At 32.5% G+C, this 144,179-nt stretch overlaps 3 protein-coding genes and 4 long non-coding RNA genes across 7 annotated transcripts; 3 read left to right on the top strand and 4 right to left on the bottom strand.

The window, feature by feature from the left end:
* Positions 1-17,577: 17,577 nt before the first annotated feature.
* Positions 17,578-21,123, bottom strand: LOC143078158 (uncharacterized). The gene is made up of 2 exons (XR_012979077.1): positions 21,053-21,123; positions 17,578-17,843 (listed from the first exon to the last, which is right to left on the bottom strand). It is a non-coding gene; the product is annotated as an uncharacterized LOC143078158 (long non-coding RNA).
* A 341-nt stretch (positions 21,124-21,464) lies between these two features.
* Positions 21,465-23,978, bottom strand: LOC143078157 (uncharacterized). The gene is made up of 3 exons (XR_012979076.1): positions 23,893-23,978; positions 22,598-22,784; positions 21,465-21,541 (listed from the first exon to the last, which is right to left on the bottom strand). It is a non-coding gene; the product is annotated as an uncharacterized LOC143078157 (long non-coding RNA).
* A 13,252-nt stretch (positions 23,979-37,230) lies between these two features.
* On the top strand, positions 37,231-43,769 carry LOC143079632 (uncharacterized). Its single transcript, XR_012979451.1, has 4 exons — positions 37,231-37,332; positions 38,478-38,611; positions 40,942-41,229; positions 43,552-43,769. It is a non-coding gene; the product is annotated as an uncharacterized LOC143079632 (long non-coding RNA).
* A 9,589-nt stretch (positions 43,770-53,358) lies between these two features.
* LOC143079635 (neuralized-like protein 2) lies at positions 53,359-66,760 on the bottom strand. Its single transcript, XM_076255075.1, has 3 exons — positions 66,631-66,760; positions 57,929-58,621; positions 53,359-57,439 (listed from the first exon to the last, which is right to left on the bottom strand). Exons 1-3 carry the CDS (start codon positions 66,635-66,637, stop codon positions 57,324-57,326), a joined length of 816 nt encoding a protein of 271 aa, XP_076111190.1. The 5' UTR covers positions 66,638-66,760; the 3' UTR covers positions 53,359-57,323.
* A 107-nt stretch (positions 66,761-66,867) lies between these two features.
* LOC143079634 (nucleoporin SEH1-like) lies at positions 66,868-87,167 on the top strand. The gene is made up of 10 exons (XM_076255074.1): positions 66,868-67,051; positions 69,429-69,479; positions 70,355-70,579; positions 71,030-71,160; positions 72,334-72,426; positions 73,359-73,499; positions 74,032-74,110; positions 75,101-75,179; positions 76,005-76,134; positions 82,085-87,167. Exons 1-10 carry the CDS (start codon positions 66,941-66,943, stop codon positions 82,182-82,184), a joined length of 1,140 nt encoding a protein of 379 aa, XP_076111189.1. The 5' UTR covers positions 66,868-66,940; the 3' UTR covers positions 82,185-87,167.
* A 3,506-nt stretch (positions 87,168-90,673) lies between these two features.
* LOC143078156 (uncharacterized) lies at positions 90,674-98,851 on the top strand. Its single transcript, XR_012979075.1, has 2 exons — positions 90,674-91,070; positions 95,379-98,851. It is a non-coding gene; the product is annotated as an uncharacterized LOC143078156 (long non-coding RNA).
* A 19,296-nt stretch (positions 98,852-118,147) lies between these two features.
* On the bottom strand, positions 118,148-130,791 carry LOC143079631 (cysteine-rich venom protein LEI1-like). Its single transcript, XM_076255072.1, has 9 exons — positions 130,642-130,791; positions 127,167-127,256; positions 124,442-124,624; positions 123,800-123,945; positions 123,090-123,175; positions 122,454-122,518; positions 120,730-120,855; positions 119,220-119,342; positions 118,148-118,424 (listed from the first exon to the last, which is right to left on the bottom strand). Exons 1-9 carry the CDS (start codon positions 130,709-130,711, stop codon positions 118,294-118,296), a joined length of 1,020 nt encoding a protein of 339 aa, XP_076111187.1. The 5' UTR covers positions 130,712-130,791; the 3' UTR covers positions 118,148-118,293.
* Positions 130,792-144,179: the final 13,388 nt, after the last annotated feature.

Raw genomic sequence — 144,179 nt, 5'->3', positions numbered from 1 at the left:
ACCCATTGCTTCTAAAATAAAAGGTTTAAATGAAGGTGACTAAGCCACAAGGGAGAAGCATTTGTCTTTCTTTGTGATTAAACTTTCAAGAATTAGATTTTTCTCTCTCAATAGTACTTATGTATTTAAATCAAATGATAACACAGCCTGAGTAATTTTTTTGTCTTATTTCAGTTCCAGACATATCATTACTTTTTAACCTGAGATGGCAAACTAGAGGTTTTAAAAAGTCCTGAATAACTGGTAAGCATTTTGCTTTATTAGGCAAGCTCTAAATTGTTTATTTATGGTATTTATGCAATTGAAATTACAGTCGGTATGTTAAAAATATGCAAATATGAAAACTGTTGCTATGGTCTTGGTATTAAATGAAAAGGCTTAGTTACAGATCGTTTCGACTCAATATTTCGAGTTAAATCTTGCGGCAACTGTTTCTCACGTAACACTGCAAACTATATTTAGCTCTATTTTGATCTGTCGTTATTTAATGACGCCATAATACATGTGATGTCACAATGTTTCCTTTAAAACCTCATGTGGATTTCTCACTAATAAAAGGTTTTCACTGAAATACATGTTAAAAACATTTTTTCTCAAATAGAATTATGTGAAAGGACAAGTTTTGAAAATTTGCACTATATTGCACTCTAATTATATGATAAAGATGACTTTCCAAGTAGTTAAGAGTGCTTTCCACAGTTTTAAATACCAGATTTCCACTAGTAAGAATAATTATTTTGGTGTTGGTTTTTTTTATAAAATCTTCATTTTTGCATAATTTCTCTGTCAAAATGCACTTTAAGGCACAAGAAAATTTTATAGAATGCTTTAACAGGGTCTGTGTATTGTAATTAAAGGTTATAATCAGAAGTTTTGTCCTTGTTTTGACTAGTGAAGGTATTCTGGAAGAAATTAATTATATAAACACATTGTATTCAAAATAAATGAATATAGCGACGAAAGTGTCATTGCCTTATAGTGCTAAAACAACTTTATTTTTTTTCAGAAATGGACAAAAATACACAGATTTATTCAGAATGTTATACCGATGAAGATCACATAAAAATATTTGGAAAAATCAGAAGTATGAATTTCAATATGGGTCAGGATCCCTAATAGACCTTGAGATGAGGAACTCAGATGACGTAATTAAAAAAAATATTAGTCCGCCATACAATTGTGGATGCTGTGATTTTAAAAATGGACATAAATGAACAATAAGAACTGTTTTATAGAGCTGGTGTGATGAGAAAAGAAAGATGTAGATTTGACCTGAAATAAATTATTAGAAAGGACAATTTTTTCATTGAATTTTATGATCAGAATTTTGGGATTATTTCATGAGGAGACTGACATTTTTCACCATCTTCCGGGGTCCATCAATTTGCGAAAAAAGTAATCTCACTTGCCACCCCGAAAATTTAACCAGACATGTATAAATGTATCAGCTTCGATATGAGCCATCATACATGTTCAAGTAAACGATATGGACTGAGCAACGGAGGAAAACGTTACCATTACGGCCTATGGAGAATTAATTGTAAATGTATACCCAAATTAGAAGCTTAATTCCAGAAGTTTTCAGGCTGATTTATGGATGATTTCACCTTGTACACCACCGAAAATGATGGTTAGTAGATTTTTATTTGTACCTAGTTATTATAAATGGTTTAAGATAAATATTATTGATAAAGATCAGCAAAAACTCAATGAAACTTTGCTTTTAAAATGCATTACTGGCACGGGGCTGAACACTTGTTTTAGGCACAATCATCACTTTGTTTACTTCCGAGAGATCCGAAAGGAATTTGTTTACTATATTGAAAAAGGCAAGAAACAACTTTTAAATATTATTAAATTGTAAGTAAACATGACACAATATATAGTCTTTGTTATGTAATTATCACTTCGGTCTACAGGAATACCTGATAATCAAGGGAGATAACACACTTCATACGAGTAAAGTGAGATACATCATCGCATGTGCTTTTATCCAATGATTTGACCCCTGGTCAGTAGATATCATATGCAAAAAAACAGAAAAAACATGTACATGTTTTAAGAAAATCATGAACTAATATTTTTAATGCGCTTGAGCAAAACAATAGATATTGTCATTTCTCAGTGAAAAAGGGGGAGGGTCAAACCTTTTTGAAAACAATATTTCTGCACCTATTCAACTATTAAGCTAGTTAGCTACTACCCATTGCTTCTAAAATAAAAGGTTTAAATGAAGGTGACTAAGCCACAAGGGAGAAGCATTTGTCTTTCTTTGTGATTAAACTTTCAAGAATTAGATTTTTCTCTCTCAATAGTACTTATGTATTTAAATCAAATGATAACACAGCCTGAGTAATTTTTTTGTCTTATTTCAGTTCCAGACATATCATTACTTTTTAACCTGAGATGGCAAACTAGAGGTTTTAAAAAGTCCTGAATAACTGGTAAGCATTTTGCTTTATTAGGCAAGCTCTAAATTGTTTATTTATGGTATTTATGCAATTGAAATTACAGTCGGTATGTTAAAAATATGCAAATATGAAAACTGTTGCTATGGTCTTGGTATTAAATGAAAAGGCTTAGTTACAGATCGTTTCGACTCAATATTTCGAGTTAAATCTTGCGGCAACTGTTTCTCACGTAACACTGCAAACTATATTTAGCTCTATTTTGATCTGTCGTTATTTAATGACGCCATAATACATGTGATGTCACAATGTTTCCTTTAAAACCTCATGTGGATTTCTCACTAATAAAAGGTTTTCACTGAAATACATGTTAAAAACATTTTTTCTCAAATAGAATTATGTGAAAGGACAAGTTTTGAAAATTTGCACTATATTGCACTCTAATTATATGATAAAGATGACTTTCCAAGTAGTTAAGAGTGCTTTCCACAGTTTTAAATACCAGATTTCCACTAGTAAGAATAATTATTTTGGTGTTGGTTTTTTTTATAAAATCTTCATTTTTGCATAATTTCTCTGTCAAAATGCACTTTAAGGCACAAGAAAATTTTATAGAATGCTTTAACAGGGTCTGTGTATTGTAATTAAAGGTTATAATCAGAAGTTTTGTCCTTGTTTTGACTAGTGAAGGTATTCTGGAAGAAATTAATTATATAAACACATTGTATTCAAAATAAATGAATATAGCGACGAAAGTGTCATTGCCTTATAGTGCTAAAACAACTTTATTTTTTTTCAGAAATGGACAAAAATACACAGATTTATTCAGAATGTTATACCGATGAAGATCACATAAAAATATTTGGAAAAATCAGAAGTATGAATTTCAATATGGGTCAGGATCCCTAATAGACCTTGAGATGAGGAACTCAGATGACGTAATTAAAAAAAATATTAGTCCGCCATACAATTGTGGATGCTGTGATTTTAAAAATGGACATAAATGAACAATAAGAACTGTTTTATAGAGCTGGTGTGATGAGAAAAGAAAGATGTAGATTTGACCTGAAATAAATTATTAGAAAGGACAATTTTTTCATTGAATTTTATGATCAGAATTTTGGGATTATTTCATGAGGAGACTGACATTTTTCACCATCTTCCGGGGTCCATCAATTTGCGAAAAAAGTAATCTCACTTGCCACCCCGAAAATTTAACCAGACATGTATAAATGTATCAGCTTCGATATGAGCCATCATACATGTTCAAGTAAACGATATGGACTGAGCAACGGAGGAAAACGTTACCATTACGGCCTATGGAGAATTAATTGTAAATGTATACCCAAATTAGAAGCTTAATTCCAGAAGTTTTCAGGCTGATTTATGGATGATTTCACCTTGTACACCACCGAAAATGATGGTTAGTAGATTTTTATTTGTACCTAGTTATTATAAATGGTTTAAGATAAATATTATTGATAAAGATCAGCAAAAACTCAATGAAACTTTGCTTTTAAAATGCATTACTGGCACGGGGCTGAACACTTGTTTTAGGCACAATCATCACTTTGTTTACTTCCGAGAGATCCGAAAGGAATTTGTTTACTATATTGAAAAAGGCAAGAAACAACTTTTAAATATTATTAAATTGTAAGTAAACATGACACAATATATAGTCTTTGTTATGTAATTATCACTTCGGTCTACAGGAATACCTGATAATCAAGGGAGATAACACACTTCATACGAGTAAAGTGAGATACATCATCGCATGTGCTTTTATCCAATGATTTGACCCCTGGTCAGTAGATATCATATGCAAAAAAACAGAAAAAACATGTACATGTTTTAAGAAAATCATGAACTAATATTTTTAATGCGCTTGAGCAAAACAATAGATATTGTCATTTCTCAGTGAAAAAGGGGGAGGGTCAAACCTTTTTGAAAACAATATTTCTGCACCTATTCAACTATTAAGCTAGTTAGCTACTACCCATTGCTTCTAAAATAAAAGGTTTAAATGAAGGTGACTAAGCCACAAGGGAGAAGCATTTGTCTTTCTTTGTGATTAAACTTTCAAGAATTAGATTTTTCTCTCTCAATAGTACTTATGTATTTAAATCAAATGATAACACAGCCTGAGTAATTTTTTTGTCTTATTTCAGTTCCAGACATATCATTACTTTTTAACCTGAGATGGCAAACTAGAGGTTTTAAAAAGTCCTGAATAACTGGTAAGCATTTTGCTTTATTAGGCAAGCTCTAAATTGTTTATTTATGGTATTTATGCAATTGAAATTACAGTCGGTATGTTAAAAATATGCAAATATGAAAACTGTTGCTATGGTCTTGGTATTAAATGAAAAGGCTTAGTTACAGATCGTTTCGACTCAATATTTCGAGTTAAATCTTGCGGCAACTGTTTCTCACGTAACACTGCAAACTATATTTAGCTCTATTTTGATCTGTCGTTATTTAATGACGCCATAATACATGTGATGTCACAATGTTTCCTTTAAAACCTCATGTGGATTTCTCACTAATAAAAGGTTTTCACTGAAATACATGTTAAAAACATTTTTTCTCAAATAGAATTATGTGAAAGGACAAGTTTTGAAAATTTGCACTATATTGCACTCTAATTATATGATAAAGATGACTTTCCAAGTAGTTAAGAGTGCTTTCCACAGTTTTAAATACCAGATTTCCACTAGTAAGAATAATTATTTTGGTGTTGGTTTTTTTTATAAAATCTTCATTTTTGCATAATTTCTCTGTCAAAATGCACTTTAAGGCACAAGAAAATTTTATAGAATGCTTTAACAGGGTCTGTGTATTGTAATTAAAGGTTATAATCAGAAGTTTTGTCCTTGTTTTGACTAGTGAAGGTATTCTGGAAGAAATTAATTATATAAACACATTGTATTCAAAATAAATGAATATAGCGACGAAAGTGTCATTGCCTTATAGTGCTAAAACAACTTTATTTTTTTTCAGAAATGGACAAAAATACACAGATTTATTCAGAATGTTATACCGATGAAGATCACATAAAAATATTTGGAAAAATCAGAAGTATGAATTTCAATATGGGTCAGGATCCCTAATAGACCTTGAGATGAGGAACTCAGATGACGTAATTAAAAAAAATATTAGTCCGCCATACAATTGTGGATGCTGTGATTTTAAAAATGGACATAAATGAACAATAAGAACTGTTTTATAGAGCTGGTGTGATGAGAAAAGAAAGATGTAGATTTGACCTGAAATAAATTATTAGAAAGGACAATTTTTTCATTGAATTTTATGATCAGAATTTTGGGATTATTTCATGAGGAGACTGACATTTTTCACCATCTTCCGGGGTCCATCAATTTGCGAAAAAAGTAATCTCACTTGCCACCCCGAAAATTTAACCAGACATGTATAAATGTATCAGCTTCGATATGAGCCATCATACATGTTCAAGTAAACGATATGGACTGAGCAACGGAGGAAAACGTTACCATTACGGCCTATGGAGAATTAATTGTAAATGTATACCCAAATTAGAAGCTTAATTCCAGAAGTTTTCAGGCTGATTTATGGATGATTTCACCTTGTACACCACCGAAAATGATGGTTAGTAGATTTTTATTTGTACCTAGTTATTATAAATGGTTTAAGATAAATATTATTGATAAAGATCAGCAAAAACTCAATGAAACTTTGCTTTTAAAATGCATTACTGGCACGGGGCTGAACACTTGTTTTAGGCACAATCATCACTTTGTTTACTTCCGAGAGATCCGAAAGGAATTTGTTTACTATATTGAAAAAGGCAAGAAACAACTTTTAAATATTATTAAATTGTAAGTAAACATGACACAATATATAGTCTTTGTTATGTAATTATCACTTCGGTCTACAGGAATACCTGATAATCAAGGGAGATAACACACTTCATACGAGTAAAGTGAGATACATCATCGCATGTGCTTTTATCCAATGATTTGACCCCTGGTCAGTAGATATCATATGCAAAAAAACAGAAAAAACATGTACATGTTTTAAGAAAATCATGAACTAATATTTTTAATGCGCTTGAGCAAAACAATAGATATTGTCATTTCTCAGTGAAAAAGGGGGAGGGTCAAACCTTTTTGAAAACAATATTTCTGCACCTATTCAACTATTAAGCTAGTTAGCTACTACCCATTGCTTCTAAAATAAAAGGTTTAAATGAAGGTGACTAAGCCACAAGGGAGAAGCATTTGTCTTTCTTTGTGATTAAACTTTCAAGAATTAGATTTTTCTCTCTCAATAGTACTTATGTATTTAAATCAAATGATAACACAGCCTGAGTAATTTTTTTGTCTTATTTCAGTTCCAGACATATCATTACTTTTTAACCTGAGATGGCAAACTAGAGGTTTTAAAAAGTCCTGAATAACTGGTAAGCATTTTGCTTTATTAGGCAAGCTCTAAATTGTTTATTTATGGTATTTATGCAATTGAAATTACAGTCGGTATGTTAAAAATATGCAAATATGAAAACTGTTGCTATGGTCTTGGTATTAAATGAAAAGGCTTAGTTACAGATCGTTTCGACTCAATATTTCGAGTTAAATCTTGCGGCAACTGTTTCTCACGTAACACTGCAAACTATATTTAGCTCTATTTTGATCTGTCGTTATTTAATGACGCCATAATACATGTGATGTCACAATGTTTCCTTTAAAACCTCATGTGGATTTCTCACTAATAAAAGGTTTTCACTGAAATACATGTTAAAAACATTTTTTCTCAAATAGAATTATGTGAAAGGACAAGTTTTGAAAATTTGCACTATATTGCACTCTAATTATATGATAAAGATGACTTTCCAAGTAGTTAAGAGTGCTTTCCACAGTTTTAAATACCAGATTTCCACTAGTAAGAATAATTATTTTGGTGTTGGTTTTTTTTATAAAATCTTCATTTTTGCATAATTTCTCTGTCAAAATGCACTTTAAGGCACAAGAAAATTTTATAGAATGCTTTAACAGGGTCTGTGTATTGTAATTAAAGGTTATAATCAGAAGTTTTGTCCTTGTTTTGACTAGTGAAGGTATTCTGGAAGAAATTAATTATATAAACACATTGTATTCAAAATAAATGAATATAGCGACGAAAGTGTCATTGCCTTATAGTGCTAAAACAACTTTATTTTTTTTCAGAAATGGACAAAAATACACAGATTTATTCAGAATGTTATACCGATGAAGATCACATAAAAATATTTGGAAAAATCAGAAGTATGAATTTCAATATGGGTCAGGATCCCTAATAGACCTTGAGATGAGGAACTCAGATGACGTAATTAAAAAAAATATTAGTCCGCCATACAATTGTGGATGCTGTGATTTTAAAAATGGACATAAATGAACAATAAGAACTGTTTTATAGAGCTGGTGTGATGAGAAAAGAAAGATGTAGATTTGACCTGAAATAAATTATTAGAAAGGACAATTTTTTCATTGAATTTTATGATCAGAATTTTGGGATTATTTCATGAGGAGACTGACATTTTTCACCATCTTCCGGGGTCCATCAATTTGCGAAAAAAGTAATCTCACTTGCCACCCCGAAAATTTAACCAGACATGTATAAATGTATCAGCTTCGATATGAGCCATCATACATGTTCAAGTAAACGATATGGACTGAGCAACGGAGGAAAACGTTACCATTACGGCCTATGGAGAATTAATTGTAAATGTATACCCAACTAACTCTTTTCTACAATTATAAATTTTCCTATAATCAAAAAGGAAAAAAATATAGAAGGAAGAATAACAGGTTCATTCATGATGGAGTTCAAGTTCAGTTACAGAAAACCATAATCGTACTGACGAAATATTAAAAAAAAAAAAAAAAAAAAATGATTTCTTTTGGCCCAATCACCGGCATTAAAAAAGTGAAATAAGGAAATAATAATTCGTTTTAGCAGCCAATTTGAATATGCCTAGACTCGGAAATAACGCTGATGAATTATTTACTTGCAAGTCAATAATCAGTCGAGCTCAATAAATCTTTTTTTCACAGGACCTTCAATTTAACCCATTAGCTATAATTTGGTTACGCATTCATTAATCATGTTCAGCTAGGGATTGTTTACGCAAGCATAAGTCATATAGTCACCCATTAAAAGGAAAAGAATGTCAACATTGAAAGTGAAACAACGGTGAACCATTCCGTTGACTGATAAAAAAAACATCCTTAAATAGGTAAAATGTTAATTAACTTATTTTTTTAACCTATCAACATGAAATCAAACAGACCTATAAAATCCAATGACACGAGGTTATATCTAGCATTCACGTTTATATCAGGTTATGTGACCGTCGGTAGTATTCGGAGGGCTCAGGGGCGTAGCTACCTAAGGCTCGACTAGGCACGTGCCTATACATAAATTTGCCGATAATACCCCTTTTGGAAAAAAAAAAAAAATAAATAAATAAAAAAAATAAACATTTTAATTCTAATGCGTATTATTGCCAAATTAGGGAACTTGACTCCAGAAATAGCAGACAAAATTTACAACTCTTACCGTTCGGATTTAGGTGAAAAAACCGTGAGAATTTGAAGATGAGATAGCACGATGGAAAGCCCGTTGGCGTATTGAAGACAACAGACCAGATAGACTTCTTGGTGTCCGTAACGTAACAAACGCCGATCTGTACCTTCAGTGTATAGGATTATTTGGATTTTATTGACAATGCCTGTTTCATCGGCAACTAGTGAAAAATCCTTCAGTGCGATGAGACGCGTCAAATCCTACCTGAGATAGACAATGGGAGACGAGCGACTTTCAAATCTATCTCTTCTTCATATCCACCGACACCTCAATGTTGATGTTGATGCGAGTATAAATGATTTTATCGGCAGAAAAAACCGTCGACTTGACTTTGAGTAAATGTATCATTGTCTTTATGTATGAAACTGTATCTGAAAGTTATTCATAAAAGTTCAGAAATATTAAATTTGTTTAACCAATTTTTGCCCAAATTTGAGTTAAAAAAAAGTTGAAAATCTTCCTTTGACCCTCTGTGGGCCTCAATCTAAAACTAGTCTGATCTACACTGGGCATATTGTAAATATTTATTTTTTTCCAGAGTTTTGTTTGTACTACGTTAATTCATGTGTTAATGTTATATTATTCATTATTCTTCGAACTTTTCTTCATGAATATTATCATGATAAAAACCAGTAAATATGATATTTTTGTACACAAAATTATGCAACTAAAATGCTGAAAACCGTTTTCCGTCGGGGGGATAGCCCCGGCCCCTGAACCCCCTACCATGGCTCCGTCCTGGACCTGCAAGGGGCCTTGAGCGGCCCCAGACCCCCTGCCGATTTGTGCCTACAGTTGATCTAAAACCTAGCTACGCCCCTGGAGGTCATCTCGATAGTTCATTAGATGGCCTACACATAGATACACACGAAATTCTGATATATATCATCGAGTACATGCAATGTTTATTCAGACTTATTGTAATTTCGACATACGTTTTAGTACGATATAAATCAAATATGAGTATTTGAGTCAATCGGCGAACATGATTTTGATAGCTACGATATAGTTTTGATCAAATGGTGATTTTTTTTTAAAAGAAAGTTAGCATACAAGCTATTAATCACATAATCAATTCAAATTTGTAATAAAACTGAATATACCTTCCGATACAGTTGAATGACAATTTGTGTCAAAATTTTGAATTTCCGGATTTCTTAATTACAAAGACAAAAAAAAAAAAAGAACATTATAACACGTTTTTAAGAAGATAAACAACGTCAGCACCTAGAATCTTTACGTCAAGACCATTGTGTATTATTTGTGAATTTAATACGGAATATTTACCAAGAAGGTCTTGGTATCTTCCGGTGAACCTTTTTAGAAAAAAGGACTAGACGTTCCTTGACATAACTCTTGTTCATCAACATACTGCACAGATACTGGTGACGTTTTCCAAAGTATGTGCACAGAAGCAGCTGCAAGCTAAAACCGAATGAGTTGGGAAATGGATATCTCATATGCAGTTGAAGTTGGTATATTGTTATAAGGTGGGGATTTTTAAAAACTAAAATAGTCTCGTTTGTCATAGATTCTGGTACTGAGATCACTGCTTATATATGTCAAATTCGAGGTATAGGTTTAAAGATGAGGCAGATGAAGCTGTATCTTTTGTTTCTTTAATTTCTAGTTCTGAGGGATATATTCATGGAACCCATTCAGAAACGTTTGGAAGGTTAATGGAAAGAACATCATCAATTTATCTGAATGTGAAATTAAATGACTTGGCTTCTTTGATCTTCTTGTTTTTGACAGGTGTCTGCATGAAGGATTTCCGACTCATATGAAAATCAGAAAGAGCTGGCAAGAAGAGGCACACGGTTTGTTCCCAGAGAAATGCCGACAATTTGTTGAAAAAGTTTACCTCCAAATTCATATGGTAATGGTAAATACAACTACGCGAGTAAACAGTTTCACGGTATTTCTGAAGAACCTCTTTCATAGCGGTCAGTTTTTTTGTCAATCTCATGGATTATTCTTTCTCCGAAGATGCAGATTAACCGGCAATGTACCGTTGTTTGTATAGAATTTTGTGAAGTTAGGTATCCAATACGACAAGGAAGTCCTCCAATTTGCTGTTCAATGTAATGTTGATTGAAATAATGGAGGATTTAACGATTCGCCAAAATTTCATGGTTGTCAAACGATATGTTTTTGTATGTGGGATTACCTTAATGGTCATTTATTCCTAATTCTTTTACAAGACACTCGTAGTAGTACGATTTACAAACAAAGACACTATTATTTGAAGCTTTGTCCGCAGAAACATAAATACTTATCGTGAAGAGAAGGGGACATTTCACAGCTTCTTTGTCTCTGAAAACGGACTTTGGTCTGTCATTCACACAGTTTTTCATTTTATGAATTCGACGTTTTATCAGAGACCTGATCGTTTTGACCCATTCTGACAAAGTGTCTAGTTTAACTTCTTGTTTAGCCGATGTTCTGGCAAAGTCATCAATACAATCCATAATTATTTTTGAGTTATTGTTTTAATTGATGTTTGAGGCTTCTCTAAACTTAGGACCATGAGATACCACCTTTCGGAGATGTTCATGTTGATTATGTTTAGATCCCCAGTAATAACATCGCCAGAGGGCTGTAAATGTAAGGCAAGTGGGAACAGTCATATGTCAGAGTTATTTTTTATGTATTGTTCTAAATCAAAGTCCTGCAATGCTTGCTTATAGTTAAAACTTTAGGTGCAATGGTTTTGGTAACTGTAAGATACAATATTGGTTTAAAAAGACGGAAAAGAGCTACATCACACGTTATACTTACCAGTCTGTATATTTGGAGAAAAAGAGTGTTCCGATGGTTATCCGTTAAAAGATGCAGATATCAACCGAAAATACAAAATCGAAAAACGGACATCATCTTTGCCAAAAGAAACAAAAGGCTTACAGGAACTTGAATTTCTCACTTCGGGTGTTTTTGCACGAATAGGCTATTCATCACAATCAAAATTTGCGGACTTTCTAAATTTTCTAAACAACATAGTTTGTGTTAAAGACCATCATAGGAGCATTTTTATTAAGTTTCGTTTCAATTGTTTGAAAAAAAGTAAAATCACAAAAATACTGAACTCTGAGGAAAATTCAAAAAGGAAAGTCAAAATCAAAAGCTCAAACACACCAAACGAATGGATAACAACTGTCATATTTCTGACTTGGTGCTGGCATTTTCTTATGTAGAACATGGTGGATTAAACCTGGTTTTAAAGCTAGCTAAACCTCTCACTTGAATGACAGTCGCATCAAATTTTATTATATTTACAACGATATGTGAACAAAACAAACAGACATAAAAGGTAAAAATGTCAGAAATAGGGGTACAGCAGTCAACATTGTGTTATCATCTTAATCACTATAAAAACAAACAAATATGTAACAAATAAGCACAAAATGGCAATTAGATCAAGCATATTAGCGAAAATTAAAGACAAGAATGCACACATTTACCATAGTGCAATAACACAATGACGGGATGCATAAGAACAGAGCCACGTCATATATGTATCAAAAAAACATAAAAAGGCATATAGACAAATCACATGAGCAAAAATGAATGACAAAAATACCAAAATGTTTTACAATAGCATAATAACGGGATGTATAAGTACAAAGCCACGTCATATGTATAAAAAAAACCCACCAAAAGGCATATAGGCAAAGCACATTAGCAAAAAGGAAAGACAAGAATACGAGAATTATCATAGAACAATAACACAATGACTGGATGTACAAGTACCGGGCCACGTCAAATTGATATCAATAAAAACAGACTAAACAGTAAAAGTAATACTCATTCTTTAAAGCAAAACTGTCTCATAAGTCAGTAATGGCTGGATACCGATATTTTAACTTGTATGTGACACTATAATGAAATATTCTGTCTATCTGTCTGTCTGTCTGTCTGTCTGTCTGTCTTATAGACAAATAAAATAATAGTCTAACACGTTATTAAGATGATTAACAACGCCAGTGCCCAGAATCTATACTTCAAGCCCATCGTGTATTATTTGTGAAGTTGATACGGAATATTTATCAACAAGGTCTTGGTACCAACCTTCCGATGAACTTTTTTTAGAAAAATAACGAGACGTTCTTTGACATACCCCTAGTCTGAGTAGGAGTTTCGTTTCAATTGTTTGATTGGTTTTTGGAAAGAAGGTCATTGAAAAAAGAAAGAACATACTTTTTTTTCTATTTTGGTTGGTTCAGTAATTATGGAAAATCAGACCAGTACCACGGCTTTTGCTGTTTGAAACCAGGACCAGATTAACATCATAGATCAATGATATTTGGTATTCAGTTGTATAGGCATTAGGACATTTCATTTCCCTGAAGATTATTTTGTCCCCCCCCCCCCCCCCCTCATTCATGTTATATTAACTTTGAAACTTTTGCATAGCTTACATGTATTAGTTTGTGATTAAGTCAATTTAAGAGGAACCACTGGTGGTAAGTCAAAGATATTTGGTGTGCAGTTGTATAAGCATTACCGCATCTCATTTCCATGGTTCATTGACTTTGAATATTTTGCATAACTAACATGTTGAAATATTGCTATTTTAAGTTCAACATTTGAATTTTTCTATCAAATTAACTAAAAGTCGAGACATATCTGGGTTAACAGTTTATGTATCTTGTAAGGATCATTTGTGCATGGTTTGTTTTCGTTTCTCTGCATCCCTACTTGCAAGAAAACAGACAAACTATAATTTTCCATGTGGTTTCATTGTAAACATTGACATATTAGTATCGTAGTAGCAGCATTTGTAAGACCTTCACATATCTGGGAGGCTTTGTTTAATTAGATTCAAGAGAAAAAGTATGTTAGATAATAACTGGAAACTTATTTGACCCCTTGTAGCAATATTGCACCTACGTTTCACTTGACATTACCTTCTAAGGAACATTCCAGCAAAAGCTTTAATTAATTTGTATGCCTCGTGTATGGGGCTTGCTTTGCTCTCTGCACATTGAAAACCCGATGCAACAATCTTAACGAATTTTGTCTGTAACAAAACACATGTTCTACTCCTATACAACTTTACTTATTTTCAAGTGACTTAGATAACCGCTTTCATCCCAGTCGATGTACCTTGCAGAAACTGCTTTTTGTATAAAGTGTTAATTGGGTCTGTCCTGGATGTGTATGAATTATTTACCATTGGGTGTTAGGTAAACGACAATCAAGCAATCATTCGTTTATTTATTGCAATGAAAAGCGAAATGAAATTTTCAATAAGGTGTAATGCTAACTTTGACCTCTACTGTCAGCCATTTCCGAATGGTAACAAATTTAATATAAATATATTTCATATACAGGAGTGTGCTCCTTACGAAGAAACTGCTCCAACAGAGTTATGAGGAGGAAAGATTAAAAATGACACTCCGTAAATTTTATTGACACCATCTATCCCGAATTGGTTTATCTATACGATCTGTCTGTGTCTAAACTAACTAACGACATTTTTTACCGCGTTTTCCACGTTTTAGATTGTGGTTTAACATCTATGTCGTCTGTTTGCTAAGTACCGAATGTGGCCTATTCCCGAATATGACTGTTTATTGCAGAGTGCTATACGATGTGTCTCGGTATTTTTTTTACATCCAACATTCATGTATTTATTTTTGATGTTTCTGTTATGGTTTCGGTTGAAAAATCTGTTAGGTCTTATCGTTTGTAGTCCAAATAATTATAAAATTGCCTTTCAATAACATAATTGTCATAAAAATTGTTTGGGCGATTATTGTGAAATAATTGTATAAAAATCGAGATTTCATATTAGTTACGTAAGCGCGTCACTGTTTTTGATATCCTGTGGTGTTTGTCGTTGATGGGATATGTTCGTTGTTGTTCTGCGGTTTGCATGTTGTGTCGACTACTATATTATTTGTGCTGTATTTTATTACCTTAGTTGTATTTGGCGAAACTTTTAGGAATTTTGGTCCTCAATGCTCTTCAACTTCGTACTTTATTTGGCCTTTTTAACTTTTTTGGATTCGAGCGTCACTGATGAGTCTTTTGTAGACGAAACGCGCGTCTAGCGTATATACAAAATTTAGTTCTGGTATCTATGATAAGTTAATTTACAACCACTGGGTCGATGCCACTGCTGGTGGAGATTTATTTCCCCGAGGGTATCATAAGCCCAGTAGTCAGCACTTTTTGTGCTGACATGAATTGTCATTGATATGGTTATATTTATAAATTTACTGTTTACAAAATTAGATTTTTTTGAAATACTAAGGCTCTTCTACCTCAGGCATAGATTACCTTAGCTGTATTTGGCAAAACCTTTAGGAATTTTGGTCCTCAATGCTCTTCAACTTCGTACTTTATTTGGCCTTTTTAACTTTTTTGGATTCGAGCGTCACTGATGAGTCTTTTGTAGACGAAACGCGCGTCTGTCGTACATACAAAATTTAGTCCTGGTATCTATGATGAGTTAATTTACAACCACTGGGTCGATGCCACTGCTGGTGGAGATTTATTTCCCCGAGGATATCACAAGCGCAGTAGTCAGCACTTTTTGTGCTGACATGCATTGTCATTGATGGGGTTATATTTATAAATTTACTGTTTACAAAATTTTATTTTTTTGAAATACTAAGGCTCTTCTACCTCAGGCATAGATTACCTTAGCTGTATTTGGCAAAACTTTTAGGAATTTTGGTCCTCAATGCTCTTCAACTTCGTACTTTATTTGGCCTTTTTAACTTTTTTGGATTCGCGCGTCTGACGTATTTATATACAAGATTTAGTCCTGGTATCTATGATGAGTTAATTTACAACCACTGGGTCGATGCCATTGCTGGTGGAGATTTATTTCCCCGAGGGTATCATAAGCCCAGTAGTCAGCACTTTTTGTGCTGACATGAATTGTCATTGATATGGTTATATTTATAAATTTACTGTTTACAAAATTTGAATTTTTTGAAATACTAAGGCTCTTCTACCTCAGGCATAGATTACCTTAGCTGTATTTGGCAAAACCTTTAGGAATTTTGGTCCTCAATGCTCTTCAACTTCGTACTTATTTGGTCTTTTTAACTTTTTTGGATTCGAGCGTCACTGATGAGTTTTTTGTGGACGAAACGCGCGTCTGGCGTATATACAAAATTTAGTCCTGGTATCTATGATGAGTTAATTTACATGTACAACCACTGGGTCGATGCCACTGCTGGTGGAGATTTATTTTCCCGAGGATATCACAAGCCCAGTAGTCAGCACTTTTTGTGCTGACATGCATTGCCATTGATATGGTTATATTTATAAATTTACTGTTTACAAAATTTGAATTTTTTTTAAATACTAAGGTTCTTCTACCTCAGGCATAGATTACCTTAGCTGTATTTGGCAAAACTTTTAGGAATTTTGGTCCTCAATGCTCTTCAACTTCGTACTTTATTTGGCCTTTTTAACTTTTTTGGATTCGAGCGTCACTGATGAGTCTTTTGTAGACGAAACGCGCGTCTGGCGTATATACAAAATTTAGTCCTGGTATCTATGATGAGTTAATTTTTCTTTCACGAAGTGTTGTCATTTTATCGATATAAGTTTTTTAACATTGTCATAAAGCAGGAGGTTTGGCATGCCATTAAACCAGGTTCAACCCGCCATTTTTTCTTAAAATGTCTTATACCAAGTCAGGAATATGGCAGTTATCAAATAGTTCGTTTCTATGTATGTTGGCGTTTATTTTTGTTGCACTTCAGTGTTTCTGTTGTTTCGTTGTTTTCCTCTTATAGTTGATGTGTTTTCCTCGGTTTTAGTTTGTAACCCGAATTTGTTTTCTCTCAATCGATTTATGACTTTTGAACACCGGTATACTGCTGTTGCCTTTATTTAATAAATAATATCAATTGCTTAGATCTACACAGGACCATATCCTTTAAGTTTGGTTTGCATCAGTTCATACTTTGTTGAAGCACTTTTATAATTAAATTTTACCAATCAGAAAATAGAAACGGACTCGACGGTCACGGTCATATTTGTTAATGAAAATGCACCAAAGTAACAAAACTGGGACATACATTGGGAATATCTCTGCCAAGTCTGTTTTCATTCTTTTCAGTGGTTCGTAAGAAAATATTATAACAGACATTTGAAGAATTCTAATTGAGCCCAAAGAAGAACAGACGAACAACAGTCAACAAAATAAGACACATAAATCTTAAAAGAAGATTAAGCTTAACAATACTGAAAAAATCGGGATTAAACTCAAGTGTTAACGTTCTGGAAGGTTTTGAAGTGAAGGGATTAGAATGTGCGGTAAAAATACCACCTCCTCCTTCCCCTTTGAATAAAGTGGGTCTCATTGGGGTATAAGCGTGACGAGAGATTGCCGATTTTTCGAAAGCGTGACACGTGAAAATCAAATTATTGTGCCGTGAAAACGGTAAATGAAGTCTAGCGGGAAACGGGAAATTACAACAAAAAAAAATGAGAATTGCTTACGTACATAGTATAAGCGGGATACGGGAATCTGACAAAACAGTAAGCGGGATCTTGGATCAGAACCCCCAATGAGACCCCAAATAAAGGAAACAAGACGATGGAAAACTGCGTGATCATATTTATTTCATATTTCCTGTATTAATATCCACTTTTTCCTATATCCAGAGTCACCAAGTTGACTAGGTTTACCATATCGCTAATGTCTGTTATACCTATAACGTCTGTTTGACGTTTGAACTTTGCAGTATCGTCCATCATCATATGGCTCAGAATCTGAACAATGAACTTGTTTTTCGTTGGTTTTTGGACATGTAGACGGCAAATTGCAACCAATTGGTCGAGTTCTGTCAAATGACGACGGTTGATCTAACGACATGAAAAATATAAATCATACCGTTGACAAACAGGAAATACAATAATGCGCAGCAGTATGTGCAGTAATGAGTTAATTTTATTTCGATATGGTTTATGCTTTAAAAAAAAAGATTTGAGTAAAAGAGTATTTAATAATAATACTTCACATTTAATCCTACGAAAATGGATATAATTTATATATTTGAATTTTACTATAAAATCACGATCGGATAACTTCGACAAAAAACACAAAAATTAGAAAGCAGCCAAAGTTTTGGACCAACAGTAGATGAATGAAATGCATTTTGTCGATTATACGTTACAGATTCGTTATATTTATAGGGGAAAAAAACGTACACAGAGAACATTTTATTAAGTATAATTATATACATGCAATGGTTCAATGGTTTTCCTAGCATTTCAATCACCAAATATTCGTTTCATATGGCTTTAAGGTAGTGTACTGCATGGTGCTAAGTCCAGCTATAAAATAAACAACAATGGGGACGAGAGAATCAACTGAAAATCAAATTGAGTGAGATAAAGCGCTTCAACAGGGTACGTAACGCTTATTATGCATGCATATAAAACCACTTAAATCAAGTTGGAAAGCCAATTCAAATACTAAGTTGATCTGCATAAAAAAAATGAAAATTACAAAAAGTTGTGCCAAAACAAAGCTAAGGCAATCTATACGTAGGGGAGACAAAAATAGAGTTTTAAATAATTCAACATTTTATAAACATTACACACCGAAAATTCCGGTGTTTCCGGGGGTTGGAACCCCCCTTTTTTTGGCCAATCAATGCATTTGAATGGGAGCATATAGTTGGAACCCCCCCCCTTTACTCTGGGTTGGGAACCCCCCTTTTTAAAATGGCTGGATCCGCCACTGCATTCTTATCCTTTATTTCGTATTTGTTATATTTTATAATCCATCCTACGGAGTTCCCATTTGCAGTAGATCACATATGGAATTTCTATAAAAAGCTTTTGCTATTTATTTTTTTACGTGCATACAAAGCATCTGATTTAACTCTTTCATTCCGACCTTGACGTGGTGTGTTTATGAATTTCTTATAGCGTAACGAACCTAAATTCATGCTAAACTGGAAACAATTTTTGTCGCATAGAACGCCTCGGCACACAAAAAATTAAATTGTAACATTGATGTGAAAAAAAGAAAGAAAAGTGCAATTTCTTAATCTAGAAACGCTTTATTGTTTTGAATAGTTACTTTAAAACCAGTTCCAATGACAATCTCAGAACAAAAATAGAACAACAGCAAAAAGTAAGATAACAAAAATACCGATTTCCAAATGATAATTATAGACAGTCATTGCACGAAAAAAGTATTTGCATGTATTAAGCTAAAACTAACACAAAGGTTCCTGGTTCGATTCCCGTTCCGGGATGAAAATTTCAGGGACTGATTTTCGGCTCTCCCTTGACACCATTTGCAAGTATGGTCTTGAGGAAACGATGATAGTCCGTCGGAAGGGGACGATAAATGGCTGACCCGTGTTAAGAGAGAGCAATATCTCTTGCACGTTAAAGACACCCTTGTAGATTTCGAAAAAGAGTAGGCTAATGCCGCTACAAGGCAGCACTCGCACCCGCAAAGTGGAAAGGGATTAATATAAGTTGCAAAACTTGTTTCCCAATCCACTATAAATAAATATGTTTAAACTAAGCTAAAATGAATATATGATACATACTTTGAGCTGTTAGGAAAAGAAATATTGATTATTCAATGAAATTGACACATACATCCATAAAAAGGTTAGAGGACATAAAGTCCTATAATCAGTAGTTAATTGTTAAACATGATAGATGGTTGGTGGCTTAAATACAAACGTATAATACTGATGTGGGTTTTCTCATTGTTGAAGGTCGTATGGTTGCCTATTGTTATTTACATCAACTTCATATGAACTTTGGTGGATAGTTGTCTCAGTGGCAATTATACCACATTTCCTTATTTTTAGATATATGTGGTTTTACACACGTTCTTAACCTAAATTAACGGGTTTGTTTATTATTTGCCGGATACTAAATTATGCTCGATTTTTTTAAACATAGAGTTCATAGTGTATAATAGATTTATGAATGTATAAAAGAGGGACGAAAGATACCGAAGGGACAGTCAAACTCATAAATCGAAAATAAACTGACAACACCATGGCTAAAAATGAAAAAGACAAACAGACAAACAATAGTACACATGACACAACATAGAAAACTAAATAATAAACAACACGAACCCCACCAAAAACTAGGGGTGGTCTCAGGTGTCCCGGAAGGGTAAGCAGATCCTGCTCCACATGTGGCACCTGTCGTGTTGCTTATATGATAATAAATCCGGTAAATAGTCTAATTCGATAGGTCACATTCATGAAGGGGAGGGGATTGTAGTTACGACGTAAGGTACATATCCGATATCATTTGTGAAACGGTTATTCCATAACGTATGCAGGTGCTGCTGGAATGTTGCTACTTGGAAATGGAAAGTTTACAATGGGAAAGCTGAAATCATCTCTTTTGTAGTAAATTTTTGTTTTCAACCGATTCTCATTGTCAATTTCTAGATGTAAGTCAAGATATGGGGCCGACTTAACTATTTCTGTGGCCTTTATCTCTAGTTCGATGTATAAACTGCCTCAAACAAGACTGTATGTTTTGTTAAGGTCGTTATTGGATGTGGCGCTGGAAATGTTTCATTCAGAAATCATTCTGATTGGTTGACAAATTGATGGCAAAACAATCATGGAACGTGTAACTACTTAGATTCTCAATCTCATTAGAACGTAAAAAAATACACAATCACTGACATAGCCTTCAACTATAAAATTCATGTGTAAGGGCTTTGTTTCGTTAGGAATTATCCTGCAATCTAACATTGACCTCACATGTTCAGTGATTCATGAACTCCTAGTCAGTATCTGATGTTCTAAAATAAACGACTTGACACGGAATATAAGGTGGAAGATGTAATGAATAATAGATGTAAACGGCGATTTGAACAGTACCGCTCCCTCATATTTGAAGATGGGTATCTGTATTCGTGTTATGTATTGAAATTTTAATTGTCATTTTCGTGTGTTATACTTAAATGAATATTTCAACAAACTTGATAACTGCTCCTGTATCCCGTACGGTACCAGTTGTTATCAGTATATAAAGTTCATAGAATATAGAGAAAAAATATCACGATTTCTTACCTGAAGAATAAAATGGCCCAACAAATTTTGACCCATCACACAGCTCGCAAAAAGACATAGTGTCACTTTCTGCAAAATCAAGTTTCATTTTGATTAATTAGCAGATGACTTTTTTAAAAAGCGTTTCATTTTAGAGAGATAAATAAATAATTGATAGGATTTTTGTCTTCTTCAGTATTATATATGTCTTGCAAAATCTGTCTTCACTGATCTTGTTGGGACTTAAACAAGTTATCATGGCTTATTATATCAAGGTGTGGTTGTATTTTGAAAAAAAATATTTTTTTGCCATAAGATCATCAACAAAGTTTTGCAGTGTGAAAATAATTCGGTATTGAAATCACCTAATGATAAGAACAAGTTTTGAAAAGTTTTTTTTAATATAACGTGTTATATTTAACATAGCATTTCCCTTTGCCGATAAAGTAGTACCAGTCGGTATCCGATATTGTCAAAAACTTGAGGCAGTAGAATTTTCTTTTTTCCTTTCTATCAAACAAAAATAGCAATAAGTGTTATGCTGCATCAAATTCAATTTAATGCATTGCCATCTTTGTCGCTAAAACATTACTTCATAATGACTTATACATTTTATAAAATGAAACATCTCTAAAATTAAAATTTGCAAAATGTTTAAAACAATTTTCATGAGGCATATCAAAGATACAAAAAAGATTTATACAATATTAGGAATATGACAGTTGTTGTCCATTCGTTTGATGTGTTTGAGCTTTTGATTTTGCCATTTGATTAGGGACTTTCCGTTTTGAATGTTCCTCGTCGTTAGGTTTTTTTTGGGGAGGATTTTACTTTTTCCCACCGCAAAGTTTGCATAATAATAATAATTAAAAAAATCATGCCCTCTGCTTGGATATTCACAGCATTTTTTGGACGAAATCTGGTAAATAGTTCGATTTTAGTGACTCTTAAATAAAAAAAAAGATTATTGCCTTAAACATTTCAAATAAAGATATCCTTCGATTTATTTATTATATCTGCAATCATCCTTAGATCGGTTGCTTGTGACTTAATTAGTCAAACCTTTTTCAACTGATTCCTATAGTTAGTTCTCATGATATACAACGGTCACAGGTTAAGGGACGATTGAGCACAAGCAAACACGTGTAAACTGCCCCACCACATTATGTCATTGTGTGTGTCTGTTCGAAGTCAGAAGCCTGTAGTCATTATTAATTTTTGTTTAGTGTTTTATACATAAATCAGGTTGTTTTGTTGATTTTTGTTTTGTTTACTTTACGGTATGGATTTTGCTCAATGTTAAACGTCGTTCGGTGACAAATATTTTCTTACATCTACGTCACATTTTTGTCTCTGGTGGATAGTTGTCTGATTGCCAATTATATCATAACTTATTTTATACATTGAGAGTTGGTTTTCTTTGAATTAAATTGCGTAATAGGGTTGGCCATCATGTGGCCAGGCTATACAGATAGCGATCAATGTTTATATATTTAACAGTGATTTGTATTTAATGACTGTCAAGACTGACATTTACTCTACATTTTCTGTTATGTGCAATCATACCTTAACAGAAAGAAAGGCCTCTGTCTCATGATGCATTCAGAGGTTGTTGTCTGATCTCCTATTGGTTGAGATAAGTTTGTGATAAAACCACTGGATGGAGTATTGAGAATCCAAATACCCTCCAACTCAAACAGAAGTGGTATATTTTCTCTCCATGCACATGGATATAAGCATCGTGGTAGCCTATCTGCGAAGAAAAATAACATCTGTTATGAGTTTAGAAGGATATCAGGTGGATGACAATACAAAATGAATTGCAATGTAGAAATGGCGAATATGTGGGGCAAGTCAGTTGTTGGATTTGGTTGGAGTTGGCAGATAGGGAGTGAACAGGCAGGTAGAAAGAATTCAAGAATGATAGGTTTGCACGAATTGAGATTATTACATAGGTTGGTTCGTACGTTTGAAAGAATTAATGATGTTTGCTGCTCTTGAATATTTTTTGATTTCTGGTCAGATATTCGGAATCCCCTAGTTTTATCGATGTAGTGGCAAAACAAATTTGCCCGCTAACAGTACTTTTCCTTTCATAATTGGATTACAGATAGTTTTAATAACCATTTTTGAAAATCTTGTTAAACCTTTTTATTTTTTCATAGTTTTTAAAAGAAAAAAAGGTGCCAATGTTAAATGCATGAAAAATGTAGAGAAAATTGTTTCCCGCCAAATTATCAAATGTTCATATCTCAAAAAACAAGGACAAGGACCTGTCATTTTTTTTTACTTTTTCAGTTATATTATTTACATACTATCAATTGGTAACAGTCTTTTAAAAATTTGGTTATTTTGAAACAGAAGAGTGAACATACTTTAAAAGAGAAAGGATATGAAGGGACTCTTAACCATAAATGAGAACCAAAACTCAAAAAATCCGCGTTTGTCTGGATTTGCCCTATCCGGAACTCTCAAACCAAATAAAAAACGGTAAGATATGACATCGGACGACAACTGTTGCAGAAACTTACTTGGTTCCAACCCAACTATGACATTGAAAGGAAATGTGAACTTGTGAATTATCTTTATTTGTGTTATAACACTGTATACACAAGGGTCTGAAATTACAGACTTACACAATTTGTTACGTCTTTGTATGTACATGAAAGTACTGTGACGTTATAAAATTTCAGATGTTCTACTGTTTGGATAATTTGGCATTCTTAAGAACATACTTCAAATTACTAACCTTAAATTTTCAAGTACTGTTTCTTAGTCCACTAATCGGGAATACAACAGGGTAAGGTTGTTTGAGATCTCATATAGTTCAACCCCAAGCCATATTAATTTCCATTACCTACCTGCATAACGGGTAAGAACAACACCGGTCATGACCAACATAATTAAAGGAAGTTTGAAACCCATCATAACTGGTTGGCTGAAAATAAAGCATAATGGAAGATTGTAATCGTATAAACATAAGTTCCAGGCTTAACAACAAATGTTTTACAGTCATTAAATTTAATACAGTATATTTCAATGAAGAACAACTTGGATTTATGAACTGGTTTTTGGTGGGGTTTATGTTGTTCAGTCTTTAGTTTTCTTTGTTGTGTTTTGTATTATGTTGTTTGCCTTTTTGGTCTTTTTCTTGTTTTTGCCATGGCGGTGTCATATTTTCGACTTATGAGTTTGCAGATACTTTTGATATCGTTCGCCTCTCTTATATATTAAATATAATATCGTGAATATTCAAAACATTTTCATAATTTAGATTCTCATTTTATTGATCTTTTTGTTGGTAAATTGGATAAAGAAATGTGTAAATTTGTCTTTTTCAAGCATCCTAATACTTTAAATGATGCTATCTATTTGGCAACAGAGTTTGAATCTATTAATATGTCAATTGTCAATGTTAAAAGTCAAGTCAAAGAAAGTAAAGAAAATTGTTACGGGAGATGTTTAAAAGCTGACTTGATAAAATTGTTAAATTTATAAAGAAATTAATAAACAAGAAATCCAAGGATAAAAGATGTTTTAATTGCTCCATATTTGGGCATATCAGAGCTAATTGTCCAAATAAGGTTTGCAAGAATGTAAATTCAGTAGTTGTTTTAATTGTTCCATATTGTTCCATATTTGGGCATTTCAGAGCTAATTGTCCAAATAAGGTTTGCAAGAATGTAAATTCAGTAGTTGTTTGTCAACTAATTCAGTTTCTTCTTTCAATGTTTAATTCGGTTTGATTTGAATAGCTATTTTTCTTATAACTTGATTACCAGCGTGGATTAATTTTCTTGTTTGAGGAATAAGCCAGTTGGAGTTGGATCTTGTTTGTCAATTTTTACATTTTTTTACCTGCAACAATTTCAGTATCCGCAAAAGATATATTTAGTTGGGATTTTAGAATCCACAAAAATAAAAACCGCCAAAATGTTTCGTATACTTCGTTGCCTCTAAATCGCGAAATATTACCCCCGAGAAAATAACCCGCTATACGGTATTAGACAAGTAGTTTCAATCTTCCATCAAGTCTCGGGAAGGAGTATGTTTCCCAAGCTATAGATGGCCGAGTTCAATTGGTTTTGAGTCATATTTTTCTTTAATATTAATTCTCACCAAACATCTCGACTGCGAGCTAAAATTGAAAGCGAGTTTGCAAGTGACACACAATTTATATATAGTACACAGGTGAGGTGTTTTTATTTTATGTTATTAATATTACTGTTACCGTTAAGTCTGTTTTTTGTGATATCCATTTGACGTGACTGTAATTATGTATCCCGTCATACTTTGACCGACAAAATTATTTTATATCTACCTGTGTGACGTCAAACGCGCGATTCTACGCCACTACTTTAAAAAATCTTTCAATCCTTTATGGGTTGATTTTACATAGATAAATAAAATCGTATAATAAGAAAGCAAAATGAGGATGTTAAATTTGATGTATACCTTTTTGTGCTTCTTTGTTACATTTGTTTGTTTTTATAGTGATTAAGATGATAACACAATGTTGACTGCTGTACCCCTATTTTTTACATTTTTACCTATTGTGTCTATTTGTTTTGTTCACACATCGTTTTCGATATAATGGAATTTGATGAGACTGTCATACAAGTGAGATGTTTAGCTAGCTATAAAACCAGGGTCAATCCACTATTTTCTACATAAGAAAATGCCTGTACCAAGTCAGGAATATGGCAGTTGTTATCCATTCGTTTGATGTGATTGAGCTTTTTTTTTGCCATTTGATTAGGGACTTTCCTTTTTGAATTTTCCTCGGCGTTCAGTATTTTTGTGATTTTACTTTTTTCACACCTGAATGGTTTTACTTTAAACAGCTCGATCAGAGTTCGCAACTGACGGCAATTGCAATGTTATATCTTATGAGTTTTTCTTTTCCAGAAAGAAGATTTATGTTGACATAGTAAAGATGCAATTCTTGTCGGATTTCCTACAAAAACAGGACGCACCATGTTAATGGACTTTTGTTAGCGCCTCTTCATAGTAATGGGTTTAATTAGGTATTTATAAAAAAATTATAACCCTCAATTGGTTTTCCTTGCAGAAACAAAGTTCATTTGAACTTTAAATCCCAAGAATTTAACAAGTGACTAATTCAGAAAAATATTAGATGTCTACACAAACACTATCAGGCAAACAAAAAATTATAGAAATGTGTGTTTACGTACGGTACCACTACCTACACTAATTTTTGATAGCCTACCCTAATTTTTATCACTGAAAATGGGGCATCTATATTTTGAACTGCATATTCTGTATTGTTCCTTTAAGATAGAAATATCGATTTTCTTTTTGTTGAACCGATAGCTTTATGCAGAAAAGTGCCAACATGTATTTTGTAAAACAGAGTAAAAACCATTCTGACCAATAAAAAAACAAATTTGAAAAATGGCTGCTGAACAGTAGAATAAACTCATCATAGATACCAGGATTAAAATTTTATATATACGCCAGACCCGCGGTTCGTCCACAAAAGACTCATCAGTGACACTCGAATAAAAATGTAGGTTAATGCAATACCAGATCCGATACCGGAACTGAATGAGTTCTAAATAAAGCTTTCTAGTTCCTATTATGGGTTTGACGATCAAATTAAAAAAAAAAAAAAAAAAAAATTGCCCCCTACCAACCCTACAATTAGAATGCCGCCTACTTTACTGCCAAAAGAAAATAAAAAAACCCAACAAAAACTAAATGAAAGCTTAGCGGCAAGACCGTTTCTGCGCTTAACTATGAAGTTGATATTTTTATGGGGCTGTTATATATGTTCTTGATTACTCAAAATGGTCTTGCACAGTCGGTGAACGTATATAAATATATGTATAAACGACATGAACATAAATTTAAAAAATGGCCGAGATGTTCATCTTCTTGCATATCCAGCATAATTTTTTTCTATTACTGAAAAAATCTTCACACTTCTTACCGACCATCCCTATAAGAACATACCTATTACATATGAATCACTACTAATCACATTGAATGGTACACAGATGCAAATTAAAAAATCTCTTTGTGATCCTCTGGGCCATATATGAAAAACAAAACCTACTAGAAGCGTTAGTTGGAGAACTAATATAATCGAAAGTACAGAAAATATAACCAAACCTGGAATAACAGCACATGAGGGAGAAATATTCCTTAATTTTAAATGAACCGAGGTACTCAGCTACTGGACTTGTTATACTCTCGGAGACTAACAGTCTGCAAAATAGAATTATCAACTCAATGGTAGTAATAAAATCAAACTACCCAAAAACTTTACCATACCAAATGCCTATTTCGACAATCGTTGTCTCTTCAGTGTTGCAAGCAGAAAAAAAGATTGAAACCAAAACGTAATGGAAACGTTGGAGATCTGATATATATCGAAAAAGAACCAAACGTACTGCTATAAACTGACCAGAAATCAGAGTTGTGCACGAGAAAGATACTATTCAATCTTAAACAGTTACTAAGAACAAATACCAATGAAAAATTTACAAAATAGGCTTCAAATTATCCAAAATTGATATAAAAGATGACAACAATCAACTTTAAGTTATTATCAATTACCTTTAGACTACAAATACGTCTGTTGCTATCGACTCCTAGAAATCAGCTATATAAATAATATATTCTAAAAACATTACATTTTATACATTTCCTGAGTAGCAATCGTACTTTAATTTTTCTCGACCTTGTCACACAAGCTGGTACTCATCTATAAATTGCCTACGTGGAAGTGATCACTTTATTTATTTAAAAAGAAATTAATTACACATGCATTTGGTAAAAACAATAAATCGCATATACATGCATATTGTCCTTGATTTATTTCTTAATATTTTATTAACTGTAATCAATTTGTATAAAGCAGTTAACTTAATAATTCACAGATTTGGAAAATGACTACAGAACCATAACATACATTTGTTATGTTTAGTTCTATAAAAGTGTCATTTTTCATGTAGATTTTTCTATATCTTTTGTAAATTTGTTAATTTGATAACAGACAAATACAGTGACCAGTTTCTTTCAGTGTTGTATTTTACACTATACGAAAAGGTCCAAACAATGCTTATAATCAATGACGTCATTTTAGTCCAATGAAAAAAAAAAGTATGAAAAAGTGCGGAAATTGTGATTGCAAAACTATTTTCTATTTACCGGAGTCTTGATAGAAAACCAATCAAATACGAAGTGGGAGCAAAAAAGTTGTATAGACAGTTTATTTACCGGAGTCTTGAAACTGTCTATACAACTTTTTTTAAGAAAAGAAATATTGAGATAAAACAATTGGTTTTGAACGTTGTTCGTAAGGAAATTGATCCGCATGGTAACTGTTATTTGAGTTTATATGTACTATAACTTCTTACGTAGATCAGTGTGATTTACTGATCTATAACAACTTACTGAAATATTCAAATGATTTGTATTTTATGTATATATAAAAATGAATTTATTTTTCTCTTGTTCTACAGACAATTTATAGTTAGCATGAATATTGCATTTACATAATATGTTAAAAACTGTAATCTTTGTTTGTATTATTTGTACTGTTTGTTCTACGTGAGGGCCTCAAGGTAGATTAGCGAAAGCTAATGGAGTCACCTTCTTTAAATAAAGGCATTACTTATTTACTTACTTACTTACTTACTGTCTTACCACTCTTGCTGGATGCTTCCTCCCCTATGGTATTACGAGACAAGTAGTCAAAACTTTTGTGTTAACACGAACTAACATTTTTATGTTGTCAAACACCCAGGCACATATTTTCCTAGCCGAATTTGGAACAACTTACAGGAATTTTCGGTTTTAAATGCGCCCACTTCGTATTTGATTGGTTTTCTATCTGTTTTGATCAGAGCGCGACTGATGAGTCTTATGCAGACGAAATGCTGTTTTGGCGTACTAAATGGCAAATTATAAGCAAATATAAAGATTAAAAAACAAATCTGTGTTCCCGTAGATACGTGTACGAAAAAAGCATGCACGATCCGACATCACTGACCTGTACATGAAAGAAAATTAAATTCGTTTGCACATTCTTAATGCATAGGTGTGCTCAGGACGACGTCTCTCTCTGCAAAGGATTATAATAAACTGATGAGTCTTATGCAGACGAAATGCTGTTTTGGCGAACTAAATGGCAAATCATAAGCCTGGTATATTTGATATTTTTTTACTATAAATTATATTTGGGGTTTTAAATTGAAAGCAGCAATAGGCAAGATTGACTGTGAGCTTTTAATCATTTATGATGCCTCTGCAATTAGGGATCGGTCAACAGAAAGTTGATCAACCAATTAAGATGTATAAAGGCGGCATTACACGGCATTATTGGGTCGTTTTACTTATGCGATTTCTTGATTGCCTCTGGCTTTGCTTTTGGTTCTTTTTATTAACCTATTTCTCCTTATAATATTTACTTTAATATAAAAAGATGTTGTAAAATTCTATCGTAGGTGTTATTTGAAAAATACAAAACTTAAAACTTGCTTCTGGATTATCAACAAATGATTAAAACTTCTTTTTTTTTCTTCATATAAATGAATGACAAACACACGAAACACCACAAAAACGAACAACTAATGAAAGGTTGTGTTCTCGTATTTGACATATTAGGTTTGATAAATTCTAAGGACATGGTAACATAAACGGTAACAATTTGACTCCATCAGATGTGTGTTTCGATAACTAATATTTTATTCAGTGATACTCGAGGCCAAAATATTTGCAAATCAAAAACCAAATACAAACGTTGAATGATGATATAAAACCACAAAATGACTAAAAATGAAACCAACCCGGATAAGAAATCAGATAATTAAAGTGTAGGTGTTAATTACGTAATAAAAAGAAACACAGACGTGTAACACAACACTAGTCGCTGAATGGCAAACGTACTTTACATTTTTTTTAACTTGTCACACAAGCTGGTACCATGCTAGACATAGCATCAACAGAATTGATAATTATTTAAAGTACACACTTATTGACTGGTAACAAAGGTTCAACAAACTTACTATTATTTCATAAGCAGTAATCTGCTTTATTATCCATTAAAACGCAACCTTCTACGAAATCATAATATTCCAAAAAAACTAATTGCCTAAATATGAAGTATGTATGCATATTAGTTTGGTAGTTTGTAATATACACTTAATACACACAACGTTCTTCAACTTTGTACTTGTTTGGCTTTATAACTATTTTGATATGAGCGTCACTGGGTCGATGCCACTGCTGGTGGACGTTTCGTCCCCGAGGGTATCACCAGCCCAGTAGTCAACACTTAAGCGATTAAGTGTTGACATGAATATCAATAATGTGGTCATTTTTATATTTCCTGTTTACAAAACTTTGAATTTTTTGAAAAAACTAAGGATTTTCTTATCCCAGGCATAGATTACCTTAGCCGTATTTGGCACAACTTTTTGGAATTTTGGATCCTCAATGCTCTTCAACTTTGTACTTGTTTGGCTTTATAACTATTTTGATATGAGCGTCACTGATGATTCTTATGTAGACGAAACGCGCGTCTGGCGTACTAAATTATAATCCTGGTACCTTTGATAACTATTAAGTATTAACATATGAGGAAAAAGAAGAACGACCAATATTTAGGTCTTTCCACTTGTCTAAGCAACGCACAGTCAATAGCGTTATTTTTGTCCAATGAAAAGAAGAATGAAATAGTTCGCAAAACTATTTACAGTCGGAAACTATCGACTTGCAAAGAGTCTCTGGAAGGAATATGAAATGACATAAAATTCTTTATAATATAGAATAAATAAAATGAGATATATCATGTATAATAGTTGGTATTAATCGTTGTTAGTAAGGATATTGATCTACTTGTTAAACTTAATATAAATTTAACAGCTTACGTCAGTGTGAATTATCAACTTACTTTTTTCATATTTTACTTAATGTATACTTTTTCGAAAAAGTATGTATTCCACAATGTTTACTATGATAATGTTCAAGATCATATTCACAACTGAATATTTTGTAAATGTCTTTGGTATGTTTATTTGAATTTTGTGGGTTATCTAATTCTTTTAATTTATATTCATATATATATTATGTATGTTGACACAATTTTGTTTACTGGACCCAAATTTTTGTCACGTTAACCAATAATGTTTGTTTGGGTTTTTGACACAATTGTGCCAATATAATATAACTATATAAAATTGTTATATAAAATTTAAAATCACAAATCTGAATCCGAGGAAATCAAATGGCAAAATCAAAACCTCAACACATCAAACGAATGGATAACAATTGTCATATTCTTGACTTAGTAAAAAGTAAAATCACAAAAATACTGAACTCAGAGGAAAATTAAATCGGAAAGTCCATAATCACATGGCAAAATCAAATGACAAAACACATCAAAAACGAATGGACAAGAACTGTCATATTCCTGACTTGGTACAGGCATTTTTTGTGTGTAGAAAATGGTGGATAAGCGAAAGGTTAGCTAGCTATGAGACCAGATTTATCTCATCAATTATATGGAAATATAAGTCAAGAATATTCCTTTGGTTGAAATATACGAGCGTTTGATTTTTGACAGTTTGTATGGAATCTTCCCCTTTTAAATATACATAGTTGTTTTTTGTTCGAATATTTTATTCACTTATCTTTTTTAATGGAAACCAGTCATGCACATGGTTGAAGTTTAATCTATTACTTACTTATGATAATCCAGTAAGTAATATTTTAAAAGAAAGTTCTTATGTGATTGATGTTTCAAAAAATCACATGGTATTGTAAGCTCACGTAAAGCTTGATACCAAATTTCGGAATGGTTAGATTTTTTGATTTTAAGACTGATGTGACGAAACATGCATATCTGTTCACTATATGTAGGATTATAAATGTATTAGTTAACAAAAAGATGATGAGCCATGATTAGGATAACTCAACAAACGGTACTGCGTATATTTCAACAAATTTAGTTCCTATGAAAAATACGACGAAATTTGGTAAAGGGATGAACAGAAGACGGTTTAATTATGTTTTTATTATATTTTTCTAAAAAGATATCTGCATTCTTCAATTAAGGTAACTTGTTTTATCGGGTTCAGATGCATTTCAATTCATTAATTACTAATTATTCAAAGATAATATTTGAAAACGACATATCAACGAAAATATAAAACACACACACAAAGAAGAAATGTCATGTCGATTCTAGAACCTTGTTATCCTGTTAATTAAACATATGAGTGTAATAATTAGATATTTGTACTTTACTCCATGTACGAATAAAAATGGAAAGTTTATTGCTAACCTATGAAATTTGCTGAATACGTCTCTCCATTTTGAATAAAGTTATTCCAACATTTTTAAAATCATACACCAGAATTTTGGTCCATATCAAATAAATCAAACATTGTATAACTATTGAAATCATGTATTTCTTATTTATCACTTGTTTTTTTCTTCAGATTCCTGCTATAATTTTCTCAGACATAACACATTTCCCATACCTATTATACCATCGACTTGAGTTATTTTTCCAAGTTTTGATTGCAATAATTATTTGTCAAAAATGTTTACTGAATTATGCATTTCAATGATATGCGCCTCTCCTTGCATACCTCTTTTTACTTTTATATGAGTCGGAGTGTATTAAAAAACAAGAAGAAAAAAGAATCCAGATCAATTAATTTCACATCCAGATATATTTATGATGTTCTTTTCATTAACAATCCAAACTTTCCTGATTGAAAATACACCACCTCTTTTTTAGCAGCAATATTTCAACTTAACCTGCATATAGGATATTCATTTCCCAATATATTCGTTATTCAATAGCTGCTACTCAGACTTTATAAATCGTTACCATAGTCTGAGCAGAAAGTTGATGAAGCAGAGAGATGTCAAGGAACGTCTCGTCCTCTTCCAAAATAGTTCATCGGATATTACTAAGACCTTGTTGATAAATAGTTTGTATCAACTTCTCAAGTAATACGTACATGATGGTCTTGGAATATAGATTATAGGTACTGACATTTTTTATCATCTACATTATGTGTTAAAGTCTTTTTATTATTTGCCCTTATAAAAACCCGGAGATGTGGTATGATTGCCTACAACAATGAGAATTACCCATTTTGAAAAGGCTATGAATGGCCCTAACATGAAGCTGAATACAAAACAGAAAGTCACCAAAACAAAAACGCAGACTACCAACAAAAAAGACACATAGATCTGAAGGTACTCGCTGTTAGTGAGAGCGAGTTCAAATTCATTTACAAGTAATAAAATAAAGACTTTAAAATATCAATTAAAACACATTCAATATCCAATGAATTTAGTATAAAAACGTCATTAACAGTCAGAATAAAATATGACTTAGTGCAATACCCAAACATAGGTATCGACAGATTGTAGTACTTTTCAGTATCGTGAAAGTGCATAATTATTTGTATTACAATGATATTTGATCATATTTCGTATGGTTTTGATTTACTTTTAATAAAATCACTATTTAATCATATAAAAACAATATTGTAACTAACGAATTAGTTCATCTGAAGTTAGTTTAAAGTCAGATTTGTCCGTTTCTAAGACAAGACACTTGTATACGTTGGACATTCTTTCGTATAACCTTTGCGGGTCTATCTTTAATTATTCCTTCGGCCACGAGGAACAAAATGATCATTAAATGAAGCTTTGTTTTTGGAAAAAGTGGTGGGGATAATGGACCAGTCATCTTTATTGAGGATGGGTTTTTAAAACTGATCCGAGGAAAAATATTAGCAGAAGGATACATTTTAACCATATGTACGGAAACGTTTACGTAGCCACACAAACTTTTTTTTCATTTCTTTTTATGTTTGTGTAATAAGACCAACATTTGTGAAATAATGCATTTTTTTGTTGTTATTTCACACATGTTTGACATATACAACGCAAGTGTATTTTTTATGAGGCAAAGCTTTATTTGCTTTTATTTCAGTTCGTTATAATCGACATACCTGTGTAAAGCACAAACATTAGTGCTATCATTTTTGTAATTTTATTATGGCAAAATAATGAGCAGTAGAGTATTACAAAGCCAATTGAGTAAATGGAAGAATTGGTGTACCGAAGAAAAGTAAAACTCAACCCTATTAATGAAGCCGAATGTAAATACGCTCCATCAATCAAACGCTCGTATAATCATTGTGTAAGATTGGTTAGATCCAAACAAGCCACCATATTCAAATAATAATAAGCTCATCATACTAACAGATACCAGGATTGAAATTTTACACGCCAGAGATAGTATGGAGATTTTTATATCATTATCATTATGTACATTCAAATCGCTACCCGCTGGTTACTGCTCATAAATTAATCAGAAATATTTAATATAGAAAGACCTTCAATTGTTCTCTGCTTTTCTTGCTTTAATGTATCCATCTGATGAGTTAAGCCCTTTTCAACTTATTTTTATAGTTTGTTCTTACGTTGTCTGTTACACCACTGTTCTATGTTAGGTGAGGGTTGAGCGCTCAAAATCATTTTCAGCCCCTCCATATTCTTTATGTGCCTGTCCCAAGTAAGTAGCCGCATATAGTTCAGTGGTTGTCGTTGTTTCGTGTCTGTCACATTCTTTTATTCTTAAATTGTTTTGTTAAAATATAGGCCGATAATATCTTCAATTGATTTTTTTTCATATTTTTCATGTCGGTTCGTTTAAAATGACTATACGGTAATGTTTTTTTTCTTTGGTGAATGATGTACTGTTCTCTATAAAAGATGGGCGAAAGATACCAGAGGGACAGTCAAACTCATAGATTGAAAATCAACTGACAACGCCATATATAATTGTTAACATTTACTTCATTTGAATTTTGGTGGTTACTTGTATAATTGTCAATCTTTTTATTTCTATTAAGAACATCCGTCTTAAATGAACTCGAACTACCACAATTTCAGGAGGAACGAAAACACACCAATCACATCTGGATCTTTTTCATTTTCTGCCCCGCCATATTCAATACTAAGGCTTTTTCTACCTAAGGATCGGTATAAGATTACCTTAGCTGTATTTGTCATAAATTTTAGGAATGTTTGTTCCGCAATGCTCTTCAACTTCATACTTTATTTTGCCTTAAACATATTTTGATTCGAGCGTCACTGATGAGTCTTTTGTAGACGAAACGCGCGTCTAGCGCAAATATAAAATTTTAATCCTGGTATCTATGACGAGTTTATTTACAACCTATGGGTCGATGCCACTGCTAGTGGAGTTTTTATTCCCCAAGGGTATCACCAGCCCAGTAGTCAGCACTTGTGTGTTGACAGGAATTATCATTGACATGATCATAATCATAAATTAACTATTGCCAAACTTAGAAGTTTGAAATACTAAGGCTTTTCTACCTCATGATCCAGAATTGATAACCTAAGCTGAATTTAGCAAAACTTTAGAAATATTTGGTTTTTAAATGCTCTTCAACTTCGCACTCTATGTGTCCTTAAACCTTTTCTAATTTGAGCGTCACTAATGATTCATTTGTAGCCCAAATGTGCGTCTGGTGCAAATATAAAATTCAATCCTGATATATTTAATGAGTTTATTTACAAACACTGGGTTGATGCCACTTATGGCGGAAGTTTTATTCCCCGAGGGTATCACCAGTCCAGTAGTCAGCACTTCAGTGTTGACAGGAATTATCATTGATATGGTCATACTCATAAATTAACTATTGCCAAACTTAGAAGTTTGAAATACTATGGCTTTTTATACTACATGATCAAGAATAGATTACCCCAGCTGTATTTGGCAAAATATTTAGAAATATTTGGTCATCAATGCTCTTCAACTTCGTACTTTATTTGACTTTGAATATTTTTTAATTTGAGCGTCACTGTGGCTCTTTTGTCTGGTGCAAATATAAAATTTTCATCTATGGTATCTATGATGAGATTATAATTTACAACTACTGGTTCGATGCCACTGCTGGTGGAAATTTATTCCTCGAGGGTATCACCAGCCCAGTAGTCAGCACTACTGTGTTGACAGGAATTATCATTGATACGGTCATAATTATAAATTAAGTGTTTACAAAACTTTGATTTTTTTTAATCTAAGGTTTTTCAACCTCAGGATCCGGAATAGATCACCTTAACTGTACTTGACAAACAATTCAGGAATTTTTAGTCATCAATGCTCTTTAACTTCGTACTTTATTTGGCCTTAAAAAAAATTTTGATTCGAGCGTCATTGGTCAGTTTTTAGTAGACGAAACGCGCGTCTAACGAAAATATAAAATTTCAATCCTGGTATATATGATGAGTTTATTTTCCAGAAAGTAATCCACAAACTTATTGCATCCAAAATTCTAGAAGACTTGAGGACATCATCAAGAATGACTCGTCAGGTCCATCATATGTGATTTTTCAGATTAAGATAAAATACAATGAAACCATAGCTTCTTTGGGGATTAAATGTGGTAAAGGCATTCATGACCCATCTCAAATATCCTTAATTCAACACAGAATTGTTTTTATCTGCAATCGCATCTGTATATACATGAGATTTTGAAAGAACATATGTTGAATGACACCCCAGTACAATCAGTTATTTACGGATTATGCATGTTAATGTAGAACTGTATATAAAAATAAGTTATTGGTTGAACGGAAAACAATTAAGCCATTCAAAGATCTTTCTACGGTGTTTAAATGCGAAGAAACATATCGTATCATAAATTTACGAGGGTTAGAACATTATTATTGTTTGATATCCTATTTGTGAAATAAAAATTATACAGGTACAAATAAACGTTTGTAGTACAGCAGTATAACGAAATAATAATTATGATGTTCCAAACTTTCGCTTAGGTCCATTTATTGTAAGGAGACAAAATCAATGTAAGACACGGAGACAAACCTTGTGCATGTTGTAAGTCATTTACAAAAAATATCTTTGCACGTTAGATACTCAATTGTATATAAACGAGTATTTTTATTAGTTATCTGCCTAGCAGATATATTTTTTCCGAATTGCATTAAAAAGACAATGTTCAACTGATCTTTATTGTTTTCAATATTATTGACTATGACTATGATATATATCGAGTATTTGACAAAGCCTAAATTAGGTTCCGGGTATTGGTACCTTTTGTTTATATAGGCATATTTCATGCGCATGTCAGATATTTTAATAGGTAAATTGAGATAAACTAATATGTAATCAATGACTATAGCATGCAAAATATTTATTTTTATATCATTGTAAGATATCTTTTATGTTGACGAGGATCTTTGCATTTAAACTGGTAAGCGAAGGTGTTATAGTATATATCTAGGGTACAAGGATTTTTAAAGTAAATATAAACTTTCAAACTCAATTTGAAATTGAATTGTTAAAGTGATTGTACTTTCGTTTTGTTACACTATATGTTCTTATAATAAAAAATATTACGTCAGAAGATTAAGGATGTAGTCTTCTGACTTTTTCAGTCTCGTTCAGTCTCGTTGAAATCTCGTTCTTGAATAATTTGAAAAAAATGTGATAGAAGTGGAAAATATCAATGAATTTTAAAAATATTATAATCAAACATAAATCTGTGAAAAAATTGTGTATTTACAATGAATGGTTTTTGAGTAATCCAGTTTTCAAATTTTACAAACAATCAAGTCAGTATTTTAGCCAAAATTTTGAGAAAATGCATGAAGGATACCAATAATGATTTTACAAGAATCATTTACATCCCATATCATTTTAATCTTTTCAAATTTCTTAGATATGTATTTTTTCAATCATTTATAACAAAAAAGTTGAAATAATATGCGTTTTGTTCTTAAAACTGAGAAAAATCACAAAAATACAAAATTGACAGCAATGGTAAATTTTACACAAAAAAGCGTCAAAATATGATAAAACTTTCTTATATTAACACCTACCTATAGTTTTTGTAAGTAAAATTTATTCAGATTGGTCCACTTCATCTTTACAGAAAGTATGAAAAAAGTTTAATTGTGGAACTGTGATTTTTTTCACTATAATAGCCCAAAAATAGGTAAAAATCGATGAAAAATGGGAAAATCATCAAAATTGGCCATTTTCAAAGGTCCGTAGCAAAAAAAAAAGTGCACCACCATATGATTTTTTCTTTAACAATTATTTTGTTACAGTCTTAATAACCCAAAAATCAGGTTAAGAAAAAAAGTTTAATTCTAGAAATTTTTGGCTTCTCAGAGGTGTACATCCTTAAATAACAGATTAAGATTGTTTTTTTTTATTTCAATACCCTTTACCAAAAAAACCAAACCCAAATGGTAAAGATAATTGATTTTTACTTCCGTATTGAAACTTATTTAGAGAAACGACTTGGGTTATGTGTTTTCTGGACATAATCAAAAGTCTGAATATTTGAAAAAAATACTATTTAGCTATCCGGTTGATACTCATTACTTACAGGTACCATTCACTAAGAAATTTCAATGGTCTCTGAAGAAATTGGTCAACAACAATGAACTAGGTATCAGCTGATATGGATTGTCGACAAGTTTTACAAGTTCTTATGCTGTTATTGGGATTTAAAGTTTCATTTGGTAATGTATTTATATAGATTAGACCGTTGGTTTTCCTGTTTGAATGGTTTTTATTTACACTAGTCAATTTTTAAAGCCCTTTAATTAATAGTTTGCTGTTCGGTGTGAACCAAGGCTCTGTGTTGAAGACCGTACTTTGATCTAACAGTTCACTTTCATAAATTGTTTAGTTTAAATATATTTATTTATTTATAGTGGATTGGGAAACAAGTATTGCAACTTATATTAATCCCTTTCCACTTTGCGGGTGCGAGTGCTGCCTTGTAGCGGCATTAGCCTGCTCTTTTTCGAAATCTACAAGGGTGTCTTTAACGTGCAAGAAATATGGCTCTCTCTTAACACGGGTTAGCCATTTATCGTCCCCGTCCGACGGACTATCATCGTTTCCTCAAGACCATACTCGCAAATGGTGTCAAGGGAGAGCCGAAAATTCAGTCCCTGAAATTTTCATCCCAGACGGGAATCGAACCAGGAACCTTTGTGTTAGTAGTCCGATGCACTAACCACTACACCACGACTCTCTTTATAAATTGTGACCTGGATGAAGAATTGTCTCATTGGCACTTCTTAGCTTCTTATATCTAATTCACAATATCTATCAACAGTGATGAATACAAAATGTATTCAAAAGGCTAATCTTTCCTGAGTAAGCATAACATTATATCTTGCATTTTTTATATTTTTTATGCTTACAGTTTTTCACGATTTTCACACTTGAACTGAGTGAGGATTCGCAAGTTGGGTCACATGCATCACAATAAGTTTACTTTGTTGACGCACTCAGTTCCTGTGAATCCCTCAATTGCTGTTTGTTTCTTTAACTTGGATCTTCTTAGTCGGCTTATGCGATTAAATTCAGTATCGATAAACAGTATATGCCTAATTTCTTTACCTATCTAGCAGTATTTTAGTTTTCGAGATAATATGCAAACACCGAAGATTGTTTAAACCTCGTAATGTTTGAAAGGTATTTGAAGGTTTCTGTCTTACTTCGCAATTTTGAGAATTTTGTATTGCTGATGATGTTTGCTGTTTGCAATTTTGGTTAGCTCTTGTCATACTATTTTTCTTTTGCGTTCATCTATGAAATATACAAATTTCGATATAATTGTCAAAAGCTAAAAGTAAATAAAGGATGTTTGCTATAGTCGAGCAATTGAATTTGTCATGTTTAATGGACTACACATTTTAATTTACCATGGATTTCGGTACTATGGTAAATAAAATCATCCTATAGATGCCAGGATCAAAACTGTGTACGCAAGACACGCGTTTCGTCTGCAAAAGACATCCCAATGATGCTGGAAAAAAAGTTCAAACGGCCAAATAAAGCAAAATATTGAAGCATTGAGTACCCAAAATTCCGAAAGATTTTGCCTAAAGCAGCTAGTAGTACATCTTTGAATTTTAACAAATTAAAAGTTTTGTAAACAGTTACTTTATAGTTATGACCGTATCAATGATAAATCATGCCAACACAGAAGTGCTGACTACTAGGCTAATGACTGATGTAGATGTAGATGTTATAGTAATGATTGATAATATAGGACAATAATCCAAAGAAGGAGGGAAAATAGGATTTTGATACAAACAGGTTACCGTACAATTAAGCAAAACTAATTACTCGAAATCTAGAAGAAAATACAAATAATGATGACCTGATTTAATAATAATGACAGTAGGTAAACTAGAGCCTTAGTGACATAGCAATATCAATATAAATACATTATGGGAATCGAATTATATGTTAAACAAAATAGTAGATATGATTGATTTCATCTATGTTTTGGTCTAATTTCAATCCCGATGCCTAGTTACATAGCTGTTAAGCAATTCGGTTTTTCCTGTTATGGATTATGAGTGGGGCAAGATCCATCATCATCTGGTGTTTATATATAATACGATACAATAACAAACTATCCAACAAAACTTCTTTCTTTTGTATTAAGATTTAAGGGGTATGGAAAATGAACTAAGTAATGGAAAAAAAATATTTAAAAGAACGATTCTGAATTGTAGATTTGACAATATTCAATTTTCATACATAATTAATCATTAAATGTTGTAAATCTTTATAATAAGGATGAATTCGTCGAACCAAAAGCAAATTAAAGAATAAAACCAACCTCTTCCATGAATTATTCAAGTACATGTATGAGTTGGCGATCAAGACATACAGAAACAATATTTAATGTACTACATTCGTATATACATAAATGGATTATCAGATTTCTCTCTTTGTTTGTTACTATTTTTATACCTAAGATGCATTCATAGCAGGAATCACCTACTTGGTTTAAAGTGCACAGTCTCATTATTTTTCATTCTAGGGTTGAATATAACAAGTCATGGATCCCGTTCTGTTGACTCGAACTTTTCCTTATACTGTGATATACCATCATTCAAAAATATATCTGCATCGTGGTACAGAAATGAAACCAAGAAGACAGACTGTTCCATACATTTCTGCACTATCACAATAGACGGAAACTTTTCGTTTACATGGAATAGGACTGGTATATCTGTTCGTATAAATCCATTAGAAATTACTGAAAATAATGTTATATGGAAATGTGTCACTAGTTCGGGAAAAACAGCTAATTTTACAATTATATTAGGTAAGTTTGTATACCGTCATACTTTCACGACTTTCAAACGATTAAAGCCGATTTGTTATTTAACTACAATATTTTAAGACAGAATTATGAAAAGGGTATTCATACTCATAAGTCGAAAACAAACTGGAAATGCCACTGAAAAGAAGAGAAACGATTAACAACAGTATACAAACACAACATAGAAAACTAATGACTGAGTATTACGAAGCCCGGTTAACCGAAATAACAGCATACCTTGCCATAATAGTTATGAAAGGTACCAGGCTTATAATTGAATTATATAAATTACTTGATAAATTAAATTAGGCGAAAACTGATCACTCAATAGTGGATCGTTAAATGACTATTACCAGGTGACGTACCGAATAAGACTGTTAAGGGGGCTCCTGGGTATAAATCACTTTTTTCTAATAAAGGATTTCGCTATATTTTTTTTTATAAATGAACTTTATCATATAATTAAAAGAAAAATGAAATAAAAAATGGGGTCACCGTTCATTTAAGCTCACAATCTGCCTCCCGAAGAAGCATACATTTTTGTTAATGTCCTTTTTTTCTGTTGAACTAATAGGAGAAATAGAGGTAATATCGAAATAAAAAAATAACCTAATTACAGAAATCGCTTAAATTTTACTATTATTTAGTTTATGTACAGTTTATTTGAAAACAATAATAAAAATTATAGGTCACCGATGAGTTAAAAAAGATTTTTTAAATTTAATGCCAAAAAATGGCATTTTTGCACCAAAGGGAGATAATTTGGAGCCTTTTCAATGATATAAACATTTTAAAAGTCATCTGGAGCCAAACCGAATCTATTTTCTGGGTTGAATTTTGTACCATATAATACAGTAATAACTAATAGTGTAATAAATAAAATTTGTAATGAAAAAATAACGGTTTAATTTTTTGCTGAAATTTGTGTACCCACGAGCCACCTTAACCGGATTGTAATAACATGAGCAACACAACGGGTGCCACATGTGAAGCAGGATTTGCTTACCCTTCTAGAGTACCTGAGATCAACCCCAGGTTTTAGTTGGGTTTGGGATGCTTAGTCAGAAGCTTTCTTTGTTTTGTCATGTGTACTATTATTTGTTTTTTTAAGCCATGGCGTTGTCAGTTTTTTTTTTTTTATCTATGAGTGTGAATGTCTCTCTCGTATCTTTTTCCCTCTTTTATCTGACCCTAAGACATCACCGAATTCGTAAACCTCGTGTAAATTTTCTGACCCTGAAACTTGATAGAATGTAAAATTTTGAAATTTAAGATGTTTTTCGTGACAATGGTAAGACTAGACTGTTACCGGTACAAACCAGACATTGAAAAAACTAGAAGAACAAGAACACAGCTGAAAAAAGTAACAACAGCAGCACTAGCCCCTTTTTAACAAACTAGTGTCATCCCAAATGCCCCAAAAGGGTAAGCCGATCCTGCTTTTAAGTTAATGCAATAAAATGCAGGTTATAAACCGTATTCAGAGGGAACGAGGAAGAGATAGGGTTTCGTCATCTGTGAAACAGATATTTCAGAACTGTCAATTTGCAAAGGGATGATTTCAACTTCACCACTTTGTGAACTCTTGATGCATTAGTTTCCATGTAAGCTGCAACAATCTATCAAGTAAATAACGATAAGAAATGCTAGATCTGAAATATCAATAAACCCATGATAGATACCAGGATTGAAATTTTGAAATTGCGCCAGACGCGTGTTTTGTCTACATTTGACTACTGGGCTGGTGAATAAAAACTCCACCAGCAGTGGCATCGACCCAGTGATTGTAAATAAACTCATCATAGATATCATGATTAAAAGTTTGTATTATATGCCAGACCGGGTTTTCGTATACATAAGACTCATAAGTGACGCTCGAATCACAAAATGTTAAAAAAAGGCCAAATAAAGTTGAAGAGTATTAGGGAAATTCCTAAAAGTTTTGCCACATACAGCTAAGGTTATCTTTTCCTGAGACAGAAAAGCCTTAGTATTTAAAAAAATAATAGTTTTGTTAACTCTCAACCGCGAACCATATTGATTGCTGAATGATTTTAATTACTATGAAAAAAGTTTTGAGAAGCACGTAGAAGACCCAGCAATATAATGTTGTTATGTAATTTGGCTACCAAATAATGTGAAAACTGTAAAATGGTATATTAGCTCTCATTGAATCACTAAAGAGTGTCGAGAATTCTGATCGCTCACAAGGCTCACAAGGCCATACTACTAGTAAATACCTAATTTAGTTAATTCAATTATATATCTAAGATTATAACGTAGAAAAGTATAAATACCTAATCCAAGTTTTCTTATATTTTACAGCATTGCCGACGACCCCACCAACAGGTGTTTCAGGCAAGTAGAATTGCCATAATCTTTTTTTTAATTATCAAAACGCATGTAAGAAAGAAAATTTCAAGGCTTTAATTTTCATAGAATATTTGTTCATCATAATTATATGCTGAAAGTTGTTCCTCATATAATTGGAAAATAATAACACATAACAAGAACATGAAAAACGCAAATAATTAAAGTAAACAGGTTTACATGAAATGAATTTTGTGATAATGTCCAATAAAAGAAAAAAGAGGGACAATATAAAGTCACTAAAACAGAAAAATCAGAAAAATCCGTCAACTGTAAACTGATATTTCGCACATCTTATGTGAAACAAACCATCCTGAGGTACCAAAATAAAAAAAGTCAAATACCCTTTCCATTGGTTTTTTTTTGTTTCCCACATAAGACAATAAGCTTTCTGATAAAACGACGATTCAATTTGAACAAATGTAGACTTATATGGTTCAAATTTTATGGAAAACATTTAAACTTGAGATGCAAAATTATTGATCTTAAAACAAGCTTTTTTTTAAAATGAAATAAGAAATGTTATCGACTAAAATTGAGAATGGAAATGAGAAAAGGGACAACAACCCGACCAAAGAGCAAAACATAAAAGTCCAAGGCCTCCAATGGGTCATCCATCAACCCAAAACATCCCGTTCCCTGGGTTGGGTTTCAGCTGGCCCATAAACTAAATGTGTGTACTAGTTCATAGAACTATAGAAAATGAACGTCACACGAAACTCCGAAACATACAAATGATCCGAAATTAAAAACATCATCCAAAACTAACAATGGCCAGAGGTTCCTCAAGTCAGTTCAGCAGGATAAACTGCATTCTGAATTTTCAAATGCTTTTTTAATTAGAAGTATGTTTTAATGAGACTATGAGGCAAAGTGGCATATAGAGTAGAAAATTCAAGATTTTGAACACATTTGAAATCACAAACGTAAGCATGCAATTTGTCATGTACTTCCAACTTCCGTACAGTCTTGGGTTAAAGTTGGTAACACATCAATTACTTTGTCAAAGTTTCTTAGAATTGTATGAAACTGTGACAGAGGCTTTTTTATGAATAAAAAATAAAGAATGAAGTAAACTTTTGAATTTATATTTTTATTTTTAGATTTTAGTGTTTTTCTGATAAATAAACATAGTTTTTTCATAGGTCACATTAATAGTTATCAAAGGTACCAGGATTATAATTTAGTACGCCAGACGCGCGTTTCGTCTACATAAGACTCATCACACTGTTTTGTGATTAACCTTTTGAACATGATGAATTTGTTTACATTCATTGACTTGGACAGAGGCCAACGAATAGCATCTAAAGGAAAAGTTTATACCTTTTTAATTCCGTATTTAATTGATAAATCCAATAACTTTTTGAGTTAGCGTTACATTTTTTACACTGACAACAGTAATCGTAGGCGAGACAAAGGGTCAAGGTTAAACCTTTTCGATTTTTAAAAACAAAGTATTGAGTTATAAAATCGAAGATACCATCTCCAAAACCTCAAAAAGTTAGTATAATAATTTCACATAAAGCTGATAAGACAGTACATACATAGATGCAATGTCCGGTGAAACTTTGGTATCGTCATGAACACAATTTTATTTTGCAACAAAAAAGTGTAACAGTTGGGTACTTCATCGTTGTCCGTAGGACCAAAATTTAGTTTCCGTTCTCTGACTTTCCATGTCCTCAAACAAATGTTATAAAAATTTTACATAATCACAAGATACAGATCAAGTTCGAATTTGGGTTGCGTCACTTTAACCGTTCTTGTGTTAAGTCTCACTTAAACGTTATATGAAAACGGGTGCATCATCACAATGAGGTTCTTAAACTTGTGAGAACAAATACATAATATGAAAATTATCGGTAGAATATATGAAACATATGGCTGAAGAAGAGTGAATAAACTCCTCAATGATTTTTTTTGTTTTGCGCCAGACGCGTGTGTTGTCTACAAAAGACTCATCAGTGACGTTCGAATAAAAAAAAAAGGTTTAAAATGCCTAATAAATTACGAAAATGAAGAACACCGAGGACCCAAAATTTCTAAACGTTTTGCCAAAACGTAGAATAGCCTTAGTATTTAAAAAAATCAAAGTTTTGTAAACACTTAATTTATAAATATGACCATATCAATGAAGTGTCATTTATATAGAGGTTACATGTACGTCAAAATTAAAATTAAATGAAATTGAGAATGGAAATGGGGAATGTGTCAAAGAGACAACAACCAGACCATAGAGCAGACAACAGCAGAAGGTCATCAACAGGTCTTCAAAGCACATATTTCAAATAGTTATTTTGGAAGTCATTATGAACCACTGTCATCCTTTCTTGTTTTATTTCTCTGTAGATGCTGCCAAAAATAACATAAAACACCAGTCTTTGACATTGTATGTTTGTCTCAGCATGACAATGTTTGCAATATATCAGTACGGTTGACAAAGGTGACGGTATTCTTCCAAGTAAACATAGATTCAACCAATAATCTGGATACCATGGATACATTATACTGCAACAAGCAGTGTATTTGATGGAAAGCAGTGGATGAAATTTGCATAAAACTAGTTTGCCATTGCCAATTCTGTTTCGTTTTTCGTTTAAATTTTTTTTTTGTCTAACCATTCTCCAGTTATGATCTTTTTTTTTTAAATAAGGTTAGGTTTCAAAGACTGACACGAGAACGACATTAACAGATTACAACTACAATGTAGAAAACTGTATAGCAAATCACACACAAAAGAAACATTTAAAGAAGGAAGTTCTTTTTCGAACTCTTTCGATATTCAAGAGCTTACGGCTGTTACGCTGAACTAAGAGAGCAATGTCAATGAACGTCAAGGCCTTTTTAGCTCACCTGGTCCAAAGGGCCAAGTGAGCTTTTCTCATCACTTTGCGTCCGTCGTCCGTCGTCGTCCGGCGTCGTCTGTTAACTTTTACAAAAATCTTCTCCTCTGAAACTACTGGGCCAAATTAAACCAAACTTGATCATAATCATCTTTCGGGTATCTAGTTTAAAAAATGTGTCCGGTGACCCGGCCAACCATCCAAGATGGCCACCATGGCTAACAATAGAACATAGGGGTAAAATGCAGTTTTTGGCTTATAACTCAAAAACCAAAGCATTTAGAGCAAATCTGACAAAAAGGGGTAAAATTGTTTATCAGGTCAAGATCTATCTGCCCTGATATTTTCAGATGAATCGGACAACCCGTTGTTCGTTTGCTGACCATGAATTGGTAATTTTAAGGAAATTTTGCCGTTTTTGGTTATTATCTTGAATACTATTATAGATAGAGATAAACTGTAAACAGCAATAATGTTCAGCAAAGTAAGATCTAAAAATAAGTCAACATGATCAAAATGGTCAATTGACCCCTTTAGGAGTTATTGCTCTTTATAGTCATTTTTTACCAATTTTTCGTAAATTTTGTAGTCTTACAAAAATCTTCTCCTCTGAAACTACTAAGCCAAATTTTACCAAACTTAGCCATAATCATCATTGGAGTATCTAGTTTAAAAAACGTGTCCACTGACCCGGCCAACCAACCAAGATGGTCGCCATGGCTAAAAATAGAACATAGGGGTAAAATGTAGATTTTGGCTTATAACTCTGAAACCAAAGCATTTAGAGCAAATCTGAAAAGGGGTTAAATTGTTTATCTGCTCTGAAATTTTCAGATGAATCGGACAATGGGTTGTTGGGTTGCTGCCCCACAATTGGTACTTTTTAAAGAAATTTTGCTGTTTTTGGTTATTATCTTGAATATTAGTATAGATAGAGATAAACTGTCAATAATGTTCAGCAAAGTAAGATCTACACAAATAAGTCAACATGACCTAAATGGTCAGTTGACCCCCTCAAAGAGTAATTGCCCTTTATAGTCAATTTTTAACAATTTTCATTAATTTTATAAATTTTTGTAAATTTTTACAAAATATTTTCCTCTGTGTAACTAAGGGGCCAAGTTTATTATAGATAGAGAAAATTGTAAGTAGCAAGAATGTTCAGTAAAGTAAGATCTACAAACACATCACCATCATCAAAACACAATGTTGTCATGAATCCATCTGTGTCCTTTGTTTAATACATGTATGCACATAGACCAAGGTGAGCGACACAGGCTCTTAAGAGCCTCTAGTTCATTTAAAAAGGTTAATCGCATTTCATCAAGACCTTGTCAACTTCACATTTAATACATGATAGTCTTGAATAATAGATTCTAGATACTGACATTGTGTATCTATGTATATTTTTAACCTTTATTGTTTAGTTCATTTTTGATCATATCATTTTTTGGCGTGGATCGATATTGATAAATTCTACCATAATTATTTTTGTGTGCTAGTGTCATTTTTTTGTAGTCTTGTCTTTCAGGTTTGCTTAGAGTGCCTAAATACCATTTTATATTTCTTTGTTGAGATAGTTGTTTCACAGTGTAGATACTATTCTGTACGCTATCCGGAAGTCGCGGTTTTCGAAGCGAGAACTTTTTGAATCACATTTTAAATTTGATGGGTATACTGAATCAAACGGTAAGTTGATCATCTGTACATTGCTTAATGATTATTTCAGCCGACATCGATATTCTCAAATGATTTAGAATCTGAAATCCTTCTAGAATACAGTCAGTTCTAGACTGATCGTTCAGTAATTTATTTTGGGATCCTCAAGGAAAACATATTTTTTTATGGGAAATACGAATATTCTACTTAAATACGGAAAGAATATTGAAACAGTATATATTTAACTGTAAACTGATGCAAATATTTGCAATAAAAGATTATTTGCTTTGTACTACGAAAGCAAAATTGTCCATCGATTTAACTTTTTTCTACCAATTTGATGTGATGCACACGTATATTTTATATTCTAATGAATGTTTTTGTTACAGTAACTCATATTTATGATGCTATATATACCTTGAAGATGTGCAAAGCACTTTGTAGATATAGGAGTAAACAAATGATGAGAAAAGTTACCGTAGGCAAAACCGTCCTGTTAGCCAGTTGGAAATCATCGCTTCGAAAATCGCGACTTCCGGATAGCGTACAGAATAGTATCTACACTGTGTGTTTGTTTAATATTGATTAAGATTATGACACAATGATGACTGCTGTACCCAAATGTTTTTTTTTACCTATGATGTATGTTTGTTTTGCCCTCACATTGATGTCAATATAATTGATAATATGCGACTGACACACAAGTGATAGGTTTGGCTAGCTATTGAATCAGGTTAAATCAATCGTTTTCTACTTAAGACCCGTATTAAGTCAGGAATATGACAGTTTCCCCCGGTTTTGGTTTGTGACCCGGATTTTTTTTCTATCGATTTATGAGTTTTGAACATCGGTATACTACTGATGCCATTATTCAAGCATTATATTTTACCATTTGAGGGGAGACTTTCCGTTCTTAAGTTCGGTATGAAAGCATTTTCACATTTTATGTTTACTGTCGACACTGCACAATCAAATTGTTTTTTTTAATTTCTTATTTCTGTCTTAAGTATGAATATTATCCGTCCATCATTGAAATAAACAAATATGTTTTTATGAACAATCGTTTGATTTATACATTTTAATTTCCTTTTATAAACGAATATTTATAATTTTTTATTTATTTGTAATCTCCGCAGATGGCCATATATATATTTTGAATTTTTTAGCATGTTTAAGTGAAAATCTGATAAATATTTTATATATACAATTTGTGTACATGTTAATGTATTAAATTTATATAAATGCAATAAAAACATGTTTTCATATAGCATATATATATAGTAAAAATCGTTGCAAATCTATTTATTTGAAAAAACGTTTTTTTCTCCTCAAAGTTAATACATGTTTCCCTGGAATTGAATGCAAGTTATATCCAGTTGGCTATATATGTTGATTTTTACTTAATATAACATCGTTTGACACACGATAGTTTGTATTGTCATTTGAATTTCAACCAAAGATGAAGAACACTGTATTGGCTACCTACACTACAAATGTGTCTTTACAAACAACGGTATATTGCTGGTCTTCCAAGTGCTCCACGAAACATCTTTCTAAATTATTAACATCTATTTTACCAGCAATCAAAGCCGGGCTTCAAAGTTATTGTGAAACTGTCTATTCTAGAGGTGGCGTGAATCAGATGTGGATACTAAAAAATGCCAAAGATCTTTTAGAGTACATACAATTCAGCACTCTTTCATCTTGCATTAGTATTAAAACATTTGACTTCTCTACACTTTACACAAGTGTTCACCATTCCAAACTAAAAGACAAATTGAAAGAGTTGGTATTGCTTTGTTTCATAAAAAGAATGGCCAACGAAGATACAAGTATCTTGTCTTAGGGAGGGATAAATCCTACTGTGTAGAGGATCTTATTGATTCAAACAAAAAATTATCTGAAACTGACATTATCAAGATGCTTGATTTCTTGATTGACAACATATTTGTTACGTTTGGAGAACGTGTTTTTCGACAGACTGTCTGCATTCCAATGGGAGCAAATTAAGCTCCTCTTCTTACCGACTTGTTTCTTAATATTTTTTTAGGTTGACTTTAGACAGGAACTTCTTAGGATGAAAAAAAAATGAGTTAGCTATATCCTTTAATTTTACTTTCCGCTATATAGATTATGTTCTTTCACTAAATAGTTCTAAATTTGGTGACTATGTTGAACGCATCTATCTCATCGAACTATAGATAAAGGATACAACAGATACAGTTAAGTCTGCCTCGTATCTTGACTTACATCTAGAAATTGACAAGGGTCTGTTGAAAACAAAACTTCACGACAAACGAGATGATATCAGCTTCCCAATTGTAAACTTTCCGTTTCTATGTAGCAACATTCCAGCAGCGCCTGCATACGGAGTATCTTCCAATTGACACGATATTCCCTATCATGATTTCTTTGATTGAGGGTTGCTGCTCACAAGGAAGCTATTAAACCAAGAGTTGCCAATGGTGTAAGTTGAAACTCATTCCTTCGTAAATTTTACGGACGCCATCACCAGTTGGTTACCGGTAACCGTTTTACAGATGATATCGGATATCTTTCTTACGTCGTAACTACAATTCCCATCACTTTTTATGAATGTGACCTACCGAATTAGACTATTTACCGGATTTTAATAACATGAGCAACACGACGCGTGCCACATGTGGAGCAGGATCTGCTTACCCTCCCGGAGCACCTGAGTTCACCCCAAGTTTTTGGTGGGGTTCGTGTTGCTCAGTCTTTAGTTTCCTATGTTGTTTCTTGCGTACTATTATTTATCTGTTTTTCTTTTTCATTTTTAGTCATGACGTTGTCAGTTTATTTTCGATTTATGAGTTTGACTGTTACTCTGGTATCTTTCGCCACTCTTTTAGTAATGAACAAATTTTTCAAATGAGACACATCCTAATTTGCTATTCCATCGTCCCATAAAATAAGGAAATATAGAATAAGAAGATGTGGTATGATTGCCAATGAGACAAGTTTCCACCAAAGACCAAATGAGTTTGAAGTTAACAACTATACCGTAAGGCCTTCAACAATTATAGCAAGACCCGTGCCCCAAGGTAACCTTAAAAAAAGCATAGAAATGACCTAAAAAATCAAACTAGGAAAGTAACGGCCTACAGATGATAAACAAACTAAAAAATTTAATTCGACTGCAAAATTACAGCAAATTACTGTTATCGAAACGATTTCTTGTGTAGATATCTCCAAAAATCTCATTATACACCACCAGTATTCTGAATGTTTGAGGACATTTGCAAACAACTAGGTTGCTATTGACGTATGGTTTTCCATGTAAATATTTGTTGTTTTGACATTTTAGTGTAATATGTTTAACTCATACCCAAGTATGATTTTTTTAGTTAGGTTTCAAGTACTGACACAAGAAGGACTTTCAACACTTTGCACTTTTCACAATAAGCAACTTCACGGTTAATGCATCCATATTTAATATGTACTACTAGCATGACTAGTAGTTAGCAAACACAGATGCAAATGACCAAAGAAAACATTACTCAAACCTGACAAAAAAGACAGGAAAAATTACCAGAATTAAACTGGTTTTGAGCTATACAAAAGACAGTTCCAAATCTTTTTAGAGACTACTTGGTCAAAGACACCACTTTTTGCCTATAGGAGATACAGAAATGGTTAAGACATTCTTGTGAGAGCTGCATTTCAATATCCACCAACAAAATAGGGACCTCAGGAAGAAGTACACTTTAAGGAATTTGATGCGACTGTCACACAAGTGAGAGGTTTAGCTAGCTTAAATACCAGGTTTAATCCACCATTTTCTACATAAGAAAATGCCTGTACCAAGTCAGGAATGGTTATCCATTCGTTTGAAGTGTTTGAACTTTTGATTTTGCGATTTGATTTGACACTTTCCTTTCTAATTTTCCTCAGAGTACAGTATTTTATGAAGGTCTTCAATCAGTACATTCATAGAACGTCACAATATAGAAAACAAAACTATATTGTGACTGTGACCCATATCATACCATCTACATGATTAAAACTTTATACATAGTCATCCAAAAAACACAAAAAGAGGCTTAAGATCATCTTCAAAGGGCAATAACTTCTATTAGAATTTGACTGACTAATTCCGCCAAGCATTCTTATTTGTTGATCTTTACTTGGTGATCCTTTTTGTCGTTGAAGTGATTCTATAAATCACAGTTTTCGAGATAATAGACAAATATGAAACAAAAATTGAATATATATATAGATAAATGAGGATGAGGCATGAGTGTGAATGAGACAACTCCCCATCCTAGTCACAATTGTTAATAAAAGTTAACCATTATAGGTAAAAGTACTGTCTTCAACAAGGAGCCTTGGCTCACAACCAACAGCAAGCTATAAATGGCTCAATATATGTTCCTTTCATAGTGGTTTTCAAGACAATAGGCAAAAATATTCTATTTTAGCCATGTTTGCTTTGATGGTTGGCAAGGTAATCAGACACTTTTTTTTATTTAGATACCACAATGATGATTGTTAAGGCAAATTTGGCCAAATACTTTAAGGAGAAGATTTTTGTAAAAGTTAACAGCCGGGTAGACATAAAAAGAAAATATTATTATAAGTTACTTGTTCTCTAATAAGTAAACTTATTTGTTGCAAAGAATATAACTTTTCATGAGAATCAGTGTTGGTCAGGGTATTAAGATTCTTAGAAGGTGAACTGTCCAATTGCATAGATACAATTTCTAATCAATGAAAAGATTAAATTTCTTCTTGAAAAATAAATCACGTGTCTGATCACTGCATTCTGAGAAAATATATATCTTTTATGCATTAAAATTTGAGAAAGCTTTGTTTCTGATTTGATTTAGATTATACTTTGGTTGAGTTAACAGTATTAATAACAGTGGATTTCATTCCAACAATTCACTCATAACATGTACTAAATAAAGTATACTACTGTTCGAAAGGTAATAAATCGATTGAGAGAAAACAAATCCTGGTTACTAAAACTGAGGGAAACACATCAAATATAAGAGGAAAACATTGTAAGTAAAATTTGATGCATTAAATGACAATAAATCATTTCATAGATACCGTAATTGGGAATAGGAGGTAGTCAGAATCTTATTTTTTTAAAATTTCAAACAAGATTTCTCCTCCTTTTTTTCACCATCATGTTGTTATAGAACTCAGTAAACTCAGATAGAATCCACAAAACTTATGATATTTTGAATAAACTACACATAAAAAAGATGTGCCTACATGTATAACAAAAAAATAATATTTCTATATATTTATTTTCAAATGTTTTATTAATCATACATCACACACACAATGCTATTCTAAGTATAATGTTGCATGATGATGTATTAAAGGGCAAAAATTAAACCACATTGATATACAGGTTGCTGTCAAAACATATTTGACATATAAGTTCTACCACACAACCCCAAACGATTATGTTCCCCCAAGATGGTTTTTAAAAAATTCTTAATGGAAGGTTTTCAGAGCACTTCAAAATCTTTAATTCAAAACATTCTCAAGTGCCAATCAGGCAGTTCTGAAAACATGACAAACAAAAACCTGCTCAAGTTCATTGTGCATGTTGCATGAATATAATTTTTTTCCATGTCTTATTCTGGTATTTCAAGATATGATTTGGTAGAAATGCCCTAAAAATTAACAATTAAGGGGAGCCAACTCTGTAATTTGCTATCATTATAACTTATCTAGATATTCTTGAAAAAACAGACACACAGAAACAAAAGACCTACTATTTTTAACTGACAGCAACTTCAAAATATGATGGTTAGGTTGGTAGTTTTTTTCTGTCTTGTTTTGAAATTCTCCTAAAATGTCTGATTCTTATAAAGACTGGCACTTATCATGCCTTTGATCATTCAAATGAAAAGAGTATTTTCCACAAACTTAACAAATACTGTCAATTAAATATTTATTTCTACAGTATACTGATATCAATGATTACTGATTGATGCAAAATGGTGGTAAAAGACCGCCATTTGAGCTTAATATAACATTGTACATCTATACAAAAATATTTTCTGCCAAAACAGAATAAGAAATAATGAATTTCCCAACATATATACACAAAAACATCATTTGCATTAAAAGTTCTAACATGAGAATATCAATATAAACTTTTACCAATAATCAACAAAACAATAAATTCACTATTCTTGGATCAGAATACCTAAATTTATTTCTTGCTTTATATATTATTCATACATGTTTCAAGCAACAGTATATTCTTTAACAAAAGTATCATTATCCAAAATTTGTGACATTTATAGCTTTTCTTCAGATTAGACAACTTCAATTGCAGAAAAGTAATTTTATATTTCTATTTAAGAACATTATAAATGTATACAAAAAACTGAGTTAACACTGATAGGCAGACACATGCATCTTACGTATACATTTTACAAGCGTTTTAGCAAAACAACAAGAATGTGTCCATAGTATACAGATGCCCCACTCGCACTATCATTTTACATGTTCAGTGGACTGTGAAATTGGGGTCAATACTTTAATTTGGCATCAAAATTAGAAGGATCATATCAAAGGGAACATTTGTACTAATTTTCAAGTTGATTGGACTTCAACTTCATCAAAAACTACCTTGACCAAAAACTTTAACCCGAACTTTAACCTGAGCTTCACACTATCTTTTTCTTTGTCTAGTGGACCGTGGAATTGGGGTCAAAACTTTAATTTGGCATTAAAATTAGAATGATCATGGGGACCATGTGTACTAAGTTTCAAATTGATTGGACTTCAACTTCATCAAAAACTACCTTGACCCAAAACGTTAACCTGAAGTGGGACGAACGGACGCACGCACGGACGAACGAACGAACAGAGGCACAGACCAGAAAACATAATGCCCCTCTACTATCGTAGGTGGGGCATAAAAACAGTTAGATTTCTTATCCTCTTCCTGTATACCATTAATTCTGATTTTATCGTTTGAATGTTGCAGCATGATAATAATACAAATATTCTTGAAATGTATAAATTATTTCACATGTTTAAATATATCATAATAAAGAAATTTAGTATTATGTATTAAACAAGATTTGGGGTAAACATCAGCGACAGATTCCCAACAAAAAAATAGAATAAAAAAGACTTCTAATTTTTAATGTTAATTATATATTTTTTAAATTGAAATGTTAAGTATTTGCGAAAATTTTATATTAATTTGAAGTGATTTATATGTGAAAAGAGCATGTATATAAAATGTTAGCACTTAAAAAATGCACCTAAATAACAATGGATCAATAGGAAAAAAAATATACAATGTATATGTATGAAATGTTCGGAAAAAAATCTGTATAATATCTCTTATGATATCTAAAGTATCAAATTTACATTGAAATGACAAAATAATGCAAAAAATATACAAATCATTCAAACACCTACATGTAGCAATAATATTCTAAAACATACATGTATACTAAACATTTATTCATGTATATACTGGCCAAAAAAATCAGTATATACAATTTTTTATTACATACAATCGCAGTGTACAAATAACAAATGACTGCAATGATAAAATATTTTATATCTCAAAATTTATAAAACAGAGGTTCACATTAGTGAAATTCTAACAATAATCTGAAGCTCATTTCATGGAAATGAAAACAATAGAGGTAACTTAGTAACTTAGTCAGGTAAGACTAAATTATGCCATTTGATTTATAATTATGGCATATAAAATAAGTTTGTCTTTTAAACAAGTTAATATATCTGTAAGACACAGACGTCCTGCTTTAAAAAAATGTTCAAAGTGACCTAAATAGTGCAAACAATATCTTATTTTGCAAGACCACTGTAGTAATGATAGGTTAATAATATTCATTGTCTATGTACATGGTGTAACTAGACCTCATGAGAAAAGAACTTAGAAATAAAACTCAATCAAAAATATTCACCTAAAAAAAAATAGATCACAGTGACCTAGATATTGTTTCACATTATTGCAAAATGAAATAAGACTGACTGTAAAACCTTACAAAAATTACTACTTGTATTATATAAAAAGTAGGTCATTGTAACCAGTGTTGCTGAATAAAGTTGTTCACTTGACTGGGCGTGGTTTAAGCAGTTCGCTTATTTAAGACCAGTCCATCTATAGACAGGAGTTTCGGGATAAACTCATCAATGAAATGTCCAGGTAATCGTCCCATATCATACTCTCAGTTCTTTTGTATATGCATTTGGTGACACTGATTAGTGATTAGAATTCAATAATGATTATAAGGCCAAATAAAAAAGTATGTGTGGTTCCAGTTACATCTGAAAAAAACTTAGGGTAGGTAGGTAGGGATTTTTTTTTATTTTTTATGTTTTTTTTTACATTGAGTCTATGGGAGCAACATTCTGACTTTAACAGTGCTTAATGAAAAATGACAATAAAATCTTTAGGGTAAGCTATTTTTAAGCCGAAAAAATAGGGACGGAAGGGTTACTGGAACCACACATATATTTTTATCTGGCCTAACGGTAATCATCCTTCTTAACCACATCTTGAAATAGACTGTCTTTATGCAAATTAAACTATAAGCTCCGCCCGATCAGTTGAAATAAAATTAGTAACAAGTACTAATGAAATATATATAACCATTCATCAGTTTCAGAGTCATGAACCAAGAGCCAAATGTAGTCAAACACTCTAAATTAAATGTCTGTCACAGTGACTCAAAAGTAGCTGATTTTTAAATACAATTTGGTATCATAGTTCAGAACTTCAGGTGCCTTATATAATAAATACATGTAGGTAGAGTACAGAGAAGAAAATATAGTTAATCTCATTCGAGGGGGTATTTTTCATTGTTTATGCTAATGCTTAGAGTAATTCATTTTGAAATACCTCTCAAATGTACAATTAACAGGATCATGATACATGTTTATCACTCAAATCTTAATTCAATAAGCTTCACAGTTATTCAATCAACTTAAGCAAGAGTGATTTAAACTTGTGTATCATGTCAATTCTATATTTAAATCACATGATCATGAGCATTTCAGCAAGATATACATTTATGTACATGTACATCATCATGTACATATATTCATGTAGAAATGAGATTAACAAAATATTAATATTAATACATGTATAAACAACCAAAATAATCAGATAATGAAAAGGACATATCTACAAACTTATGAACAATTATGATTATTTAGTCATGGTCATTGGACTAGTTTTTTCTAGCACTATAATTCATAATTGAGGAATTGTTTGAGTTTTGTAGGTAATGGAAGATTAGAAATGTCTTTCTTGGCAATCAGCTGTAAAATTCTATTACGACATGCATTCTGTAATGATGATACTGAAATAGAAAAAAAAATTAATATCAGAAAGTAGTTTTATTTCATTTGTTTTGGTGTACATGTATCTATGCTATTGATTTCTATAGAAATAAAGAGATTGGGAATGATAGTCAATTAGAACACTATCAACTGGAGGCAAAAAGACAAGGATTTATTTAAGCACTTATAAGGCACAATATGGCCTTCAACATTGAGAAAAGTTCAATCAGCAAACTATACCGTTTAGTCAGGTATAAAAGGCCCAAACATAATAAAATGTGAAACAATTCATTGAGAAAACCATAAGCCTGATTTATGCTTGTAGTTTTTTTGTGTTATATTTTCTGTTTATTTATTTTCAATTACATTTTTTATTTGATTGGTTTATTGTTGTTTGCTAAGAATAGAGAGGCAAATATGGCATGTATTTCGGATGAAAACATCTTAATAATAAATACAAAATGGAAATTAAAGATATAACATAGTCAATTTATATATATTATTTTTACCTCCATATAGTTGAATTATTCGTACTTGCTTGGTTGTACCATAAACATCAACCACTGCATGCAATGCACCATTATTATACGGAATATTGCGTACGCACGGTCCCTGGTCTTCACCATTAATGATAAAATGCATTTCGGCAGAATTATTAACAACAGTATACATGATTCCTATTCTACTCCCAACATCAGTGGGAAGGACATTGTCTTTCTGAGAAGCACTTATATTGTCACCATTGCGATTCTGCAGATTTAATTTTCCAAGAGGTAAAAGAAGACTACGACTAAATGACCCTCTTGGTGTATGCACAACCTCCGCATCGCTACCCAATACTGACCGATATGGCACACCTTCCTCCTCTGTGTCATGTTCAGAGTATACTTTATTGTGTGACTTTGTCACTGCAAATATCCATGACTTTCCCATATTGTGCAAGTCAGGCAATGCATACTGTGGAAGCTCAAACTTGTCACATGGATTAAATTGTGTGAGTCCAATTCTCATGTGTCCGCTCCAACCTCTTTCATTTTTTTCTATTTCAACTAAGAAGATCTCTCCTGGTTGCAAATGCTTTTCACTGAAAGTCAATGCATGAGCGAAACTTGTCTCACGTAAAGCAACCATGTTATCATGAAACAGGCGAATGTTCTGCCCATGATAAGGATGGAACCTTGTAACTGCCATTGTATCACCACCTGCAAAGAGAAAACAGATTTTTTTTTCTAGAACACAACAGAATACAAAAAATAAAGATGTATCAAGTTTGATTGAGGTCTGGAGCTGGCATGTCAGTAACTTCAAGTAGTCCTTTGTTGTGTTTGTTTAATTTGAGTTGATCCTAGTTTCTTCTGCAGCATATTTTATCATTAGACTCTGATAAATTCTTTTAAATTGAGTTTCACTGAGGATATTGGAAATACAATGTATGTTCTGAACCATGTGCAAACATGATGTAGGTCAATAACTTAGAAAAAGAAAGATCTGGAGAGCACACGTTTACAACTTCAATAGTTTTAATGCCAATTTCATAGTAATAGACTATGCAACATGCATCTTTCGATTCTGAATGTAAACCAAATATATATTTTGGTTGTAAACTATGAAATGAATTCGAAATTACGATATGAAATTTCTTCAGATTACCAAGTTGCATTTAAATTCATATATTTACGTTTAAACTTATATTCAATATTATTGATAATTGCTGTACTAACGTTATTTGGCTTGAAATTATGTTCTGTTTTACATCTTATTTTGTACTCATTTAAAAATGGGGATGCTGATTGCGTAAGTCAATATAAAAGCATGTGTTTCACTTGTTAAACTTTTTTCGTAACTGGATTTAAAATTATTTTTTTCAACGAAATTTTCATAAGCATTTGCTCAAACGTAATTAAATAATGCAACCAATTGTCTATCTTCATCAAGTGTTCTCCTGTCAGGTGTGTCGATCTACCTGTACAAGTGATAAGCAATCTTCAGTTGGATATCCCTCAAGACTCTAAAACTGTAATCAGGAGGAGTCTGGACCCTTGGGTTTATAATACAATAAGGGTTATGCAATTACATGCAATTTATTATCATTGCTAACAAAAATGGCAGCTGCAATAGGAAAGAAAACAAATTTTGACAATGGCGGGGATCATTGACGATGACGGAAGATAAATTAATAATGGCGGAGATCAGAAGATGGCAGAAGATATTTTAACGATGGCAGTGCGCCATCATAAAACAGGTCATGGAGATCCCTGTACAAGAACATGTATAAAATGGATACCCAACTATCAAAGATTTACCATTTATCATGTTTATGTTTTTCTTCAAACTTATCAGATATTGAATAATGATCATTATCAAGATATTCCTAAGGGCTTTAAAGACAGTAATGAGGCGGTAGGTCTTTTCACCTATGAGCACCTCCAATTTTTTTTTTTATCTTTTATTGTTATAAATGTGACCTAAATATAATATTTAAGTTATTAATTCAATAACTAAGAATAAGAGATCAAATATCTACATCGAGCAGAAAAGGAGTCTATAATACCAAAACTCTGCAAACCACCACTGCCACTGGACCACTCAATCATGTTAAACATATTTTTTCCCCTTTTCATTCTTCTTTTATAAAATATTTGTACCAATAATAAGAAAAGAGACAAATATCAAAATCTAACCAATGAACAGAGATCGAGGATACTTGAACTGATTACTAAATAATTATAAATATATTTGAATTTTATTTGAAAAATATATGTACACACACAATGAAATCCAGAAAAATAGTGATGAATCTATATCCAAACGTTTTTCTTTACATGTAGAATGATTACATTGATTATAAATGCAATTAAAAATTTAAAACTTGATTAAATTATATGCAATTTTAATTCATTTAATCTTTTCAATGTATACATGTACATGTATTATCACTGTTTTTTAAAATGTTTAAGTGGTTGGTGTTTTTTTTAGGTGTTCAGGGGTGTTTTGGTGGTGTGTGGTGGTGAAAAGACCTACCCGTAGTAAGGAGGACACTTTTCATTAATTTATAATACAATAGGGTTGTGCAATTACAGGCAGTTCAGTAAAATTGTAAACAAAAATGAGCTAGTGAAGTAAACACAAATTTTGACTACACTTCCAACTATGGCAAACATTTTTGCACTTATTTAACAACAAGAATGTGTCCAAAGTACACGGATGCCCCACTCGCACTATCCTTTTCCATGTTCCATGGATTGTGAAATTGGGTAATTATCTAATTTGGCATTAAAATTAGAAAGATCATATCATAAGCAACAAGTGTACTAAGTTTCAAGTTGATTGGACTTCAGCTTCATCAAAAACTACCTTGACCAAAAACTTTAACCTGAAACTCCCACTTTCATTTTCTATGTTCAGTGGACCGTGAAATTGGGGTCAAAAGTCTAATTTGGCTTAAAAATTAGAAAGATCATCTCATAAGCAACAAGTGTACTAAGTTTCAAGTTGATTGGACTTCAGATTCATCAAAAACTACCTTGACCAAAAACTTTAATCTGGACGGACGAACGGAACCACAGACGGACGGACGAACGGAGCCACAGACCAGAAAACATAATACCCCTCTACTATCGTAGGTGGGGCATAAAAACAAAATAATACTTATAGTGAATTCTGGTCACTTCAGCACTTGGTTAATTCACATCCAAGGTAATTATTTCGGCCCCATGACTTTTATTACCTTTTGCAAATTAAACTATTGAAATGAAGACTTCCATTTTTCCATATTTTTAAAGATATATGTCTGCTTAACATGCTTAATGTGTCAACATATATTTGTCATGCATACAAAAATAACATAAATAGTATATATGTCTCTGCCAGCACAATCAGGTCATGTGTAATCAGGCACTGATGTTGTGTGATCATTTCTGAAAACAGCGGAATCATTGTGTTCATTTTGATAAATTTTCAGAGTACATGTACTATTCATTCAGCTAGCTGGACAAATAGCAACCTTGGCAATTGTTCTGTTTTGCAAAACAAACTACTTAAATAAACATAAATTTTTGTGGGGTTAAAATTTCGTGGTTTTAGTACTTTTACATCGAAAAGTAAGTTCGTTGGGATTAATTTTCATGGTTTTTAAGATGAGAAAAATTATGTAAATGCCTCTTTATAATTGACAATACTCATATAAAACTGATCTTTGCTCTCTCCTTAGTAAATTCAGTATTTGTTTTTCATAGTAACAGTGAGCACTAATTCAGTGTTGTGACCTGCACATGCTAACTGGCTTGTACACACCTTTCATTTTTTATCCTAGGACAATGATTGTGTAATAAATGTATAACGACTTGAGGGCATAACAGATGCATAAGACTATTAAATGACATTGATAAACAGTCTTTGATCATTCTTTATTACTGTATAGACAAAATTTTGACTGAAAGAAAATGTTTTCATATGGTCCAAGGACAGTTATCGTCCTTTGGTTTTCGTTGTCTACGAATATAGTCCCTAGTGTAAACAGTGTATAACTTCCATGTTTTATTTGATACACTTTCTCAATTTATTTCTTGATATTAAATGCATGAAACATTAAGAAGGGGGATGTATTTACATGTTAAAAAAATTTGGGTGCTGAATCTATATGTTAAGTAGTGATTTGGTCCAGTTTAAAAAGGTCAAATTTTATCACGTCTGAAGCTGTCAAACTGAATTTTACACCCCCTTAACACAGAATTGTCAATATTTTGAGTTAGAGCTGGTAGAAGTTTCTATAATTTTGATATTATTTGTCTCACTGGTAGTACACTATACTGTAAAAATCTTTTTGAGAAAGAGCAGGTGCAATTTTTTTAATTTGAATTTATTGTCTAAAAGAAATGCACTACGAAATAACTGTGTTCTCGGGCTATATCATTTCAGTGTATGCATTTATTTTCATCATTTATATAAGGCCTAAAAAAAATGATGTTGTGTTTCCGATCACCCCCTTGAAATTTTGAAGGGACGGTAGGTAGGGATTTTTTTTTTTTTTTTTTTTTTTTTTTTTTTAAACTCAATTTCCAGTTACCAGACAAAAGTTTGGGATTTAATAGAAAGAGATTGATTACCCACTTTAAAAACCTCCCTGAGATAACTTTTAGTTTACCCCTTTACAAATCCCCCTGAAATAACTTTGTTTACCCCCTTTTAAAATACCCCTGAAAAAAAACTAAAGCACTTCCCCTAGGAAATTAGCTTTTTAAACCCAATTCCCCTATTTCAGGACCAAAAGTTTGGGATTGTCAGAGAAAGAAATTGAGAAGATGTGGGGCAGATTCCTTTATAGGAACATGAACCAAACATCATCCCAAACCTACAGATAGACAAATATATCATATACACTGTACCTGGCAGGACACTTTCTAGTCCGAGATTACTCTGACGTCCAACGGCTGTTTTGCCAGACAAGCTGGGGCCGTGGGACGTCAGAGCTCGTCCCATATCAAAGAGTGGATATTTGCCCACCCAAAATAGATGCGCTGCTTCGTCGCTTCTGGTGCCGATTGAGGGCCTTGGAATTATATAAATCGGGCATTGGCCCCAGCTTGTCTGGCAAAACAGCCGTTGGACGTCAGAGTAATCTCGGACTAGACACTTTCTTTTGGCAAAGCATCTGTGGCTTTTCATCAGAATGTCTAAAGCGTTGATTGGCTGACCAGTTTCAGATGGATTAATATCAGGTTCATTTTGAAGAAGGGTCTGGCATGAAAATTTAATAAATTTAATTCCAAAAGATTGCATTGTTCCAACAGTTGTGTTATTGTCATCAATCTCGGTCCAGTTATTTTTGCCGGTGGCCGAGCACAAAATTTGTGTTGTGTATTTTTTTTCATCGATGTTAGCTATAGACATTGGATGAATTTCATTGCTAATGTCAAAAAAGGTGCTTTCTGTAAAATTTAGAAATATTTTTTTCTCCGCGAAATGGTCACACTTTCCGCGTTGAACATTGAATAGGACGCGTTGTGTTAACATGTTCAAACACTGACAAACGAAAATAACTACTGCGCATGCTCCCACATATATAATTAGCCAAGAAGATTCCACTTTCCAGTACATTCTAAAAATAAGCCTCGAGTTTAAAATTAGCGTTGTTTTCTTTTGGGGCAATAAAAAGATCGAGGGACTTAGAATTTTTTATTTTCTTTCAGAAAAAACGGTCGGTAGGTATACAAATTATTTTTTTTCCCACATCAGCTTTAAAAACTTTTGAGTCGGGGGTCTGAAGGACGGTCGGTCGGGTGACCGGAAACACAACATTTTTTTTTTTAGGCCTAATGTCAGAAAGATTTTTTTCAGATTATAAAATAATGTAAATCTACAGTAAAATTTTCGTTGGGGTTTTAATTTCGCGGATAATTCTTATTCATGAAATGAACGAAATTAAATCCCCAACGAAAATTTTACTGGAGATTTGTATGTTGTACAGGGATCTCTATGACCTGTTTTATGATGGCGCCATCTTCAAACGATCCAGTGTTCTAGGATTCCCATTACCCGTTACCCAGGGTAAGTGGATTAGGACAACGGGTAAGTCATTTTTTAGCCTTTGTCACCCGGTGGTAAGTCAATTTTCAAGTTCGGGGAAGCCGAAAAACTCTTGAAATTTCCCGGTCCTCTTCAATTTTCCCATATCTGCTTTTTATTTTTATTAAATCACGAGAAAAAACTTTGATAAAAGATCGAAGATTTTGTCGATGTCTATCGGCGCTTTTATTCAAGCACTCGTTTACTAGGTGTTTTCAAGCGCAAAAGAGACCACATTCTTCTATCATTCTAATGGTCAGTCACGGTGTCGGTAAAATCGGAAAATCCGGATTGATAACTGGTGCTTAAATCGGGATATAAACGATTTTTTTTCTTGTCATCGGAGGAAAATAAACTTACAGTTGCATTTATTATAGCTCTTAATAAATGACATAGTAATAACTATAACATATTTGTCAAATTTAGTAAGAAATCGTTTTTTTTAAATTTTGTACAAAATTCAATCGTATCCGAATCCAGCTTTGTTCAGACAAACTTCACAACATATAATTTAAAGCATGTCATAAAAGTTTTTAAATTTAAAATCTATGTGCAACAAATGACTTATCCTTAATCATTAATGTTCAGTGAATCAGCCTGAAAAATATTCAGTATTTTATAAAGAGCATGTCTGATTTTTAAAAAGAGTTGCATGTAAGTCCCTTATTTTTTTTACAGTGGATTATTGGTATGAAAGTCAGTGAAGTACTGTTATAGTTCAATGTACTTTTCTGGTGGTATAGGTATATAGTTACAATTAAGCCATATATTTCAAATACTTTTCAATACACTTTAGTCATCATTGCTTCATACAAAACATCATTTGACATCACAAAAAAGGGTACTTTCTGAAGCATGAAAAAGGTGCCAGGAAATGGCTAGAATGCAGGATTTTGCATCATTTACCCCAGAGCTTCTGGGGGCCTTGAGCGGCCCCCAGACCCCCGGCCATAAGGGCGGCAAGCTAAAGCTCGCCGCAGCAGACGGCGCTTTGCGCCATCCGCATTGGTTGGCGGATTTAACTTTTAGATGTGGGTAAGTAATTTTTTTATTGATCTTACCCGTGGTAAGTCAAGGTGCCAAAAAAATCCTAGAACACTGATGATCTCCGCCTTCGTTAAATTTTCTTCCGTCATCGTCAAATGATCTCCACCATTGCCAAAATTTGTTTTCTTTCCGATTGCCGCTGCCATTTTTGTTAGAAATTATAATAAATTGCATGTAATTGCATAACCCTTATTATATTATAATCCCAAGGGTCCTCCTGATTACAGTTTTAGAGTCCTGAGGGATATCCAACTAAAGATCGCTAATCACTTCAGTGATATTGTTTGCCTTAAATTAATGGAGAATAAAGGCTTTTTCCCCTGGAGAAGAATCCCAATTTGAAAAAAAAATGGCTTAAAATTATTTCCAAAATGACAACTTTTTTCCCAAACAGTGCAGTTTCAGTAGTAATTGTGCATGAATTCAAACTGAAAAAAACACTCATTTATACTTTTTTCATGCCTAAAATTACTATATGTGCAGATTTGAGGGTTTATTTATGTATCATCACTGACAAAAAGGGGTCTTATTTCAAAGCAGGGTTTGACTCTTGAAATGGGGTCTGTAAATTAAAGTTTCAGTCAAATTCATGGTTTATTCTAAAATTCCCAATTTGATGAAAATTACGCATATTTTCCCAATAAAAAAGGGTAGAGGTAGTTTTTAAAAAAGCCAGCAATATCACTGCACTTGTACAAGTAGATTGACACACCTGACAGAAGAACACTTGATGAAGATAGACAATTGGTTGCATTATTTAATTACGTTTGAGCAAATGCTTATGAAAATTTTGTTGAAAAAAATATTTTAAATCCAGTTATGAAGAAAGAAGTTTAACAAGTGAAACACATGCTTTTATATTGACTTACGCAATCAGCATCCCCATTTTTAAATGAGTACAAATAAGATGTAAAACAGAACATAATTTCATGCCAAATAACATGAGTCCAGCAATTATCGATAATATTGAATACAAGTCTAAAAGTAAATACATGAATTTAAATGCAACTTGATAAATATCTGTTATTACAGTATAAAAAAAAATCTTAATTAACTTTTCTCCCTGTATCTCAAAAAAAAAAAAAAAAGAAGAAAAGTTAAAAAATTATTTGGTATCCAATTGACTAATCGATGATAGCAGAAATGACTAAATAGGTGCTGATTTGACAGGAGGCTGACTTGATCAGGTGCGCAATTGACTTTTTCTATAGGTCCAAAATTGACCATGCACTGGTTTGACTTAAAACTCTAATGCTTTAGCCTTATAGTGGGATTGTCTGACAATGCCAGAGGTGGTGTGCCATCATACAGGTCATTCACATCCTTTGGTTGAAAGCTTATAAAATCAGATCAAACTTACTGTCCATACATGGAAAGCATCCAGTTCTCCTTTTTATAAAACATATTATTCAATATTGTATCATTAAGGATATCATAATTTCAAGTAAACCATAAAAATTATAATTTTTACTTGTATAAATTGAACTTGTAAATTATTTGTAAAAATTTTTGCATTTTCTGCAAATATTTTTGACTTCCATTTGGACAAATGCATATGTTTGAAGGGATTTTGTTACAAGACATATATTGGGCTTCCTACCAAACATAATCAAGCTGCATGTAAGCCTGAAAATAACACACTCTAGGACAATATTATTAAGACATCTTCTCTGATTTTAAGCTTAGCCTGGTTCTCACACTTATATGCGGGTATATGAGACAAACAAATAAATGACAGTAAACCAGTCTAATTTTTAGCCTTGACCTTTTCCAGAAAAATGTTACACGCAATACGATTGGTTGAACGGTTATTGATAATCCAACGAAAATTGTTAATACATTCTAGTTTACTTGCCGGGATAAGCAAGAACTCCAAATGAAATGAAAGCAGATATAATCTGATTAGAATAATGTTTGTCACTCGTCATATACCAACAGACCATCAGGATTTAATTCATGATGTGTCTTACGATTTCCATGGTAGACGAATGGCAACATGCTCAACTGATCAAACAGTCCAGGTACACGGAGTCAACCCACCTCAAACTGTAGATTTCTCCCAATTTCAGTGGGTCTCTTTGGTAGATGGGTGATGGTGTTTTCTTTCTTTGTTTGTTTTTTTTTTTGGGGGGGGGGGTCTGATCTCACTAATTTTTTGGTGAGAATCCAGTATATTAGTCATAATAGCGCATGTAATAATGTTCCGTTTTCATGCTAAATCATTTGACTAACGTGTCGTGCTTAAAAAAAAAAAATGGCAAATCCATGTCACGCTTAGATCCCAATGAGACCCACATTTCAGAGCAATAAATTAAATTAAGTTACATTGTGAAAATGGACACAACAGTTGTACAGTTAACCATATATATTTAATTGGATGAGATGACATCTATCCAGAAAGTGTTGGATCTCCTGTAGTTCTCACATCGAACATGTACATAAAACAGTACAATAATACTAGGCCTGTACTATAAAGGAAGAAGAAGTTGATGATCACAATGCATATCACACTTAATTGATACACCTTATCGCGGTATCAGGTTCGTTCGCGCCCAATACACTTTCGCACCCTACACGTTCGCACCTGGCATGTTCGCACCCAAGGTCCGTTCGCACTCTATACGTTCGCGCCCAATTTTAATTCAAATTCCAGTTGAATAATTGGAAAATCATGATTGTTGTTATAAATTGTTTTGGTGTGAGTAAAACATTCAAGATTTTAAATGAAAAACACAAAAGATAATTGTTTTCGTTGGTTCCTTTGATCTAAAAAGTATAGCAATACACTATTATAACCAAAACATGATAAAATTTATTCAACACAAAAAAAAATAGTCAGAATCTCATTTTATTTTGAAACAAGTCAGTGAAACAAGGTTATAGCAATACACTAACCAAAACATGATTAAGAGTTATTCAACACAAAATAAAACGTTGACAGAATCCCACTTTATTTAGAAAGGATTATTATTTTTTTTAACAACACACTATCCAAAACAATGATTAAGATTTATTCAACACAAAAGAAATGCTGTCTCACTTTATTTTGAGACATTGACTACAAATATAAGAGTACACTTGCCAAAACTTGATTACAAAGATATAGTTATAAAACACAAAACCAATAAAAATTGGGCGCGAACATGTAGGGTGCGAAAGGACTTTGGGTGAGAACATGTAGGGTGCGTACATGTAAGGTGCGAAAGTGAAAGGGGGCGAACATGAATGGGTGCGAACGTGAATGGGCACGAACTGACCCGGATTCCCTTATCGCTATTTGTCCACCATGACTGGACATTACAAAAGATCTCTTTATAAAGGGGAACTAGCTGTCAAATTCATGTTCACCAAATTTAATCAAATTCTCATATTTAAGTTTTAACAATGTAAAACATTTATCAAAAACTATTATAAGTCGAAAATAAACAATTTACAGGACACAGGCATGAAAATATCTAGCTTCCTTTAGTGTGTATTTTAGTCTATGCGCCATCTAATTAATTATCGAGTTGACCTCTAAAGTCATCCAATGACCATACATAGTATTAGCATGGTAAACATAAATATAGATATAAATAGATTAAGCAAACTTGTGCTGTTGGATTATTCTAGGTCTATTTAATTTCATATTATAGATGAAAAATAAATGTTTATCATCGTCTTTACCTGTATAAGAATTATTTTTGTGGATCGAATCAGTAAGTCAAATAATTTACCTTTGTTTCGCTTTCAATTTTGACATTCTTTTCCTTTAAACAACTTTACACATACAATTCACGTTATCCATCTCAAGCGAAGGGGGTAAATTGAAGTTCACATGAATATGGATTCAATGAGGTCAAATTATTGTACACTTGCAAGTGAATAATTCATAATCAATGTTTCTTTTAGCTTATTTTGACAAAATTGAACCATACAGACTGCTAAAATAAAATTATTATTTCACTTTTTGCATTTCATTGATGATTGATCAAAAAAAGAAATATATAAGTTTTTTTTTTCTATCTCGTAGCTAGTGCCCTTTTAAAATTTTGAAATCATGACATAAAAGAAAATATCTGACGCCACAATGTGACAATGGAAAGGTGATTGTAAAATGCAAAAGTTCAAGTGGTACAGATTTTCAAATAGTGATAAGGTTTATAGTTACTGATCATTGTTGATTTTTGTTTGATGACCATTTTTATTTTCCTGACTAAAGATGATAACACTAGTAAAGTAAGCAAACTGTTGAGTTTTGATTTAAAATTCTTAGGCCATACAAGACTGAAAATCATGTGCATTGTAGATTAAAATTCATTGATTTTGAAAGACGAATGAAATGAAAGAAGACTTTAAATTTATTAGAATGATGTTTCATAATGAATGTTATTTAATAATATATTATTAATATTGTAGGTATGGGATTTACAAGATAACGGTGAATGGAAGTGTACAGCAAGTTGGAAGGTATATAATAAAAATAAAGAATTTGTGGCCTATCTTAGCTGATATTTTTCTTTATTAATATTTGGTTTTAGAATTGGAAGGATAAAGTATAGAAAACTAAAGGAGAATATTTTAAATGACTTGGTTGGATGATTGTTAAAATATATGATTGCCCCAGAAAAATGACATGTTTGGGTCTTTTATGACATTTGCAAATACATAACCCTTTCATAAAATGTATTTTGTATGGATAGTGTTGTGCGCAGCACAATGCATTCTATTTGAAAATGTACTATCTTCTTTGTAATAGAAAGGGTTGTGCGCAGCACAGAACATTAAAGTACAGAATAAACATGGAATTTATTAAAAATTTGCAAACACAAGAAATTATGCAAATTCCATAATTAAAAATAATTCCAAGTTCAAATAATAGCCTGTTATGTACATTTTTATGACTTATTGGCTTTTACCATATTTGAATTAAAAACACATGTTCATAAAGGTATCGTTATGGCTATTGTAGTTTGGGTGATTTGTTTTTCTCTATTATGAATCAATATTTTACTACCAGCTGCAGGTATTTGCAATTCCAAAAGTTGTAGTGTTCAGATTTTAGTTGATTTTCACTGAAACCACCATTCAAAATTCAGTCAAATGCAAGGAATGCTTAAAGATAAGACTGAAGGTTCTGAATCAGTTTTCAACACGTAGAAACAAAAAACCTTAACATGTCATTATTGAAAGAATTAAAGGAACATAAAAACCCAAATGCTAAATTTGAAATGTTTGAAACAGTTTTTGTCATTAGTATTTACTTTTCAGACATTTATGTACAATGTATACTAATTTTGGAAAATATACATGTAGATAGCGTAGCTTTCTCTTTTTTTTTTTAGTCCCACAGTGGGTCTGTATGGAGGGTGACATGGGCTCATCCAGAATTTGGACAAGTTATTGCAACATGCTCCTTTGACAGGACTGTTTCTGTATGGGAAGAATGTGTAGGGGACACTGGCAGGGACGGAGTACAAAGCAACTGGATTAGAAAAACTAGTCATGTTGATAGCCGTACATCAATAATGGATGTCAAATTTGCTCCAAAACATTTAGGATTATTATTGGTAAGTATTTTAAAAGAGAAAATAGAATAAAAGAAAAAGTATTTATTTTCTTTGAAAAAAGTAGTAAATGTGTTATTGTTAAATGTTGAGTTACAATTTGAAGATCTGACAGGTTGAGTACACTTAAAAGTCCAATATTTAGAATTTTACTGTTAACAGAAAGAGAAAGCATAAGCTTACAAAAAACGGTGAATATTGCGGAAACTCAAAGAATTTTATCAACTTGTTTGAATCATGTGTGCTATTTTCCTGTGTCAATTAGAAAATGGTCTTAGTATCTAAAGATTTTTATTTTTCAAAAGTTGTTTAAATTTAAAAAAACTTAATAGCAATACACCAGCAACAAGAACCATAAAATTGGAGCATGCATTCTGAAAAAAAAAAACAACACTAAGCTAAATTAATTTAAGAAAAATAACTGTCACAATATTTCTTTTCTTTTCTATCCAGGCCACATGTTCAGCAGATGGCATTGTGAGAATATATGAAGCACCAGATGTAATGAACTTGAGCCAGTGGTCTTTACAACATGAAATTATGTGTAAAATCAGCTGTAGCTGTATATCATGGAATCCTTCTAGGTAACAGGTCCTTTCAGGGTATTATTCTGTATGCTAAGGAACAGAGTTTGATTGAAATTGGTACAACTCCATGTCAAAGTTGTGGGTAGAATCTGTTCCTTTTTGTAGAAAAGAGTCTTGTTGTTTTTTTCTTGCAAATTTACTTCTTATCACGCTAGCTTGATATCTTCAATGGGCTATTAAAAGACCAAGAAGATTTTTTTTGGTGACAATTAAACATCAATAATCTTAAAAACCAAACCATTTTATCAATGAGAATTGTTGATTTCATATCAAATGAAATTTCTTTGTTGTTGTTATACATTATAACAAACAATATATCTCCTTTTCTGAAATCTGTTGAGTACGTTTTAAACAGTTCAGGTCACAACAAATTTTCTCCCTTGAAAATTATGGAATTATAAAAAATCAATTCATGCCAGTCAAAAAATAATTATGACATTTAAAAATGTTTTTAGATGAGTTTCTCAAAGTTGAAAACTTTTCATCTATATTTGCTAAATTTGTCTTTTTGGCAACCATACCACATCTCCTTGTATTTAAACCATTGCTTATCAGATTTTATAAATTGAAACTCCACTGTACCATTAATCCACCAAAAACTCCCATTAACAAACATGCTCTTGTAAGTAATGCTGAAGGCATAATATTTTGGCATCTTGGACCTCAAACAATGGTTAAAGTCATGAAAGTGCTAAATATAAAAAATAAATAAGAAATAGCAAAATGTAGATGTAATTACCTGGCAACATAATATAAACTAATGACAGAGAGAAATGATTCTTAATTTCAATATGAATTTTTGCCACTTTTCATTGTTTCAATAAACTTGAGAATGGAAATGAGGAATGTGCTTAAGAGACAACCACCCAACCAAAGAGTAAAAAACAAAACATCTAAAGTCCACCAAGTGGTTTTCTACACAAGGAGAAAATCCTGCACTCTAAGGTGGATTTCAACTGGCCCCAAAACAAAAATGTGTACTAGTTAAGTGAAAATGGATGTCATACTAAACTCCAAAACATATAAATGAACTAAAAATACAAGACTAACAAAGGCCAGAGGCTCCTGAGTAGGGATAGGCGCAAAAATGTGACAGGATCAAACACATTTTGTGAGTCACATTTGTATGCAGACACTAATTTGTATAAATTGTGTTTCTTTTTTTTTCAGAATGCACGCTCCAATGATAGCAGTAGGAAGTGATGATCCAAGTCCATCAGCTGGAGGAAAATGTCAGATTTATGAATTTAATAGTGCTAATAGGTAAAAAGTGTAAATTGTAAATTTATACAATATTTGAAGAACCTCCTAATTTTAAGTTTAATAGCCTATATACAGGAGTTTCAGTGGTCAATCTTCTGGAAATGCATTTTGTTGAAGATGAGCAATGATATATGTGGTATGCTTAATCTTGATTGTGAACAAAAAAGGGACAAGGGGTAAATGTCAATTAGACTATATGTCGTATGATAACAAATTTAAAACTACCAAACAACACTACAAAATCAGAAGACATATAGAGGTTAGTAAGTCCTCTTGCATAACTGCCAAGTGCCAATACTATATATCCTGCTTTTGTCTCGAGTCTAGGCAAACATTATTTCAACAGAGACCACTAAAGTTGTACAATCCGCACTGAATTTTGGTGATAAGAAAAATGTTGTTAAAAACTTAAAGTGTGCATCAACATTTAGCACATGTAGGAGTGTACTTTGGATATGTTGCCTATTTGTTTTTGGGGGGGGGGGGGCACAGCTGTATATTTTTCAAATTTGTAAATATTAAGACTAAATTAAAATTAATGAAATACACAGATCCTCTTTTTTTGTCTATCATAAAATGTTGGTAATGTCTCTGAACTTTACTTTTATAATAGTCCATTATAAAGATTAAACAGATTATTTATTGAATAACATGTTTATAAACATTTCTTACTGTCAAGTGTTCTCCAAAAATTTGAATGAAATGAAATAATTCATACTAGATTTTATTTCAGAATTTAGGCTGTCAAAAAAACCTCTGAATAGTGTGATACGCATGGGATATATTTTAAACATAATATTTTCTGTACATTTAAATTGTTTCTGTTTAAAATGTATACAGTTATTATTAATGCATTTCAAATGATAATAAAATACAATATTTTCTTATTGAAATTAACTTGCCTCATTTATTCAAATTGGTTATCATTTCAGAAAATGGAACAAAGTAGAAAGTCTAAGTGTAGTTACAGATCCAGTTCATGATGTTGCTTTTGCTCCCAACCTTGGAAGATCTCACCATTTATTAGCTATAGCATCAAAAGATTTGAAAATAATAAGTCTCACACCTTATGGGTAAGCAGGATTTCATGATAGGACACTAGTATATTATACCTTAGGTGAACTACACATTACAGTAATTACCAGAATGAATCTACCATATTGTAATGAAATTAAATTGAAAAGATTGACAAAAAATAGTTTATATTTCAATTTGAGTTTGATTTTTTGGACAATAATTGGTACACTGATATGAATATAGCCATTATTCATGACAAAGAATAAGGTTGCTTTATTTCACTGCTCTCAAAATTCAAACATGTCTTCATTTTAATTAGTTTTTGGATCAATCTGATCTCGTAATTAGCAGTATCTAGCAGAGGATTCTACAATTCAAAGGATTATATAGACCTCTTTTAAAAAAACTAACTAATGATTCATCACAAAGAAATAAATTTCACACATACATTCAAACAAAGAAAAAGGTGTTGTTTGAACTTTTTGCATGGGAGGTTTCTTTTAGTAGTTTTGAATTGGTAAAAGCTAAGAATTCTTCATTATGTGAGATACTTAATATCTAGATAACAAGATTTTTTTTTCATTTTAGGAGAGATGCTGCATCAACAACTCAAGGAAGTAAATTTAAGATGCAACAGGTAGCAGATTTTTCAGAACATGAGTCACAGGTAAGTGAACATGGCTAGTGTTTGGGTACTTGTGACATGAGACAGACGGCATATTTCAGATGCAATATCTGTATGAACCCTTATAGTTTCTTTTAGTTATAACTGGAACAATTATTCTTGGTTACTTGAGAAGCTACTTTAATATCTGGAATTTTCTGGTCATAAAACTTGTGATAATTGTAATTTTCGTACTCAGAAATTAATCATTTAAAACGCTGGGTTTGTTGTTTCTAGCAAAAATTTTATACTCAAAGTACTGATTAAAGTGAATGACAAAGAGTACTGATTAAAATGAATGACAGAGAGCACTGGTGTAAGATTTCCAAATGATTTTTGATCAAGTTAGTAAATTGAGACAAAATTTATGATTGTAACGACTGCAAATTACAATCTTTTATTTTCAACATTTATATTACAAAAGTTCAATGATTTGCTTGAAAGATTAATGAACCCCACAATGAATTGTACCAATTTCTAAATCATTTGAATTTTTCCTGCAATGAAAGTTGTTCACTGTTTAAAAAATAACTACAATTAAAAAATGCAATGCATCTCTAACCGAGTCTTAATCACATATTGATATAAAAAAACTGCATTGTGGATTGATCAAAATGGAGTTTTTTTTTTTTTACTTACTTTAGCTCAGAAAGAAACTTTAAAACATGATACCTGAACGTTTCACTTTGAAAAATGGCTGATATCTCAGCGACAAAATACTAACGTGTTGTAAAAAACTTTATACTAAAACTCATACAGATTTTGATTTATCTTTACATCTTTTTCATTATGATAAGCTTGCAATGGGGTCTGTTCTTTCATATTCTTCACAATGGAACTTTGAAAAATTAATGACATTAACAAAAACAAAATTTCCGACTTGTATAGAATGTAATTGTAAAATTATGAAATTATTATTAAAATGATTGACTTATTTTCAGGCCCTAGAATAATTTATCAGGAATAATTTTACTCTTTCTTTATATGATATAGGTATGGAGACTTAGTTGGAATGTTACAGGTACCATTTTGTGTTCATCAGGAGATGATGGCTGTGTACGGCTGTGGAAAGGTATTACATTTTATTATTGGTTATCATATATCTTCAAATATGGATACATTGAAAGAAAGACATATTAAAGTTTTACACCAAAAAATCATTTATGATTTGGTATTTGTTGGGTCTGCAACATTTGTTGTGTTGCGAAAAGCAAGACATACAAGATCTTAGGGAGCTACCATTTGATTTTTATCGGGGGGCTAGGATGAAAAATTTTGTCCTGCATTTTTTTTTAGCTGTAATCTCTATCCTGCCTTTTTATTTTTCACTCTAATCGGTCCTGCCTTTTTTTTGGTTGTTTATCCTGACTTTTTTTTACCTAAATTGTCATCCTGACTTTTTTTTTTTGCAAGTGTCTCATCCTGCCTTTTTTTTTTACTCAAAACTCCTGTCCTGCCTATTTTTTTCAAATTTCATCCTAGCCCCCCCATAAAAATCAAATGGTAGCTCCCTTACTATTGGTTTCTTGGCAGTGTCAACACTTAAAGCTTAGTCTGTAGTTTTAATAGTTATAAGTAACAGGACAACTACATTTTGTAAAACAAATCATTGTTAGGTTTACATCTCTGTTAATCTCAGTCATGTTTCACCTAAACTTAAATCAGTATAAAACATCAGCGGAATTCAGCGGTATACAAGGTTGACTAGAATTGAGGCTACACATGGAAATTAAAAACTATAAAAAAATATTAAAAGATTATAGGCATTTACCAAAAATAATATGATGTATGTGGTTTTTTATAACAAGAAATTATTTGTGATTGAACATATTCTATATTTCTTTTATTTTAATGAGTAACCAAAGACAACGAAACTTATGTTAGAATATCTTTTCAGCAAATTATCTAGGAAGTTGGAAATGCATTGCTGTCTTGAAAGGTGATGGCAGTCAAGTACAACAGATGGACATCAATCAAAGTTCAATGTCCTCTAGTGGAGGCCAGGGACAATCTAACAGTGGTGTCAGGTACTTCCAGGTTTCAAGAGTTTCCCAGGCACCTCAAGTTGTTTGGCATTAATTTAGAGATTGTTTTTTTGAAAATATGTTTAAAAAATATTTAAAATATGATTGTCTTTATCTTTGAGGTATAAAGGGATGTGTGTGTTTGCTCATCAGGGTACTTTTTGAAAAGATATGTTATGAATTTTTATTATGGAAATCATAGTTAACATTTTATTTAAATGATGTGCAGGGATCATAGTTGTAAATATTCAATTTAAAAAAAATGAATTACAAAAGAAGACCAGTTTATTCAAAACTAGATGTTTGAATATATGAATTTATGAAATAAATTTTATTTTCGTTGTCAGGTTACTGTCCCATTGATTTACACTCTTCACTTAATTTTATTCATATTGAATTTTGTTGGTTTTGAAAATTTTGAATTTGATAGACACGCTGCATTTAGGTCGCTCAGTATACTGTCATTATTTGTAGAAGGCTGTCTTGAACTAAAAGGAAAGAATATTTGATAAAAGATATTTAAAAAACTCTTTAACCCTTTCCTCCATAATGACGCTTTTTGACGCCACCCCCTTTCCTCCATAATGACGCCTTTTGACGCCTGTGTAGTACCTCAGTTGAAACGCTTTGACTACAAAATGACTGCATCAGACTTAAAAAATTTTGTATCCAATATGAAAAGGACATTCATAAAAATATCTGACTTGAATTTCATTGATGAAATATTCGTTTTCACAATGCATTAATACTTTAAACCTGATAATTTCTTTTTATTGAAAAAATCCTATGCGAATCAAGTATGTGAGAAAAAAAAATCCATGGAGGAAAGGGTTAAGCAATATTCAGTTTTACAATTTCACAGGAATACTTGCATACATCAATCCTACATACATGTAACCTAAGATCATTCTTCACTGATCTCTTGTTTCATGACTCAAAGTCAATATTCTTTTGTAATTCAACCTGTTTGAAATAAAATATATACTTAAAACAAAATTTTCAGTCCTCAAGGGTTTCAGTTAAACTGGTTTTACTGTAAAAAATTGTAAACAAATATCACATGCACAAAAGTACATATTCTATAATTCATCCTGCTAACTTCACTGTAACTTTCTACTATATGTTTATTTGCTTGACACGTATATGAACAGTTATAATTTTGAGTGGTGCAAATTTTAAATCAGAAAATGTCTCTGTGAGATTTTTTTCTGTAGATATGAGTATAAGTTTGTATATCCTTCAATTGGAATCTCATTTGTAGATTAGGTGAAATGAAACTCATTAGAATTATTTTTGGGGCATATTTTTGTGCAAATTGTTTATAGTCAGTCAAATTGAAGATTGCTCTTTTAACCAGGTGATTTTTTTTGATGTAAGAGATTTATTTACATTTTTGAATGCACACAGTAATTTATGTAGTACGGAAGCGGATTAAAGGAAGGAGAAAGTGGAACATTGCTTTTTTTGGTTTAATTTCAACAGTATTTCATTTTGATCAATACATATTTGGAAATATATATGCAAATCATCTTTAAGAATGAAAACTGATAAATTAGTGATGTTTAAAATGGTTCAAATAAAACAAAAGAGATGTTTATTGTGTTTATTTTGATAATAGATTCTTTTGTGGATAGTTGTCTCATTGGCAATCATACCATATCTTCTTTTTTATATTTCATATATCTTGTGTTCTCTTATACATTTGAAAGTACTAAAAAGTTATTGCTTTTTACCACATTCTAATATTTTGATTGACACTTTACTCCTAGTTATGTGTATTTTTTGCATATATATTGAAATTCTATTTTTATGATAATAACAATGTTAAGAACTGACTTGTGATATATAAAACTAAGTAGACATTGGAGTACAGTAACTTTTTTAACACTGAAGCCAGATTTTTGTTGTTGATTTAAAGATAATGTGCATGAAAGATAAGTAAATGCTGTATATTTTTGAATGTGCTTAGTTGTGAGAATGATCACACAAAGAAATTGTAAGATTATTTTTACATTTTTGTAATGCTATCACATTTATGAATTAAAGGCATTTGAAAATGTGTGTTTTTCTCTTACATCATTCAATTTCACTTGTATTCAATCTTTTATCATTGGTTTATACAGATTTTAAGTTCTAGGATTTGACTGATGTCCCAATAGTGTTTTTTATGATGTATTTGAAAGTAATAGTTGTCTTTGGAAGTCTTTGAATTGATACAAATTTTATATTAAGGTCAAATATTCTGTTCACCATTGTTTTAAAGGCCTACATTTCTAGGTAACAAAAATATGGAATCGGTTGTAATTGCAAAATGATTTCAAAATCTATCTGCTGTAATGATAGTCATAAACAGCTAGGAGAGTTGCTGGAGTTTCAGGGGAGATTTAATATATATGTAATTCAATGGTTGTCTTTTGTTGCTGTATTTCATATTTGTATTTTGTTCATTGTTTTTTTTGACATAGATCAGGCCTCAAGTTTTCTCTTTAATTATTTTAAGTTTGTCATTTTGGAGTCTTTCACTACGCAGTATGGGTTTCCCTCATTGTTAAAGGCAATACAGTGACCTTGTTGTTCATTTCTATGTCATTTGGTCTCTGCTTTTATACCACATGTTCTTATTTTTATAATGAATGTTAAAAATTCTGTTTTTTTTCTGGTTTAATATGAGGACTTCATTATAAGGCAATCTTACCAAAGTTCTGAAAATTATAATGCATAATTGTCCCTTGAATCAGATACAAATGACATCTGTTGTAGTTAAATATATCAAATGACAAAATATGAACTTATTTGATATAATTTTGAGTTTTCTAAGGTTGAAAATTAATTTTCGCTTGAATATGAGTTGACATTTGCGGAAACACTTTCATGCACACTATTTAAAGTTTCCTTTAAAATAAGCACTTTAACACACTATATAATATGTATTTCTTAAAAAAATTCACAACAAAAGCAGATTTTATAATTCCTGAAGTAGCTCTTTTATTTTGCCTATCTTGGTCGAAAGGGTTAGATTAAGCTTTTCCCATCACTTGGCATTCGTCATCTTTTGTAGTTGTCCTTCATCATTCGTTATCTTTTAAAATATCTCCTCTGAAACTGCAGGGCCAAATTCAACCAACCTTGGTCATTGGAGTATCTAGTTTGAAAAAACGGGTCTTTTGCCCCTACTTAATAATGAGCATGTTTAAAAACATAGAGGTAAATTGAAAGTTTTGTCTATTTACTTGAAAACTACATTTTGTGTCCTTTAGATTAAGTGAAAATCTGTTGGCCGAAAAAGTTCAGAATGTAGGGATCTACCTTCTACTCATACATCTAAACTGAGATGTGGCATCTTAAAGGAGTTCTAACTAGTCATTTCCCTCATCTTCAAAACTATTATAGATAGACAGAAACTTTTAATAGCAAAAATTATCAGCAAGACGAGATCTACAAATTAGTCAAACATGGCTAAGATTGTCAGTCAACCACTTGTTGTGTCGTTTTGGTCATTGATAGAGTAAAAAAGTGAGATTTCTGTATGCTCTCTGGCAGCAGCTACAACAGTTTGTTAGTCTATAATTAGGTCAGTTTATATTAGTTTATAAAGGGAATAAACTATGGTTAATCATAGCACATCACATTTCTATGTAAATTTTTCTTGCATCACATTTCTATGTAAATTTTTCTGAGTGTGGGCCCTCAGTCCTGTTCTATACATGTATGTTCAAGTTTGTAAATTGACTTGGAAAATTATTTTGCTTTGTACCTTCAGTCATGGTTCATTTACTTTGAATATTTTGCATATTAAAGTATTGGTGTTGAATTTTAACATTAGCATTTTACTATCAAATTTATACATATAGGCTAGACATATTTGTTTTCAATTTTTTTGTGTGCAAGTAGTCAATTTTATTTTGCTTCTGCCATAGCAGAGGGTACATTTAGTTTTACCCTTGTCTGTCTGTACCTCTGTCCTTCTGTCCATACGTCCCTGTTTCTGTTCTCAAACTTTAGATTGCCTTAATCAAATGTTATGAAACTTATACTCAATGCTTTTTACATTGTACCACTAAATACAGATCAAGTTTGAATTTTGTTTGCGTCACGTTTATTGTTCTAGAGTTATGCCCCTTTAAAATGGAAAATTTATTTCTGTTCTCTAACTTAAGTTTGCCTTAACCAAATGTTATAAAACATATAACTCAATGATTACCATCACTAAACACAGATCAATATAAAAAAGAAGATGTGGTATGATTGCCAATGAGACAACTCTCCATAAGAGACCAAAATGACACAGAAATTATCAACTATAGATCACCTTATTGCCTTCAACAATGAGCAAAGCCCATACCGCATAGTCAGCTATAAAAGGCCCTGAAATGACAAGGTTGAATTTTGGTGATGTCACTTTTACTGTTCTAGTGTTACGTCCCTTTACAGATGGAGAAACTGTTATTTTTTTTGTTTTGTCTCTCTAACATTAGTTTGCCTCAACCAAATGTTATGAAACTTATACTCAATGGTTATTATCACTAAACACAGATCAAGTTTGAATTTTGGTGGTGTCACCTATACCTTTCTAGTGTTATGCCTATTTATAAACAGATAGATTGCTGGATTTTTCATTTCTGTTCTCTTAAGTTTGTCTCACCTAAATAATATGAAACGTGTAGACAATGCTTCTTACCACAAAACTCAGATCTTGTACAAATTTGGGTAGCATCACTTATACAGTTCCTGAGTTATGTACCTTTACAACTTTATATGCAAGCTGGGGATCATCTGTGTCCCATGGAGACATTCCCCATTTTTAAAATTTAATAATACCATTATTTCTTTTTCTGGAATAACATTCATCAGCTACACTTGGAATAAAAGATATGGAGTTCGATAGTATTAAATTTGAATTGCCAATTTTTCAGCTGATGTTAGGTAGTTCTCCACAGCTTCATCCGACAAACAAAAAAATATAAATAGTTGCCCCACTTGGAAATTTTAATTTTATGAGACATTGCATTGTTAGTGCTCCTATGTGTACAACCTTTGTCAGATTTTTATCAAATTTATATCCAAGGTTATTTTCAGCATTGTCTCAGACATTTTTGACACAAATTGGTGCAGATCTATTTTGATACAGTTTGTATAGGTTTTGCTCATTGTTGAAGGCCATACAGTGACCTATAGTTGTTAATTTCTGTGTCATTTTGGTATCTTATGGAGAGTTGTCTCATTGGCAATCATACCACATCCTTTTTTTATATGTAGTAGGGTTTCCTAAAGCAAAATTCTTTGATCTTCTAAAAAAATGAGATTTAGGAGGAATGGTGTATTGAACTAGAAAAGAAAGATACAGGTGGATGTATAAAAATAATTAAAAAAATTGAATTGCTTTGCTTTGGTGTTACCTGTAGATCTTTTGTAACAACTGAAGAGGTCACACTTTTACAAGACATTGCTTGATGTTCTCTGGAGTTGAACATTTACATTCATATTCTAGGCTATAAGAATATTGACTATTTAAAGTAAATTGGTTAAAAAGGTTGGGCCCAAAGTACTGTGTCTTTCTTTTTATGTCAAGGTATAGCATAACAGTTATAGAGTTAACTCTAAGATAACAACTGGATATTTTTTACTTGATGACCAAAGTTTTACACTTCAGCTTCAGTGGAACATTTTGTGGCCTTTGGACAAAAACTGATTTACTGTTTTCCATAAATCCAGTCATAATAGTGAAATGTTTGCTATCTCTATCCAGCATAAGAGAAGTAAAATCTGCTAAACGACATTGTCATTTAAGCATGAGCATAACAACAACCACAAATAAAAAACCTAAAGCATCAAAATAAAATCATACTTTTGCAGAGAAGGGAACTCTAGATAAAAAAGAATAGATTATTTCAAGATGTATTGATATAGAATGTTGACTAAAACCATTTCTATAATTTGAGGTTTTATTTTTCAGGGGTGGTCCTCCACCGGGAGTAATGAACATGAACATCAAGAGAAATTCTGGATGGCCTTTATTCAATACACAAAAAGACCAAGGAAAGGCCTACTACTAATAATCAAATAAAGACGAAAAAATGCAATAATCATAGGGCCACAATTAAAAATATTTTGGTTTGCCCAAAACCCTACTCAAGATTGAGACAGTGGGTAGGTAGGAAGGTAGGCATTTTTTTTTTTTTTTTTAAAGAAATTGAAGTATTAGATGTTTATTAGTCTTCATGCCTATCTGATTAAAAAAAAACTTCTTCAAATCAGGACAATAAAAGAATTTGAGTAGGCAGCTTTTTTCTGGGTAGGTAGGGTTTGGGCAAACAAACCTATTCTTTTTTATGGCCTAGATGTTGTGAATCCATTTTGTCAAATGAATATGTTGATTCCATATTTTGGATCAATATTGTTCAATTATTAAGTTTGTTTTAAAAGTGTCTTTGACACAAGCAGCTCAAATTATTGTGCCTTAAAGAATTATACTGTAAAATGGTGTATTTTCATGTTAAAAGTTCTTATTTTGAAAGGCCAAAGAAGTATAATAAGGTATTAATTTTGTGCCTTCCTCAACTTTGATTCTAGTCTGTCTTCAAGCTTAAATTTATTAAGGGGATATTCTCATGATTTTATATACGAATCTGCAATAAAAAAATAAATCCCTGATCAAAATTTCCATTTTACAGTATTTAAAATTGCATAACACATGTACACTAAAAAAAATCATTGAATATGTTAGGTTTTTGGTAGAAAAATGTCAGAAGTTTTATTATGTTAGTAAAAAATGATTGTAATTAGTTCTTCACCATCTCCTTATTCGTGTATATTCATATATTTCCCATGAAAAAAGTTATTTTCCATCTGCTTTTTAGTGTAAAGTTTTATATCACCATCTATATTTGTAAAGACTACATTGATTTAATTGAAATTCAAGGTAGTTTCTGATGATTAATTAAACTGTGGGCCTTTCAATAAATAAATAATTTCTCGTTTCTAAATGCATGGATTTCATATGTAACAAATATGTTTTGTTTGTTAAATTTGTTAAATATGTTTTATTTGTATTTTCCTGTTTGTTAATAGTTAATTTTGAAAAGGTTCTTTCTTTTAAAGTTAAAACAAATCCATTTACCTGAAATATCAATGAAATTCACATTGTATATAGTACAACACTGCAACAAGCCTTGTATCAGTATTGATAAATGTATTTTTTTTGCATCAACATATACTGAATTAATATAATATCAACAAACTTATTTACACCAGAGATTAGTTTTCATGTATAGCTCTTTCTAGTCTACTTTAAAGCAATTATTTTTCATGATTTTTTATTTTGTTAATTCATTTATATTTGAGAATTCAGACAATTCATATTTATGTATTTTTATGCCCCACCTACGATAGTAGAGGGGCATTATGTTTTCTGGTCTGTGCCTCCGTCCGTCTGTGCGTCCGTTCGTCCGTTCAGGTTAAAGTTTTTGGTCAAGGTAGTTTTTGATGAAGCTGAAGTCCAATCAACTTGAAACTTAGTACACTTGTTGCTTATGATATGATCTTTCTAATTTTAAAGCCAAATTAGACTTTTGACCCCAATTTCACGGTCCACTGAACATAGAAAATGAAAGTGGGAGTTTCAGGTTAAAGTTTTTGGTCAAGGTAGTTTTTGATGAAGCTGAAGTCCAATCAACTTGAAACTTAGTACACTTGTTGCTTATGATATGATCTTTGTAATTTTAAAGCCAAATTAGACTTTTGACCCCAATTTCACGGTCCACTGAACATAGAAAATGAAAGGGGGAGTTTCAGGTTAAAGTTTTTGGTCAAGGTAGTTTTTGATGAAGCTGAAGTCCAATCAACTTGAAACTTAGTACACTTGTTGCTTATGATATGATCTTTGTAATTTTAAAGCCAAATTAGACTTTTGACCCCAATTTCACGGTTCACTAAACATAGAAAATGAAAGTGGGAGTTTCAGGTTAAAGTTTTTGGTCAAGGTAGTTTTTGATGAAATCGAAGTCCAATCAACTTGAAACTTAGTACATATGTTCCCTATAGTATAATCTTTCTAATTTTAATGCCAAATTAGATTATTACCCAATTTTTACAGTCCATGGTACATGGAAAAGGATAGTGCAAGTGGGGCATCCGTGTACTTTGGACACATTCTTGTTTTATTTTGCTACAAGCACAAAAACAAAATACTAGTAGCTTGCCAAAAGTTATTTTGTTTATGTGTGTCCACATCTCAAGAACATACCCTGCTTGTCAAAAGATACATGTATACCAATATGACATTTTGCTAATCATTATGTTAACTCGCCAATATGGCTTACATTTCACACAAGCTTATTTGTTCAATTTTGTGTTCAGAAAATGTTTATGGTACATGAATGCTTTTTCTATAAAAGGACGAGTCTTAGGCTCTATTGATACAACCTTTTATAATCTTGATGCATCTTTGGACTCAATAGTTTTTAAATTGATTAGTTCAGACAAATTTTCATAATTACAAGGGCTCATGTACTCGCCTAAATTAGATCACTGTGCTCCAATACATAAACCTGCTTTCAATTACATATTTTGCTCTTTCATACAATGTCTTTTTACTGAGTGATCTCACTTTTGCAATAAACAAGCAAGAAAATTTTAATACTATTTTATAACATCATCTTTTACTTGTTAATCTATTAAACTGAGTACTTATACTGGGTTAATGTTTCATAAAATTTTGCATAGATGTTACATGATAGTTCATTGTTTTGATTGCCAGAAAACTTTCATGAGGCATTCCAATATTACATTTTATTCCTTAATAAAATGCAATATTAATGACTGCATGTCATCTCCATGACAATTTTACAATAAACAGGAAAACAAATGCCATGCTTGTTTTAACTCTTAATTTTATTACTATAGCATGAAAATGTAATTATAAGAATTGAATGGCTCTTTTTAGCTCACCTGGCCCGAAGGGCCAACTGAGGTTTTCTCATCACTTTGCGTCCGGCGTCGTCAGCGTCATCCGTCGTTGTTAACTTTTACAAAAATCTTCTCCTCTGAAACTACTGGGCAAAATTAAACCAAACTTGGCCACAATCATTATTGTGGTGTCTAGTTTTTAAAATGTGTGGCGTGACCCAGCCAACCAACCAAGATGGCCACCATGGCTAAAAATAGAACATAGGGGTAAAATGTAGATTTTGGCTTCTAACTCTGAACCAAAGCATTTAGAGCAAATCTGACATGGGGTAACATTGTTTTGAGGTAAAAAAGATCTATCTGCCCTGAAATTTTCAGACAAATCGGACAAGCCGTTGTTGGGTTGCTGCCCCTGAATTAGTAATTTTAAGGAAATTTTGCAGATTTTGGTTATTATCATAAATATTATTATAGATAGAGATAAACTGTAAACATCAATAATGTTCAGCAAAATAAGATCTACAAATAAGTCAAATGACCAAAATTGTCAATTGACCCCTTAAGGAGTTATTGCCCTTTATAGTCGATTTTTAACAATTTTCATAAATTTTTAGAAAATATTTTCCACCGTAATTACTGGGCCAAGTTCATTATAGATAGAGATAATTGTAGCAACAAGAATGTTCAGTAAAGAAAGATCTACAAACAGATCACCATCACCAAAACACAATTTTGTCATGAATTTATCTGTGTCCATTGTTTAATATGCACATAGACCAAGGTGAGCGACACAGGCCCTTGAGAGCCTCTAGTTGTAATTCTTTAGGGTTAATCATGCACACCTGCTTTTTTTTTAGTACAAATGGCTTCAATGCTTCTTACAAAAAGTCTTAATTCTATGCTTTTACATCCTTAAAGAATAATAAAGCGATGTATTCAATTCTTATTTAAATTCTTTAAATTCTTAGTTTGTATCTCTTTAAGAATGATTCTTTTCAATATTTGCAGTAGAAAATATTATAAAAAGGGTTTCATTTAAGTTTTTTTTTTCGGGTGATTTTTCACTGTGAAATGCATGAAAGAAAATCTCAGCTTGAAAATATTATTTGCAGCATGTAAACTATTATCAATGTCTTAAGTGAATGAAATCCTTAAGTTTATTAAATTCCTGCATACTATGAAACAATGTGAGGAAGAAAATTTTACCTTTCTTTGAACATTTTTTTGTAAAACCTATATTATGCTCAGCAATATTTCATACCAATCCTTAGCATGTTTGCAGTTTAAGTAGAAATAGTCTAAATGAATATGTATTTTTTTTAATCTAGATATTTGAAAAATATGCAAACTATTATTCATTTTTCATCTTAGATATTATGTCAAGACTGTTCCAATTTTAGTGTCTTAATTACTTTTATATTATTAGAATTTAATTTTAGATGTAACACATCTTCTGATTGGCTGACGTTATTTTGTTATCAGCCCATAGACATAATTTAGTCATGTGACTGTGATGTCATCAACGTTTTTTCATGGTTTTCTACGGTTTAAAATGGATTTAGAATTAAATTATAAGAAATGACTAATATTTTGTCTTTCTATACGAAATAACATAAAAAAATGTGGTGCGCACTGTTAAATAACCCGCTACATGCGTTATTCAGTGTGCACCAAATTTTTTATGTTATTTCTTCATAGACAGAAAAAATATGACAGTCATTCCTTAAAGAAAATACTACATTAATGTTTTTTTATATTCTCAGGTATTCAACATAGTAATTCAGTTATTGATTAATAATTTTATGTAATGGTTTTTGAAATATTTTTTGATTATTTTTACATTTTTTATTGTTATTAATTATCAAACTAGTTTAAGTTTTTATTTTATAATCCATTTCAAAAGAAATATCATGTGAACTGATTTGTCTTCAGAATAGTTATCCACAGCAGCTACCATTAACTCCACAAATCATATTTGAAAATTGATAGTTGAAATTAATATAGTTTAAATCTTACAGTTTTATTCTGGTATCCCTGTCTAAACCTTCCATTGTAAAACACTGTATAAATCTGATAAAAAATCCAATGTTCCTTATGTTCTTATTATTTTGATAAATGTATAAAAAAATTTAGATATTTTTTTTACAGATTTACAAGTATGGTCAATAATACTTCTTTTTCTAGGGAGAAAATATTTGTTGTACTTGGAAATCTTTTCGTGTTTTTCTGGGACAAAAAAAGAATTTAAAAGACGTAGCAGTTTTGTGGAATGTACATGTCTGTCTGGCTGGTATTAACTGACCTTTACCTCGTTTTGATGATTCATTGGTCAATGATTAGTTTCAATTTTGTCAGTTTATGAGATACTTTAATCAACAGGTCAACTATATTTTGTGAATGAAATGATTTTAAGGTGTACATGTCTGTCTTGCCTGGATAATCTGACCATGACCTCATTATCATAGAAAAATAATAATGTTTAGTTTATGTGACACTATAGTACCACATGTTGCAGGGTTTCAACATAAATCCATCGTAATTAAAACAGGCGAGACATGTTTGCACTCTTGTTTAGATAAATTCTTATGCAGTCGATATTGTTCCCTTCGATCAATACAACAAACAACCATGTGTATGAAACAAATGGTTTACTGATAATAGCTTGGGTACCCCTCATTAAATCGAAATGAAACTTTTACAGATGAAAAGGATAGGGAATGAAAAAGATAGGTGCAAAGTACCAAAGGGATAATTAAGCTCAGAAGTCGAATTCGAGCTGACAATGCTAAGACAAAAAAGAACGAAAAACGACATAAGGACCTATAACAGTCTACAAAACACAACATAGAAAACTATGAGCAACACCAACCTCATCTAAAAATAGGGATGATCTCATTGGCTCTGCAAGGGTAAACAGATCATGCTTCATATGTGGCACTTACAATGAGAAACGACATAGAAGAGAAAAAAGTCCTATTGAATATATGGTCAATTAGACAAAGGTCAAATTAACTTTATGGAAAAATGTGGAAAATTGGTTTCTGGATGGAAGCTTAATTTACTTATCTAATTTTTCGTATCTGTCAAATTATCAATTAACTGAAACTCGCCATATATTCAAAACAGAAAATAACAATGAAGATGCATTAATATGTTAATTTTTCCATTGTGTATATTGTATTGTATTGTTTGTATATGCCTTCAACCCCCAGGAGTATAAATGTGCATTTCATAAATAAATAAATTAAATAAATAAATAAAAAAAAAAGAAAAATAGAATTAATTTACGAAATAAATATAAATCTTATCACTTAAGCTCTTTGAATAGACTCATCATTAATGCCAGGATTAAAACTTTGTAAAACTCGGATTAACACAAGAATTGCAGTTAAATATTTCAGTACCAAAAGTTCACCTACGATGTTATATAAGGCGATGTGGTAAACAAAGGCAAAATTAGTATGGTGCTGTTTAAAAGTAATGAATTCATTGAGAGAAAACAAAGCCGGTTGACAGACTAAAACCGAGGGAAACACAACAAAAAGAGGAAAACAATGGAACAACAGAAACACTGAAGTGCAACAAAAAATAAGCCTATGATGTGCGTATTTGTTTTTTAACATCAGTTCTTGTGATTTCATCTTTTGTAAAAGTCAACTTCCATTAGTATATACTGAGAAAGAAAGGCGAAAGATACCAGAGGGACAATCAAATTAATAATTCGAAAACAAACAGACTAATAAAGAAAAATACCAACAGACAAACAATAGAACACAAAATACAAAGACAGAGCAACACGAACCCCACATTAAATTAGGGGTGATATCAGGTGCTCAGGAAAAGTTGGCAGACCCTCCTATACATGTAGAAAACGTCGATGCCATTTATTATATCAAGACTCATCTAAAGCAAATTATTCAGTTTGTCTTGTATTAGTGAAAAAAATCAATTGGTTTCTTCACGTCTGTTAGTAGAACCCATTAAATTGTTCCCCCTTTTATAACAATGAAAAACATGCCGAAACGACATTACAAATTATATCAGAACTCAGACCGGTGCCAATATAGCCGAAACGACTGTGTCCGATCAATCGGTGTTGTCAAAATTTCTGACATCAATATCGTTGGAAGTGGATGGGTTTAAAGGCGAAACCGGCGTAGCAACTGAGATATTTCACCAGCCAAAGATGCAAAAAAAAACCCCGATTTCATACATGTTAAATTGATTGATTGATTTAAAAATAAGAAATTTAATCTACGAAATTAATATAATCAAAGTTTTGATGTATTTAAAATTTATTCATCATTGATGTCAGGATTACATGTTGTACGACGGACGCGCGTTTTGTTCCCCCCCCCCCCCCCCCCCCCCCACCAAGCAAACTCTCGATCTCTGATTTATAAAAATAAAGCTTAGCTACTAATATCCGATTATGCAGTACTTATTTTAACACCCACGTGTTGTTACACAATTTGAGGCCGTCCTTTGTACCATATTTATCCAACGCATAACTAGTCCAGTCAATCTAGCAGGAATTGGACCCTAACCTTAAAGTAATTGCAACAGAAGACTTTTAAGTTTTAATCTTTTGCATTATACCCCAAATATACACAGAAAAAAGTCCATCAATATATAACTTGAAGAAGACTTAAATTTCCTAATATTTTAGCAGTCTTTAGAGTATAACAAACAACTCTAATTGTGTTTTCATAACTTTTATCAAGCTTCCCCCTACATTTCGTAATTCATTCGTTGACCGTATATTCAATTTTTCAACATGTCAAGGTAAAGAATCTCAAATTTGATAAAAATAATTAAGCATATATTCTTATTTTTGTGGTTCAAATTTTCTTTAAACAAGGTAGATGCTGAACAAATATAATTTACAGATATAAACAAAACCAAATTTTCTCATTATTTTTTCAAAATGATCACAAAACCACAAATTTGCAATTTGTAAAAAACAAATAAAAAAATACCCATAACACCTCGGTTTTGTACATTTCATGAGCGGAAGATGATACAATATAGTCAAATACGAACTTAAAACCGTATCAAAGTATCATGCTTTACATGAATTTTAAGAAAATCAACCAAAAACTGACAAAAAAGACTAATTTTTGCAGAGTTATCTTCTCTTTCCAATGTTACTTTCCATGATGAGTCTTTTTAGACGAAACGCGCGTCTGGCTTATATATAAAATTTAGTCCTGGTATCTATGATGAGTTTATTTCCATAGGAAATTAAAATTGCTGATTTTGAGTTTTCCTTAAGTTATATTTGTCTGTTATCTGTGTATATTTGGGGCTTAATGCTAAAACTACAAAAAATTTGTTGCAATTTGTTTTGAGGTTAAACCTTAGTTTGACTGGACTAAACTTAGTGGTAAATACTAGAAGGATTTCTATCAAATCATGACATTTCTGTCAAACGAATTAAATTTCATAATCAAATCCATTGTCTGTAAGTAACATTCCCTAATTACGCCTGTGTTTGATACACTGAATCAAAATTGTTCATTCAAATTCTTCTGCGCTATTCTAAATGATAATCCCATGTACTATATAAAGATACGATATCCCTATTACTCCATCAGTTCGCTCACAGACAGTGGTCAGCAATCCCCGAATTAATCTACATTAATTAAAAAAAGTAGTCACCACAGGCTAATTATCTGTAAATAGAGAAGATGTTATTACAGCGGGATTTAAAGTTTAATTCGCAAATGATGTTAGATTTAATAATGAAGTTTCACCAAAATGAACATTATGACCAATTAAATAGTTTTCAAAGAAGATGAGGACTTGAGTACTTAAGATATTGATACGATAAAACTTAGATTAGAGAAGAGTCTCGGCATTCAAATAGACGACTTAGTAAAAATGTTAAATAGGGATTTGCACAGGCCGGATTTTGTGAAAATTGCACACATTGGAATTATGATTGCAAATGAGGAAGGTGTTGATGAAATGGAACCTCCGAAAAAGAAAAAAAAAAAAAAAAGAAGCGGAGTGAAAAACCAAATGTACCTTCGGTAAGCTTGTAATATAGTTTCGTCAATACGTTGTCACCATCGCCAGTTTGTCTTAAAGTTGTCAGAAGCGTGAGTCGCTTGTATTTTGTTTTTGGTATCAGGTAGACAGAACCTGACCAGGCATATCTGTGAATCTTTAGATTCAAAAATGCAGAGAGCCTTTTAAATTAAATAAATGAGTTTTTAACAATTTTAGTTTCAAATCCACAGTGGGCATGCTTATAGAACAGGAACTGTGGTATTTATTTACGTTTGTTCATTTATGAACAAATGGTAAAAAATTACTAAAATAGATAAACAATTCCATAGACTTGATGGTAGCATTTCGGTTAGAAATGTATAGTGATTTGTGTGTTGTTTTAAAGAAAGTTCACAGTTGGTAGCAACTGTGTGTTTTAGAAATCTTTGTTCTACGGACAAATGGTCAAAATTATTAAGTTGCTGACGACGTGATCGTTGCTTCAAGTCTATAAATACGGAATTATACAGTGGTAAAAACTGTGGTTTATGCACTTTTGTTCAAGTTGAACAAATGGTCAAAAATGTTAAATATGGTGACAACGTTTTGGTAGTTTGTGTAGTAAGTTATCTGTAAATAATTGTGATGTTGATCAAATTAAAAGTTTCTGTATACTACATTTTATTTTTAAAATAGTAATTGAATGCACTAAATACAAGAGTGTTTTGAGGAAAATGCAAATTTCGGCATTGATTGAAAAGGATAAATTATTAAGTTAGGTGTGATAATTTTGAAAGAATCAATTATGATATTTAAAGGACACAAACTTTATATGGTGCACGGCTGGTAATCTACACACGCAGAACATTTGGTTCTGCAATGAAAATCGTGAAAGGGTCTTCCGGTTGTGCTTGAGTGGAGTAATTATCACCGCTTCAAAAGGTATGTACATTTCTAAATCGTAATTTTCTTATTCAACTGATCAAAATATTGAAAATCGGAGAATGCTATGCTGTGGTGAATACTTTAACGAAGAGAAACATGTATCATTTACTGTTGTACGTGGAGTTGAACTCCTACAAAATTAGTTGCCCCACGAGAAATTGCATAAAAAAGTGACATTTGAATTTTGATATGGTTATATTAACAGACCTACAAGTTCAAATTTAGTTTTTTTTCGGACAATGGGTATAAATGTCGTTTTGGGCGGCGTGTACGCTATCCGGTGTTGATAGACGTCTTAATAAATCTAAAAACTACATTTTTTCATTATTTTATGCGCGAGGGGATTGGTTCTGATTGATGACATCGTGAATGCGCGAGGGGACGTGAAATCATATCTTTATATCCAAGCTATGAGTTGTTGAAACTTGCCTAAATTTTGGTTAGATTGTTCATGAAAAAAAACACAGTTGTGTGCAACAAAGATAATGAGATAGAATTTTAAAATTAATTGTGGGAAAATAGGTTTCATAATATGTGTTACGAAGACTAAAAAGAAAAAATTGTGTAAACGATTTTGTTTTCTTGCTACAAATAAGATTAAAATTTTCCCTATCAGCCCAATATATATTTTTACGAAAATATTTATTTCCCCTTGAATTAATCATTTGATTTAAGAAAACCCAAATTTTGATATTAGTTTAAATAAATTTTCGCAAATTTTGAGATAGATTTGCAACTCATTGGCTAGACTGTTAATTCATATAAGAGACATTTGTGGAATATTGGGCGTATGACGTTTGAGCCAATTTTTAAAATTTTCATTTTTCAATAGAGTCGATCTTTTCTTTATATACATAAGCAGTCTAACAAATAAATTGTAAATCTGTCTCAAAATTTGCAGATTTGGGCAAATAACTAAACCGATTAGTTGCCCGAATCTGCCCCCCAAAAGTTTTGGTGGTTTATTGTATAAATCAAAATATTTAAACAGACATCAACACTTGTGTTTTCACAATCATTTTTTTTTATTCAAATAAACAATAAAGGGGAGAAACTATTTTCGTAAAAAATATGCATTGGGCTGATAGGGAAAATTTAAATTTTTACTTGAATCAAGAAAAAAAAAAAACGTTTACACATTTTCTTTTTTTTTTATTATTCGTAAAAGATATAATATTGAACCTATCTTCCCAAAATTTATTTCAAGATTCTATCTCATATTTTATTTATGCACTCAAATGTGTTTTTTAATGAACAATCTAAACAAATTTTGGCAACTTTCAACAACTCATAGCTTGGATATAAAGAAATAATTTCATGTCCCCTCACGCATTCACGATGTCCTCAACCAGAACCAATCCTCTCTCAAATAAAATAATGAAAAAATGTAGTTTTTAGATTTATTTAGACGTCTATCAACACCGGACAGCGTACACGCCGCCCAAAACGACATTTATACCCATTGACCGAAAAAAAAACTAAATTTGAACTTGTAGGTCTGTTAATATAACCATATCAAAATTCAAATGTCACTTTTTTATGCAATTTCTCGTGGGGCAACTAATTTTGTAGGAGTTCAACTCCACGTACAACAGTAAATGATACATGTTTCTCTTCATTAAAGTATTCACCACAGCATAGCATTCTCCGATTTTCAATATTTTGATCAGTTGAATAAGAAAATTACGATTTAGAAATGTACATACCTTTTGAAGCGGTGATAATTACTCCACTCAAGCACAACCGGAAGATCCTCTCACGGTTTTCATTGCAGAACCAAATGTTCTGCGTGTGTAGATTACCAGCCGTGTGGTGAGACTTTAATAAAATATTGAATCTGAATTTAAATCTACAATAAATGTGTATCAAGTCAAAGAATGAATTAAATGAATTAATTTATGAGACAATTAATTTGTGAACATTGGACATTTTCCGAATCTTATTTGTATATCTTCCTAATTTTTATATAATTATTATATCGGTTAATTTAAACATAAAAATGGTTAGAAGTTATGATCGCATGATGCTTCATTACAGAATAATTTCTACATTAGTTAGAAGTTATACATGATCGAGTGATGCTTCATTGCAGAATAAAGAAAATAATGTTTATGATATAAATTTAATTATACAGATAAAATTAAGTTAAGTTCACAATAATTTATAATTTTTCAGTCTACATGTGCCGATTCGCTTTTAAAGAATAAGGATACGATAAATGATAGGATCTCGGAATTGGAATCTCATCTCCAAAGTACAAAATATTCAAAGCAAAAAGATAGTTTACGTGATAGTCTTGTGAGTTTTCTGTAAAACCTAGAACCAAAGAGGATATTAGATGATGCTTTACCATCGGATATTCGTAGGTTTCTGGTGGTAAAAGATGCAAGTGGTAAAACGCAAATTCATATAAAACAATGTGAAAATAAAGGGAAGAATGGTAAGTTTTCATGTGGATGTCCGTGTAGACTCTCTGCCGGTTCGGTTGATAGTCTAATTGGTCAAATTCATGCAATTTTTAGGGATAATGGTAGAGGGGGCGATTGGAACGAAATTTTAAAACTTGGCAATCCAGCCGGTGCACCGATGATTAAAAGATATTTGTCCGCTGTTAGATTAGAACAATCGTTAAGTGCGACATCTCCGAAAAGAGCAGTCCCACTGTTTTTTTTAATAAACTTGTACTTTAGTCACGGTACATTTCATATAAGTTATCAGAAAAGAGATTAACAACTTTTCAGCAATACATTTTAATGCGTGACATAGTTTTCTTAAAAGTGATTGCCTTCACTGGCGATCGCGCAGGAGATCTTGGTTCAGTGCTTACAGATCAAATTAAATGGCTTCCAAATAATGAAGGGATTCTTTTGCGTCTTGTAACCGGGAAAACTATAGATATTCGAGAACCGCGAATAGTTTTTGTATTCCCGTCGAGTAATGTGGAAATATGTTCGTACGATGAGATGGAAAATTATGTAAAATTTTGTAAAAAACATGATATTGCATTATCGGGTGGATAATTTTTCCGTCCTTTAACATCGTCTCAGAATGAGATTCTAGATGCACCATTTACATCATCAGCCACCAATGCGAGATTAAAATTGTATTTAAAGGATCTTGATTTGTGGGAAGGTGAAACTCCCCATAGTGCCAGAAGTGGGTGTGCTTTAATATTAGCTTGGTTAGGAATAAGCAATGAAATTATTAAGTCACATGTAGGCTGGAAATCGGATGACATGTTAAAACATTACATTGCCCCAAATGTCTTATGTGATAAAATAAAGTCTGCAAAGTCATTATCAAAAACGAGTGAGGTTATTCCAGATAAGGTGTTTGCGAATATTGAACAAATTCAAAATCTTAGGAAAATTGTTGACTGATTAAATAATTTTATCAAATTACAGAACCAAGAGCTGTTGTTAGAGACCCTGAAAAAAAGTTTGAATGTTGATGTTGTCGCCCAAGCCTTAAGGGAGGTTAAAGAGTACGCGGCCCGTTCTTCAGAGATTAACGTCGATACTATGCAACTTAAGCTCATGAATTTGGACGAAGTATGCTTGAAGAGTAAATGACAGCAATAGAGAATTGTATTCCATGGTATTACAAAGATTCTTGAGCCATAAGAATCATGAGAAAATTGGGTTTCTGGTCACCTCTTTGCTGTCTTCTCCCGCTGAAACAAAGATATATGAAAAGGAGCAAAAGTTCTTAAAGGTCCACGGTTGTATCAAAGAAAAAGTTTCGGACGAAAGCCCCAAAAATGTATCAAATCAAAAATCAGAGAATGACCTCCAGCAGTTCGTCAGTGTGATGCAAGTAGCACAATCCTGCACTCCTGACTCAGAGTCCTCCGACAGTCAAAAATGTAAATTACAGGAGGCCAGCTGCTCCTAGAAAGATACCTCAAATCTTCTCTGGTTGTTTTAAGTGTGGAGATGTATCTCATTTTAGAGTAGATTGCCCAAGAAAATAATAGTGTTATAACTTTTGTAGGTTTCAGATGAACAATACCTTGTAGAGCCATACGTATGGGAATTCTCTGACTCCTTCAAACCGTACGAAGTTGTGAACCGGTGTAGTATGCAGTATGTAAATAGGAATAAGGAAACAGTTAAATATGATGATGTGATGTTTGATCCTGAAGGATATGTTTCAGACTTCGATCTAGATAAGGCAATTACTTTTCCTGATCCATGTAATTTTATTGCTGGCAGTATTCATAATAATAAACATGTTTGGGTTAAAATAATCGAGGAAAATAATAGTGAAGTGTTAAATTGGGTTAATAATTACGCTGATATCCATGACTTAATGCAGCCATTTTAAGGCATGTTTTGGGGTGTACAATATGATGACGTTTACCCACGATCCCGACAGGTCAACAATGCAGCAAATTGTCAAGAACTTATCGATTTTATTGATGATGAAATAACTTCTCGCTTACATGGTTCTGTTACATTATTGGGAAAAGTTGGAGAAGTGCAACCGCCGTATATTGTATCACCAATTACTATAGAACCTACTAAGCCTCGATTGTGTATTAACTTGATGTACCTAAACTCGTTTATGAAAGATACACCTTTCAATCTGGATACTTTGGTTGATGTTCCAAAAACTGTTCGAAAGGGCTCATTTTTGACAAAGTTAGATGATAAATCTGGTTACGACAATGTATTTGTTACTGAATCATCAAGACATTTACTAGGTTTTGATTGGGGAGGGTACTTTTTCTGCTGTAATACCCTCCCATTTGGATGGAAAAATTCAGCTTTTATATACCATACATTAAATTTACAGGGCATTTCATTCCTTCGACGCAAGTCTATTTCCTGTTTATTATACATTGATGACCGATTACTTGAAGAGTTTCATGGTTATCTTCCTAATGATCTAGATAACCCCATAATGAGGTCACATATTGCATTAAGATATGCTGTTAGACTTTTTATAAGTTTGGGGTATTTTTTGAATATAGATAAATCTAGTTTCCTGCCGAAGCAGTCTTTAACAGTTTTAGGTATGATTATTGATACTGTTTGTATGTCATTTTTCATCACAGAGCAGAGGAAACATAAATTCGCAATGTTGAGGGAAAACATTTTAAGCTGTAATTCATGTCCAATTGCACTGATTCAAAAATTTACTGGTATGTGTATATCGATGTCTTTGGCAATCCCAGGGGCGAAACTTTACACTTCGGTATGCAATAGGGCTATTTCTAAAGCTGTAAAGAACTCGACGACAATCAAATCTTAGGGAGGAAGTAAGCCATTGGAAGTTTTTAGATAATTGGATAGCACCGCTCCGTTGGTTTGCAGAAAGACATCATGCTTTGTCTATGTTTTCTGATGCATCTGATTTCAAATGGGGGGTATCAGTTTTAAGCAATGGCCAGTCCCAAACATTTTCAGATTACTGGAGTGATGAAATAAAGGGTTCGCACATTATGATAAAGGAAGCACTGGCCCTGAAGAACGCTATTATATCTTTAGGTGAAAAGTTAGGAAATTCAAGAATAATGGCAAGAGTAGATAACAAAGCCCTTGTTTTTGCTTGGAATAATCAGTATGGTAAAAACGACGAGTTGAACAAAATTTTGAAAGATATTTTTCAATTGACCTTTAATTCTAACATTAACCTATCTGTGTCTTATGTTCATACATCTGAAAATCCGGTCGATGAACCCTCCAGAAATTTATCAAAATCAGATGCATCAATTTCTAAGCGAACCTGGTGGTTCTTGCAATATCTATTTGGCCCACACAAACTTGATATGTTTTCAATTGATAGTAACACAATGTTAGATGAAGATGGTAAATCATTACCGCATTTTACACCTTTTCCTACACCTTTTTCATCTGGGGTGGATGCGTTTGCTCAGAAATACGAATTAGGAGAACGATATTACGCATTTCCCCCTTTTTGTTTGATTCCCACTGGAGTAAATTTTATTTTACAAGAAAGACTTAGCTGTACTTTGGTTTTTCCAGATTTTAAACCAGTTCAACCTTGGTTTCCTGTAGTTTTAGCACAAGCGAATCAAGTAGTTCCTATTGGTTTTAAAGGGGATACTGGAGTTTTGCTTTATCCCTCTGAAAAGGGGTTTCTTTCTGACAAGAAGGGATTGCAATGGAATATGCTTGCTGCTAGTTTTTCCTTTGATAGAGTTCATGAAAATATTGAACATAATTTAGTACCTCCTAAAACTTTGTTCCGGTTTTAATTATAGGTGATTCGATGATTTAATTTTTGAGCAATACAAATGAAAATGTTAATGTTATTTCGATAAGTGGAGGAAAATTGTTAGATTGTTACTTTTCTTCAGTAGAATTTTTAAAACATTCAATAAGTTTTATAGTGATTTCCCATTGTGGAACGAATAATGTAAACAAATCTGCAAAACCGGAAACAGCCCAACTTGCAAATGCTGTAAGAGATTTGGATAACATTTTTCAACTAATACCTGAGTTGCAGAAGGTTAAACAGTTTGCATTTATTTTTTCTAATTGTGTGTATACAAAAAATGAAGTTATTAATTTGAGAATTAATAAATTGAATAATATTTTGAAAGAACTCTGTAAGAAGGGTAAACATGTGTATATAGATCAATCAAATATTTCATCATCCGATTTGAGTGATGTTGTACATTTCAATGAGTCAGTACAATTACTTTTCGTTAGAAATCTAGGTGGATTTTTGAAACTTTACTTATTTTTGTATTGTTGAAGAGCATGTGTAAGTCAATATAATTTTATAAGAAGTTTTTAATTTTGTTTTCGTTTAGATATATTAGTTTAGTAGTTTGTTTTTGTCTGAATATTACATATGAAACTTTGTTTTGATATGTTTTAATTGATAGATTAATTGTATTTGAGAAGTGCCGTTATGTTTTTTTTCACACTAGACACGTGTATCAGATGAATAACAGAAAATGGTCTGTTCATTATAATTAATCAATATCTTTCAACAGGACACATCACTGTCATGTGGCTTTAATTGCGTTTGGTATGGTACTTAACTTTAGACATAGGAATAATCAGGAGATCAGTAGTCTTTGATATAGTAATAAATATTTTAGTTGGACACATTAGTTTATTTTGGTTTCTGCTATATCATTAGGGTGTCATAAACTGCAGACAAGTTTGTTTTCATAATCTTCAAATGACCCTCTAACGACTGCATTTAATTCAATGTCTCCTGATTACTAATGTATCACAGCTCTCAATTATTTGCTCGAAAAGGGTAATGCATGTCCTGTTGTCTATAATAGTTATTGCGTCACAGAATTTTGTTGCCCGGCTAAGTTTAAGGTACTTACGTATATGGACGTCAAGTTGGTTACCTATTCCCTATTCCCTATTCGTTACCTATTCCCTATTCCCTATTCGTTACCTATTCGTTACCTATTCCCTATTCCCTATTCGTTACCTATTCGTTACCTATTCCCTATTCCCTATTCGTTACCTATTCGTTACCTATTCCCTATTCCCTATTCGTTACCTATTCCCTATTCCCTATTCGTTACCTATTCGTTACCTATTCCCTATTCCATATTCGTTACCTATTCGTTACCTATTCCCTATTCCCTATTCGTTACCTATTCGTTACTTATTCCCTATTCCCTATCGTTACCTATTCGTTACTTATTCGATTTTTAATATCCTTCCCCCTTTTTAATTAATTATCATTCTTCTTCTTCCTCTTCTTCCTCTTCTTCTTCCGCCACTTTAAAAATGAACTTGTCCGCAGCATTTCTCCAAAACTACTTGTCAGATTTACTTAGGGTTTCATAAAATGTTAGACTAATATGTCTAGGTGAGCCATCAATCGCTCATTTGTGCATTGGGTTCTATTAAGGGGTATTTTTGGGGGGCAGAAAGAAGGGAGGGGTTTACTATAGAACCCTACGGGATTTTATTTTCTAAAATTTTCAAATGAATATAACTTGAAAACTGTAAGTGATAGATACATGCAGTCTTCAGAAATGATTAAAGGACAATAAAACAAATCACATGAAATATAGGAGAGTCCCTGGGGGGGGGGTCATCCCTACCCCCTTCAATTCGAGAATATGCTTTTAACTTGTAAACGGTCCAGATCCCCACCCCTAAACCATATATATTCTTGTATGGGACAATAAAACTAATCAAATGAAATTAAATAAAAGTTGCTGGGGGTCACCCTCACCCCGTTCAATTTGAGAATGTACTATTATCTTGTAAACGGTCCACATCCCCACCCCTAAACCATATATGTTCTTGAATAGGACGATAAAACAAATCAAATGAAATTAAATGGAAGTCCCCGGGGGTCATCCCCACCCCGTTCAATTTTAGAATGTGCTATTATCTTGTAAACGGTCCAGATCCCCACCCCTAAACCATATATATTCTTGTAGGGGACAATAAAACTAATCAAATGAAATTAAATGGAAGTTCCCGGGGGTCACCCCCACCCCGTTCAATTTGAGAATGTACTATTATCTTGTAAATGGTCCAGATCCCCACCCCTAAACCATATATTTTCTTGTAGGGGACAATAAAACAAATGAAATGAAATAAAAGAAAAGTCCCTAGGGGGTCATCCCACCCCCTCTTGTTTGAAAACTTATAAACGGTCAACATCCCCACCCCTAAACTATATATATTCTTGTAAGGGACAATAAAACTAATCAAATGAAATTAAATGGAAGTTCCTGGGAGTCACCCCCACCCCGTTCAATTTGAGAATATACTATTATCTTGAAAATGGTCCAGATCCCCACCCCTAAACCATATATATTCTTGTAGGGGACAATAAAACAAATGAAATGAAATAAAAGGAAAGTCCCTAGGGGGTCAGCCCACCCCCTCTTGTTTGAAAACTTGTAAACGGTCAACATCCCCACCCCTAAACTATATATATTCTTGTAAGAGACAATAAAACTAATCAAATGAAATTAAATGGAAGTTCCTTGGGTCACCCCCACCCCGTTCAATTTGAGAATGTACTATTATCTTGTAAATGGTCCTGATCCCCACCCCTAAACCATATATGTTCTTGTAGGGGACAATAAAACAAATAAAATGAGATAAAAGGGAAGTCCTGATGGGGTCATCCCACCCCCTCTTGTTTGAAAACTTGTAAACGGTCAACATCCCCACCCCTAAACTATATATATTCTTGTAAGAGACAATAAAACTAATCAAATGAAATTAAATGGAAGTTCCTTGGGTCACCCCCACCCCGTTCAATTTGAGAATGTACTATTATCTTGTAAACGGTCAACATCCCCACCCCTAAACCATATATATTCTTGTAGGGGACAATAAAACAAATAAAATGAAATGTAGGTAAAGTCCCTGGGGGTCACCACCACCCCCTCCTGTTTGAATACTTGTAAATGGTGGAGATCCCCACCAGTAAGCCATATATATTCTTGTATGGGACAAAAAATCAAATCAAATGAACATGGGACCATATGAATTGCGAGTTATGGGAGCTTTGTTTGGGAGACTTCGTAACAGCATCCTTTTACAATTACTTCTTGTTGTTTATACTCTTATATTTGGTACTAGTTCTAAATTTGTTGAGGTAAAATGATCTTTTAATGACCTATTTATATGTGTTTGTGCTCAACCGATCCTTTTACTTTATGTTCGATACTCATGTGTTCCTTATTTGATTTTTTATACGTTCTACCTTTTAACTGCTTTATGTCCGTATGTTTGAAGATGGATCTTGGTTCGAAGGGATGAAATCACCGTGTAAGCGCTTGCATAAAAAAAAAAAGATGTGGTATAATTGCCAATGAGACAACAACCCACAATAGACCAAAATGACACAGAAACTATCAACTATAGGTCAATGTACGGCCTTCAACAATGAGCATAGCCCAAACCGTGTAGTCACCTATAAAAGGCCCAGATATGACAATTTCAAACAATTCAAACAACAAAACTAACGGCCGTATTTCATATACAAAAAAATAACGGAAAACAAATATGTAACACAAACACAAACGATAACTACTTAATTTCAGGCTCTTGTCTAGGGACAGACACATACTAACATAATGTGGTGGGGTTAAACATGTTAGCAGGGTGTACATCGTTTCAGAGCATGCTATTACCTTGTTTAATTCGTTCCATCACTCGCTTATAATTCGCTTATAATACGTGTATCATACGTTGCACCTTTTAAAACATGATTTTCAATTGTTTTGTTGTCTCTGGTGGTAGATTTGGGTTCTTAGAGGTGATATAACTCTATAAGCGCATATGTACCCGTTCCAGCGCTCGGATAATACCCTGTTACTTATTCGTTCCTTATTCGCTTTTAATGCGCGGGGTAAGTATACGTTGCACCTTGAAATAAATCGTTTTTTAATTGTGTTCATGTCTCTGGTGGTAACAATGTGTTTTAAGAGAAGACATGACCCTATTAGAGCGCATGTACCCGTTCCAGCGCTCGGTTAATACCCTGTTACCTATTCGTTACCTATTCGTTACCTATTCACTTATAATACGTTTGTTGTACGTTGCACCTTTTAGAAAAGGATTTTCACTTGTGTTCATGTCTCTGGTGGTAACAATGTGTAATTAGAGATGAAATGACCCTATTAGCATGCATGTACCCGTTCCAGCGCTCGGTTAATACCCTGTTACCTATTCGTTACCTATTCGTTACTTATTCGCTTTAAATACGTTTGTTGTACTTTGCACCTTTTAGAAAAGGATTTTCACTTGTGTTCATGTCTCTGGTGGTAACAATGTGTAATTAGAGATGAAATGACCCTATTAGCGTGCATGTACCCGTTTCAGCGCTCGGTTATTACCCTGTTACCTATTCGTTACCTATTCACTTATAATACGTTTGTTGTACGTTGCACCTTTTAGAAAAGGATTTTCAATTGTGTTCATGTCTCTGGTGGTAACAATGTGTTCTTAGAGATGAAATGACCCTATTAGCGCACATGTACCCGTTCAAGCGCTCGGTTAATACCCTGTTACCTATTCGTTAGCTATTCGTTACTTATTCGCTTTATATACGTTTGTTGTACGTTGCACTTTTTAGAAAAAGATTTTTACTTGTGTTCATGTCTCTGGTGGTAACAATGTGTAATTAGAGATGAAATGACCCTATTAGCGTGCATGTACCCGTTCCAGCGCTCGGATAATACCCTGTTACTTATTCGTTCCTTATTCGCTTTTAATCCGCGGGGTAAGTATACGTTGCACCTTGAAATAAATCGTTTTTTAATTGTGTTCATGTCTCTGGTGGTAACAATGTGTTCTTAGAGATGAAATGACCTTATTAGCGCATATGTACCCGTTCCAGCGCTCGGTTAATACCCTGTTACCTATTCGTTACTTATTCGCTTTATATAAGTTTGTTGTACGTTGCACTTTTTAGAAAAGGATTTTTACTTGTGTTCATGTCTTTGGTGGTAACAATGTGTAATTAGAGATGAAATGACCCTATTAGCGTGCATGTACCCGTTCCAGCGCTCGGTTAATACCCTGTTACCTATTCGTTACCTATTCGTAACCTATTCACTTATAATACGTTTGATGTACGTTGCACCTTTTAGAAAAGGATTTTCAATTGTGTCCATGTCTCTGGTGGTAACAATGTGTTCTTAGAGATGAAATGACCTTATTAGCGCTCATGTACCCGTTCCAGCGCTCGGTTAATACCCTGTGACATATTCGTTACCTATTCGTTACCTATTCACTTATAATACGTTTGTTGTACGTTGCACCTTTTAGAAAAGGATTTTCAATTGTGTTCATGTCTCTGGTGGTAACAATGTGTTCTTAGAGGCAGCACTCGCACCCGAAAAGTGGAAAGGGGTAAAAATAAGTTGCAAAACTTGTTTCCCAATCCACTATAAATAAATATATTTAAATTAAAAAATAAAACGTGTGTTATGCGTTGCTCTTTAAAAAAAGAAATATGTTTGTGTCTTTGGTGGTAACTGTAGGTTTTTAGAGGTGAAATAACCCTAATAGAACATATGTACCCGTTTCAGCGCTCGACTGATACCCTGTTACTTATTCGTTCCTTATTCGCTTTAAATACGCGTAGTATATGTTGCACCTTGAAATAAATCGATTATCGATTGCTTTCACGTCTCTGGTGGTAATTATGTGTTCTCTGATCTGAGTTGAAAAAACTCTATTAGCGCATATGTACCCATTTCACCACTCAGTGATACCCTGTTACTTATTCGTTCCTTATTCGCTTTAAAAACGTGTGTAATGCGTTGCACTTTAAAAAGAAATATGTTTGTGTCTCTGGTGGTAACTGTCGGTTCTTAGAGGTGAAATAACCTTAATCAAACATATGTACCTGTTTCAACGCTCGATTAATACCCTGTTACTTATTCGTTCCTTATTCGCTTTAAATACGCGTGCTATGCGTTGCACCTTGAAATAAGAAGTAACAAATAGGTAACAAGGTATTAGCCGAGCGCTGGAACGGGTGCATACGCGCTAAAAGGGTTATTTCATCTCTAAGAACACATTGTTACCACCAGAGACATGAACACAAATGAAAATCTTTTTCTAAAAGGTGCAACGCACAACAAACGTATTATAAGCGAATAAGTAACGAATAGGTAACAGGGTATTAACCGAGCGCTGACACGGGTACATGCGCGCTAATAGGGTCGTTTCATCTCTAAGAACACATTGTTACCACCAGAGGCATGGACACAATTAAAAAAAATTATTTCAAGGTGCAACGTATACCCTGCGCATTAAAAGCGAATAAGTAACGAATAAGTAACCGGGTATTATCCGAGCGTTTGAACGGGTATATACGCGCTAATAGGGGTATTTTATCTATAGGAACACATTATTACTACCAGAGACATGAAAACAATTGAAAATCCTTTTCTGAAAGGTGCAACGTACAACAAACGTATTATAAGTGAATAGGTAACGAATAGGTAACAGGGTATTAACCGAGTGCTGGAACGGGTACATGCACGCTAATAGAGTCATTTCATCTCTAAGAAGACATTGTTACCACCAGAAACATGGACACAATTGAAAATCCTTTTCTAAAAAGTGCAACGTACAACAAACGTATTAAAAGCGAATAAATAATGAATAGGTAACGAATAGGTAACAGGGTATTAACCGAGCGCTGGAACGGGTACATGCGCGCTAATAGGGGTATTTTATCTATAAGAACACATTATTACCACCAGAGACATGAAAACAATTGAAAATCCTTTTCTGAAAGGTGCAACGTACAACAAACGTATTATAAGTGAATAGGTAACGAATAGGTAACAGGGTATTAACCGAGCGCTGGAGCGGGTACATGCACGCTAATAGGGTCATTTCATCTCTAATTACACATTGTTACCACCAGAGACATGAACACAAGTGAAAATCCTTTTCTAAAAGGTGCAAAGTACAACAAACGTATTTAAAGCGAATAAGTAACGAATAGGTAACGAATAGGTAACAGGATATTAACCGAGCGCTGGAACCGGTACATATGCGCTAATAGGGTCATTTCATCTCTAAGAACACATTGTTACTACCAGAGACATGAACACAATTGAAAATCCTTTTCTAAAAGGTGCAACGTACAACAAACGTATTATAAGTGAATAGGTAACGAATAGGTAACGAATAGGTAACAGGGTATTAACCGAGCGGTGGAACGAGTACATGCGCGCTAATAGGGTCATTTCATCTCTAAGAACACATTGTTACCACCAGAGACATGAACACAAGTAAAAATCCTTTTCTAAAAGGTGCAACGTACAACAAACGTATATAAAGCGAATCAGTAACGAATAGGTAACGAATAGGTAACAGGGTATTAACCGAGAGCTGGAACGGGTACATATGCGCTAATAGGGTCATTTCATCTCTAAGAACACATTGTTACCACCAGAGACATGAACACAATTGAAAATCCTTTTCTAAAAGGTGCAACGTACAACAAACGTATTATAAGTGAACAGGTAACGAATAGGTAACGAATAGGTAACAGGGTATTAACCGAGTGATGGAACGGGTACATGCATGCTAATAGGGTCATTTCATCTCTAATGACACATTGTTACCACCAGAGACAAGAACACAAGTGAAAATCCTTTTCTAAAAGGTGCAACGTACAACAAATGTATTATAAGTGAATAGGTAACGAATAGGTAACGAATAGGTAACAGGGTATTAACCGAGCGCTGGAACGGGTACATGCGCGGTAATAGTGTCATTTCATATCTAAGAACACATTGTTACCACCAGAGACATGGACACAATTGAAAACCCTTTTCTAAAAGGTGCAACGTACAACAAACGTATTATAAGTGAATAGGTAACGAATAGGTAACAGGGTAATAACCGAGCGCTGCAACGGGTACATGCACTCTAATAGGGTCATTTCATCTCTAATTACACATTGTTACCACCAGAGACAAGAACACAAGTGAAAATCCTTTTCTAAAAGGTGCAACGTACAACAAATGTATTATAAGTGAATAGGTAACGAATAGGTAACGAATAGGTAACAGGGTATTAACCGAGCGCTGGAACGGGTACATGCGCGGTAATAGTGTCATTTCATATCTAAGAACACATTGTTACCACCAGAGACATGGACACAATTGAAAACCCTTTTCTAAAAGGTGCAACGTACAACAAACGTATTATAAGTGAATAGGTAACGAATAGGTAACAGGGTAATAACCGAGCGCTGCAACGGGTACATGCACTCTAATAGGGTCATTTCATCTCTAATTACACATTGTTACCACCAGAGACATGAACACAAGTGGAAATCCTTTTCTAAAAGGTGCAACGTACAACAAACGTATTTAAAGCGAGTAAGTAACGAATAGGTAACGAATAGGTAACAGGGTATTTACCGAGCGCTGGAACGGGTACATGCGCTCTAATAGGGTCATTTCGTCTCTAAGAACACATTGTTACCACCAGAGACATGAACACAATTAAAAAACTATTTATTTTAAGGTGCAACGTATACTTACCCCGCGCATTAAAAGTGAATAAGGAACGAATAAGTAACAGGGTATTATCCGAGCGCTGGAACGGGTACATGCACGCTAATAGGGTCATTTCATCTCTAATTACACATTGTTACCTCCAGAGACATGAACACAATTGAAAATCCTTTTCTAAAAGGTGCAACGTACAACAAACGTATTATAAGTGAATAGGTAACGAATAGGTAACGAATAGGTAACAGGGTATTTACCTAGCGCTGGAACGGGTACATGCATGCTAATAGGGTCATTTCATCTCTAATTAGACATTGTTACCACCAGAGACATGAACACAAGTGAAAATCCTTTTTTCTAAAAGGTGCAACGTACAACAAACGTATTATAAGTGAATAGGTAACGAATAGGTAACAGGGTATTAACCGAGCGCTGGAACGGGTACATGCGCTCTAATAGGGTCATTTCTTCTCTAATTACACATTGTTACCACCAGAGACATGAACACAATTAAAAAACGATTTATTTCAAGGTGCAACGTATACTTACCCCGCGCATTAAAAGCGAATAAGGAACGAATAAGTAACAGGGTATTATCCGAGCGCTGGAACGGGTACATGCATGCTAATAGGGTCATTTCATCTCTAATTACACATTGTTACCACCAGAGACATGAACACAAGTGAAAATCCTTTTTCTAAAAGGTGCAACGTACAACAAACGTATTATAAGTGAATAGGTAACGAATAGGTAACGAATAGGTAACAGGGTATTAACCGAGCGCTGGAACGGGTACATGCGCTCTAATAGGGTCATTTCGTCTCTAAGAACACATTGTTACCACCAGAGACATGAACACAATTAAAAAACGATTTATTTTAAGGTGCAACGTATACTTACCCCGCGCATTAAAAGCGAATAAGGAACGAATAAGTAACAGGGTATTATCCGAGCGCTAGAAAGGGTACATGCACGCTAATAGGGTCATTTCATCTCTAATTACACATTGTTACCTCCAGAGACATGAACACAAGTGAAAATCGTTTTCTAAAAGGTGCAACGTACAACAAACGTATTATAAGTGAATAGGTAACGAATAGGTAACGAATAGGTAACAGGGTATTAACCGAGCGCTGGAACGGGTACATGCATGCTAATAGGGTCATTTCATCTCTAATTACACATTGTTACCACCAGAGACATGAACACAAGTGAAAATCCTTTTTCTAAAAGGTGCAACGTACAACAAACGTATTATAAGTGAATAGGTAACGAATAGGTAACGAATAGGTAACAGGATATTAACCGAGCGCTGGAACGGGTACATGCGCTCTAATAGGGTCATTTCTTCTCTAAAAACACATTGTTACCACCAGAGACATGAACACAATTAAAAAACGATTTATTTCAAGGTGCAACGTATACTTACCCCGCGCATTAAAAGCGAATAAAGAACGAATAGGTAACGAATAGGTAACAGGGTATTAACCGAGAGCTGGAACGGGTACATGCATGCTAATAGGGTCATTTCATCTCTAATTACACATTGTTACCACCAGAGACATGAACACAAGTGAAAATCCTTTTCTAAAAGGTGCAACGTACAACAAACGTATTATAAGTGAATAGGTAACGAATAGGTAACGAATAGGTAACAGGGTATTAACCGAGCGCTGGAACGGGTACATACGCTCTAATAGGGTCATGTCTTCTCTTAAAACACATTGTTACCACCAGAGACATGAACACAATTAAAAAACGATTTATTTCAAGGTGCAACGTATACTTACCCCGCGCATTAAAAGCGAATAAGGAACGAATAAGTAACAGGGTATTATCCGAGCGCTGGAACGGGTACATGCATGCTAATAGGGTCATTTCATCTCTAATTATACATTGTTACCTCCAGAGACATGAACACAAGTGAAAATCCTTTTCTAAAAGGTGCAACGTACAACAAACGTATTATAAGTGAATAGGTAACGAAAAGGTAACGAATAGGTAACAGGGTATTAACCGAGCGCTGGAACGGGTACATGCATGCTAATAGGGTCATTTCATCTCTAATTACACATTGTTACCACCAGAGACATGAACACAAGTGAAAATCCTTTTTCTAAAAGGTGCAACGTACAACAAACGTATTATAAGTGAATAGGTAACGAATAGGTAACAGGGTATTAACCGAGCGCTGGAACGGGTACATGCGCTCTAATAGGGTCATTTCTTCTCTAAAAACACATTGTTACAACCAGAGACATGAACACAATTAAAAAACGATTTATTTCAAGGTGCAACGTATACTTACCCCGCGCATTAAAAGCGAATAGGGAACGAATAAGTAACAGGGTAGTATCCGAGCGCTGGAACGGGTACATGCACGCTAATAGGGTCATTTCATCTCTAATTACACATTGTTACCTCCAGAGACATGAAAACAAGTGGAAATCCTTTTCTAAAAGGTGCAACGTACAACAAATGTTTTATAAGTGAATAGGTAACGAATAGGTAACAGGGTATTAACCGAGCGCTGGAACGGATACATGCGCGCTAATAGGGTCATTTCATCTCTAATTACACATTGTTACCTCCAGAGACATGAAAACAAGTGGAAATCCTTTTCTAAAAGGTGCAACGTACAACAAATATTTTATAAGTGAATAGGTAACGAATAGGTAACGAATAGGTAACAGGGTATTAACCGAGCGCTGGAACGGATACATGCGCGCTAATAGGGTCATTTCATCTCTAAGAACACATTGTTACCACCAGAGACATGAACACAATTAAAAAAGATTTATTTCAAGGTGCAACGTATACTTACCCCGCGCATTAAAAGCGAATAAGGAACGAATAAGTAACAGAGTATTATCCGAGCGCTGGAACGGGTACATGCATGCTAATAGGGTCATTTCATCTCTAATTACACATTGTTACCACCAGAGACATGAACACAAGTGAAAATCCTTTTTTCTAAAAGGTGCAACGTACAATAAACGTATTATAAGTGAATAGGTAACGAATAGGTAACGAATAGGTAACAGGGTATTAACCTAGCGCTGGAACGGGTACATGCGCTCTAATAGGGTCATTTCTTCTCTAATAATACATTGTTACCACCAGAGACATGAACACAATTAAAACACGATTTATTTCAAGGTGCAACGTATACTTACCCCGCGCATTAAAAGCGAATAAGGAACGAATAAGTAACAGGGTATTATCCGAGCGCTGGAACGGGTACATATGCGCTTATAGAGTTATATCACCTCTAAGAACCCAAATCTACCACCAGAGACAACAAAACAATTGAAAATCATGTTTTAAAAGGTGCAACGTATGATACACGTATTATAAGCGAATTATAAGCGAGTGATGGAACGAATTAAACAAGGTAATAGCATGCTCTGAAACGATGTACACCCTGCTAACATGTTTAACCCCACCACATTATGTTAGTATGTGTCTGTCCCTAGACAAGAGCCTGAAATTAAGTAGTTATCGTTTGTGTTTGTGTTACATATTTGTTTTCCGTTATTTTTTTGTATATGAAATACGGCCGTTAGTTTTGTTGTTTGAATTGTTTGAAATTGTCATATCTGGGCCTTTTATAGGTGACTACACGGTTTGGGCTATGCTCATTGTTGAAGGCCGTACATTGACCTATAGTTGATAGTTTCTGTGTCATTTTGGTCTATTGTGGGTTGTTGTCTCATTGGCAATTATACCACATCTTTTTTTTTTTATGCAAGCGCTTACACGGTGATTTCATCCCTTCGAACCAAGATCCATCTTCAAACATACGGACATAAAGCAGTTAAAAGGTAGAACGTATAAAAAATCAAATAAGGAACACATGAGTATCGAACATAAAGTAAAAGGATCGGTTGAGCACAAACACATATAAATAGGTCATTAAAAGATCATTTTACCTCAACAAATTTAGAACTAGTACCAGATATAAGAGTATAAACAACAAGAAGTAATTGTAAAAGGATGCTGTTACGAAGTCTCCCAAACAAAGCTCCCATAACTCGCAATTCATATGGTCCCATGTTCATTTGATTTGATTTTTTGACCCATACAAGAATATATATGGCTTACTGGTGGGGATCTCCACCATTTACAAGTATTCAAACAGGAGGGGGTGGTGGTGACCCCCAGGGACTTTACCTACATTTCATTTTATTTGTTTTATTGTCCCCTACAAGAATATATATGGTTTAGGGGTGGGGATGTTGACCGTTTACAAGTTTTCAAACAAGAGGGGGTGGGATGACCCCCTCAGGACTTCCCTTTTATCTCATTTTATTTGTTTTATTGTCCCCTACAAGAACATATATGGTTTAGGGGTGGGGATCTGGACCATTTACAAGATAATAGTACATTCTCAAATTGAACGGGGTGGGGGTGACCCAAGGAACTTCCATTTAATTTCATTTGATTAGTTTTATTGTCTCTTACAAGAATATATATAGTTTAGGGGTGGGGATGTTGACCGTTTACAAGTTTTCAAACAAGAGGGGGTGGGCTGACCCCCTAGGGACTTTCCTTTTATTTCATTTCATTTGTTTTATTGTCCCCTACAAGAATATATATGGTTTAGGGGTGGGGATCTGGACCATTTACAAGATAATAGTATATTCTCAAATTGAACGGGGTGGGGGTGACTCCCAGGAACTTCCATTTAATTTCATTTGATTAGTTTTATTGTCCCTTACAAGAATATATAGTTTAGGGGTGCGGATGTTGACCGTTTATAAGTTTTCAAACAAGAGGGGGTGGGATGACCCCCTAGGGACTTCCTTTTATTTCATTTCATTTGTTTTATTGTCCCCTACAAGAAAATAAATGGTTTAGGGGTGGGGATCTGGACCATTTACAAGATAATAGTACATTCTCAAATTGAACGGGGTGGGGGTGATCCCCGGGAACTTCCATTTAATTTCATTTGATTAGTTTTATTGTCCCCTACAAGAATATATATGGTTTAGGGGTGGGGATCTGGACCGTTTACAAGATAATAGCACATTCTAAAATTGAACGGGGTGGGGATGACCCCCGGGGACTTCCATTTAATTTCATTTGATTTGTTTTATCGTCCTATTCAAGAACATATATGGTTTAGGGGTGGGGATGTGGACCGTTTACAAGATAATAGTACATTCTCAAATTGAACGGGGTGGGATGACCCCCAGGAACTTTTATTTAATTTCATTTGATTAGTTGTATTGTCCCATACAAGAATATATATGGTTTAGGGGTGGGGATCTGGACCGTTTACAAGTTAAAAGCATATTCTCGAATTGAAGGGGGTAGGGATGACCCCCCCCAGGGACTCCCCTATATTTCATGTGATTTGTTTTATTGTCCTTTAATCATTTCTGAAGACTGCATATATCTATCACTTACAGTTTTCAAGTTATATTCATTTGAAAATTTTAGAAAATAAAATCCCGTAGGGTTCTATAGTAAACCCCTCCCTTCTTTCTGCCTTCCAAAAATACCCCTAAATAGACCCCAATGCACAAATGAGCGATTGATGGCTCACCTAGACATACTAGTCTAACATTTTATGAAACCCTAAGTAAATCTGACAAGTAGTTTTGGAGAAATGCTGCGGACAAGTTCATTTTTAAAGTGGCGGAAGAAGAAGAGGAAGAAGAGGAAGAAGAAGAATGATAATTAATTAAAAAGGGGGAAGGATATTAAAAATCGAATAAGTAACGAATAGGTAACGATAGGGAATAGGGAATAAGTAACGAATAGGTAACGAATAGGGAATAGGGAATAGGTAACGAATAGGTAACGAATATGGAATAGGGAATAGGTAACGAATAGGTAACGAATAGGGAATAGGGAATAGGTAACGAATAGGTAACGAATAGGGAATAGGGAATAGGTAACGAATAGGTAACGAATAGGGAATAGGGAATAGGTAACGAATAGGTAACGAATAGGGAATAGGGAATAGGTAACGAATAGGTAACGAATAGGGAATAGGGAATATGTAACGAATAGGGAATAGGGAATAGGTAACGAATAGGGAATAGGGAATAGGTAACCAACTTGACGTCCATCTTACATATCAGATTGTCGGTGATTTCTGTGTGTTTTACCCATACGTTTTGTTTTGATGTTCATTTAATTCTGTTTTACCGGTATTACAAAACTGAAATGCTTGAGCACGTGAATGAAAAGGAAGTCATTTATTTATGTTTAGGGAAAATGAATTAAGTATTGACAATGTCAGGAATTCGTGTTTGTTTGTGAATGGAGTTACGGGAGATGTGTGTTTCGTATCACGTCTATTAGTTTGAGAGGAGACATTTTTCCTACCCCATATTTTATCTCTATAGGGACATGGGACCATCATTTATAATAGAACACTATTCTAAATGATAATCACATGTACTATATAAAGATAAGATATCCCTATTACTCCGTCAGTTCGCTCACAGATAGGGGAAACATATCTATAGAGGAAATATATAATGTTTATGTAATAAGGAGAGTAACAGCTTCACGACCGAATGTTTATGTACGTAAATGTGCGAGAGAAAAAACAAAAAAACAAAAAACCAAAAAAAAACACAAAAAAAACCACCAACAACAACACACACACAAACAAACAAACTAACAAACAAACAAACAAACAAAATGGTTCGTCTTGGTTGGAGAAAATTGTCATGGATCTGTTTTTCTGGTGTTGTCAATCCACATGAGAGGGATGGTTTAAATTTAAGTTTTCAAGAAACAACCGAAATACATTACATAACCCGACAAAATGCAACACATCCGAATAAGTTAAAACCTCAACGTCAAGTGACGTCATATTAGAAATTGTAAAAAATGACGTCACATTTGAATTTGTAAAACAGATCATCAAAAAATGAAAAATGACGTCACATTTGAATGAATAAGATAGAATTAGGATTGATTTAAGATTATATTTGAACTTAATACTGATATTACATTTAATAACAATGCACATTTCAATACTTATTAATAGCAAACTAAGGTAGCAGTTAACTGTATTATATAACTATGTCCGGTTTGTTTTGAATCTAACTTCAAACGTAAAACATCGTACAGATTACGTTGAACAAAATCAAATCTAATAAATGAAGGCGATGAGTAATTTTATTTACCATAACACATGAATATAATAGAAAAGACGTCAACACATTTGACAAAATCCGATGAGAATTACAAATATAACATTAAACATTTAAACTAAATACATGAAATTGGGATAGATAAGTACCGTAACACGTCTTATGGTAATGCGAATTCACACTCAGCAAAACAGTCACAATCGGGAATAAGTCACGTTTGGTCATTAAAAGATTAGACGACGTAATGACAAACCACAATCTACCATGTAGTAAAAATGTCCTTAGCTAGTTTGGTAAAAGACACATCGTATGCATCCACCAATTGGTGATGGTGTTCATAAAATTTAAGGAGTGTCAATTTTAATCTGTCCTCCTCATAACTTTGTTGGAGCAGTTTCTGCGTAAGGAGTACACTCCTGTATATGAAATCCGTATAGTGTGAACAAGCACGAGAATAACGTATCAAATGTGATATGTAAACACCATACGAAGGGGCAGAGGGTATGTTTCTGCTGAGAAATGGGAAATTGAAGTCGTCCATCTGCGTCAATATTGAGGAAAAGATCAAGGTATGAAGCAGTCCTTCTAGTGTCAGTCGTATCCTTAATTTCAAGTTCACAGGGATATATGAGATGTAAGTATTGGCTGAAATATGGGTTATTCAATGATAGAACATCATCAATATATCGGAAAGTAAAATTAAAGAATTTCGCAAGGTGCTTTTTTTTTTGTCTTTTAGAAGGTTCTGAATGAATTCTGCTTCATACGAGTACAAAAACAAATCGGCAAGCAGGGGTGCACAATTAGTACCCATTGGAATACCAACTGTCTGTTGAAATATAAATCCTCCAAACTCAACAAATATATTGTCGATCAAAAAGTCCAGCATTTTGATAATATCATCTTCAGTATACTTTCTGGAAGATTCAGTGTGATTCAAGAGTTTTATTCCTGGTATGAACTTATGGTAATGTTCATTTTATTTGTGGAATGATGCTAATGATAGATGTTTGAGTGTCTGCACACTTTATATACAGATAATATATTTTTTTGCCAGTTTCTCAGACTGTTTAGTTCCCATGTCTCTATAGTCTTCCCAGGAGATATTTCTCCTACCCCATATCTTATTTCTATAGGGACATGGGACCATCATTTATAATAGAACACTATTAGACAATTCGTTAGACTTGAGAGTAAATGATTTTAAAAATAGCAAAACCGGGCGTCGCAACTGAGATTTCAGCATTCACAGATGCAAAAAGACGATTTTTATAAGGCTTTATAGATTGATTTATGGTTTAGTTGGCTTATCACCCATTGGATATATTTTTCACATATTTATGACGAGAATACAAAATAAAAAATATTCCGATATATAGGTTCTGCAGAGTAGGTCGACTTCGGGGAGGGACTAGAAAGAGAAGGACACAATTTAAACAAGGTCAAAAAGTGTGCCTTCCAACACATGTCACTTATAGACCCCTAAACGATTTATTGCATTTTTTTTTTATATAAATCAACGCTCTACCAACACAATAATTGTATCAAACGTCAAAATAATGGCGAACGCTATCGTCTGATACTTCAAAAAGCTAGTTAGCTGAATCCGGATAGAAACATTGCCTGCAATAGATCTGCGTACGAGCCTCTCCTTGAATTGTTGAAAAGGTGTTTCACCGCCAGAAGCGTGTCACTCTCACACAAAACACGAAATTCAATTTTACGTCCCGAAACTTAATTCTATGTTTCTGTATGTAGAATAACCAAGCGACCATGAGTTAGACTGCTGAACATGAGAAGTACGGTTGACAACATTCATATACAGCAACCTATATTTTGTGATGTATTTTTACAGTTTGTCAGGTGGATCTATCCAAACCTCCAAACAAAACGATCGATAATTTTATAATAAGGAATACCAAAATTGCACTGATCTATGCAATTCCGTAAAAATCGAAAAACTAATGTTTTGCTTTTATTTCTCCAAATATTTAGAACCATTATACAATATACAACGTTTACTTTTTAGTTTTCAAGAAATGGATGTCTGTATCTTATTTTAATTACTATTTTTTTTAAAGTTGACTTTTTATGGACGTCGCATAGTGACGTTTCCGTAGATTTAACTTTCCCAGTAAACACTTTATCTGTTGATATATACTGAGAACGTTTTGAGTATATTTAGATATATTTAGCTATGCTAAAAGACGTGCATAATGTCAAATAATAAAAATACGACTAGTTTAGTCCCTAAGAAAACTTGAAAGATTTAAACTCTTATTTTGCTAAATTGCTGTACTTTAGGTTCTATGACATTAGGTTCATTTATTGGTACACTAGACGCGCGTTTCATCTATGAGTTGAGAAATATATTTTGAAAAAAACACCATTTGATTGAATAAGACATTTCTCTTTCAAAAGATTGTTTTGAAGTTTGATTTAGAGTTTCGTAAAGTTATAACTGTCAATGCTATTAAAAGGAATAATTAAAGCAAGTTATTTATCTCAAACATCCGAAGAATATTTAAAATTAAGAAATTATTTTTTCTGCAGTTAGAAACCACCTGCTCATTTGTATGGCGTTTACATACCTCAATCAATATGTTACGCTCATGCAGGTCCAATCAGTACAGACATACTTCATCTTATCAAGTACATTTAGCAAAAACTGCTCTAACACAGTTATAAATAGCCCTTCACTTTCATACAATCAGCTTTATTCGTAAATTCAGAAAAGCGCTTCAGATGAATGAAATTCATAAAGTATAGTCTTAATTTATTTTGTATCTACCGCCTTTCTTTTAAGAAGAAGAACGATTGAAATCGACGAAGCATAAGTTTATGATATAAAAATAAGATCTGCTATAATTGCTGATGAGACAACTCCCCACAAGAGACCAAATGACACAGAAATTTATAATTATAGGCCATGATAGATATCAAAGGTACCAGGATTATAATTTAGTACGCCAGAGTATGATTATCCGTCGCAATCAGGCCATGGGTTTGATTATCCGTCGCCATCAGGAATTTGTTGACTGATACGATGTGATATGTGTTTCAACTCACCAACAGCATGTTTTAACATTTATTAATGCTATTGTAGCCTAAATTCAGTCATAAAGAAAACTTTTTTGCAGATGACACAAGTCTGTATCTTATAGTGGACAATCCAGTAAATGATGCATTAAAGTTAAATGAAGATTTAAAGAAAATTCACTACTGGTCTGAGAAGTGGTCGGTTACTTTTAATGCAAATAAAAATGAGAGCATGACCACATCCTGGAAACTTAAAAAAAAAACCAATCCACTCAAGTCCTTTCATGAATAATTTCACTTTAAACTCTGTAAATGAACACAAACATATCGATATGATAGTTAAAAAAGCGTAGTCCAGCGTAAATATACTTAATTTAAATTCATTTTAAACAGAAAAACTTTAGAACAACTTTAGTTTTCTTATACAAGGCCGGTTCTTGAAGATGGGCGAAAGATACCAGAGGAACAGTCAAACTCATAAACCGAAAATAAACTGAATAAATTATGCTGATGTAGTTTGTCCCTTCTCGTCTTCAAAAATAATTTAAAAAGTAACCGTGAAAATAAGCCAGTTTTTATTATTGTTGTACCAGATCTGGTTAAATATATCATGCGAGAATAAGAATAAACTGTAGTGGACTCAACACTCCTCTATGACAGAATATAGTTATCAAAGGTACCAGGATTGTAATTTAATACGCCAGAACCGTGTTTCGTCTACATAAGACTCATCAGTGACGCTTATATCAAAAAGGTTATAAAGCCAAACAAGTACAAAGTTGAAGAGCATTGAGGACCCAAAATTCCTTTTATCCTAAATGAGCCATACTGTCGGATGTATTCTTTTTATCAAGACGGATACCATTAGTTAAGTTGGTTTTCTCATTTAAATTGTTTCTAATGTTGCAGTGTCGGAGCTTTTTATATATACATAATGTCCATTCTGTTAATATTAATCAGTCTATTTTTTGTTCATTAACCCAAACACAGCCATCTTCCCAACTAAAAATCATAATCACGAGTTTCTATGTAGGTCGTAACTAAAACGTCATTTTTGTCCTTTATTCGTTATTTCTATGATAGATTAGGTACGGATTGGGCCTGTTTATAAATGTTATCTGTACGAAAAAGAAAAAAGGAAAAAAATATAGACGGATGAAAAAGAGATTAAACGGAATATGACCAGGACAGAAGTTAATAAGTGTATGAAAATAGGTATAACAATAGCGCTATAGTAAGCAGATTGCTTCTAAGTTGTGCTGCATCACTGGAACCCAAAATAACAACAGTCGTATTGCCTTCTCTATAGTTTTCTTCATCGGAATCTGAAAAATATAAAACTGAAGTATTTCAATTATTTCATATCAATAAAAGGAGTCTTATCTTGTTTAATTGTGATTGACTAAAGGTATATTAGTCTTTTTGAGAATCTGATCTTGTAGTCGAAAGATTGTCCGGTCATTACCACTTTAGTCAATTTACATACTATATGTATATCAGCATTGTAAATATAAAGGAATTTGACGAGACTGTTGTACAAAGTGAGAGGTTTAGCGCTATAAAACCAGGTTTAATCCACCATTTTCTACATTTGAAAATGCCTGTTCCAAGTCAGGAATATGACAGTTCTTGTCCATTTGTTTTTGATGTGTTTTATCGTTTGCTTTTGCCATGTGATTAGGGACTTTCGGATTTGATTTTCCTCTGAGTTCAGTATTTTTGTGATTTTACTTTTTATTTACAATTTGTCATTTGTTAAACGTCAAAAGAAAAAAAAAATATTAAGGTGGTACCTAACACTACAGGGAGATAACTCTGTAAAATCAGCTAAACGTTTTAATTACGTTGTGTTGTAAATAGAATATTAAGCTTTTCAATGATCAAAATTGGTGTTTGTCAAACTGCTATTTAACCAGTGTAATTTGTCTGACAAAACGGTTGGTTCAAAGTTTTTGAAATTTTTATATTTTTGTTAAAGGTTTAACTTTGACAAAATTTTATGAAAATTAAACGATTAATTTTAGTTAAAGTGTTGGGTACCACCTTAACAATCAATCATCAACTATCAGATATTGTTTTGCTCTGTTTGGAAAAAAAGGTAATATCCTCTTCATACTTACAGGGACACACGCGGCATGTGTATGGACAATCAAATGGCATGTTTGACAAAGTAAGACAACTTTTTTCTCCATAACCACTATTTCCACAGAAGAATTTTTCTTTCTTGTCTTCTTTGCATGTGACTGAAATTCATTTAATATTTGTTTGTTTTTATCGTGATTAAGATTATAACACAATGATGACTGCTGTACTGTTTGTTTTGTTCACACATCGTAGTCAATATAATGGAATTTAATGCGACTGTCGTACAAGGGAGAAGTTTAGCAAGGTATAAAACCAGGTTTAATCCACCATTTTCTACATAAGAAAATGCCTGTACCAAGTCAGGAATATGACAGTTGTTAGCCATACGCTTAATGTGTTTAAGCTTTTGATTTTGTTACTGGATTAAGGACTTTCCGTTTTGAATTTTCCTCGGAGTTCAGTATTTTTGTGATTTTTCTGTAAGCAACCCTTTAAAGGTGTATGGTATTTATTGAAAGTGGAATTCATATATGAAAGAATAAAAAGTTGATTAAAATAATACTGTGGTTTGGCACTTTGTTACTACCATGATTTCAATAATAAATTTAGTCCAAAAATTTTGGATTTCTACCATAAATAAAAATGAAAATTCTGCAAATTCTGAAGTTCCCCGTCATTATACCATTGTGCTATTGCATTTTTTTATTTGCAAATGTGCTTTGTCTATTTACCGTTTTACCTTTCTGTACTGTCATATTTGTTTATTTTTATAGTGATTAAGATAACAACAAATAAATGCATTAAATGGTTCTATCTCACTACCAGAATGTATCTCAAAATCAAGTTGTGAACGGTTATATCTTACTTTTTACGATACATGTATATTTTTGATTTTATTTAATTTCACCATTTTATTTTCATTATTGGTCTATAATCTTTATTAACGTTATAAATTGAAAATAGAGGAAAAAAGATATCTTCATAATAATTCTTTAAGTCATATGAAACGAGTGACAGGTGAAAAATGATGTTGATCCAATTCTTGGACCAATGCATGCATATATCATAAACTTAGTCTTCTGTGCAAGATTTTATCATTTTTTTACGTAAACATATCTTATAATCGTCATTTTTTCTCTCTGTGTCTGTTATGAAGTAAAAATATGGCAGCTACTTAATTGTCGTTATTTGAAGCCGTAGTTTACCGATTGTCACCTTATAGTAAACAACCAACAAAGAAGCATGGACATTGAGCATGTGTATAACATGTACAATCAGATAATTTTTACGAGAAGGGTCACGCTATGGTCATTTGCATATACGGAAAATATTTTGGCGAATTGCTTCCTGGAAGCAAGCAATTGTATGTAGTAAACTTTTTCTAAATGTTGACAAATTAAAGAATTTTCTTTAGAAAAAAGTAAATGTACATGAGTTTTATAATGAAAACTATCCATTTATTTATAAAAAAAAAAAAAACATATGCATAATTTTTTTTTAATTTGAGGTTTCATATGACTTTAAGAGCAGAATTACGTTACTCACGTTTACAATTGTTTGCAGAAGATTTATAAAACCCAAGGTCATTGTTATAATAATCCTTTCTACACAGACACTGGCATGATAATGGATCGAGCTTACTTCCTCCTTCGCATATTTTCTTTTTGCAATCTGAAATAAAATAATAACTTTAATCAACCTTTTTTTATTTAGAAAACATCGGTTATATTTGAACTTAATTGAAGTTAGTTAAGTGTTCGTTCAGAACTCGATTACTCTATAGACCAGAGCTTGTAGGATTATTCAATTCAAATGAATAAAAAAAATGATTTCTTAGAATCTTGTATTTGTATGGAAAAGAATAATATTTATTTTTTCGATCCCAAATGTAACTTCTAAATGGGGGAAAGCATAATAATTGACAAAATCAAACATTAGACTTTATCAAATAACGGAACTAACGAAAGCCAACTGTCTTATTCCTGACTTCGCACAGCTATTTTACGTAGAAAGTGATGGTTTATAGCTAGCCAAACATCCCACTTGTTTGAACACAATCGTGGCGCGCTAGTGGCGAAATCAGGTCGTAGTAGAAGCGTAGTGAGAGCACACTAAGATCGTAGTAGGATTGAAGAGGTCGCTGTACCATCGTAGCGAGGAGAGTAGCGAAAGCGTGATTCTATTCGAAGAGACTGCGCTACGATCTCACAGCGACGTTACTACGACCTGACTATACGACCATCACGTTCTCCTCGCGACCCCACTACGCGTCCACTACGACTACCACGCTGTGCACGATCATAGTACGACTCTAGCACGCCCTTGCCGTCCTCATCACGCTCTTCTTACGACCTGACCACGTTCATACTACGACCATCATTCTCATTGACATTTTCACATAAAATATGATAAATCTCTCCAGGTTTTGTTTGTCTGTATGTAATTATGACTTCTTGTCCATTTACTCTCACGTCACAACCATGCCATTGTTTTTATATAGATTAGGCCGTTGCTTTTCCCGTTTGAATGGTTTTACACTAGTAACTTTTGGGGGCCTTTATGGCTTGCTGTTAGGAGTTAGTCAAGGTTCCGTGTTGAAAGCAGTACCTTGGCCTATAATGGTTTACTTTTATAAATTGTTACTTGGATGGAGACTTGTCTCATTGGCACTCATACCACATCTTCCTATATCTATTGACACATCTGTGTCATCTCTGCTGTTGTTCACTAATATCGTCATTTGAGCTTTATGGACCAGCAATAAGGATAACTCTGTGTATGTATGTGTGTGTAGAATCACATGCCATAAACAACGTGAACATTACCAAAGCCAACATACCTTGCTAGCGTTCTGGCAATGTTAATTACTTATCTAAATTGCTATAACTGATTTAACGTTTTGAAATACAAACATAATAAACTAGGGCGATATCACGATTTGCTGTTTCAAATCTGCAATTAATTCCAAATTAAAGAAAATTAAAGCCGTCTTCTTCGTTCATTTATCAACCCTCTTATAAACTAAGATGTAATATAAGTAACTGTTTTTTTTTTTATTGCTTTGGTGTTATTTCAAATGTCTTTCTAACTTAATAACGTCAGAAAATTAAGGTAGGTTTTAAAAACATACTTCATGATTTGCTTTCTATAGAGTCCTTTGTTTGTGAAAAAGCTATTAATATATAATCCCGTCGTCGCACAATACCAATATATAGTATGGCAAATACCGTATACATAAATTGTAGAATAAACTTAATAAAATGTCTTACCACGCAAATCCGTGTTTGTTCCGTTAGTTGAAAACGGGAATCCAAGTTGGCCTTTGTGATTGCCACTGAAATTAATAAAATATAATAATAAAATTTTCTACGACAAAACATACTTTATGAAACAAATATTCTCATGAATAAAAGGACATTGAGCTATATACAAAACTGAGAACAAATAGTAACACATTCATCAAGGATTTTTATAAATTTATATATACCTTAGCAATTAAGACAATAACAATCAAAACCAAAGACTAAAAAAACCAAAGGACGTTTACATCAACAGTTATAAATAATAAATTAGAAACAACACAAACTCCACTAAAAACCGGGAGTGAAATCTGGTGCTCCGGAACTGATTTAAATTACTATTTTTTAGGAAAATATTGTTAAAATCATGTTATATATATTTTTTGTAGTCTCAATTTGAAGGATTATATGCGCAAATTTGTTTATTTTCTGTTCTTTATATAGATTATTATTGTTGTTAATATGTAGCATTGTTTTAAAGTTATTTTGTGTGTTCAAGTTCTCCTGTTAGAATTCATAAACTTTATTTCAGATTCATTTTTTTTTCATCAAGAAATTTACATGTAAATTTTTACCTGTGAAATATAAATGATAAATATTGTTTACCTCGGTGCATAGTTGCATACATAGAAATGATATCCACTGCAAATGGCGTAACCGCAACCAAGTATGTAAGAATCAAACCAAGTTAACTGAAAACAACCAAAACATGGCTTTATTGTTGTTTTACATTTTATTCAACAAGAATTTCTTTAAAAGGTTTTTCTTTGAATGTCCTCTACCAAGTCAAGAATATGTCAGTTGTTATCACATAGTCCGGTTCTGTGTATGTTGGTGTTTGTATTTTTGAAGCAGTTCAGTGTTTCCGTTGTTCCGTTTTTTCCCTATTATTCTTGATGTTTTTCCCTCAGTTTTGGTTTGTGACTCGGATCTGCTTCCGTTAAATCGATTTATGATTATTAAGCAGCGGTATACTATTATTATAATCTTACTATAGAAATGCGTATTATATAAATATTAGGGAAGATTATGTAAAAGTTATGGTATCTATGAGATGAAATGATGTTAGCCTATATATATACGTATTTATAAATAAGATTTTTAAAATGTTTGAGAAAGAACCAAGAACAAGATACTACGACACAAATAAAATCATTGAATAGGAGGAAGATCAAAAGATAAAAAGAAGACGCTAAACATCAAACAATCAATATATGAATCAAAGATAAGGAAACGGCTCCGCCACCAAAAATAAGATGAATAAAAAATGAATTTAATTAACTGATATATCTTTTAAATTTATATAACGTATATACCTGCGTAAAATGGCCAACCTTTTTCAGCATGTTATTCTTTCCTCCAAAATGGAAATCCTTCGATTCATCATAAAACAACTGTACGACAGTTTCCCATGTTATATTCTCTTTCGAACTTGCGATATTCTGACCTATTGGAAATCTTCCTGAAAGTCACAATCTCAATTCATTACGAGATACAATTCAATAGAACTGCTTTTAAACTCGATTAATAAGTACATTGTAATACAATTATGAAATGTCAAATCAAACAATGAAATTAAAGTTACAATACTTTAAATTGACTTCTAAATATATACTCAAAATCTAAATGGTGATAAAAAGAAAAATCACAAAAATACTGAACTTAGAGGAAAATCAATTCGGAAAGTCCATAATCACATGGCAAAATCAAATAAAAAAATGCATCAAAAACGAACGGACAAGAACTGTCATATTCCTGGCTTGGTACAGGCATTTTCAAATGTAGAAAATGGTGGATTAAACCTGGTTTTATAGCGCTAACCCTCTCACTTTGATGACATTCTCATTCAAACTGTATCATAAACCAACAAATAAGGAATTACTGGATTGGCAATCACAAATCAAAAGGAAGCATCTGCAAACAAAAATAATAAATAAATCATGTAACACTGTAAATACCTGGTATTAATCGCTGATAGTTCTTATCATGAACACCAAAACAATTTTCCGCCCATTTCTGTGCAACCATAGCAACTTCGTCATCCCATATCATCTTCAAAATGTTTTTTGCGTTGTATTTCTTTGCTGCTTTCTCTCTATACTTATTGTGAACAGCCAACATAACATTTTTTTCTACAGGACCTATTTAAAATTGAAAACTAAAGTTACCACGTAAATTTCAATTATTTATTTTGAGACCATATTTCGACAAGAACGGATAAATAAGATACATAAGACACAGCAATGATTAAAAGTAATAATACACCTTGGCTAAAATAGATGGTGAAACTTTGAAATTTATAAAATCTTATTTGTAGTTTAATCGTTAGAACTTATATCAGTAAATAAAGGCGACAGTAGTATACCGCTGTTCAAAACTCATAAATCCATGGACAAATAACAAAATAGAGGTAACAAATTAAAACTGAGGGAAACGCATTAAATATAAGAGAACAACGACACAACATTAGAATGTAACACACACACAGAAACAGACTAAGCATTAAACTCATGGAATGTATGTTTGAATGTTAGGATGTTTTCATCTGTTTTTGAATTAGCATCTCTTTTAAACATCTATAGACAAATTTAAATAGTTTCAATTAAATGTACCCCGCTCTATGTCATACTCATGCGAAGGTTCTTTTACACCATATCGGGAGACAAAAAGACTTCAAGCATCTATATTTCAAATTGTAGTGTTCAAATATTTAGGCTGTAATCTTTAACTATCTTTGTTGACTGATGAAAGATGAATAGAATAACTTTGCTTGGTGTAACAGTATTGGCTATAAATACCTTATCTATTTATAATACAGTAACACGACCTCATTATGTTAATGAGTTACACGTGCTTGAATAGAACTTGCATTTTATACTGTGTATTACTAGTCGCCATTAAATAGTTATAAGTCTACTTGGATTATATCTCAGATTATATACATCTTTATGCCTGCATCCAAATACTTAAATATGGTGTCAGATGTGGAATTCGAACCCGGCCCATTAACACAACCATGAAACCCATAACGTTAGCATCCAGGCTATATTTTGCCAGTTTTATATGTAAACCTCCACAATACTACAATACTAAGGATCTTTAAGGGCAAATAGCACGCTGGTAAAATACTTAAATGATAACATATTTATTATTCTTGCATTTCTACGACTAAAAAGTCGGTAATGGTTTAACAACAGATTTCATATTTGATTTTCGAATCGACATAAAACATTTCCCCGAAAATGTGCTATCAACTTGAATAAACACATCATAGATAACAGGATTGAAAATTTGTATTTTCGCCATACGCACGTTCTTGTACAAAATTCTCATCAGTGACGCTCGAATAAAAAAGGTTAAAGGCAAAAAAAAGTACGAAGTTGCAGAGCATTGAGGACCGAAATTCCTAAAAGTTTTACCAAAAACAGCTAAGGTTATCTGCTCTTAAGGTAGAAAATCCTTAGTATTCCAAAATTACAGTTAGTTTAAAATTATAACCATATCAATGATAATTCATGTCAACACAGAAGTGCTGACTACTCTGCTGGTGATAAACTGGAGACACTGCGGAACTTAGGTCATTCACATGGAAATCGACATTTGACACCGTAGCTACCAGGTAAGTAATAGAGTAATCAAGAAGTTACAATTTTATTTTGAAGGAACACTGAACACTTCAAATTTGCAAAACACTCATTTGCAAATCTGCACCGTCTGTTCTTAAATATACAGTGCTTTGTAAATATATATCAAAAGTGCACAAAATAAAAGAAGAGTATTAAAAACAAAGTTTTAAAGCTTATAGTCTCCCAATCACCATTTCTATAAAATTTGAAAAGCTTTAGCACTGTAGCCACCTTGAAGCAGTACAGAAGGAAATTATGACCAATAAAAAAAAATTTGACCAATAAAAATTCAAGAATTGCCTCTTGCGACAATACTGTTCTTCCGATTGGAAGGAGACGACGATATTTCGTAAAAAGTGCTAGTTTTACACTGTTCATATACAATTTTGTTCAATTTGACACAGAGGTTTCACAAAAGACTGTTTAACGACGGACGGACGTATGATGGACAACCAATGTGATTACAAAAGACATAAAAAAAAACAACAATAAAAGAAATAAATTATATTATTACCGTGCATGTTCATTCCATCATTGTCACTATAATCAGGTTTAATCATAAAACAATTATTTAACTCTACTCTGTCTGTCTGTCTGTCTTGTCTGTTTGTTTGCTTTTGTTTTTTATATGTTTTATTTATGTTTTAATTGAAAACAAACTACATGCTATGACGTAAATATATTGATGAAATTAGTCACCACAATATTAATATAATTGAGACATGATTCCAAAAGTGGAAACCTACCAAAGTGTCCAAATTGTCCAATAAGTATTGCGTTTTTAAATTTATGAGTGCAACAGTTCTAATTCCCAAATAAAGGAGTTGTGAAATCGTTCAAAAATAATACTTCTAATTGAGAAAATCATACTGATATGTATCGGAGTTAGATACTTGAAAAAGAAACCAATTCAAAGAAAGCATATGAGTAAAAAAAAAATTAGAAAAAATAAAAAAAAATATAAAAAGATATTGAGGTAACAATAAAGTAAAGACACATTGATACAACGGCAATGGTTTGCTGTCAGTTATTACTCCATCACGAAGATAATAGTTACCTGGAATTCTGGCTTGAGGTGATCTTGGAAGACATGCTGAGTGACTTGGGAATACTTTAAACTTATCCTTACAGGTAGCAGCAGCATGTACTGAAAAAAATAATCTTTTTTCAATATCTATACTAATGAAGTATGTTTTTTTTTCTGTCAAAACTACGACTAAGATTTCGAGATGTATCTTACACTCCGAATTGTTTAAAAAAGAAACAGAACATGAAACCAGAATAATTTACAAGTTTATCCAATTCACTTTTTTTTATTCTATTTGTAGCTGTCTAACTCTTTTTTTTTGTATTTGTTTTCTGCTATGCTTTTTTTTAAGAAGAAACAGAAACATCCAACACGAAACAAATCAAATAAAACATTATTTAAATCATCTCAATTATCAGTTGTTGTGAACTTGCTTTAACTGTTCAGTCTTTGGATATTGAAGATTAGAATATAATCATTTCTATGTATTAGAGATAATATTATTTTTAGATTATATTTGGATTTATATCTTTGTAATTGTTTCATATGTTTTGTGATATGCTTCGTGTGGTTGTTCCTTCAAATAAAAAAAAAAAACAAAGATTCATATATCTAACGATGTTCGAGGAAAGACTTATGATTGATTGATTGATTGTTGCCTACTTATGTCCAGTGACAAATATTCCATTGATAATCAAAAGGAAAACAAGTTATCGATACAATAAGCTGTGTCTGCAAGGATGGTAGACGAGAATGAAGAGCTAAAAATTGATTTGAAATATCGGCCAATTAATATCGAACCGGGCCGCGTAGCTTTACGTCCGTCTGAGACGTCCATAAACAAAACAGACGTCCAATTTTAACAAAGGTTTGACTTCAAGACAGTCGAATTCCATGTACACATAACATTCCATAGCATATAAACAAATAGTATAACCATCACTTGAAGTCAACCAATCAAATGTTTATCCTTTTTTCCTGCGTACAAAATAAACTCATCATAGATACCAGGACCAAATTTTGTATATACGCCAGACGCGCGTTTCGTCTACAAAAGACTCATCAGTGACGCTCGAATCCAAAAAAGTTAAAAAGGCAAAATAAAGTACGAAGTTGAAGAGCATTATGGACCAAAATTCCTAAAAGTTTTGCCAAATACAGCTAAGGTAATCTATGCCTGAGGTAGAAAAGACTTAGTATTTCAAAAATTCAAAATTTTGTAAGCAGGTAATTTATAAATATAACCATATTAATGATAATTCATGTCAGCACTAAAAAGTGCTGACTACTAGCTTTAGATATCACGTAACCTCAAGTTCCAAAAATATTCTATAGAAACACCAAATAAAGAAGAATGGATCAATAAGTTTCCTTGATCGCATCTAAAGGAGTAAGTTCGGTAACTGCCATATGTGGCCCGATTATAAAGTTCAATGTAACAAGATGAAAAAAAAAAAAAAAAATTAAGTTGACTTTAAGACATGTAAGAAAGTTAAATAAAACTATTGGTGTCAAAGTGTTATTCTAAAGTGTTGATTTTTGCATCCAAAATAGATCAAGTTAATAGATTTTGGTAAACTTTGACAAATCGGCCGGATTTCATCCAGGAAAAATGGAGCATCGCAGGCGTCGACAACCTAAATGTTCAAGTTACAAGTGAAATGTCTTTACAAACATTATTTTAAAAGATCTTTGTTGTCGACGTATGCACTCTATGTTTCCTGTCCAATAATCGATGAAATTTACCCATTTTCATTGACTTTTTCGAGGAAATACTATAGCAAGTACTATTCATGACGTCATAAAACGCAGGAACGTTAAATTTCAACAAAGGGCTTATTTCCTATCTAGTCACTGTATAAGCTATGATTCATTGTGATATCGGTCAATAAATCCTAATTTGAAATTAAAGTTAAAAAGAGGGCCATTTTAGGACCTTACCGAACCTACTCCTTTACTGGTTTGGTAAACGATATAAACAAACTTCTGATCCAAATATTGGAATCCATGAAAAAATTAAGGTGCAGTTATAATTAATTTGTTTTGAAGAAATACATGACTTGATAATTTACCAGTAACACATACATGTAGATCTAGCCTTGTATTATTTTTAATTTTAATTCATCTACATGTTTTGGAGTTTAGTGTGACGCTCATTCTTACTGAACATGTACACATTTTTGTTTAGGTGTCAGCCGAAGACCGCCTCCGGGTGCAGAAGTTTCTCAATATACTGAAGATCCATTGCTGGCATTCGGCTGTTTATTTTTTTACTCTATGGCCTGGTTGTTATCTCTTTGACAAATTCCCAATTTCAATTCTCAATTTGACATTAATTTAAGTCCGAGATTTCACTGCCGACAAGGGAATATCGAACGCGTCTGGATATATAAACAACGTAAGATGGTGCAAAAGGAACACCACCAGAAAGGTGAAATTTATAATAGGGAACGAAAAATCGTTCGTTAAGTCGTAATTTGTTTTTGTAGAGTTTCCCATATCAAACTGAAATATTAAAGTATAGAAAGAACAGGTATTGCTGTGGGGTTTTTTTTATTTATATACAATTATTTATTTTATTTCGATAGTATAGTGAATTCTTTGCTATTTAACGTGACAATATCATAATGGTAACAGTAAGTGTATCATATTTTTATTACCAATTGATCTTTGTAGTTGATGACTTTAATCCATAAAAGGACGTGATTAATATTTGTATCCCAAATTCATGTATTCAGTTTTGATGTTATAATTGTTATTCTCATCGGATTTTGTCTAATGCTTAGTTCGTTCTGTGTGTTACATTTTATTGTTGTGTCGTTGTTCTCCGCTTATATTTAATGCGTTTCCCTCAGTTTTAGTTTGTAAACCGAATTTGTTTTTTTCTATCGATTTATGAGTTTCGAACAGCGGTATACTACTGTTGCCTTAATTTGTTATATGCAGGTATTTCATTAATTCTTACATTCTAACACAAACAGGGACGCATTGGATTTAAAAATCCAGTCTGCTCAGAACCTAGATAGTTGCTCACTTCTTTCTTTTTTGTTTAAATCCAATTAGTTCTCATATTAAGAACATTTTTTTGATGTTTTTGCCTTCCCAATTTTTATTAAATACTTTATGAAAGTTATTTTTGACACGTGCAAACTAAAATTTAAAGACTTCACAGTTTAATTTACTTTTTAAATTATTTGACTCCTTTTTTTATTTAGCATTTTTGATCTTAGCAACTGTTTCGGTTCATGTAAATCCTTGGTTTTCAAATATTCGGCTTTGAGCGTATCTGACGAATTAAAAGTAAAAAAAGTGCGTATGACCCCAACAATTAAATTATTTCATTGTAATGAATATTTTCAAAAGTACATAAAAATAATTGTAAAAATGAAAACCCAGAAATAACAAGGCATTTCCATTGGAAAATAGATTGTTCTACTTCCAACAAAAATTATTTTACTGATGTAAAATCTAAATAACTTTTACAATATATATAATAACAACTTACATTGCCAAAAGAATGAAATCAAAGTTAGTAAAAACAATGTAAAGGATCCATGAAACACTTGTGCCAACATTTTCTCTGTTTATTCGATTCTGTCGTCAGGGAGCGTCAAAATTCACTACGTTGACAACCCATCGTTTTCAGATTTATAAATTCGAGATAAAAATTTATCAATAGATTTTATGTCATTTTCAATTAAGCGACCTTTGAAATGTCTATCACTATAATACACTGTTATTTTGCAGTCATCAATTAGAAAGATAAAGATTTCAACAAGGAAAATGTGAAGGAAATAGAAATGAAAAATACAAACTTACTAGATGCGTAAGGTTTAACATTCTAACATGTGACCGGAACAAATTTTAATGTTCTTGGTTTTGAAACGTGAAAGTCAATATACGGTGTGATGAAAAATGCTAACCATGTTTCAAAACAATTGAATGGCAATCTATCTATTTAACTCCAATATTATATGTTGTAAACCTTGGCGTATCCTACTTCTTAATTCAAAACCGATTATGATAACCGCTTTTCCATTTGCATAGCATTTGCAAAGAATCGATCTGAGAAGATCGGACATGATTTCCGAGTAATATTTTCGGCGTACTCAGTTACTAACCCTTCACTTCAGCATGTCAAACGAATTTTTTACACAATAATTCTTTAATTCATTAATTACAATACTTGAACATGCTGAACGCTTGTTATAAATTACGAATATAACGGTCCGGTTCATGTAAAAAATACCGTATTACTTATGGCTTACATGAATTTTTTTAACTTATCTATCATCAAGAGGTTTCACAGTTCAATCAGATGAATATTATCATTATTATCAAATAACTTTATTTGCGAAACAAACAGAAACCAAAATTGGTTATAGCAAATACATAGACAAAACAAACATAAGAAAAACTCGACAATACTAATAAACATGTTTAAAAAAAACAGTTATAAATCTCCGTTCCGCAGTTCTAAAAGAGGAATGAAAGATACCAGAGGGACAGTCAAACTCATAAATCGAAAGTGAACTGAAAACGCCATAACAAAAAATGAAAAAGACAAACAGGCAAACAATAGTTCACATGACACAACATAGACAACAAAAGAATAAACAACACGAACCTAAGATTCTTTAATTAAATATTAACTGTTTTTATATCATTTAGTAGTGTTGATGAATTTAGTTTAATCAAACGTTTTTCAGTTAAGTTAAGTGTATTAAAATTGACATTTTTTTTTATATAATTTTTTAAAAAGTTTTTTTAAAATTTTTTTTATGATTTTTTTGCCTACTTATGTCCAGTGACAAATAATCCATTTATAATCACAAAGAAAACAAATTATCAATACAACAAGCTGTTTTTGCAGGTTTGGTAGACAATAATGAAGAGCAGAAATTTGAACTGCCACTGAAAAAAAATGTATGTTTGATACGGGCAGAAACTTTGCCTTGCAACAGACCACCTACGGAAGTTCAGAGAATTTCACCAAACGTTTTTTAAGGTTTAGAGAACATTTTAATCACCCTTTACAAGCAATTGATTTGAAACATCTACCGGAATTAATATCGAACCGAGGCGAATACTATAGCATAAACAGCAATGAAATTAAGTTAATTTCCAACATCTGTCAAATTCAAGGGAATAGTTTTTTTCAATTCGTTTTAGTATGCGACTGGATGTGACGTACATGATTTGGTAGTATAACACCTTAATTTAAAGATAAGATCATTTTTATTTATACCGATAATTTTTTAATTAATTTTACAGTTAACGAAAAAATGGAATTCATCATATTATATGCTTAACATTTTCTTTCATTTTTTTGGTATTTTTGTATTTCGTTCAGTTTCTATTAAAAGACATTGATCGCTTATTTTAAATTTCAGTTTCTATTAAAAGACAATGATCGCTTATTTTAAATTTGGTTATCATTTTTCTTATGTCTTTGTTTGGGTGATATAGGTAGTATTCCGTCGGTTATTTATAATAGAATGAAGAAATTTATATCGATATTTTAAATTATTTTCATTCAGTTCGTTATGTTATCACCCATAAGATTTTGATAATAGTTAATATAACCTTTCTTTGATTGGGGTTTTAACTTTTAAGTTTGATGTCAATATGTATTTTCTGTGAATAAACTCATCCTAGATACCAGGAATAAAATTTCATATTTACGCCAGACGCGTGTTTCGTCTACAAAAGACTTATCAGTGACGCTCGAATCAAAAATGTTATAAAAGGCCAAATAAAGTACGAAGTTGAAGAGATTTGAAGACCAAAAATTTCTAAAAATTTTGCCAAATACAGCTACGGTAATTTATTCCTGAGATAGTCAAAAGTTTACCAAGAGTAAGTTCCTTCGGTATCTATTTTTTGCTTGATTATAGACTTCATTAAGGATGTACTTAGGTGAGGTTATGTGAAAATTAATAAATCAAGAATGTAAAATTGATACTATAAGCTTGTAGAGGATTCTTTAAGAATAAAAATAAGCTAAAAATATTGATAGGTCATGGACCTCCTTTTCGAGATATTTGAGATTTAAAATATGGCGGGAAAAGGCTGACTCGGACTTTTACCTTATGTTTGCATTGGTATCATTTGGGTCCCAAAACAAAAGAAAGAAAATTAAGAATCTTCTAAAATTTTGGTAAATGACCTTTCATGAGCTATTTAGTCTTATATGAAAAAATAAATGGGTGTTATGGGGCAAAATATTTTACCTTGTTTTGTATGGAAAAACACCAAGGAGTCCGAAAATTTGACACAAATTCCAAAACCTCACCTAAGTACATCCTTAAGAAGTAGTTTTACATTTTCATTATTTAATCTAGATAGGTACATCATGGTATTGTTTTTTTTTGGGTATAAATTGTCTAATGGCAGAAGTCCTTGTTAATTTCTAATAACTAGATTTGTTGAGCTTCTTTTTTGTTCCCCGTACTTGCTTAACAACATGCAGCTGGTTTGTTTTCTAGAAAAGTTTTATGAATAAAATGAATGACATCTGGCGTTGAGCTAATTTTTTTGTAGCTAGCAGTTTACATCTGGTGCAAGGAAATTGGTACCGTTAATTTTATTAGCTCTATAAAATTGAATATAAGTGTCCATTTAACGTATTTCACTATTATATGTTAGTAAAGGTTTGACCAATGGTTAAAAATGTTGCAAGACACTCTCACAGAAACTTGTCCAAAGCTTACAAGTAAGCATTAACAGCAAATAAAACTTTTCTTGCTTTTTTGCAAGATCTGAACTAAAACTAGTTCAACTGCCTTTATATAGGATGCTGTTGTCTTGATGTTCAATCCTCAATTTCTGTCCTTAAGTTGACATTTTTACGTCAAAATGTACAATGAGTTTTAAAATGTCTAATAGCTGTAACACTGTCAATTCTTTACCGTCGTGGACCAAACAATACATCTATATTGAAGGTTCTTCGACTGTTTTAATATCAATACACTTTATGTATAGAAATAAAACTGTTTACAGAAATACCGACAACCGCTGAAATGTTTTCAATTAAATAATTTATCATGTACTATGTCACAAATACCTCAGATAGATAAATAAAATTTTCAAATTTAAGAATAATATTCTTTTCCTCGTGTTAATTCTTTACAAATGTACCATTTATCACCCATTGACAGCGTAAATAAGTATGCAAAAAAAGGTTTCATAAGGTGCTTAAACGCCCAATGTTATCTATAAAATACAGTTATCAATTAAGCCGCGTATGAATAAGCGAAATATAAACTAATTCAAATGCGATTTGTGTTTGTATCTTATCTATTTATATATAAGAAAATGTAGTATGAGTCCCAACGAGACAACTCTCCATGCATCTAAGTCACAATTCGTAAAAGTAAAGCCTTCAACACAGAGCATTCAAACATGAAACCAACGGTCTAATCTATATAAAAAAAGGAGAAACGAGAAACGTTTAGGGGTAATTTTAGTAAAAGATCTCCCATTGACTTTAATGCTAATCTATGTATGGAATTAAATTTATACCTGATTTACCTATAGAAATTATAAACTTTCATATATCATTCATGAAAGTACAAATGTAACCCTATCTTTTGCAATAATAAAAACAAAGGGTCATGCGGCATTTTTGGGCATTCACATGGCCTTGTTTACAAACAATGTAGATTCGCCCGGATCATATACTGATCTCCATTACTTTAATTTTCAATCATGTAGTAAAAGAAAATAGTCCATTCAGCATTTATTTTTTATTTTTTTTCAACTCTAGTTTTGATCCATCTACCAAAAAATATTTACTACAAACATTATCTACCAATCAGAAGAGCACATGAATTCAGTTTTATACAGAAAGCTCCCCCCCCCCCCAAATGGGCGGTCCCTGATGACGTATATTTATTTACTAAATTTACTCCTTAAGGAACCATGGGCCTGTTTATCGAAACTGTCCTAAGATTGGTTCTTAGAATTTCTTAGGACAGAAGTTAGGTTAAAGTTAGGACCGACCTACGACACGTTTCAGCACGCACATCGAAACTCTCTTAGAATTATCTTAGCTAAGATGTCCTAACCGCTGTCCTAAGTATTGGCGTAAAAGATTGATAATTATAAAATAATTATTAGTTTAAATTAAAGTAATATTCGGCAGAACCGAAAAGGGTGAAATATAACAATGACGGACAGAGATTACAGCAACAAAATGACGGCAATATTTTTCATACTACACCCCCCCCTCCCCAAAAAAAAAAAAAAAACTCACCAAAAAAACAAAAACAAACCCGCAATATAAATCAAATTGAACTAACACAGGCCATATTTGTTTATAAAATAACCATCATAAATATATCCTAAAGTTAGGACCATCCTAAGACCATCTTCAGACACCTAGATTGGTATCTTAGATTTGGACAATTCTTAGGATTTTTCTAAGTTGCGACATGTTTGATAAACCAACTTAGGACTAAGACGTGTCCTAAGTTAGTCTTAGGACACGTCCTCATCCTAAGAATGCTTCGATAAACAGGCCCCATATCAACAAACGACAACCACCAAACATTAGGTTCCTGACTTGTGTATTTTTTTTAATAAGACATTCTTTAGCTATTATATCTATATTCCATCAGTTAAATTTTGATCTTCTTTGATTTTTATACAGTCACTCCCAAAAACTAATTTAACATTGACACAATATTGTTGCTTCATTAGTCATGTTAGTTAGTTCTTGAGATAACGTCTCAAAATGGCAGCAATAAAACTTAATTGTGTTGAATCAAATGAATTAACTGACGACTATTTATAACGACCTTGACTACCTACGACGATCTAGCAATGTATACAATAGTTTAATGTCATATACTAATATCTTTAATGTTTCACAATCTTTTCATTATATCTTAGGATTAATCCTGTTTTTATCGTATGACGAAATATCTTATTTTAAAACTATAAAGGATGAGAAATAAGAATAAAAACAATAAATAAATAAATAGGTCAAATATGTTTTGAATTTTGAAATGGTGTCCAAGTTATGATCTATGACGTAAGAACGGACGTAATGAATAATATATTCCGTATTCAAGTTTATAATTTGGCAAATAGTATTAAAGAAACATGTATATATTATTTTTATCAAAATATCAAAATATATTTTAGATTGTTGGTAATTAAAAAAAAGATAGATAAAAATAAGTAATAAAATATTAGTATGAAATATAACAAATGTCGTTTAAAATTTCCTTTTATTTATCAATTTTTTGTTTGTTTGTTGAATTTTATAAATACCCTTTTGAAGTTTCGTATCGAAAAAGAAATAACTAGAGGCCCTACGTTGCATACATTTACACCGCTAAGGACAATAACTAAAACAATACTATTTCCATATATACACATGGAAAAAAGTATTGCAACACCTTGATATTTTAAAACTTGAAAAATCAACCTCTTATTTTGGATGGAATATAATACAATAATTGTAAAATAATATTGAAACATAGTTAATGATAACATTGGCATTAAAACGAACAAAAAATGTATGAAAAAAATGTTTTTATCTAACCACAACTTTGATAACAAAATGATTTTTTTTTGTACAAAAAAATGCATTTTACAACTTTTACTGTAGTCGAACTTTACAATGTCAGACATTTCAAAATTAATCTCAAGATGATTGTTCACATCATGGTTGATCGTTATACGCCAAATAATTAGTACTTTGTGCGCAGCCTCCATTCAAACAGATAAGCGACTCTTAGCGTCTTCTGATTCATGACACAAGTCTGATTTGTTGCTTAGGTAGCAGCAAGCATTTCTGATGAAGGGCATTGTCTATTTCATAACGTGTTAAACTGGGGTGTCGTTTCTCTCATGCTGATAATCTGCCATCTTGCTGCAGTTAAGAGTTGTGGATGACTAATTACATGGTGTGAATCACCAAACTTTACAAACTTGGTTATTTAAAGTGTTGAAAACAATGATGATAAAAACATTTGTTTAATTGTTTACTGGTATAGTAGCTGCATGTGCAGATAAGAAATTATCGAGTCGATTTTTATTGATTAAGCTCAGGTGAGATTCAAATAATGTTTAACTAGTTATACCACAAAATTATATTATAAAAAATATTAGAGGAGAACAACGACACAACATTAAAATGTAACACACACAGCAACGGACTAAGCATTAGACAACATCCGATGAGAATAACCAATATAACATCAAAACCAAATACATGAATTTGGGATAGAAAAGTACCGTGACACGTCTTATAGTAATGCGAATGCACACTCAAATATAGGAGAAAACCAACGACACAACGGAAACACAACGTAAAAATGTTACACACACAGAAACAAACTATGATATAACAATGGGCATTTTCCTGACTTGGTACAGGACTTTTTTAAAGAAAACAATTTTGGTCGAACCTGGTTTTGTGGCATGCCAAACTTCGCACTTTGATGGCATTGTTAAATATAACATTAAAATGACAACATAATAATACAGGACTACAATACAAATAAATAGCAGAACGTATTAGGCATAGAAACACATGAATAATAGATAACAAAAGGCACCAGGTTTAAAATTCATTACGTCAAAAATGACATTAACTATATGTATGACATCGGCCTACTATGACTTAAATCTATTATTTGTTTTAACTTTTATGAGCGTACGTTGTGTGTCTTTTACAATCGCCTTGGTTACATCAACACTATCATCCTTTTTTCATGTTGATGAATCTGATCTGTCATAATTTTCTTACAATAGCAGAACTCTGTCTAAATTAACATTTATCATGGAATGTAAAGGAACTTAACAAGTGTTTACTGAAGAGAAAATGAAATTTAAGACTAAATTTTTTTTCTAAAGTCATCATGTATTACAAAATTTCTTTAGTTTGCCGAAAAACTTAAAATTTAGAGTTTTAATAAAGCATAGCTTTTTCTTATATAAGCATTGCAAAATCAAAAGGTATAAAAGATATCAAAACGTGGGAAAATGCTGAAATGATACAAAAACGAAATGCAGATAAATTATATACAGAGCACAACCTTAGAAATTTACACAATAATAAAGAAACAAAGGTAAGGGGTCATCCATAATTGTCAACCATTTTCCAAAGTGTACAAAACGTACACTTGGGGGGAGGGGGTTAAAAAATCAACAGTTTTACCGTACGCTTTTTTTTTTATTTCTGGAATTTATATCGTTTCCGTAGGGAAAGTCGATTTACAAAATCGAGAATTGGCTTGGGTGTGTTCTCTTCTTATTTTTTCTTTATTATTTTCACTTGATGATATTGATTTCGATATCATAATTCTACTCAATCGGGATTGAACGATTAAAAGATCAAATCATATGAAAACTAAACCTTTCAAAACTATGAACTAGTAAAATTATTTAAACAAAAAGTTTGCAAGCATTTCACAGTACCCCCGATTGTCAATTTCACCTGCTTTATTATTGATCGATATCGTTTTACTCTGTTTAATAAACAATATTGATGGAAACACTAAAAGCTAAATTCTTTGAATGTTTTGATTTTGACAAGACGCCATTTTGTGAAAAGATTTTAAACTGGTCCTTCGATTAATTTCCTTGTAATGCATTCCAAATAGTAAACCAGTAAACCGGAAGTAAACTTATTTTTCTTAGTATAAGCCTCCTTTAATTAGGAGCACCTCCATATGAAGTTTAACCTTAACTTAAAAAATATCCAATATATGTACACGTTACAGTATATATACATAAACGATAATAGTGCCATGAATGGCATATTTACAGGGACCTTTTAAATAGAAATACAGGCGGGAAATTTAAAAACTCAAAATGTTTTAAAACATTACACTTCTATTGATTACTGTCTTGAGCTCTGATTCCATCAACAACTGTCAGTCCATACTTTACCAATGCAATATAACCATGCATTTCCCTTTCTTTGACTCTTAGCATAATTTATGTGCCCTTTTGTTAATCTTTTGCGTGCTCTAGGTGCCCTTTTTTCTTATTGGAGTTACCATTCCCACTGTGTGATAGGGGAAACACTAATTTTTGTACTCTTTATTCTGACAAAACACAAGCATCAAAGATAGATGTCATCAAATAAAACAGTCAGATATGTTTTAGTTTTTTTTCAATGCAAATTTCTATATTAAACTAAAATATGATAGACAGGATCTTCTTTTTATTAAGAATGACTGATTCTTCTTTTGAAATCTGAAAATGGTTGATGTACACTTTTTGAGGGAGGGTGGGGGGTCTGAAAAAGTGTACGTTTTGTACACTTTGGAAAATGGTTGACAATTATGGATGACCCCTAACAGCTATCTCAGAAAAAGTTGACCTTAGATGAATGTGGCTTTATTTAAGGTATTTTGTTTGTCAGTAAGCTCCTCAACTGTTTAGGTACCTATACATTCTCGGCTTTCAAATATTCGGCTTTGAGCGTTTCTAATTGAGATAAATCATGAATAGCGCTTCGAACTTACGAAAGTATTTAACATGTTGATTTCATTTTTTGATACAAGATACGTTTTTTTCCAACTGTTTACTCATCGTCAAGTAAATATTTTAATATTTGATGTTACGTGAGCCAACAATATTCCTGAAATTAGCCACTTATTTATATCGTCACCTTAAAAAGTGATGTAGAGGTAAAAATCATAACACCACGTCAAAGTATATATTGTTTGTGCAAATAGAATTTCAAACAGAATAAAACAAGTTTAACAAATACAGTTTTTGAATGAAACAGTTAAATATTAAGAACATGCATACAAATCAAAATTCACATATGACGTTTTTCAACTGTTTTGGATATAAAAATTACTACAGGTTGTTATCTCTTTTCTTGACATTGCGTTTTATATCATCTCTCATGTCTTAGAATTTTGAGCTTTTCATACGTAAAACAAATTAATAGTTCTTTTTGTTTGTTTTAAACCTATTTAAAGAGTTTCTAGAATGTTCATCTTAATTCCGACAAAATTGACGTATTTAATAAAGGGGAAGCCATCTCTCTTTCACTTCAAACGTTGAGTTAGTTTACGGCATTTATTCCATTAGATTTGAAGAAATTGGAAATATTTGAATTTATTTTCAGAAAATCATTATTTCATGATTAGTTGTCGTGGTTTATTCAAACATATCCTAAAATAATAAAGAAAAAAAATGTAACATAACATTCGTGACCATCTATCAAACTCATTTAAAAAACATAAACATAAAAGGGAATAATCAAAATCATAAACGTCAGTCAAGACAATGGAGACAAAAGACAACAATTGAACAACAGTCTACAAAAACCTTTCACAGAAAACTCTATATTATTAAAGAAGTTCTCTATATATAGCTACCACAGACACACGTGTCAAGGTAAGCAGATTGTGTTCTACTTATGGCAACCATCGTGTTACATTAGACAGGTGAAACTCCTGTAACGTTTTCAACTCATACTGAAGGAAACATCATAAACTATATTATAAGTACCTACTACCAAGCTAGTAAATAGCTCGAGTACTTAGACCACTCCGAATTCAAGGTCCTTAATGACATTGGATATATATAGGCAAGAGTTGTCTCATTGGCACTCATACCACATCTTCCTACATCTAAAAACTTAGTTTTTCACGATGATAAAAAGATAGGTTTCTAACAAACTACAATATCAGTATTAACTGATAAGTATTATCAAACGAATAAAAATTAATATATATTATACAAGTTCTAATTTTGATTCGCAATTTGCGGGATGTTTTCCTATTTACTTCGTGTTTCTAATAATATATATAGATTAATAGTTACTACAATATTTTAATTATAAAAACGCAATTAAAGATTTAAGATTCATAAATGTATGTTCTATCTATTTATAATTCTTCCAAGTTGTTATAATCTTTGTTCAATGGAAAATAAAGTGTTATCTTAGGTTATAGAAAGAAATGAAAAAGACCAATGTACTGTTGATTGTAATTATCTTTACTGATAGAAATATAAGTAAGTAATTGATATTTGTAAAGCCAATAGATAAAAAGATGAAAGTCTGAACTGTTTTGGAAGAAGCAAATTTGACTTCAAGCTCGAAAAAGTATTTCAGTCATGGAAAAACACTTTTCTGATCATATGTCATATTTTTTTTATCTTTAACTCAAAATCACTGCCATGTACTTTCAAAATGAAAGTTGGAAACCCATCATGGTCAGAAACAAATTACAGACTCACTTCTCTCTCTTTTCATTTGGGTAAAGTAAATATCATTAAGGCACAGGTAAGTTGAAGTTCACCTACGTCGTAACCACAATCCCATTCACTTTCATGAATGTGACTACCGAATTAGACTATTTACCGGATTTATAATAACATGAGCAACACGACGGGTGCCACATGTGGAGCAGGATTTGCTTACCCTACCGAAGCACCTGAGATCACTCCTAGGTTTTGTAGGGGTTCGTGTTGCTTATTCTGTAGTTTTCTATGTTGTGTCATGTGTACTATTGTTTGTCTGTTTGTCTTTTTCATTTTAGCCATGGCGTTGTCAGTTTATTTTCGATTTATGAGTTTGACTGTCCCTCTGGTGTCTTTCGTCCATCTTGCAGAAGCAATAGTGTCATGTCAATGTGACATCCCTATTAGGGAAAATCGGGATCTGCATGTCAGTTACTGCTAGTAGTTCTTTTTTAACTTATGTATCCTTGTCATTTTTCTTAGTTTCTTTTGTTACCTACTCTGACATCCAACTCGGACTTCTTTTGAACTGAGGTTTACTGTGCGTATTTCTTTGTGTTTTTATTCTACATTGGCTCGAGGTATAGGAGGAGAGTTGCGATTTCACATCCAAATAGATATAGGAAGCTGTGGTGTGAGGGTCAATGAGACAACTCTCCATCCAAATAACAATTTAAAAAAAAAGTCGAAATGCGCATCTGGTGCAAGAAAATTGGTACCGTTAATTTTATTACTAGTGTAAAACCATTCAAACGGGAAAACCAACGGTCTAATCTACATAAAATAAAATAAAAAAAAAAAAAAAAAACGAGAAACGAGAAACATTAAATTAAATAAACAAACGACTACTACTGTACATCAGATTCTTGACTTAGGACAGGTGCAAATATTTGCAGCGGGATTAAACGTTTTAATGGATCCAAACATTCTCCCTTTTTCTGAAACAATAGCATAACATCACACCATAGAAAAACACACGATAAATATCAATTGGCAGGCTTAACTCAATCAAGAAACGTACATTAATACACTATAAAGCATGTTTAATTCCACCATATTTTTGCATCTGTTCCAAGGCAGGAGCCTCTGGCCTTTGTTAGACTTGTATGTTTTTTAATTTTAGTTCATTTATATGTTTTGAAGTTTAGTGTGACGTCCATCTTCAATGTACTAGTATACAATTTATTTAGGGGTCAGCTGAGGACCACCTCTGGATGCGGGATTTTCTCGCAGCGTTTATGAACGTTATATAATTGAAGACCAAGTTGACGTACTGTTATTTTTTTTACTCTTTAGTGAGTAAATATATGACAATTCAAGAAATATGTAAAGTTTCGTTTGAATGATATAGATATAAAGTTAATGACAGTGTTGTTATTTTCCGGAAATGTACGATAAAGGAGCTTCATTTACATGGTAAAGCGGTGATACTGTCAATGTATAAAGTGATTCAAAAGATAAACTTACAACAGTCGTAAAATTCATTTAGTTATATCAGTTACGCGGTAGAAGGAGGTGTGCTTCAGGACTTGTATAATATGTCGTCTTTTAAAGTACCATATGATGTTTTCGAAAGATAGGTGATGTTTTTTAAAATTCAAAAAAAATATTTAATACAAGAATCGAATCCGGAAAAAGTAAGATAACAAAAACACCGAACTTGCAAGGATAATTATCAACGGATGTCCCTAAATGAAAAGTTCAAACACATCAAACGAATTGAAAACAACTGTCATACGAAATTTTATTGTATTTATGAGAACACATTCGCTGAAAACAAGAATTATTCAAAATGTGTAGGCAGGTTAATAATTCGCTTCAGTGAAATTATATAATGTCACTCATAAAAACCCAAATATAAAAGTAACAATAATATAGTGCAGACGAATATTCGGAATGACGTTCCTAAAATGTATCTTGGTTATTAATTTAAAATATTGCTGTTGTATTTTCAAACTGTATTTTGAGGTATATTTGCTGATAGATAAGTCATTGAATTAAATTTGGTTACAAACACAATTCGTTGTACTATTTAATGTCTTGAACAACCTACGAATGTGTTTTTTGACAAGGGGTTGAGAATATCAGAGGTCATACTTTAAATAGCAATTTGTATGAACCCAGACACATCTACCAGTACAAATGTATTGCTAACACATGATTTAGAATATCCATATCATAATATTTGTTTGAAAACACTTACACCTAACGCATTTATTTCATCTGATATTGAGTATTTTATAGATAAACATGCCGTGTAAACAGATACCATGTCATCATTTGTATCACTGTGCTGATACTTTCCAAATTAACTTTGTGGTTGTTAAGTTTATATGTATTTCTATTCTATAGTATAGCATTTCCCTTTTCTTTTCTTTTTTATTGATAGACTGACCAATCATACTATGAACATATGATTTCAACTTTAAAACTTTTACTGTCTTCTAATTGGTTAAAATTATTAGTTTTATTTTCAATGTTGTCAGTTTTGATGTTTTATCATAGTTCGTTTCTGTGTGTGTAACATTTTTACGTTGTGTTTCCGTTGTGTCGTTTTTTTTTCTCCTATATTTGAGTGTGAATTCACATTACTATAGACGTGTCACGGTACTTTTCTATCCCAAATTTATGTATTTGGTTTTGATGTCATATTCATTATTCTCATCGGATTTTGTCTAATGCTTAGTCCGTTGCTGTGTGTGTTACATTTTAATGTTGTGTCGTTGTTCTCCTCTAATATTTAATGCGTTTCCCTCAGTTTTAGTTTCTTACCCCGATTTTGTTTTTTGTTCATAGATTTATGAGTTTTGAACAGCGGTA

This window comes from Mytilus galloprovincialis, chromosome 6, assembly GCF_965363235.1.
Source record: "Mytilus galloprovincialis chromosome 6, xbMytGall1.hap1.1, whole genome shotgun sequence".
Classification (NCBI taxonomy): domain Eukaryota; kingdom Metazoa; phylum Mollusca; class Bivalvia; order Mytilida; family Mytilidae; genus Mytilus; species Mytilus galloprovincialis.
The sequence above is the reverse complement of the archived record's forward strand: the minus strand, read 5'-3'. Positions and strand labels throughout refer to the sequence as shown.

What these genes read in the sequence shown, in the direction of transcription:
- LOC143079634 (XM_076255074.1), top strand. Translation starts at nt 66,941, where the DNA reads ATGTTTGTCACTCGTCATATACCAACAGACCATCAGGATTTAATTCAT. An exon ending in AGTGTACAGCAAGTTGGAAG is followed by an intron (nt 69,480 to 70,354) that starts GTATATAATAAA and finishes TTTTTTTTTTAG; the next exon opens with TCCCACAGTGGGTCTGTATG. An exon ending in CAATCTAACAGTGGTGTCAG is followed by an intron (nt 76,135 to 82,084) that starts GTACTTCCAGGT and finishes TTTATTTTTCAG; the next exon opens with GGGTGGTCCTCCACCGGGAG.
- LOC143079631 (XM_076255072.1), bottom strand. Translation starts at nt 130,711, where the DNA reads ATGTTGGCACAAGTGTTTCATGGATCCTTTACATTGTTTTTACTAACT. An exon ending in GTATGCAACTATGCACCGAG is followed by an intron (nt 122,519 to 123,089) that starts GTAAACAATATT and finishes TATTAATTTCAG; the next exon opens with TGGCAATCACAAAGGCCAAC. An exon ending in AACAAACACGGATTTGCGTG is followed by an intron (nt 120,856 to 122,453) that starts GTAAGACATTTT and finishes ATTTTATTTCAG; the next exon opens with ATTGCAAAAAGAAAATATGC.
- LOC143079635 (XM_076255075.1), bottom strand. An exon ending in AATAATTCAACTATATGGAG is followed by an intron (nt 57,440 to 57,928) that starts GTAAAAATAATA and finishes TTTCTATTTCAG; the next exon opens with TATCATCATTACAGAATGCA.